Source organism: Corapipo altera, unplaced genomic scaffold (assembly GCF_003945725.1).
Source record: "Corapipo altera isolate COAL_440 unplaced genomic scaffold, ASM394572v1 239, whole genome shotgun sequence".
Lineage (NCBI taxonomy): Eukaryota > Metazoa > Chordata > Aves > Passeriformes > Pipridae > Corapipo > Corapipo altera.
The window spans coordinates 1165248-1301264 of record NW_020884938.1 but is presented as its reverse complement, the minus strand read 5'-3'; the positions used below and the strand labels follow the sequence as shown (position 1 = coordinate 1301264).

Genomic DNA, 136017 nt, shown 5'->3' with positions numbered 1-136017 from the left:
AGGGAAGGAGGGATAGGAGAGATGAAGGGGAGGGAAGGAGGGATAGGGGAGATGAAGGGGAGGGAAGGAGGGATGGAGTTAAGGAGGAACAGAGGGGAGAAGGCAGAATTAGGTGGAGGGATGGAGGGAGGGTCCCGCAGCCCCCCCGGGGGGTCGATGGCGGGTCTGTGCCGCTCTCTGGTGGCCGCGCTCGGCACCGCCGGCCCGGCATCCCCAGACCCCCTATTTTGGGGTAAAATGGACAGAAGGGACAGAGCGTGCCGAACCCAACCCAGAGACATCCCAGAGCAGCATTCTGTGCGGGCTCAGGGCAGAGGCGGGTGTGTGAGAGCGGCCGCAGCGGGGTCAGCGCTGGGCTCCGGGCAGGGACACATCCCGGGCAGTGGCACAGCGGGTGTCGGGATCACCCGGGATGGATGGGACCGGCAGGGATCTCTGGAGATCACCCAGTCCGAGGCCCTGCTCAAGCAGGGTCACCTGCAGCAGGTTGCACGGGACTGTGACCAGGAGGGGTTTGAATCTCTCCAGAGTAGGAGACTGTCCTTCTTCCCTCCATCCCTGTGGGATCGGTCACAGGTTGGACTCGATGATCTCAGAGGTCCTTTACAAATATAGTGGACTCTGTGATTCAAACTAACAGAGAGTAGGTTTAGATGGGATATGAGGAAGGAATTCCTCCCTGTGAGGGTGGGGAGGCCCTGGCACAGGTTGCCCAGAGAAGCTGTGGCTGCCCCATCCCTGGAAGTGTCCAAGGCCAGGTTGGATGGGGCTTGGAGCAACCTGGGCTAGTGGAAGGTGTCCCTGCCCATGGCAGAGGGTGGGACTGGATGGTCTTTAAGGTCCCTTCCAACCCAAACCATTCTATGATGACATTACACAACCCGTGTAAGATCAGAAAGTGAATATCACAAGCAAGTCTTGCCCAGGGATGGCTGAGGCTGAAGGGAGATGGGACATTCTGCTACAGACAGTGGGGCAGATTTATCAGAAGCTGCTTGCCCACGCAAATCCATGGCATCAGCTTACAAATGCTCCAGAAAAATCAGTTCCCGCGTTTCCATCTTTATTCGGTTTCCCCCACAGCCACTAGCTGCCGCTGTGAGTAAAGCTCTCCTGGAGCAGCCAGCAAACACGAGCTGCAAACCGGCAGCGAAGAGTATTTCATTTTTTTTTTTCCCTCCCAGTTATTTTTCCCTCTCCTCTGAAAGATGCACACTGCTCCTGAAATCTGGATTTTTCTAAATTATCAATAAGGAATTGCTGTTCTTACCTTCTTGTGTGGTCAAATAAGACATGCCTGGATTTTCTACTTGAGTATTTTTTCCTAAGGTATCCACCACTTATTATTGAATTTACAGAGTTAGCAGGCATTTTTCCAATATTTTTAAACTACTTTCATCCGTGAAAATATTTTGGCTGTCATTCACCAGAGATCAATAATTTCTATCCCTGTACTACTGAGAAAGATGGAGAAATCTACCACTGTTTTTAGGATCATCTCTTTCTCTTCTTGGTCAATGATTTTTCCTTTTTCACGAAAACTGAAGTATAAGATGTATTTGCCTCACCTTTCTAAGATAAATATCTTAAATTTTACTGTTATTTGTAAACCAGACTTGGAAAAATTTGAAATTTCTACATAAATTAGGTCAGATAGGCTTAATTATTCACTGCTTGTGTGATTTGTCTTGTGTGTTAGTTCTGCTGAGGGGTTAGTAGAAGAGTTATGCCTCTTGAAAGAAAAGTCATCTTTGTGGGGAAAAAGATTTCCCCATAAACTCCTTCATTTTGAGTTCTCCCTGCCAGCAAGAGTGCTCCCATCCCATAATGGCTGGCTTTTCCACTCTGGGAATGATTGCATGTTGTAAGCCAGGAAATTCACAGTGCAGAATATTTATTTTTTCACTCTCAGCCTAAATATTATGAAACATTGCACCTCTACTGCTGAATATTTACAGCCATCAGTTTGTAAACTGTCAAAACAATTTAAATTATTTAGAAAATGTTAAGTTCTTATACGGGGAAAAAACACGCGAAAATCCTTATTTTCAATTCCTTATGGTATCCCAGTAATAAATGCACATTAGTCCATTCCCATCTCTTCTAGTTGTCTTCTTTCCATGAACTCTCAGGTTCCACAGCTCCAATAGAAATGACAGATTGGGCGTGAAAGCTGTTCAGCTTTTGTGGTTTTTTTCTGTGTCATTATAATTTGTGGTCCTAGAAATCTGAAAGAAACATTTGGTATAAGTGTATTACTAACCTTGTGATATGACAGAACTGTGGTGCAGACGTTATTTTTACAAACAGGACTCAGGAATTAGGGATTAATCAAACCAAATGTGTGTTCAAATGTTCTCAAAGTCACCTCAGCGATGGTCCCAGATCCCTGGATTGCTGTATCTGCACCAAAATGCTGTTAAAACACTTGCAAATTACATGTTTTCACGTTGGTGAGACTTGGGGGAGCAGGAAAAGGGGAGGGATGGGTGAGTGACAAAAACCTAAGAAAAAAGGGAAGGATAGAGGGAAGGCAGAAGGAACAAAGCAAGGAGATAACCAGGGGATGGGGTAGAAAGTTTTCTTCTGAAATAAAAACCTGGCTGAGGAACTCTGCTGTCTTGATTTCACCTCCACCCTTCCTTCTCATCTCTGCCTGCCTTTTGTTTGTCAGTGGTCGTTGTTGCTGATATCCCAGGCAATTATTTGAGTTTTCTGAGGTATTTGTTCCTCATTTAACACATGGGTGTTCAAATCATAGAATTTTTTCTGCTATGTATATAAATATTGCTGTGTGTAAGCCCGGGCTCAGAGGAGATAGTGGTCCGGACATTAAGCTGGTACTAAGCCCAAAGTCTGTCCTGCCAGGTAGTATGAACAGGGGATGGGAAGGTGGAAACATTGGAGCTTGTGGAGACCATCATGGTCCATCTTTGCAGCCCCTGGGAGAGCTGGTCAGCAGAAGCCTTTTGGAAAAAAAAAAAGCAATGAACAAATCTTAAAAACTGATTCAGTACAAAGTTCAGCCAATTGAGGAAAAAGATGATTAAACTAGTCTTAAAACTTAAACTGTTCATTTTAGTCTTTGATACTGCAAAGGTTCCAGTTAAAATGAGGATGTTTTCAAACATCACAGCACCTGTCACGCCTCCACTTTGCAAAAAGCTCAAGTGAAATGGAAGCAAAAGTGTCAATGACTTTTGTAGAGTATTTGATCTCTGTGGGATCCTTTGACTTGATTCTCAGTCAAGGATCTCATTATTTAAGTAAAAAACACACTTGTTTAGCTTTTCGTGTAGCTTTTTATTGTTTGCTCAATAATAACTTTTTTTCTTGGAAGGTTTGACCTCGTTCTTCTCCGTCATTGCATTCCACTGCTTGCTTTCTGCCATCTGCATTATTTTTATCCTAATCTAAATATTTAAGAGTAATTTAAAAGGACAGGAACAACGATAAGCATCTATTAGCTGCTTTCTGCATTGCTAAGGCTTGTATGGAGTGTAGCAGATTCTTAAATATTTAATATAACTTACTCTTCCCTTTAACCATTCCATTCTCTGTGAAGGATCTCATGAAATATGAATTATGCCTGTGTAATGTTTTGCATACCCTAGTGGCTGCCTCATTTCAGTCATATTCCATATGCAACTTCTATGCAAAAAAGAGAAAAAAAAAAGGAGGAAAAAGGTTTAGTAGAAGTTATTCTGCTCCTAATTGAGGTTCCCAGGTTTCCACAGCCACTCCAAATTCCCTGCTAAGCATTAAGATCAAGAACTGGAGTTACAAGGAGCGAACTCATCGTGACAACTTCTGTGGTGAACCAAAAGATGATCAATTTAAACCCATGAAAATTCAACCCCAGCTCTTAGTTCAGCCTTTACGACGGCGTTGAAAGGAGAATTTTGCAGAGGGTTGATTTTTCCCAAAGCAATTCCTCACGCACCGTCAGGTAAAGAACCAGCAGCTGCTCACGGGTGCCCCAGTTCCCTCTGCCCACGTGAATGTTAGCCTGAGGCTCAGAGGGGTGCAGGGAGAGAATTCCCTGAGGGGGTTACATCTGGGAGAAGCACTGGAGGCACCTGGGCACCACTTTCCAGTGGCTGAGATCAGGAGCAGGTGCTGCTGTCACTTGGTGACACTTGGCCTTCGGTGACACTCGGGCTGAGCTGTGGCAGCCGGGGACCAGCTGAGGCTCTGCCCTGCTGGGAGACTGCAGCAGATGGAGGACATACATGGCACTGCTGCCTGTGGGATGAACCCCTTTCCAGGCATCTCAAATCCCCCTCCTGCTCAGCCTTCTACCCACGCAGGGACTGTGTCCGACTCCTGACACCCCTGAACAGCGGGCAAGGCAAACATGTCTGGGAAAGGACTGAATTCCTTCCAGTTGCTTCCCCATCTTCAGGTGCTCACGTTGGAGAACTTTTTGGAAGCCATGGATATGAAAGTATAAATTGCAGCCCAGAAAGCCAAACATGCCCTGGGCTGATCCCCCAGCATGGGCAGCAGGGGAGGGAGGGGATTCTGCCCCTCAGGTGAGACTCCCCTGCAGAGCTGCTCCAGCTTTGGGGAACAGCACAGGAAGGACATGGAGCTGCCAGAGAGAGTCCAGGGGAGGCACCAAGATGATCAGAGAGATGCAGCAGCTCTGCTGGGAGAGTTGGGATTGTTCAGCCTGGAGAAGAGAAGCTTCAGGGTGACCTGACTGTGGCTTTTCAGTGCCTGAAGGAGCCAACAAGGAAGATGGAGAGAGATTATTGACAAGGGCCTGGAGTGACAGGACAAGAGGGAATGGCTTCAAACTGACAGAGAGGAGGTTTAAATTGGATATTGGGAAGCAATTCTCCCCTGTGAGGGTGGGGAGGCCCTGGCACAGGTTGCCCAGAGAAGCTGTGGCTGCCCCTGGATCCCTGGAAGTGTCCAAGGCCAGGTTGGATGGGGCTTGGAGCAACCTGGGCTAGTGGAAGGTGTCCCTGCCCATGGCAGGGGGTGGGACTGGATGGTCTTTAAGGTCCCTCCCAACCCAAACCATTCTGGGATTCTATAAATTTGGGATAAATTCTTCCCAATTACATAAAGGAGCTGTTTTGATATATAAGGTTCCTAATGAGATTCTCCATATGTAGCATATCCCTGCCTAGGCAATACATTACATCTTACAAGTATGATGTTTTTGTAGGGTCTCAGGTAATGTGGCAACCCGAACTTTCCTTTAAAAACAAGATGTTTTAATTTGTATGATCACAGAGAAGAACTTGCTAATACGAATCTGAAAAGCTCAGAATTATGACCTTAAGTAGAAACCTGTTTGACTCCATTGTTTTCAAGAGGCCTCCTATGCTTTCAACCCTTTGACTTGGCAATGTGTAGTAATTCCTACTAATTATTTTTTTTTTCCTGTTTGATGTGAGCAGGTCAAAATGAGGTGCTATTAGTTCATTTATTTATGAACTGAAACCTAGTGCAGGCATTATTCCTTTTGGGGAATACCTTGGAACAGCTTGGAAGAAATACTCTTTTCTCGGGCCTGTGCCAGAGAAAGATTGATATATGGAAGAAGTGGCAGCACTTCTATCAAAATATTAGTATATTTGCCCCCTCTCTAAAAGAACCCACACAATCCCACCCCTCTTCCCCACAGGTCTGTTTTCTGTTTATAGCAGAATGGTTGAATAGCAGAGAAAAAAAGAAAAAAATCCTCAAAAAACCCCTTCATTTTCTGTAGCAGAAGAACTGTTTGTGAATTTATGTTCTCACATTCTTTTCCCTTTCTCTTTCCAAAAGCACTTGAAACAAGATATAAATCAGTAAATATTTCCTCACCATTTTCACACCACCCAATTTTTAAGTCTTCCTGATATCCTTTTTGTATTATAAACACACAAACTTCACAGTGCCTTGGTGAAGACAAACAGCTTTTTTTAACCCTTTAAATTTCTTAGCAATGTGTATTTAACCTACAAGCAGGTTCCTTCTTCAAAAATCTCTCCCATGAACTTTCATAAATACTATTTGTTATAATCCAAATAATCTAATATGCATTTCATTGTACATCTGGGATATCTTATATCTTTCATTAAGCATAACTTATGAGACATGAGAGCCCAATTCCAGCAAGGGATAGAAAGAAAAGAGAATAATAACAACAAGAAGATAAAGACTTCAGCAGGTATTCAAATTATTTTACAGAACCTGCCATTTTTACTGAATTTTAGCAAATCTAAGTTTTCTTTCTCTGGTGGCTCATATTTCAACTGGGTAAGGTGGTACTTCTGCCTGTATTGCCTTCTGGTTTTTTTCTCAGTTGTTTCTGAATTGTTTTGTATGAAAAAAATACAGAAAATGCAACAAGAAATGCAGTGTTAAACACTGGGTGCCATTTGGAGGGTGCAGTATTTAACACCTGATATTAAAGCAAGTCAAAAAGCCAGAATAAAATTGAGGAAATCTCAATTTTCTGATCAAAACAGTTCCTATTTTTAGTGAAGCAAGTACCTTCTCAGTTTTTATTTTTACCAATTCTACCCAGCGTTATTCTCTCCATATATTTCTTTTCCTGTTTTCTATTTTTTTGAAAGGCTGTTGTGGTTATTTTCCATATTCTATTTATTAATGATGGAAAATACTTGGTGTTTTCTCACCCTAACTTTGCACTAATTTAAATAGGAATATATACCCAAGAGAAAAGCCAACCGAGTTTTTATCGGGGCATAAAACGATTTCTAGAAGTTCAGCAGACTGTATCTATGAGGTTCTGAGACCAGTAAGAACAAAATATTCAGAAGATTTTAATTGGAAAAGTCATGTTTGTGTCTCTGTTTGCCCTGTGGAATTTATTTTTCCCCCGAGAGTTTTTGCCATCATTTCAAATTAAGACACGTGTAACACACGTGCAGTGATGTAACGGGGGGAGATGGTTGTTCCTCAGCTCCTCTGAAGTGGTTGGGGATCCCTTCCAGCTGCTTCATGTCATTTAGTGCTGTCCTTAGTTTCACTTCGCCCCAAACACATCTGTCTTGCAAATTGGCTTGGGGTGGAATCTTCATCCTGCTGAAGTCGATGGAAATTTTAACACTGGCTGCAGTTGCAGCTGAGATCTCGGAAGGACAGCACAGATCACGTCCTGCAAGTTTCTTCTTCGTTGCAATGAAAGAAATTACAGCACATAGGAAGGCTCTCAGCACTTTCTTGGATCACCTGCCACTTCCCTGTGCCTTTGGCATCATTCTAACTTCCTCTTTCTTCCTCCATCCTGCTCCTTTTCAGGGATATTTTGAAGCATGCTGTCAGCAAACTGCCACATTTGCAACGGCAACTGCGCATCAGTGATTTCTAGGACAGATTTCATTCTAACTCAGGATAAAAATAAGATATGACTAAAGAGAGCGAGCATGTGAAATGTAATCTGTGTCTTACAGCATCTTCCTGGAGATGTGATTCCTCTAACCTGTAAACAGGCAGCCTCTTGTACATTGGAGTGTCAGGAAGAGGGCAAGAAATGCAGTCCTGGCTTTGTGTGACCCATAAAGTTCACGGCAGCAAAGAATGAGAGAGTGAGAGACTATTTCCAAGGAGTGACAGGACAAGGGGGAACGGTTTCACACTGACAGAGAGGAGGTTTAGATTGGGTATTAGGAAGAAATTCTTCCCTGTGAGGGTGGGGAGGCCCTGGCACAGGCTGCTCAGAGAAGCTGTGGCTGCCCCATCCCTGGAAGTGTCCAAGGCCAGGTTGGACAGGGTTTGGAGCAACCTGGGCTAGTGGAAGGTGTCCCTGCCCATGGCAGGGGGTGGAACAAGATGGGCTTTAAGATCCCTCCCACTCCAGGCCATTCTATGATTACTATGATTTTCCTATAGTGTTTGTCAGTTGTTTTTTTTTTTTTAGTACCATTGTAAGTCAGAATTACAGCATGTGACTGTAATGTGGAATCTCCTTCATCAGCAGATTCCACAGGATTTTATGCTTGAAGCCAATGTGATTCCTTGGGTTAGAAATACACAACTTTCCTGGCTCCGACACATCAGTAGCAGGGCTGGGAAGATGATGGATGTGTCCAGTGCCCTAGTCCAGAGCTCTAGGCAGTCAGAGTGAGCGAGTCAGAATGAATTTGGCTTTGGCTTTGTCTCTGGGCACTGTTTTGTGTGATGGAAGGCTGACATGGGAACTGCATCTCTGTAGTGACAACTCCCTGTGCCATGGTCATTCACAGCTCTGTAGTTCTTCACTGTGAGCCTTGTGTCTTCATCAATCACTGTCTTCATTGCTTTCCAGGGGTTGGGTTCAACTGAGCATTTGTGTCTTGGATTGCAACATGTGATCAGATTAAACTGGTTATATTTTTTAGGGGTTATACTATTTCTGGTTCTGCCTGTGCACATAACTGAAAAGTAAGATTTTGGAGAGATCTGAGTGTCCATGAACATACTGTGTGCAGCACAGGGCTCTCTGCTACCCTTCCCTTATAAGCCAGGCACCAGTTTATTTTAGAATGCCAGTTTGGCAATGCTCCTACAGGCAGCAAGGTATAACTGTTCCTTTTCATCAAGCAAACTGCAATATTGGTCTTCCTCCTAGAAGAGACCAGCTTACAGCATCCTAAAATAAGGTCATTAAAACTGCCAGCTTAGTTTTGCTGTAGCCTTGGGACTGACAATGCCTTAGGGCTGAGAGGACATGATTTAGCTCCCGCTTCCTAGAAATCACTACCAAAAAGTTGCCTGTCTGTTTGTCCTGCAGAACTGTCCTGCTTGGTGATAACATCAGCTGAGCACTGCAGTAGTCACTGATGCTCCAAGTCCTGGTTCCCAGACATCTGAAAGCAAAAGCAATGAAAACACCTGGACAGTTTTAAGTGGAAAAGACCATTTTTGCTTTCCCTGAAGGTCTGCACTTGGCCTGCATTTCCCCCACTTGGCTTTGGCTCCAGGACCTCAAATCACTATTTGCTTATCAAGATAAATTCTTGCACTCTGGAAATGCTGGAGTGTGTCAAGAGTTATCAGTGGTCTGACTCTCACAGCTCTTTTATATCACTTCTGTCGTGTTTGCTCCATTTGTTTCAAGCAGTTCAAGTATTCATGAAGGACAAATGGGCATCTTGCCCTGGGAATGTCATCCTGGGCGTGAACTGGGGAAAATCTGCACTATAAATGATTCCTTCTGACTCCTGCTACGAAAATGACACTAAACTGGCTTATTTAAGGGTATCAGATAAAACTTTTCTGTTGCCTCTGCATTTCTGTGCTGGGTGCAGGTGCTGGGAAGGAAGGCACAACACTCTTCAGTGGAGCTCAAGAGCATGAGTCAAAAGCCTTTAGTGAGAGATGGCTTTTGTAAAATCCCTGGGGTAATTCACAGTAGTTTTTCCATTCTTCAAATCATATCTTTGGATAGAATAGTCAGACTTGGGGTGTAAAGCTTTTTTACAGATACCCCTTTGTGTTCTGACAGTGATTTGGTGTCATTAGGTACAAAGAGCTGTCCTGCAGTTCTTAAATTTTGGGGGGCTAAAAAAGAACCTGTAAAAGTGAGCCAGAATGGCCTTGTTATTTTATTTCATTTTGATTTTTACCTCTTTTTTTTTTTTCACAGAATCAGTTAAGTTGGAAAAGACCTCTGAGATCACTAAGTCCAACCTGTGACTGATCACCACCTTTTCCACCAGGCCAGAGCACAGAGTGCCACGTTCTTTCTTCAATATTTGATGAATTCCCCAGGCCCCTTTGTGGTAGAGGTGGTACTATGATTGAGACCCTTCTGTAGCTTCTGCTCCTCTCTTTCCAAATGTTTTTATACAAGAATGTGATAAATGATGATGCTGATCCCTCTGAGACCCATTAACATATCTTCCTGGCAATTCTGATAGTCTTCTGCTGGCAGTTTGATCTCTAAACAACACTCTCACCCAGCTGTCTCCTGAGCAGTGTCCAAACACGATGACATCAGGATATTTCTTTCTACAGTAACTCTTCGGTGTGAAATCCTGTCAGTGTGCTAGGTTAGGCTAAGTTACAGAATATTCTTGACTTTTGGGAAGGAGCTCTTTTCAGGGCACAGAGTTGCTTGATCTTTGCAAAAATGAAGCTGGCAGGCTCTTCAATATCCAATATTCTGTTAACGTGGGATAGCACTTTAGGAAAGATTTCTGATTATTCCGTTGCCTTTATTACTCCCATTACTTACTTCTTTGCATGTAATTGTTGTTTTCAGTAGCAGCTGTTTAACCATCTGAATAATTTTATCCCAGCAGAAACCTATTTGGGAATGATCTTCTTTTTGCATAATCTTTCAGCAAGGCTGTGATAGTGAATTGTCTGTAGTGGGCACGTGTTTTGGGTTCCCTTGTGCACCCATCCTATGCCCCATTTGTGCTAGTTTTGCTGTTTTCACTTATTTCAGCTGTCACCACTAACTCCTGTGTTGGAAGCACTGAGTGAAATCCAGACTCTTTTCCAGGCAGCCCGTTCACAATTTAAACTGCTGTGGGAATACTGGGGATGTGCACTCTCATCATTTTAGCTTGGTTCTTACTTGGTTTCTTCTTTTGCATTGCCCTGGGGAAGTCTGTAGCTTGTTGTGACTACATCTGTACTTCCAGCATCCTGCTTGCTTGCCTTGTTTCAGCTGCTGTGTGTCCCCTGTGCATCATCACAACTGGCTGAAGGAACAAACATCTTTGCCTTCTCTGCCATGTACAAGTATTTTTGGAACATTTCTTTCATATCCTTCATGTAGTTAGAGTTTTTCTCTTTCAGCAGTACTCCGTGATGCCATTTCTGAATCCCAGGCATGCACTGAAGAGTCCTTCTGCCTTTTTTTCTAATTTGGTGCCACTGCTTTTCAGTGAAGGCCAGTTGCAGAATCTATTTTTAATGTTTAACACATCCAAGAGTTCATTCTGTCACTTGCTCTGCTGCCATGATTTCACTTTGGAAAATACTATTGTTGTAAGGTATAATTTGCTAAAATACAAGTTCAAGTATAAGTGATAAAATATTCCTTAAACTTGAGAAACTTTTAACTTCTGAAGGCAGTTTTAGGGAACTGAAAGCAGGAAGTTACAATTACAGAGTATTTTGCAATACTCACTACCACGTGTTGTCTGCTAATAGCAAGAGTAATAAATGGCATTTGTTTATAAAAGCTGGGTGCCTCTCCAGATCTCACGAGCTGAGGGGCCCTGTGATTTGCTCCAAATTTTACCGTGGTTGTTAAAATTTTGACTTTCAGTTCCACTGCAGTGAATACCTTTATGCAAGAAGAGGAACTGAGGGCTTTCTCCTCAGCATGTAGTGGGGGGAAAACTTAACACAAGTCAAAAATCTGCTATATTTCAGCCCTGTGGCATCAAGAACACTGTTCCTTGTGCAAGCTCCTGTCTGCTGGGTTCCACTGCTCCAGCCCCACTTACCTCCAGGAACTGAGTTTGCATTTTCTGTTTCCACACAGCATAGGAAGGAAGGGGTATTTTTGGAGTTGTGCAGCATCCTGAATCGATCATTAAAATAATCAGGAGTTCTGGATTTCAGGTTTTCTAAGTGTGTGTTTAATACTTAGAAAGCATTAGTAGCCAGTTTGTCACTAATTTTAAAAAGGAACCATTTAAAGCTCTTATTTATGAATATAGGATGTCATAAGGATAAAATGTTATGCCAGCCCTCCTTTAACACTTGACATAACCAGGTCTGCTGGTGTGAGGGTTTTACACTGTTTCAGTGCATTCTCTTAATTCTGTGACCCTGGATCCAAGCAGCAAGAGTTAATGAATCCACAGCAGGCCTGGAGGGAAATGCAGCTCTACCTCTCTTCTTTCAGAGCTACTATAGCAGAGGAATTAAAGAGCTGATCGAATGCTCAGTGCTGTCAGTGGGGAAAAAAAAAAAACAAACATCCCTTGAGAAGACTTGGAATTCCTTTCTTTTCTGAGAAGGGAGTTTTCTTCTTAGCTTAAAAAATGTATTCCTTTTTTACAACATGCAGTCCTGCACAAAGCAAGGAGTACAAGAAAATATTATTCTAGTCAGACTCAGCAAAACAAAGATTTTTGAGAGCTCAGGAGCCTGAGGACTGCAAAGAACATTTGCAGGGCAGCTTTTTTTTTTTTTTTTTTTTGACTTCTAATTTGATTAATGGACATTTTCGCTGCAAGTACTTGAAATGTGAAAAGTAGCACGAGATGAGATGAGCAGCTTGTAAAGAGATTCATCTGCCTGGCTCAAGGAAACATAACTTCCCAAAGAGCAATCAGATTGCTTTGTGATTGCCCTGTAATTCTGGGGGGTGTCCTGATGGATCTAGAGGAGAGGGGAAGGAGGGAAGTTATGCTGGCTACTCCAGAAAAACTGTTGTGAAAGGTTTTATTCCAGCAGTACTGATCTATCCCTAGTTCTTCCGTCTGATCCCAGTGTCCTCAATAATTAGGATGCACCATTTTGGTGGGAAGTTTTGCCTGATACAATCCCTTCATTTCTTCAGTGTGTTTGATGGTTTTTCACTGAGCCCAGAACAACTGTGGGTTTCTCACTTGGGTTTTTTTTTTTTGACTAGGAAATAGGAGGTATCTCCAAACTAGCTGTTTTCTGATTTCAGCAGTACTGTTTTTAGATGCTCTGATGTAACTGGCTCTGCTGCACTGTAATTATCCAACTGCATTGTTGATTCACTTAAAAAAGCTATGATTAGGTAAATGTCTCTGAAAAGACATTATCACCAATTGGAGTAGGAGTAGTGAAGTCAATATTTTGTATGAAATAAATGTCACTCTTATTGGCCAGAAAAATACTTCTAGATTTAGGGGAAGCAAATACTGAAAGGATCTGGTTTGTTCAGGTACCTAAGTTACACAAGAAAACAAAACTGGTTTTTGTTGTGTTCTGAGAGCAAGTTTATTTGGGTACCAACAAGCCAGACCTGTGTCCTGGAAGCTGTTATGCACAACATGCACCTGACTCCAGTGCTGTGCAAGGACAGACCTTCCCCTGAGGAGGAGGGAAGAGCATTAGAATTAAAGGAAAACAGACAGAAAATGTAGGGAACAAATAAGTCTGCAAATGCAGGTTGGTTCTCTTTGAAATCAGGATGACTGGGCAGTGGTGTGAAATTGTTTGTCCAGATCACAAGGCACATGTGGGTGTGCAGAGAAAAGAGTGGCACTGAAAGCACTGGGAGCACTTTTTGCATTTGAAGAAGATGCAAAGAAGTTGTTCAGATGTTTGCAAGCACAAGAATGGGTTTTACTGTAGACTGCTCTGTTACTAAAAGTGAATGTTCTTTACCATCAAAAAGAATGTTTTTGTCTTTGTGTTAGTAGTGAAAAAATCTCAATCTTCTCCTGTCAGAGCTATGATCTTTTTTCCTTCCAATTCTTTAATATGTTTCCAGTCTGAATAACACAAATATACATTTACTTCCAATGTTCAGTAAATAAAAATACCCTGAGATGAATGACAGTGGGCCAATTTAACTGAGCTGAAGTGCTTTCCTAATGTGTCACCTGGTCTGAACTAACACCATGTTAAAACAAAGCTGCAGGAATGAAAGGGCTACGTAGAAGAAATATCTTGTTTAGGACAGAACCGTGAAGCCAGGGCCAAAGAATGATGAGGATAAAGACCCACTGAATGCACCAGGATCACACCTGAAGGCTGAAGAAGAGCAGACCCAGATCTTGAATGAGGGACCTTCCCTCCAGATCTTTGGGACCCAGGGCAGTAGTTAAGAAGTTGCAGCCAAACTTGGCAAAAGCCACACCACAGCAATCAAATCTGTGCAATCAGCACTGAGTGAGCTGCTGAGGGAAAAAGGGAGAGGGGGTTGCACACCTTCAGATGGGAAAAACATGTCCAATGCAGAGCTGTCTAATGACAGGCATCAGGTTTTGTCACAGCCAAGAGCTGCTTTGGCTGCTTTGCATCTGAGCTGCTTTTTCAATGCCAGGAGGAATTCATGTGGTGCCTCTCGTGGCTTGTGCCTGCACAAACAATACACCCAACATTTCAATGACTGTTAAACTGCTGTCTGAAATTTGGGTTAAGAATAGCAATTGTAATTAAACAAAACTTTGAATTAGAACTCAGATGAGGCAAAAAAACCCCAAACAGGGCACTTCTTTTGGTAAGGAGTTGAATACTTTTGTTTCCTAGTTCTGCTGCTCCCTTTAGCTTCAATTAGCTTTCATTCCAAAGCATTTTATACAATTCTATGTGAATGACAACCATCTGTATTAAAAGGTCTCAGGCTCCTCCTTCCACTCCCATAAAATTTCAGATGTTCAGTTCACTTCCAGCAGCAATGCCAGTGTCAGGCAAGCTCACTGTGCAGTTCCTCAGCAGACCAGCTTGGAATTGCCTGCACTTGAGATGGCTTCTTGTTTGTTTGCAAAGCTCAGGAGAGCCCAGTTTCCATTCCTTTATCCCAGGAAGACTCCCTGCTCAGCAACTCATAATAATTTGGGGACTGATTTATGCTCTCCTTTAGACCATTTAACATCTTTCATCCTGAAAGGTCCTGAAGCAGGAATGTCACAACTGCCCATGGAGCTCAGGCACATGGATTAGTCCTGTGTCAACTGGGACAAGTCAGTGGGGCTACAAATACAGTCAAAAGTGCATCTGTGCAGAGCCCTCTGTACAGTCCCTCACCCCCTCCTGAAAAGCAGCAGGACTGTGACACGTGTGCAGCAGAGATGTTGTTAATAACGTTAATTAATGTTGTCAGAGAGATCTTTAATAGAGTTTGGGTACAGGAGCAGATCCAGTGCAAAGTGATTGGGCCCACAGTGGTTTGGTTCACATCTGCCTCCTTCATAAATGTCCTGAGGATCCTTTAGGGAGCACAAACCACAGGAACTTTGTGTCTCTTCAGAAGGTTTGGATCTCCTGAACCACAAGGCAGCTCTTCCTCAGGCAGGAATATGACAACACGTTCTGCAGACAGAGTATTTCAGTTTATTCACTCCAGAGGGCCTTGATATAAATCCATCCCAGTTTAACAGCACAGGGAAAACACTTTTCCACCCTGTCTGCTGCAGGACCTCCTCAAACACTGTTTGGTTTTCTTCCACTTCTATACAGCCTTTCATGATTATTTTTGTGTTGGACATGCAACAATTTGTAGTGGATTTCCTTCCTTGACAAACACAGCAGCATTTTTGGAGTGTGTAACACAGATTTCCAGGGCATCAGAGGGGGAACTCCCATGGGGTACAGGCTCCTGGTATCCAGGCAGGGAGGAGAAAAGACACGGAGACACCAGATTCCTGATGGTCTCTTCTCTCTGTTGGCAGCTGGAAAACAAGCTGCACTTTAGTCTTCATGTCCAGCAGCTCCACTACTGCCAAGATCCCTGGAGAGAAAGAGGAATCAGGCCACAAACATCTTAACACTTCCACCATCAAACCCAGGGGGGAACACTGTGGTTTATAAAAATAAATCCAGCTTTATGAGCTCATCTTCATATATCAGAACAAGAGACACAGCCATGTTTTTGTTTGTTTGGACTTATTTTAAGTCCCATTTCCTGTTTTACTAGCTCATAAAAAAATCAAGGTCATGTAGTCTGTGGTAGAATCTGACACAACCCCATTAATTGCAAGGAGGCAGCTCTATTTATGCTGCTTGAGGCTCTGGGCCTTTTAAACAAGCTTCATGTGTCAAAGATTCTTGGAGAATACCTTGATGCAACGAGGAGAAATAGAGATTTGGGATTCGTGGTGCAGCTCTGCATGATAATATAACTCACATTGCTTTCATGTCCCCTAATACCAGTTTATTAAAAAAATACAGCTGCCTACATTTTATCCCTTCTCTACTTGTCACAAGGCAATATTTCATGTGTATTGATTATATTCAAAAAGTATCCAAGTGATTATTTCTCCTCCTTTACTATTCCTGTATTTCACACCCTGTAAGGCTTGATCTGAGACGTGTTTATTAAAAGTGACAGCTGGGAGCATAAGAACCTGAGCACAATGAAGACCTTATCTACCTTGCTGGCTTGTGCTCTGGGAAGTTCTGCTTCAGGCCAGGCTGCTCCTTGAAGGATTTTATAATTTGAAAAGTCATTATTACACAAATGTGTCCCTGGAAACATTGATAACAAAATCGGTAGGGGGGGGGGGAAAATCAAGATTTTAAAAAAATGGGCTGATTTTTAAGTCCTTTTCAGCCTACAGGTTTTGAAAGGAATTTTGTGTGTCCGTCCCAGTTTGCAAACATTTTCATGCAAAATACTCTTTTGTCTTCTAATATTTCCTCTTTCATATCCTTTTTGTCTCTCCCTATATCCTTTCCCAATCTTTGCACGCCGCTAAACAAAGGAAAGATATAAGGGGAGGAAAACATAAAAGGTGTAGAAAACAGTTTCCTGCACATTTTCTTCTCTCCTGATAAGAAAAGGCAGAAAATTGAGATGAAGAAGAGATAAAACGCTTTTCTCTTAAAAAGGTCTTTAGCCAATAATTTGCACATTAATAGTAATTAATTAATGGCATCAGTTCCTCCCACCATCCCCACTGCCTCGTGGGCATACTTTCATTCTGTTCTCTCTAGAGGCAAGATGGGGGGAGAGTATGAGAACGTGGGGAGAAAAAAGCCTCCCTGGTGGATCTCAGCACTAGAGTTAAGCTCTTTTCCAACTCTTCCACGATGGTTGGGAAGGCAGATTAGGGGTTGGTGGCACATTCCCCTGAGGGATGTGTGAATCCTCACCTGCAGTTCTGTTTTCCCACTGGTGACAGCACCAGCAGTTCTGTGGTCAGAGGGATTTCTGGCCAAATTACTTAGGTACAAAAAGCTTTGTTAGGTACAAAGAGAGTGACAGCAGAGGAGAACTCCCATGCCCAGGGCCAGCCTGGAGTTGGAGCTGATGAAGGCACCATCGAGGCATTCCCTCAGGGATGCACCAAGGACAGGGGCTGTCCTGCTGCTTTAGGAAGGCAGCTGTGACAGGGGACACGGGGATTCATGCTCCAAATGCTTCATTATGTTTTGAGTGGTGCTCTTCTCTCTGCTAACAGAGGCAGGTCTAAATCTGAAACAGAGCCCCAGTCACCAGGGAAAGGGGACGGATACTCCTCACCCAGGGAATTGTGCTGGAACTGGAGGATGTGTGCACCATGAGCACAGTCCAGCTGCTCCTGTACTCCACGTGCAGCAGCAGCAAGATTGCAGCATTTCAGGGGAAAAAGAAACTTATCCAAGAGCCAGTTGGTTTGGAATTACATGTCAGCACAATAAGGCATGTTTTTAATTTCACCTTCTCTCTGTTATAGGTATTACTCCATTGCTAAGCAGTACCAATCACTTCTAAAACATGACCATGGCTGTGTGTATATCCATGGATGGTGGGATGGACAGAAACAGGAGTATTCCTCAGCTGAAGCCTAAAAGAGAAGTTATGTCCTCTCCGTGTGCCCAAAATCGAGCACAGCTCCAGCTGGAGGAAGACAGGAAGGTCTGGGAAGCCTTTATAGTTTTACAGTCCTGGAGAGGATTTCTGGAAGGGCCCTGGGGGTCAGGAGTGGGCCTCAATGACCCTGAGAAGCCTCACCTGGGGCCTCCACCCACACCCATGGGTGCAATTTAAGCTCAGCCCCGAGGCCTTTGTTCCTCTTTGAGCCATGTTGGAGAAGTGCTGACCCACAGCTACTGTTACAACCACCCTTGATCTGGATCTCAGGGCATGGACTGACTTCCTGGCTTGACCTGGGACCTGCTTTGTCTCTGTGGACCTGCAGTTGCTCCTGGGAGAGATGGGCTCGCTGAATAAGGAGTGAGTGGCACAGGAGGAACAGCTCACACCACCACACCAGTGCTGTCTTGGACACCAAATGCTTCACCCAGACTGCAGAGCAATTAGTACCTACAGGTAAGGCTGGGAAAAGGACACAACTTGATGACAGCAGCCCAGAGGAGAGAGCTCGGGGATGTTTACAGCTGCACTTGAGGAATTAGGTGTTGTATATTAAGCTGTTTGGTCTCCCTGGGGGCACAGGGGCTAGGACTGGCTCTTGAGTAAAACATGCAATTGTTAGAACTGGAATGTTTAGTTTAAGCTTCCCCAGACCTCTGGGTGAGACCTGAACCACTGTTGCATTAGTGATGCTTTAAAACTCTGTTGCCTCTAACGAAGCGCTGGAGAAAACCCCTTGTGTTAAGTGTGCTCAGAGTACAGCTCACAAAGCTTCTTCTACAACTGACTTTCCTTCAGGGGAAGCCTTTCAACAGTGACTGTGGCAAGTTTTTAAGCAATTTACCTAGAAGAGAATGGTCAAAGGTGTTAAGGGTGGTTAAGTGCTAGGCACCTTATGGACAATGAAGCAAATGCAAACTGGGTAGGCAGCTCCTACTTTTCCCCTATAAACCCTCCAGCTGATAATCCTGTGGTCTAACCAGCCTGCATTCATTTCTACAGCCAATTCCTGCTTTTATAGAGAAAGGCTCTGGAGAGCCAGTCCATGTGATACTCCTGATCTTTATGTGCAGTTGTTATGTCATGGTGAGGCTTGACTGTGAGATCAAACAGCTCCTGTAAATGTTAACTCATGGCCAGATGATAGGAAATGTAGGATGCTTTCAACTCTCATCTTAGAAAAAAAAAAAAATGGGCTGAATGCCTGAGTGATGAATTTGTCAGGTGTTTTCACTGTGATAGCTCCCTTCCCACACCTACTTCTACTCCAGCCAGCTCTGCTGAGTATTGCTGACTAACTCTTGCATGGGTGACTCAGAAGAACTCACTCTGGTTCAGTATTTCCCTGTGTAATTATAAGGTACCAACGTTGTTAATAATGTTGGTGCAACGCAGAAACGTTCCCCCCCTTCTCCATCTGTTCTGCCAGAACAAATGTTATTGCTACAAATGACACTTCGGTACCAAGCCCTACAAACCTGGCTGCTTTCTCGTGCCACTGCTGTTCACTTTTACCTTCCAAGTAGCTGTTTACACTTTGGAAGATGAAGTGAACCCATCTGTGTTTTGCAAGGCACGGGACCACGTGTGTGGTGGAGGTCAGCTGCAGGCATTCCGTGAAACCACGGCAGTGGAGAGGAGCAGTGAAAACAGCAGCCTCTGCACTGTCTCACTGATGGCAGACATCACATTTGATGTTTAGCCAAACGCTTGTTCCAGACATTTTTCTGGGAGGAAGTGCCAACGACTGTTGGAGACACTGTCAGAAAGGCAGGATGCTCCATCCAACTGGGAATGCTGGGAGCGTTTCACCGCTCGCTGTAAATGTCTGAGCAAAGGGAGTGTTGGAGGAGAGAAGTGTAAAGCTGTGCTGAAATGAGCAAAAGGGTGAGGCAGAACCACACTTGTTCTGCGCTGCAGGACTCTAAATCTGGTGCCAGTGGAGTCCAGGTTTTCTTCTCCCCTCGTCTGAGTCCTGCTTTCACTCAGTAGGACTCTTACTGCAACACTTTTACCTCCTGAGCCTCTCTGTTCCTCCCTTTCCCCCCTGAGTGGAGTCAAGCAGGCTGCTCACCCCTTACAGCCCATCCATGAGCCACCTGTTGCATCTCACTTGGCTTTTGGTTTAGGGAGCCAAACGTTTTGGCTTTTTGTTTTACTGACCCCATGGCCAAACCTTGCCCTCCAACAACGTTGCTCTCTGCCTTTGAAGAGGTGGGTTAAATGATTTTCTAGTCACACAGTACAGTGTAACACTCACAGCCTCAACAGAGAGCTCCAGAACCTTCATCCACAGCCTGACCACCTTGATGCCAATTTTAAGCCTAAAATTTATGCATAAAATTGGCATCAACCTTCAGAGAGCACCCAGAAACTGCACAATGTCTGAGGGGAAAAATGAGAATTTGAGGTCTCACAGGTACCTGTCACTAGTCCAAATGCAATGCAGCAGGTCTGCCCTCAGAGTGTGTGTTTTGTAGATAGTTCACAGGGTTTTCCTGGTGAGCAGTGCTGGCATTCACTCCTTTTCGTGGGTGCAGATACAGGAAGGATGTCAGTGATAATCTGATGCAGTTGATGCAATCATAGCCACACTGGCTTTGCTATTCATACCTTGCTATGTCTTGGGAATACTCATTCTGTGGGATGCAGGCAGACCACCCATTCAAAAATCATCTGAATTTCAGCCAAGGCAGTAAAATTGAATTATTCATGACTGCTTGTCACCAGCCTTGCTTTCTGCTCACTTTCCTTTTTTTTTTTTTTTCTTTTCTTGGAAAAAAAAGTGGATAAAGTCTCTTTTCTTTCTTCAGCACTCTAGCTTTGGGTCTGCTGGGAATCTTCCAGAGCAAATCAACAATAATCAATGCAAAGTGAATTAATACAAGTCCCAGAGTAGACAATCATGTGGAATTTATAAGGTACATATGGGTGTCTATTGTTAAGGTGCCTTTGTGATTTTCACTGAGTTTCCAGACTGTCCTGATACAGCAATAATGAACAGAAAAATCAGTCTGACAAGAAAAAGGCATTTCTGGAAAGTTGAGGGAATTTTAATAAAAGAAAAAATATTTCACTGCACGTGTTGCATGCAGCTCACTCATAAAACAGGTGTAGCAATTCACTTTTAATGCAACTCTTCTGAAATGCCCTGGGCCTATAATTCTGTGTTTCAATTTATAGATGAATGATACAGAACTATATCATCAATAACATGGATTTGTTATACCCATTATTTCTGTGACCCAAAACAGGGTATTTAATATTTTTTATTACAAGTTATGGTCTTTATTAATGTATTTTCTGGGTGTGCTGTAGCTCAGAGTGGCAGTCTGCTGAATACAGGTTTTGATCACAGACTGCAGTTCAAAAACCTTCAGAATATGTGTATTGGTCAGTATATGCACAAAGGTATCCTTTTCACCCTGCCAAAGCAAGGCCTATCAGGGTTGCTATTCCTCAGCAGTTAAATATTGCTGTGAATAAATCAGGCAATTTATTTAATATTTTTTCACCTTTTCAACTTCAGCAGTGTGTTATGGCTCCTCCCTTTTAAAACAAGTTGGCATTTCACATGGGGGACATGCCTGTCTCTGAGTTGTCCCTGACAATTCACCTGCAATTATTTCATCTTTTACTTCTTGGTGATTGCAGTTGTTATTCCAGCCTAGCGCGCTCATTGCTTTAATTTCATGCTCATAATTTAGGTGCTGTTGAAAGCTAATAGCACCATCACTGCTCTGCTGTAAACAGGACAAGACATATGAGATGTCTTAAGGAGTTTATAATTGAAAATAGATTGACAGCCACAGCCAATGCATTGCATTCCCAAGTAATCCTTCCTGGCTTTGTTGGTTTTTGTTGTTGTTTTTTTTTTCTGATGGCTTCCAAATGTTTCACCAGCTGATTTCAGTGTAGGGCACTGGCTCTGTGGTTCATAAGGACTCCCCAAATCATTTCTGCAGTTCACACTGCCAGCCTTCTGTTCACTGGGTGCTGATGTCAAGGTTTGTACCTGGGATTTGCATTCCTACTTTCACAGGGATGAAAAAGATGTGGAGCCCAGGCCACAGAATTTCCATTCCCTCCTTGGTTATCCAAGGGTGTGACTTCACAAGGGACCCTCTCTGATTTGTGATGTGCTGGTGAGAAGGGCAGCCTTGTCCTCATCAGCAGCCTCACTGGCAGGAGATCACCTCACTCATCTCAAAGACAACAAGTTTCTTTTCTTGTTTCTGCAAACTGATCTGATTCTGCCCATGGCTGCAAAAATCTGTACTGGATGCAATGAAAATAGTGGGAGGACACAGCCAAGAGAGGAGAGAAAAAGTTGAGGAATGAAATTAAACTGTGCCACTAATAAAATTCACATTATTGGCAGGTTTAAAAGCAGTTGTTCTGATGAGTTGCTCCTAAATCCTTGAATAGGAAACTAGGAATTGGAAAAAAAATTAACACGAGACTAATGTAATTAACTATTTAATTCCTCCTAATTGTGTTCTGAGAACCACTATCTTAGGTCCAAGCTACAAGTAGACTAAACAAGGAAAGGCTGTGTAAAGTGTATGTCATTTCTTTTTGGAGAGCTCATTGTATGAAATATGTATTTTGTTTAGGATTTCATTCCAAAGAGAGAACAGAACTTTCCCTGTGTTGTAAAAAGCAATCTTTTCTTTTGGAATTCTTGAGAGTTTTGTCTCAGCAAGTATTTCTGTTGCTATCTGGATTTCATTTATCTCAAGTCACCATTCCCTCAGGTCATCTCTGTATCCCAAGGGATGAGCAGTGCAGCTCTGCAAGCAGGTCAATGGCAGTGTTCCCATTCATGATCACATTTCTTTGCTTTTTGGTTGGGTTTTTTTGCCTAATCTAATGACAAACAGCTCAGATGAAGAAAGCACTGACTGAGGAGGGTTTGGAGGAGCCCTGCACGAAGTGATGTAGGTCTCCTAAAAATACATCCCGTTTCTTTCATCTGCAAATCTTCCTAAAAGAGGCATGGTAGGAAGGGGGCTGCCTCAGAATGCCTGGGAGTGGAGGGAAAAGCAAAACCTGGCACATGTAAAGAACTAGGAAGTGTGGCAAAGATTTGGGAATGTCACTTGCCATATGTGCCTGCCAAGCAAAGAAATGCAGCAAAGTGTTTCTGCCTTGTTAGCCATGGGGTTTTTTTTAGGACAAGTATCTTCATTGTCTTTCTTCTGGTACATCTGTGTTTTCAGCCATGTGGAGTTTTTATTATTCCTGTTTTAGAAAATCAGTTATGAAGCCCATTGCCCTGACTGTTTACTTGTCTCCTTCCTTAGCAGACACAAATGCAGGTAACTGTGGAGCAAACAATGGTCATTTCACTGGAATATCATTAGAATTTCCACCCTGGCTGCAGATGGCTTCGGGTCTCGTGGCCAAGCAAAATAGCCTAAGTTTTTGCAGCAACAAAATGGATCAAAAGGCCTCTCTTTTCAAGCTCACAGCTATTAGATAATCTAAGCAGCTTCTCCCATGTAATTTTTTTTCAGTCTGTGACAAGCACAACATCCTCAGACTGGCAGAGGGTAAAAAAACTAACAAACTTATCCTGTACATTCAACACAATTCTTTCTGAGGCCAAAAAGATGTAAAGATTAGTGTTAGGGATCCCAGCCAGGAATCTGTCTTCGTCTTGTGCCCAGAATTGCCTGAAGAGCTGAAGATGTTGCTTCTTGGGAAGGTTGGGCTCTTGTTTGCTCTAAGAATATTTCTGAATGGGGCTGTGCCTGCCTGTTCTGTTCAACTGGGCAAGGCTGCCTGCCCAGCCTTCCTTCCCATTCTGTGTTTTCTCTTTCTTTTTTTTTTCCTTTCTTTTTTTCCTCCCTCCCCCTCCCAGTTATTGTTCTATTTCTGCCTTGTGTGTGAGGTGCCCACGTAGCTTTTTTTCTGTTCTGAGCCTAATTAAACCTAATTGCACTGCCTGGGTAGCCTTGTAAAGCTTTGTCTGCAACAACCTGTTTGGTTTAACTCAAATGTTCACTAGATATGCACAGGTTTCTCTGATAAAATACCAAATTGGACACACCATAGGGTGGGCCTTGCACGTTCAGCTGTTAAAATACCCTTAGAAAGAAGACAAGGTCTCAAGTGTTTACATTCCTTTTTCCCTTTAAATTAATGACCTCAATTAATGATCAGAAGTGTGTGTTAATAGGCAATAAATTGAATGAAATAAAAATTCCCTGGGTCAAGGCTTTTGCCTGTGATCTTGCTGCAGGACCAGGAATACTCAGGTGAAAAGGAAGAATAAAAGGTCAAAAGAAAAGCTTTCAGTAGGAGCCTTGGGTCCAAACTAAAAAATACAGGAGAGCAAGGAAGTGAGGCAAGGATGGTTATGGGGATTATTACTTTGTCTAGACCGTGTATTTCTTGGCTAGGGCCAGGAAAAGCAGGAGTCCTGCAAGATTCATGTGGCATTCCTGGGTTATGTGCCCGTGTGACTGCACGCATGGGTTTACACCTATAATCCATCCCAAAAGCAACTGTAAGCCAAACAACACCCAGCTCACTCATGTGCCTGAGGTTGGGGTGTGTTTAGATCACTGCAGAGCTGGGACCTGGCAGGTGATGCCAGTGCAGCAGATCACCATTTTAGTGGTGTGATACCTCAAAAAGAGAAGTCTGCTGTCTAGCTCTGAGCTTTTTCTACTTCCAGTCACTGCATCCTGTAGAACTATTTGCTGCTGGGACTGGACCCTTGTTGGTACCTTCCAGCATGGAATATTCTGTGATTAGTTTAATTATCCATCTGGTCTCACAAGTCTGTTCTGTATGGAGCTTGGTAAGAGATGGTTATCAGGTCTCCTCCAGTGTGATGGAATGAGGGCAGCCTTTCCAGTCCTCAAGTCACCCATTTTATCCTCATACCTTATTTTGGCTTCTTTGAAATCTGGTCTGGGATGAACTGCTGCCTTGTAATTGGGAATAAGGAAAGTTGAGAGACAATGATCTTTGAACCTTTTCAGTTTTGCCGTTGAATTTGTCTTTTCCTGGAGGCTGGGTATTTGGAAAACAGAGACTTAGGTTAGAAATATCCATGGTTCTTAGACTTACTTGCATCCTACCATGCAGGTATGTTTTTCTAAGGACATTTTTAGAAGTGGGTGGGCTTTTCCTCCAAGAACTAGGAGCTGTCTGTGTCTATTTAGTGCCTTAAAATGGTCCTTCGCAGCACTTCAGCGGAATATTTTTGGGAAAGGCTAATCAAATCAGCTGCTTTTGGCACTAAACCTCAGTGCTTTGAATCCATCCCTTCCCCCAGCAGGAAATGCAGCCTCTGTTATTCAGTAGCTGCACAGGCAGCACAAGCATTACTCCAAATAGGAAAGCAGCTTAAGCTGAAGGCCTGAAGAAGCTGGTGTGAGTTTTCCCTTCTGGATAAAGGTGTGCATGGCATGGGGCAGTGCTGAGCCAAGGCATTCTTATTTCCATGCAGGGGCCCACTGAAGTCCCTGATTCTGTGTTTATAGACTGTTTGAGGCATCAAGTCCACCTCTTTGGCTGTTAAAACAGAGAGAGACCTCACTGCAGCCCAGGCTGGAGCAAGACTGAATTTTAGACGTGTTCACAACGGTGCAGCTGGGCTTCATCCTTCTGGATTCTTCTACACGTGCATGTTTTTCTGTCTGTCAGTGTGACCTACAACAGAAACCCACTGAAGCAACTGCAGAGCACAGGAATATTGGAAACATGTCAAATAGTACATTTCTATCCTAAAGCTTTGACACATCACGTGGTGTGTATTTGAAAAAATGAGGTGTTGGGGTTTAAGGCTTGTTTAAGTTAAACTGCTGGGAGAAAGAAGAAAGGAGCTGAGAATGAAGAATTAAAATTAGCTTTTTTTTGGAGCTCTCCTGAGCTGGAATAAGTATCAGCAGTATGATACCTGGAGTACAGAATTACCATGATCTTATTGAAGTAGAGGAGCTTCACCCAAAACCTCTTGAAAATGTCACAGAAGTCGCGTTTCCTATTCTGGTGTGTTGTCATGAGTGTGTCCTAGATGCAGAAATTGTATTTGATCTCTGTTTTCTGTGCAGAGTGACTGTGGTGGGAGTAGGATCAGTCAGATATTTTGCTCTGTGCTCTGTCTGTCTGTCTGCACCTCCCTCTCTCACGCTCTCTTTAATCTCTCTGAGCGATTTTCTCTCTTCCTGCAGGGGCGACTGAAATGATCCTTTGAAGCAACGCAGCTTTGACGTTTGGAAAAAAAAATACATTCAAACCCGAAAGAATGCTCTAATTAAGCAAAACATCAGTTAAAGCTCAAGCAAAAATCTAAGATTCTCATCAGTTCTTTCATGTAGGCTTGAAAACTGCTCAGTGTTAGCAGAGGGGCTCATTAGAGGGTGCTCGCACAGGGTCCAGATGATGGAGCAAAGACACTCATGAGTGATGTGCAAGATTGGATGGAGGGCAATTAAATATCCACCACCCTTCACGTAACACGTGTTGTGATCTACTGCCCAAGTAGTTCAGGAAAAGAGAACTTTTGTCTACGCTGGGGCCATAAAACATTGTGTCAGAAGTGGCTTTATATGGTTTTAGAGTGAAAATGGGCTAAAAGTGGTGTATGCTCTGAGAACTGAGCCCTCTGGGTCCACGTGCTTGCACATGTGTATGCTTAAACATACCAGTGTGATTTAACAAATATATGGCAAGTTTCAGAAAAAGATCTTCTCAAGGCTGTGGTCTTTTGTTCTTCCACAGCGTTGTCCCCTCTGTAGGTGTGTGGCAGGTGGAGGGAGTTCTGAAAGCACAAACTTCACCTGCTTTTTCCTGTCTTATGGCCACCTGGTATGAAAAGCTGAATTTGGCTGTTTGGAGTGGTTCTGCACACAGGATTCCCACAGCTCATTGTTCCAGTTGTGGGCAAGGCAGTGATAACTTTTATTGTGCAAATGACGCACGGGTTCAACGAGGAGATGTTTTGAGTTCAACTTTGGGGAGGGTGTCAGGGCCAGCAGGTTCAGCCCTGCAGTGCCTGAGCCAGCCAGTTCACAGAATCCACTTCATACCAGTAGTGAGATACAGTTAAAAAATGAATAATTGTGGCATGCCCACACACCGCCCTTCCAGAAGCTGCTTAAGTGGAATGATATAAATCATTCGCATTGTTTTACTCACTTTCCTCTTCTTTTCTGCTGAGTGAGGAATAATTTTCTGCAGTGAGGTTGTGCACTGCTGAGTTGGGTTTTTTCCCAGATGCTTTCTTAATTCATTTAGTGTTGTTGGGTGAAAATGCTGGAGGAGCAAGGTGGGTGGAACTCACAAAAGCCCCCCATTTCAGCCCCCCTCTGAGTTCTGGGTGTGCCCAATTCCTGCCATGGGTGGTCTTCATTTAGTAATAGGGTTTTTTTGCTCTGGGCCTGCACACAGCTAAATGCATCCTTAAAAATATGACCACACTGGGAAAGCTGCACAGCCCCAGAGGGAACAATGGATTAAATGGACCCAGAGGCAGAAGGTGACAGCACTTTGGCAGGATCAGGAGTTTTACTGCCTGCATCATAAACGTGCTAGTGCAGGAGAAATAAATTGTGGGGGGGTGGTCCCATGGTGTGAAGAGTTTTGCCTGAAAGAATCTACAGCCTTTACCTTGCAGTGGCCATTTGGGGCTGGGGAACAGCTTCTACCCACTTTGCAGTTGTCCTGGTGGTGCTCCAGAGATCTCCACGGTGCAGCTGAGATGTAGATGCCTGGGTGGGAATTATTTCCTCGGGCACAGGTTAAATAAAAGTGATTTGGGGGAAAAATGTGCTCTGAAGTACTAATATCTTGAATTGCTAGCAGAACAAGGAAGAGCCTGTTCTTTACTCCTTCAGTCACCAGGCTTTTGCTGACAATGGTTTTGGCATGCACAGCACACACACAATGACTGCCCATACATTTATGCAGCCTCCTGTGTGATCCTGTAGCCTTCTCTGGTGCCCAGTGTGACAGAAAATAAGATCTAATAGAGTAATCCTTGTGTTCCTTTACTTCCAAATACATGTATTTTAGTTTTCTATCGCTCTCCCAGAACATTTGCTGGCAGCAGATATGGTGATACCCTTTTAAAGCTGACTCCTCTGAAAGCTTCCATCAGACCTGATGAGGAGTCTGTTCCCAACAGATATTTGTTGGGGCTTCTTGGCTAGAGCATCTTCCCAATCTTTTGACAAATTCAATGTCTCAACACTGTGAATCTCACACCCACCACCCCCAAAATACTGTCAGAGCAAGTGGCTTTCTTTAGAAATGTCCTCTTTCCAAGTTTGGGATGCTGAAAGTTCCTCTTCAGATTGACAAAGTCTAGCTTGTGGGAGGATCTGGTGATGTCCTCTCTTCTTATCTTCATCTGCAGCACAGCAGTTGTTCCTGCCCTGCACCCCTCCTGCCTGCCTGTGTGTGTTAATGAGGCTGGAAAGGGAGTTTCTTGGGGCTGATCCTGGGAGCAGGACCTTGTGCTGGGGCTGGGAAGTCAGGTTGTGTCACCTGGTGATCAGAGAGTGACAGATATTAATTGCCATCTGCTGACTAAGAGCGACAGCTCTCTGTGACACGGCATCTGTTTTGCTTGTTCTGGCTCTATAGATTCTCCCCCTGTGAGGAGAGAGTAGGTGGGTGAAGAGCTCTCTGGAAGGAGAAGGGATGTTCCTTTCCTTAGGGAGCAATTAGATGTGCCAAGGGAAAGAGAGATTTGGCTTCTGGGGTGGATCAGAGGAAGCAGCAGCGTGAGCACAGTGAGGACACCAAAGGCTGCTGAGCAAAGAGTGAGCACAGGGCTCTGCTGATGGGAGAGAAAACGTCTTAGAGCTGAGTGTGCATAGCTGCAACCCACCAAAAAACCTCCCAAATAAAGCTTGAGAGCCTGCCTTCCTTGGATACAATGTGCAGGGGGAGATTTGTTTATAAACCTTTGAAATGAGTCCTCTGTCCAAGTGACTCCTTGTCACTTTGGCATATTCTGAGCTAAAAATGCAACAAATGAGGTTTTTGGTGTAATAAAGACTGGCTTTTCCCAAATTTGAATGCCTTTTAGATTGTATTTGAGGAGTTCCCTGTGAAAGAAAAAGTCAATAGATCTGTATCAAGGCCTGGGCTGGTCTGGGATCCCATCACACGGTCCTGTGGTTTTCATAAAATGAATTAGCAATCTGAGCCCGCTGAATCAGTTGTAGTGGTAAATGACACCTTGTTCTCACGTTACCAGACTCCACAGAAAATCCTGGGACTGAATCATTAGATCCCCACAAAGATAAGGTGCTTTCCCATCCCTGTTTCTTGGGGAGAAGGAGGGAGAGTGTTTTCCACCCAGTATTCACAAACATGCTGGTGTCCATTAAATCCCCACTGTCCATGTGAGAAAGAAGCACAGTAAAAGGAAAGTGGGTACTTCCCACAGGGAAAAAAAAAAGGCATTAAGGGTACACAGCTAAACTTGAAAAATGTTATACAGTATCACTTTGAAACTCTCAGTGGGTTTGCAGCTGGTCTAACCAGTCTTCTACATCATGGAATCTTCCCCTACATATTATTCATTAAACAAAGGTATTTATTAGAGCAGCACATGGCACAGATAACATCTCTAGCATGGGGGGTGGGGGAGCTCTAAATATTCCTTGGAGCACACCTTGATTTGGTGTGAAGGGCAGGCTGTGCTCCTTCAGTGGCAGGGACAACATATTCCTGAGGAGAACACGCAGGTTTTCCACTGTTGGAGGAGTTAGGAGCCAGCAAATGCCCTACAACTGCTTCCACCCACCCCACCCATCCTTGGCTGTTGCTCTCAGTGTGCTTTTCCACTTCATTTTTCTGTGTGTTCCAGTTTGGGGTTTTGTTCAGCAGCAAAAGGAGGTTGAAAAACTTGGTTTGGCTGAAAGCAGGAAGGGTTATTATACCTGCAGGCTTGTGTGCTTTGGGTGCCTGATAATGGGCATCCTGGAGCACAGGACTTTTCCAAAGGGACTGAGTGGCACAGTCAGCGTTCCTGAGGCACACAGGCCTTTCCTCCAGTTGTTTGCAGAGGTCATTCATTTTTCTGTGCTGATAAATGGGGTTTTTTCTCTTTTAAATGTCCTTGAACTGACTCTCTTCAAGGTATAAGCAAGAAAAACTCCTTAACAACTGTACATTGCTCCCTGACTGAGGTTATTTCTCTCACAAAGAGCTGTTTTGCCAGTGTCCTGGCAAAGGGAGCTGAGTTGCTCATTACAGCAAAGTTGTCCTTTAGGTAGAAATGCCACATATCTATATATGTACTTAGCCACGTGGATACACCACTCGACCTCTTGAAAGTAGAAAACTTGCAGGCTTTGGATGTTGCCTGAATGTTGAGCTACCTACTGACATTGTTTTGTACAAATCCCAAACTCTTCAGCCATTCCCTGAGAGAGGTAATGCTCATGAACAGCTGGAATTTTCTCAGTCTGCCTTTACTGCTCCTCTCCCTCACAGTGAACTGTTCAAAGGTGTCTGTACTGATGCCTCACTGCTTTTTGTAGGCAGCAGAGGCCAGCAGCTTAAACTCAGAGAGCTTCTAACCCTCAAATATATAAGATCTGAGTTGATCTGTATTTGCTGTTGGAGAAAGGTCAGCTGCAGGTGCTGCTGCAAACAAGTGTTAGCCAAAGAATAAGTGAGGTGGAGTGGTCTAAACAGTCCTGGGCAGCCAGTCATCAGGCAAGTAAAGCATCTGGATGCATGAAGAGAGATTAAACACTGTTGGTTTTTTTTCACTTGGAAACAGCACTGGCTGTGCAAAGACAAATAGGATACACTGTTGGAATCTTAGAGAAACTTCAAATCTCTTCATGGTAATTTTTTTGAAGAGCTGTTGCAACAGTGAGTATAAGGGAGCAAATATGTGAATTTATAACTTTATTACTTTTAGTCCAGCATCAGAGTCATAATGTTATTTATTAAAGTCATTTCCATGTATGGATATTAAGGAAGATATTATTCCCTACAGCATTACTAATGTGCTGCTATTAACACTTAAAATCTATTATATAGGGCTGCTGTGAGTTTGATCTTCAGGGTATTAAAAACTGTACTTTAAAAAGAAAGAGACTCTCTCAAGGAAGAGAGTGTATAATAAACTCAGCAGTGTAATAAACAAATTGTTTATAGAAACAAATCAGAAAATATAAACTGAAAAATATCAAAATGGAAATATTTTTGTAAAAACCTGAAATCTCTGCAAATTATATGTGTGTGCTCTTTAGCCAGAGACATCTCATCTTGACAAAGATCATTAGCACTTCAACTTTTAATCATATGAGGTGCAAGAATCCCTTTTGCAATTGGGGACATGCAGCCAGCCCTGGCATGGAGTGTGGCAACCACTAAGTAGCAAGGCAAACAGCAGTCCCAATTTATTCATCACCCAAAATCTAGGAAAGGATGGCCAGAGAAGTCCTATAAACCTAATTCCCTGATCTGCATGAAAAGTTTCAGTCTGGATTTCTGACATTTGAAAATTACCCAACCCTGGTTAGTTTACAAGAGAAGATGAACACAGGAGGAAGGATCATCTCCTGCTGTACTTCTATTTAACTCATCAGAACACTTGGAGAGATGTTGAGGCTGGAAAGTTCTGGGACCTCTAAGAAGCAGCATGAGATGGTACTTCACTGATTTGCTATGTGCCCTTCATCAGCTCATACCTGCTTTTACCTCTCTCCTGTTGTAAGTGCCCTTAGGTGTATTTTGGTGTTTTACCCATTTTGCCAAATAGTTATCAGCATCTCAACTGGATGCTTTGAGAGAGCCAATTAATTAACATTAGTGAAGCATTTGGTATTCTTGGATAAAAGACATTACAGAAAAACAAATTATTACCCCTTCTGTTGCAAATCAGGATTTCCACTCTGTTCCTAAACACTTGTATTATCTAAGGCCGATAGCTAAAACCAACAGCTCATAAAAAAAAGAAGTAGTAAGATACAGTTGCCTGAGGGCATCTTTAATTAGAGATGATCTTTCCTTTTCAGATGAAAAGACATCTACAGTGAACAATTTCACTAGCCAAGAAACAATAAAGAAAAGGCTTCCCATGATAAGTTAAATAGGAGGTAATTACTTTGTGGATAGAGGAGGGAAGAAGCCTGAGAAAAGCATCCCACTTGTAAGCCACTCAGGTTATGAAGGAAGCCAAAGACCTACAGCTCCATTAAGAACCAGAAGTTAGAGGTCTTTATCTCAGCTGTGCTACAGTTGAGAAAGTTATTTAATCATTTGGTTTCCCAGGTGGGTTTCCTTTTCCACTGTCTGCAACTGTGCCTTTGTAGCACAAACCCTATTTAAAATGGTGTGATTGTCGTTCCTCTGAGCTTCCCATCCTCAGCTCCTCTGCCAACAACCCCTGGTGCTGCCTGGGGAGATGTGCACACAAGCCCAGTAACTGTGTGCAACAGAGTAAACCCGGCCTCCCATTAATTTTAACCAGCTGGTGAAAACTGAGCTGTCTCTGCTCTTGTCTCTTCATTGTTTAGAAACAGGGCTGGTTGTGAGTTACTGTTCTTGCAGATGGAGGGGAAATTTGTGCCTCCAGTAATGTCTGTGGAATGAGGCTGCCTGGAGTGGCCACGCTGTGGCTCAGCAGAGGACACTCTGGCAGGGAGTGCTGGGAGTTTTCCACAGCCTTTACCCGCTATCAGGACATCAACCTTTTTCCATTCACTCATCCTTTCTGCTGCTCTGTGGTTTCCTGTGCTTGTTCTGGGGCGAATTTCCTTCCATCCACAACTTTGTCATGCAGCTTTTACTTCAGGAGGCAGGAGGTTTGCCTTGATTTGGTAGCTGTGAACTGCTGAGGACACAAAAAAAAGCACTAATATCTATCACCCTATGTTTCCCAAAGCCCTACCTATTCTTTCTGCTGCCACAGCTGAGACATCTGAAAAATCTGCCAGTTCAGCTTATCAGGTACCAGGAAATATTTGCTGAAAACTAATTTTACCAGTCTCCTATTGCTTTGGCAGCCTGAGAGTATGAGCACCAGGGTCTCCAACAACACGTGGAGGACCAGGTTTCTTGCAGAGCTGCCTTGGAGCTTGGCAGCCTGGCTGAGCACAACTTCCAGAGGTGTTCTCACTGCTCACCTCAGCCTTTACTGTGCCACTCAGGATCAGATCCGAGCAGAAGATGTGAGTCTTTTTCTGATGCAGCTGGATTCCTCTGGCTGTTAGCAAATTATTCTGACTGATGTGACTCCATCTGGCACCAGGATTAATTTGAATCCTGTGGAGTTTTTTGCTGTTGTGAAAACTTAGCTTAACTAAATATTTCTCACAGCAAGGTACCCTAGTGGGGTGATATTTCACTTACCCAGCATAATGTACAAATTAATCCTGCAAAATGAGGCTCTGATCCTACAAGAGGTTCCTAAGAGAAGTTTTGTTTTCCGTGCTAGTTCTGATGGAAGCCAGCTGGGCTGTGGAGAGGTGCAGAGAGGTTGCTCATTCAGCTGTGGCTATGATCCTGGTAGTCAGCATTAGAATTAATTGGAAGTACCAATTTCTCTCATTTTTATGCTTGTTTGTAGTTTTTAAGGCAAAGCTTTTGGAAAACTTCCAGAGAGAACGTAACCTGCACATCTCTGCTTTGTTGAATAAACAAATGAATGTATTTGAGGCTTCTGATGACAAATTCAGATACCAGTTTCTACTAAAAAAAGCATCTCTCAATAGTGATTCTGTAACACTTGTGGATCAAAGACTCAGCTCAGGTTCCTTTGCGTGTTACATAATTGTGTTTTAATCATTGGGTTTAGATTTTTAAAACAGACACAACTTAAAAGAAAACAGACAGTGATGAAAATGTCTGTTCCAAGGGCTTTAGTTTGTCCTCTGGACCTACTGTTGGAAAAAAATGCCAGATCTGGAGAAGGAACTGCTCCCTGATTCTAAGATTAACTCTTCTTTGCATTCAGGGACAAGGGCAGTCAGGGACATTCCTTTCATTCCTCCACAAAGACTAGAAGGGCAAACTTGTGTCCCCCAGATTTCTGGGTCAGTTAAGCTGATGAAAAATCGTGGCTTTCTTAATGCAGGATTATAGATAGCTTTATAGGCTACATGACTCTTGGCCTACTTAGTCACGAACTTGGTGGTTTCACCATTTAATCACAAAAGGCACCATGAATTCAGCAGGTATGACAATGACCCAGTGACAACTCACACACTGCTGCTGTTTTCTTTGCAGTCAGAAAATAAGACACCGGGGCACTTTGTTGCACTTCGAAAGCAATTATTTCACCTGAAGGCTGCCAAGGAGGATTCCTTTGTAGAATCCTTCCTCCTCTTCATCTCCTCTTCATTCCTTCAACAATGCCACCATTCAAAGTCATTATAGTTTGAACATAAACTAGATCAAATCATTATAGTATGTCACTGATGTCCAGCTTCCTCTGGAAGGGGAAGGCTGTGAAGCACAAGCAGCCCCTTCTGAGATCAGGAGACTCCATGTGTTGAAGCCTGTGGTACTGTGACATGAAATTGTGTCATTAACACCCAAACACAGCCACCATTTGAGCCTTCTTGGCACTGTCACTCCCTCAGGCAGGTAGGAAACCAGAGCAACGTGCCTGCCAGATACCCCAACCGAGCTATGATTTGATGTGGCTGGAACTCGAGGTGGAACTGATTTGTGTAAAACTTCCTTTGGTTTGAATCCCTGCAGGGTGTACTTAAAATCCCGTAAATCAGAGCAAATCTACGAACTACAGCTCTGGCAAAACCACAAGTTTTTGCTGTGGCTCTCCCCACACACAGGTCCATGTGCTGACAGAAGGGGTGATGCTTCCCAGTGGCCTTCCATCTCCTCCGGCACTGGAGCAGCTGGAGCAGCACCGTGTCTCCTTGAGTAACAGCACCTTGGCTGGACACGTGTGGATGTGCTCCTGCTCCACCTGCACCTTCCTGGTAGGCATGAAGTGTGTGTGGGGCTGCCTGCCTGCTCCTCCCTTGTTTCCCTGGCTGCAGCAGGGAAGGGGCCCCTCAGCTGGGCTGTAAGAGAGAGATTATCAAACTATTAGAGAGCGTCCAAAGGAGAGCAATGAAGGTGGTGAAGGGAAGCTGTGTGAGGAGTATGAGGAGCTGTATGGTGTGTTCAGCTGGAGCAGAGGAGGCAGAGGGCAGACCTCATTGTAGTTCCAGCTTCCTGGGAAGGGGCAGAGGAGGGGCAGGGACTGAGCTCTGCTCTGGGGGGACCAGGGACAGCACCCAGGGAATGGCTGGAGCTGTGTCAGGGCAGGGGCAGGGTAGATCTCAGGAAAAGGTTCTTCCCCCAGAGGGTGGTTGGGCACTGTCCAGGCTCCCCAGGGCAGTGGGCACAGCCTCAAGGCTGCCAGAGCTCAGGGAGGGTTTGGCTGATCCTCTGGGGCACAGGGGGTGACTCTGGGGGATGGTCCTGTGCAGGGCCAGGAGCTGGACTCGATGAACCTTGTGGGTCCCTTCCAGCTCAGCACATCCCGTGATTCTGTGACAAGCCGGGGGCTGCCACGACAATGCCCGGCCGGAGCGGGCACAGTCCCCGCCGCCACCCTCTCCCAGCCGCGGGTGTCCGGGCGTGCCCTGCCGGGGCGGGGCCGGGCAGAAGGGGGATTTCTGCGGTCCTGCTGTATCGGCGGGTCCCTCCCCGTGCCCCTCCCGGCGGCGGGGGCGTCCCCGGCCCGCCCGTCCCCGCCCCGCCGGCGCGGCTGCCGCGTTCAGCATCGCTGGGAGCCCCGAGCAGCGCTCCGAGCCCCGGGGACACGGCTCGGCAGGGCAGGGCCCCCCGGCGCCCCCCGCACCCTCCCGGGCTGTAGGGAGGGCGCTCCGGCTCCTGCCCCCGGCGGCGCTGCCCGGGGTCGTGCGCGGTGAGTGGGGCTCGGGGGGAACCGGGCGATGCCACCGCCGGCTCTGCGAGCCCCGCAGAACTGGGGGCAGGCAAAGAGGGTCTGACCCTGTGCCCTTCCCCACGGGGCTCGGGGAGCGGCCCCGGGGACCTCCTGGTGATCGGGGTGGGCTCGGGGGGCTCCCGGCTTTGTTCGCGGCGGTGGAGCGCAGCCCTGGCAGCGCTCCGATGGTCCCTGTGGATGCTGGAGCTCGGGCTCGCAGGTTCTGCTCCCTGCGTGAGTATTCAATCGGTGTTTGTGCAGACGCTGCTCTCCTTCTCTTCCAGCCTGAAATAGCGAGCTCAGGTAGCTGGAGTTGGCTCCCGATGTGATTCCTGGGGGCTGGGAGCTGTGAGCCTTGTTCGCGCAAGTAAGACCTCTGTGCCTGAGCGAGATGGTTTTTGCAGGATGATTTTGCATGTTTCCACCCTGGAGTGCGCGATCTCCGACAGCTCCTGCAGGAGATGGGCTTGTCCCTTTCTCTATGTTTGCGTGTGTGCGGTCCCTGTTAATTTTGGCAGCTCGTAAGCGATGGTTGGTAGAGGTCCGGCGTCTTCGTGTTCTTCAGGAATACATCGAAGTGGATGTGTGCCAGTGTTTTGATACTGTAAAAGCCACAAGAGCCTTAGAAAAAGGTTCGAGGAAATGATTTAGCTCTTCTGATGTTCATCGTTTCCAGGCAGTGTACTTGTAGGCATCTCACGGTAAATTGCAGGAAACAATGTGTTTACTAACACGTTGATGAATAATGGAAAGACAGGTCTAAAGCTAAATGTTGATGCTTCATTTAAAATAAATACTTGTAATTTATTCTGTCTCACGCACCTATTAGCTTTTAGGGAAAAGACGACTATTAGGTGGTGATTAGGCAGCTTTCTTACAACTTGAATAAAATAAGTAGTTCAGTATAGGAGAGCTGTAGGATAATGGACCCACCTGGCATCTAGTGCAGAGCTGGATGTGGAGCTGTGGTGCTGCCTGGCAAAACTGTTCTTTGTAACTTCTGTAGCCAAAGTGGAGGTAAAACTTTGTTCTGGGAGTCAGGTGAATACTCTTGATTCCTCTGGGGTAGGCGAGTAATATGGGACTTACTATAGAACACATATGGACAGGGGTTTCATATTTATAGCATACACCATTGATTGAATGACTTAATACTTCATCCTTTCTCATCAGTAATCTAATTAGGGGAAGACTCTGGAAGGAATATGGAATTTAGACACATTCCCATTGGATGCACAGCAAAAAAGACATTACAGAGCAGACAGTGTAAGAGGAGTTCCCAGAAGTACTTGCTCATAACCTGAGACAGAGCCAGGTTTCAAACTCTCCTAGACCTGTGCTTACACTCCAGAGAAAATTGCTGGATTTTCAGGCCTTTCTTTTCAGTTTTCAGAGTCTTATACCCAGAGTGCTTTGGGGGACAGTGAGGGAGATGTGTATGTGTAACCCAAGGTCTGAATCTTCAGAAAATGAAGCCCCGAGCACTTCAAAAAATCCGAGCCTTGGGTTGCAGTCAGACCTCCTACCACTTCCATTCTGGAGGCATTTCCTTTTAATTTTTACAACAGATAGAATTATAGTTGTAAATTCTAGCTGCGATAAAGCACGCCAGTAAAATTGCTTTAATTTTTTTTTCAGTATAGAAGCCATCAGGATTAATGAACAGCTCTGTAAATGCATATGGAAAAAAAATGCAAGATCAGTAACAGAACTCAATGTGGCACCTAATCTCAGAACAAAAGTGATAGGTAGTGGCTAAAAATAGTATTTCCTCTTTCAACAATAGAGTTAAATATTGCAATGGATGTAAACTGCAGTAAGGTGGATGGGTCCAGAGCTGGAGGCTTGATCACTTGTGCCTGCTGACCTTTCGACCTGCTTCTTTATTTTCCTTTAAAGTATCACTCTTGCACGTGGGTTTGATAATAAACCGCAAATGCAACCCAAAAAGCTGGTGTTTAAAGGGAGGATTGGAGGTTCTGCTGCTGCTGCATGGAGGCACTGTAATTTCTAGAATGTGTTCTGATCTCGTGGAGCTCAGCACAAACTGCTGAGCTGTGCTCGGGTCGTGCCTGGGTCTGCACGAGTGGCTGGTCCCACGTGTGGGCAACAACATCCTCCCACCAGCAGGAAAACCATGAGCTCTGGTTCTGATCACTGAGCCCTGTTTGAAGTGGTCCAACGTCACTGCTCGAGAGATGCCTTGGTAATAAGGTCAGTGAAAAACTCGCCCCTCCAACAGCCCTGTCACAGCCTCTCAAGGAACTGTTGAGTTATGAGAGCTGGTAATTATCTGCCTTCATCTGTGGCCCGGGACTCATTGACACTGAGCACAAAGAGGAGGGGCAGATGACAAATCCTTGGCCAGCAGCACATCCTCTCCGAGGTGTTTGCTTCTCCCCTGGTTCCTCAGGATACCACTGGCAAGTTCGGGGTGTGGATAAAACAGTGATTAATTATCTAGTGCTCATTTAGCCCCTGGAAGATGGAAAATACTATGTGGGGATGATTTGAATCAAGTGCTGTCATTCCCTGCTATTAAAGAAATTGCTTGCCTGCTCTGCGTCTCAGGTTGGAGTCGTAGGCGATTTTAAAGCATTATTTAAACTGTGGTTTAGATTTGTTTAGGTTTGTTTTATCAGAGGGGCCTGGGAAAGTCTTTCAGTAGGAAAAAATAATAGGTAAAGATTTTCTTGTTTCGGCCTTTTTTTTTTTTTTAGTAGTTGCAAAATCTCTGTGTTAGGGAAGGAGGAAAAGGGAGTTGAATGGAACCGAGCGAGGAGCTGTTGTGTGAGGTAAAATTCTGATATTGTTCTCACATGCCACCCTGCAAATACATTTGCATTTAAAATTTCCAGGCGAGCCAAAGCGTAAGACCGGTGCAGAATGCTAAACAAAACCTGACAGCTAACTCTGAAAACACCACACAGCCGGGCTGGGCATTCCTTTGCTTGGACAATTGAGTTGGAAATCTGTTTCTTTTAATGATTATGGATCTGAAACAAAGACAGAGTCTGACAAAAATGAGATGTCAGTTTTATTCTGAGCTGTTTTCAGTGGCAAGATGTTTACTTTCTGTCACGTTTCCCTGTGACTGTTTGAAAACTCTCAGGAACTGTAAACCCCAAGCCCCTTTCTGCCCATCAGATAGCCACAATATCCTCCTTTGTGTCGCTCAGGCTGAAATTCAATCTGCTTGGGAGGCTGAGGAGTGGTTTGGGGCACAGTGGTGATCCCAGAGATATTGGATATCACCACAGGGGTACCCTTATGTTGATGGTGTGAGCAGACAAAGCAGCAGCTCTTTTGGGGAATGTGGTGAAGCTTCTCCTGGACCAGAGGAAGACATTTCTGCTCGGGGTGGTGTGATAGAGAAGCTGGGGTGATGCCAACTGAGGAGGGAACAAAGCTCAGTGGGTTTTACCTTTTTATGTGTGAAACTCGTGTGTCTGCAGTTATTGGCAATAAGCTGTCCCTGGGCAGGCGGAGCACTGGTGCAGAACAATCTGAGGAGACTGAGGAGTGGGAATGGGAAAAGGAAATGAGTGATGGGTTAACGAGTGAACTGGGTGGGAAGGAGCACCCGCAGTCACGGGGCTGGAACAAATGGAGGGCCCGTGGTCGGGCAGGGCTGCAGGGAAGCAGTGACACGACACAGCTCAGTTGGCCGTGATATTCCAGTTATGAATGGAAGAATAACAAGCTTTACATGTGCAGTGTGGGTGCATCTGGCTCCCTGGCTTAAATATGGGGACACCTGCCCTTCAGAAGTTTCTGAGGGAAGGGAAAGAGCTGGTTAGGAGAGCAAAGGGGCATTTCTGGGGAGTGATTAAAAATGCTTGATGTAGATAATCTAAGAAGCAAAGACACCAGAACTTTCAGGTGTGGGTACTCAATAATCTCTTAGCCTTTGCAAGAGGGTGCAACTAGATTTCACTTAGAGAGGGTAACTTGAACATCAAGAAAAGCTACTTGGAATGAAGCTAAATAATCTTCCCTGAAAAATGCTGGTTGAGTTGTTGGTCGGGGTTGTGTAAAAGCTCACAGAGAGCCCTGGAAGATGTTCTGCAGGGCTCAGGGTCACATCTCCCCTGGCCTAGAGCCCAGAGGTCAGGGTGGAGGTTTTGGAAACAAGGCTCTGGAGTCAGCAGGGCAGCTCCTCTGCTCAGCTGCCCGCTGTGGTCTGCTGGAAGGGACCATCATTCCCTGCTGCCTCCTGTATGGAAGGAGATGGACTGGATGAAGGAATAAATATTATTCCATCCTTAGCCACCGATCCAGGAGATATTTGATCACTTATCTTGCTGGCAGCTGGCTCTTGGGCCATTATACTTTAGAACAAATGCCGTTCTGATCATGTGGAGAGGGAATATGGGAATAGGGAAGTGATGGAAGACACTCCTGTGGTGAGCTCAGCAGGCCAGGCTGGAAATATGGCTGGGTTTGCACTGACTCTGTTAATTTGTGTCCTTGGACCCATGTGGGATTCTCCTCTTGAGGAAAAGCTGGAAAGCAGCAGGCTCAGGGTGTTTTCCTGCTTTATGTTCCAGCCATTATTCGTGGGAAAAAAAAAATTAATGGATATTCTTGGATATTCTTGCCTCTTCCTTTGCTGAGACTAAACACAACACTGAGTTCTTGCCTAAGTTATAAGGGTTGTGCAGCTCTGCTGAAGTTGTAGGTGATGCATAAAGGGATTGGAAGGGCTGAGGGCCATGATCCAAAATGTGGGAGGTGCTGCAGCTTTGGGTCAGGCCCAGCAGGTCTTCAGTCCAAGGTCTCACCTTTGCTTGTGTTTGGATTTAATCACTTGCTTTGAGATTATTTTTTAGAATGTGGTTCCAAGAATATAAAGATGTTGCAATTTTGAACTTGGTTGTTTGTTATGGTGTTAGTGTGTGCTGGTTTTCTCTCTTCATATTCAAGGTGGGTCAGCTCATGAAAAGCCTGAAGGGACCCCTGAGTGGTTTGGTGCCATAACATGCCATCTTTCCTCCACTAGATTTCTCGTTGTATCCCAGAATAAACCAGAGTTATATAAGTTAGACATGCTCTTCCTGCAGAACAGGTGGAGTTATAAGGGCTCCAAGATGGTGTGTTGTTGCTAGATAGGGAGGAGTATTTTTATTCTGACTCACAGTGGCTGCTTTAAAAGTTGGAGACTGTTTGTCTTCAGCATGAGTGGTTTATTGGAGGGCAGGCAGGGAAAACATTGAAAAGCCTTTACAGAGCTGGCTTAAGGATGAGCCTCTTTTAATTAAGTGTAACTTGAGTCCCAAAATTTCCTCATCTGGTGACCTGGTACGAGGTTTTCACTTCCTATGTTGTCCGTTTGATGTGGAGATTTGGAAGAAAAGAAATTGTGAAATTTTGTTGTCTTGGTTGCAAAGGAGATCAGAAAGCTGAGAGAAGTTAAGTGATCTTCCAGAAAGTGTGTTAACCCAGCTTGGATGTGCTCATCCAGCCCCTCTGTAATCCAGTACTGCTGGTTTTCCTTTCACCACTATATTAGTTTTTCTTTCTGTAAAATATTCTGGTGAGGTTCTCTCCAGGAAGAACAGAGGGCCACTTCTTATTCCTTTGATTATCTACTTATATCATGATCTGGAGAAATAGCAGCAAACTGCATTTGGTGATTTTTCATTGATTACAATGAGTAAATTAATTTCGTATCCAATTTTCCCTTTAAGAGGAAGTACCCACTGCTGTCTGCATGGGTTTGTAGTATCAACTAATTTTTAAAATATGGGCCCTAAGGATCCTGCACAGAGCCTTGGTGCACCCCTGACTGCTCTGTGCTGGTGACTGTGGGTTTGTTTGTTTGTTTTGCTGGGGTTTGTGGTTGTTTTTGTTTGTTTTTTTTCAAAGTTTATTTCCATTTTTGCCCTGGAGGACTGGGCAAAGGCTGCTGTCAGTGGGTTATCAGAATTAACAGATGATTGGTTTGGCTTGGCATGACAAAACCACTCCTCCTAAATAAAGTTCCTGGTATGAATTATCCCGTAGTGTGTCCTGTCAGGGAGGTCTGACTCACTCCAAAGTGCCAGGAAAAAGCCATTCTTGTAGTAATTCTGGCATCCCTGAAGACAGAAAGTATTGGAAAATTTGAGAGTCTCATAAAATATCTGAGCCAGTTTTGTATAACTGAGAAGCAGCTTGGAAGGTTCAGATAAGAAGCCAGATGTTGGCCCCAGCTAGTGAGATTTGCTTGCATGGATCACATTTGGCATTACAGCATGCTTCCCAAATTAATTCTGTAATGCAGCATTCCAGCACGAGTCGATTTTCCATTTTATTCTGCATGACTTTTGTTCATTTATCATTATTAAACAATTTCCTGGAGATACTCAGGCTTCAGTGTGTGTTTTGTATGACTACCAGAATTGTCTACAGTTACACAGACAGGAGAGAAAATACTAATCCAGGTTAAAAGATGAATTTTTCCCATCTGCAGCACTGTCTATACTTTGTTAGAGTCATCAGGGACTTCTCAGTTTACCTGAATATTTGATTTGAAGAATGATCCCAGCCAGGAACAAGATGCAAGGTTTATGCTTAGCATCTTCACGTACAATAAATTCTTCTGCTGTTTTTAGGGTCAAGTTTTTAACATTGGTAATACACTCCTGGCATCATCCCTTTTGGCTTTTTTTTTTTTTGCTGGGAAAAGAGTATTTATTAGCTGATTTAAATTCAGTTAACTTCATTTCCCTTTCATGGAGCTTTTAACAATGTTTAATGAGAGATGCAACTGAATTGCAGATCTGTTATCTCCCTTTGAATATGTTGAGGTCTTTCCTAAACTCCCATGAAGGTTTCTTGATCGTTCTCATTTTAATCCCGGCTCTCATAATTATTTTGTAGCATATGGGAAGTTCTAGATGCTAATAGATGCTAATTCTGGTAGCCTTTGTCATGCTTATTTAAGAAATAGTTCCAGTCCCTCATTTATCTGCCTTAGTTGTTTATTGATGATTTTTTTTTCTGCCTTCAAGCCCCTGGGTTGAGGCACCAAGACCACCCTGTGTTAGGCAAGAGTACGAACACAAAACTAAGAGCAGACCCTGCCCTGCACATTAACACTTACTTTTAATGACTAAATGAGGGAAATTCCTCCTCACTGCCTTGTACTCAGACCTCTCCAGGCACTCAGTTGCCTCTTTAGCAGCATTTAGAAAGTAAATCTCCAGTTTAGGGGGGAAAAGAATTAAAACTGAGCACCACTCCTGCCAAAACAATCCTCGTGCTGTTGGAAGCTGTAAGAATTTAAGTTTATAGAGACTACCCATGATCTGCGTGTTTAGGCAAAAATGTGGTGCTCTTTCCTCTCCTCCCTGCTTTGCTTTTCCTCTCATTCAAGCAAGGGGGGTGATGAATGCTTGGGAGGAATGTGTCCCTCCTATTTGTCTTCTTTGCTCGCCTTCTTTCAACAGTTTCTCCATTCAGTGTTAAACAACAGGAGAAGAAAAACGCTTAAAAAATAAAGATATTCTGTTGTGAGCCTCCTCATGTGAAAGAAGGATGTTCTGCTTCCCCCACAGATGGGCAAAGTAGAAAAGTTCCTTGCTGGCCCTAAAATCTGTGGTGGCAGGAAGAATGAGAAAAGCAGATTGAAATTGTAGATCACTGCATGGCTGAGCACGAGCTCCTGTGTCTGGAGCTCTGAGCCCTTTGGAGGCTCCAGCCTGGAGTGGGTTTTGTAGGCAGCAAAGGTTCAGAATTAACTGAACTAGGCTCCTTCCTAAGCATTCCTTGTTTTCCTTTGGTTTTCCATGCAGGTGCTCATCTGCACACGGATGGATGTGGGTAAACATGCAGACACGTGGTGGGTGGCAGATGGCTGAGCCTCTGCTCTTGAAACAGTGACCACCCCTCTGCAGGTTTCACATGTCCTCCTTAGAGCCTGCTGCAGCCTTGTTTAGGGAATTAAATGGAATATGACTCCTGGAAAGACACGCTGGGTGTCTAGATGATGTCTTTCTCATGCTGACACAGCTGGTGGAAGAAGTGTGTGGGGCTTGCCCTTCCTTTGGGCCAGGAAAAGGCACGACCAGACAGACCCTGGATGGCCCCTGTGGGGTGATCCCATCAGCATCAGCTGCTGGGAGGGTTGGATGTGGCTTTGAACAGCTGGGACACATCCATGAAAGCTCCTTCCTTCATGCTCTTACAGGGAATGTGGAGAATGCTGCATGGTCACGAAGCCCAGTGGAACAGCTGACAGGCACATCTTTTGGGGTTCCTGCTCTCTCAGCCTGAGCTTCCAAAGCCTGGCAAGATATATCTGATATATCAGACACATTCTGAGTCTTGAAGACCTCAGAATGGCTCTTTATCCAGGAGCCCTGCTGAGCAATATTCACATAACTGGGGGCAGGATCCCCCGTGGTTTGATCTTTGGGTATGACCCAACTCTCCACCACTGGACGATCCCATATAAAGTCCAGAGGTGGGTTGTGGTTTGGGGTGGCCACAGTGATTAGGAGAACTCCTGGAGGGGCATGAGGGAGCTCAGGCAGCCATTGCTACTGCTTGGGCTGCCCCAGAGTTCTGTGCACACATTCAGAGACCCCAGGCAGAAGCAAATAAAAGCCATTTGCTTTGGTCCCCCTCCCCACTGATTTCTATTTATTTTTTTTCGAACTCTTGCATCTGCTGCCTTGACAGTGTCCTGCCTGCCCCGAGAAATGAGACAGCAATGGAGCAGATTTGTTAAGCTGATAAAGAACAGGAAGAAACTGGATTTAGTGGAATTTGAAGACAGTTCAGGCCACTGAGGAGCTCAGCATGGTGTGCTGGAATAAAGTGCTGGGAGATGATGCCCTTGGTCAGGGTGAGCAAAGTCACAGGGGGGTGTTTGAAATGAAGAGAGACTTGCTTATGTTTTAAAACCACCTTGTTTTGCTGACTACAGCAAAGCCCCCATCTTCCTGCCGTGGGAACAAAACCTTTAGCACGCTGGTGCTGCAGATCCCTCTCAGACCAAGACTCGGTTCAGCTCCTAATTTATTGTGTTTTTTGCTTACACCACTGGGTTGTGGTGCTTTGGGTGGTGATGGGAGATGTCTGGGAATGGTGACTCTGGTGTTGCAGACAAATCTCAGTGCTCATGTCTTGCTTTGCAGGTGGTGAGCCAGGGCTTGGACTGTCGTGCTGCAGAGTTGGGGAAGTTCTGGAGGGAATTATAAGTGCAGGGTTTATGGGAACACTTGTGAAGTCAAGGGATGCCCACGCATTTACTGTAGCCAAAGGTATCTTTTACTTAGCTATACAAGGTGTAAATGTGTCAAGTGGCATGATGCAGGAATTAATGGACAAATACATCTCAGGCTTTGTTGTGATTGAATCACCATCCATCCTGCAGGAAGAGCTTTCAAATCCCACTCTGCTCAGCCCATGAGCAGGGTTTCCTCCCTTGATTTCTTTGCAGCTGGTGAGCCAAACCAACATCACACCTGCCTGCCATTCACCCCCCAGCTCTGCCAGTGCCAGGCCAGCTGTGCAGCAGCAGTTGCCTTCCGTCTGGGGTGAGGACAGATTGCCAGGACAGAGACTCAGGAAGTAATTAGAAGGAGAATTTAATTTGCTCTTCGGGCACGTCGAGGTCTAAGTAGCTCCCCTTCCCCCCCCCCCCCCAAAGAATTGGAGGGGGGGAGGTGGAGAAAAGAAAATTATTAGGAGGGTAATAGAGGGAGGAAGGAATCGAGCTGCGTCCTCACCATCTGTGCACTTGGACTGGTGCAGCTGCTCTGCCACTGACACGCTGCTGTCCCTGAACCCAGCCCAGACAGGCACATGACCTGTGTTGTGAGCACAAATCACTGAAGATTAATGCTGGTAAATAGCCTGGTCACAAAAAACTACCCCAAGGCAGAGCCTCCAGCGGCTTGAAACCTTTAAGTATCCTCTCCCTTTTATCTCGTTTCTTGCTTCTCTTCATCGAGGATTTTCTCAGAATTTCGGGAGCCAAGCAGAATTTCAACACACATGGTTTTCCTGGATGGAATCCCGTACCTCTGAATGCAGCACAGTCAGTTTTGGAACAATTAAAAGGTTATCTAGAAGCAAAGGGGAATGGCCAGTTGGAGCTGTAAGTGGGACTACTTCAGTGCTTAAAATTAGTTAAAGATGTGTTTAAATGCTTCATTAGCTCAGGGCCTCCATCTGCTACCTGGGGCTGCCCAGTTTGTGACAGTCCCAGCTCCGGGGGTGTGTGGACAACGCCCTCCTTTTATTTGTGAGGAGAATGTACTCTGCAACAAGTGCTGTGGAGAACAGGCAAGCACCGAATGCAGGGTAACAGACCCAAAACTAACCAAAAACACCAAGGGTGTAATGTGCTTTTGTGCACGGCTTCAGGTACCTCTGTTGAAATCTCACTGGGCAGGCAAGAGGTGTCTGAGGGGTTCCCCCAGCACAGGGTGTGTGGAGTCCACCTTTCCTCTCCCAGAGCCACAGGCTCTTCTAGGTGGTCTCTTAACAGCCTGGGTCCAGCATCTGTTGACAGCAATAGAATAATACCTTGTGTACCCAATATAGAAAAATCCAACACAACACTACTTCTGATACTCCTCTCCTCGTGTTGCTAACGATGACAGAGATTTTCCAGAGATTAGTCACTGCCAAGTGCCCCTTCCCAAGCCTGAAGGACCATTTGGGCAGTTGTTAATCCCTGAGAATAGCTCTGCAACTGAGTTATTGCTGAAAAACTGGATATTTGTTTGGAGGCTCAAGGCGTCTCTCGTAACTGTTCAGAGGTGATGATGAGATGACAGTTTTTACATCCCTGGTGTTTGCACTGTAGGGCTATAAATTAGTGATGGCAGGACACAGAAAGATGAGTTGGATCCAGGTGCTTTTTGTCCTGTAATGGCTGCTACTTTGCTTTACCCCTTGTTTTTGAAGTCAGTTTATTTCCCATAAAACCTTTCCCTCCACGCTGCCTCCAGCACACCAAGTCCTGACTTTGCTGCACAGTTTATCCAGTGATGGAGCATTGATGGAGCCATAGACTTGCCAACTTCTGTGTAAGTCCAAGCCCAATACATCTCCACAAACTTTGTCAGCTAAGAGGTGAGGGACCTGGTCTGTCTTCTCCCCCAGTAATTTATCCTCTGATATCCAGGCCTATCATCCTCACTAGAGAGGAGTCAAATACTGCTTTTATACCCTTTTCTCCCATTATTCCCCAGGGGCTCAGGCAGCACTGTGCTTTGAGAATGGCAGCAGGTGCAGGCTGTGGAGCTGTATTCTCATGTTTCTGGGTTTCCTCAGGAAGCTTTTGACTAAGCAGCTGCTGCCTCGTGCAGAGTCACGATCTGAGGCTGAGAGTGTAGTAGAAACGTCAGAGGAAATATAAGAAGTTGCTGCCTGCAGCTATTTGCTACCTTTCTTCCAAATCTGCAGGGCTGGTGGAGCAGAAAGTGTCTCAGTATTGCATCTGGCAGCTTCACCGGATCCTCACCCCCCTTGGCACCACTGGATTTGCACAGGGACAGTAAAACACAGCCCCTGGCCACCCTTGCTTTGGCAGAGCAGGGAGGGGCAGGAGGGGTAGCAGTGTCATCATTTCTTAAATCTCTCTTTGTGGGCTGGGAAACCATTTGTAATGAGCTTAGGATGAGCTGCCTACTTATTATTCTTATTAATTTTTTCCCCGTTTTCCTCTCGTTATTAAATGCAAGTGACAATTACTTCTGCTTTCAGGATTCCTGACTGTGGAGTGCTGTCTGTGTAAGGACTGGACTCTCCTTTTATCCTTTTTTTTTTTTCTTTCCCTGCAGTCCTAGTGGCCATGGGAATGGAGGATTACAACAGTTCCCATTCCTTTTGCCCAGCCTGTGCCACCCAACCACAGTTTTTCTTTGCAGCCCGGGCCTTGTGAGCATCTCTTGTAAAACTCCACTGCAGGTTCTGCATATGTGTCTAGTCTGGTGCCAGTGCTGGCTCTGTGATCCCTACAGTGGCCAAAAGTGACCCCAGCTCTGCTCTAAAAGTAGACCTGGGAGAGGTGTGTGCCTGAAGGGTGCTGAGCCAGCAGCTTGGTGGTTTGAGTAGAGATGCCCAGGATAACGCTGGTGAGCCTCAGAGCACGTTCAGCAGAGTCTGCAGATGTGGGAAAAGGGGCAGATAAAGTTGTCCAGGGGGTTTGTGAGTCGGGACTTTGTCATTCCTTTTTTTTTGCCACGCGGGCTTTAAATTCTTGCTGCCTTGGAAGTCACTTCTGGCTCTGCTCTGCTGTCAGGTGCCTCTCCCTCCCTCTCCTGATGCTCCATCCAAAGCTGGCCGTGCCAGGAGCCATGGGGCGGATGAGGAGGGTGAGATTTGTGTCTCTAAGCTGGCTGTGACTCTCAGTTGCCCAGGATCCACCAGTCTCTTAATCTCTCCATTTTCCCAATAGGAAGCTGCTGTCTGTGGCAGGTGTTTTTCAGGTTGCTTTGTGTGGTCTGGCAGCTCTGCAGGCAGGGGCTTTGAGAGGGGCTGGGGCAGGGTGGCTGTGGGCAGGACCTCCCCGAGGTGCAAGAATTGCTTATAAATAGGGGGGACACGTTGAAATGTTGCCTTTTTTTTGTTTTCCCACCTCCCACAGTTCTTGGGAATGAGGAAGGAGGCCACTAAGAAATGTTGGCATTTCAGTCGAAAGCAAAGGCAGCTGAAGTGGAATGCTTGCTTTCTTTTATTTTTTTGGGGGTGGTGGGGAGAGAAATGCTGCTGCAGAGATACTGCAAAGCTGCTGTGCAGAGAATCCTGCCTGGATTTGTTCAGTTTTCAAACTGAGGGGTAAAGCAGTTGACAGTTCCTGTGCCTGAGATTGCCTGAAGTGACTGAGCCAGCAAAGGAGACCCAGCAGGGGCTCAAGTGAAATTCTTCCAAAATGCTCTCCTTTACACTCACTGCATCCTTTTCCAGTAAAACCCTTCAAATGCTGCTTCAAAAATTCATGAGTTTGAGTGCTTTAATGGAAGCAAAGGAGAGACTTTTCTGTCTCATCCTTAAAAAGCCTGTGGAAAGTTCAAAGGGAACTTTTAGTGTTTAGTTTTGCTGCACTCACCCATCCAAGAACTCTTCTCCCTGAGTTAACCTGAAGCTTTAATGTTGTGTTGAAACCACTGTGGGATGTTGACTTTCATGTGAGCCCTGTAAATGGGCAGCCTGTTAAACAGGGCACCAGTGTGAACTTGGTTTAAAATGATACATGCTATAAGATTTTCTAGTCTTTTTCCTGCTGAAATTGTTGAATATTTTACTGTGATTTTCATTAAGGCAGAGCCATCCCTGGAATTGTTCAAGAGAGACTGGCTTTACATTTTCATTTTTGTTTTTGGTATGTTCTGTTTTTTTCTTTGTCACCACAGAGTTAAAGTCAACACTTTTTAATGCAGAGCTTTCTGCAACTTTTTCATCTGACTTCTTTCAAGAGTAACACCAAGGGTTTTCAGGAGAAATTGTTGCCTTTAGGTTTTGATCTTCATTAGTTTATGTCCTCGGAGATATAAAAGCAGATTAAGTGCCACTATAGCAGCGGAAAAGAAACTCAGCAATACATGCAGCAGAAATGGGCTGTCAGCAAAAAAAAAAAAAAAAAAATCAGCAATGAGAAGTCAGCCTTAAAAACAATCTAATTATTTGTCTGAGGTACAATGTTGCCCCAGGGAAAGTCAACAGGAGCTTTTCTGTGGCCAGAACTCGTCAGAATCCATCCTTTAGTTATAATTTGAAACTATAGTGTGAGCTTTAATTCCATTAGAGGAAATTTTTTTTTTTAAAGGAGAAAGATCAAGGAAGGAAAGTCCAGAAGACATAGTGCCATCTTTTTATATCTGGCAAAAAAAAAAAGGAAGAAAAAGTCCTTCAGAGGTTGAAAGATTTTGGGAAGCCAGGGATAGCACAGGCTGAACCCTGTGGTTCTGCTTGTTGGGACCAGTTGTAGGCTGACCAGTTAAATGGCTGGGGAGGGGATGGCCAAGAGCACAAAAGGCCTCTTGCTTCATAGTCTGAAATAAAGCTCAGCAAGCCCAGAGGAAAATCTGCACGTATGTAAGTGGAGGAATGAAGCCAAGAGCACAGATGGTACGTTTTACATTCATGTCTTTGCACTTCATTCTTCACGGGCACTTTTTTTCCCCACACTTCTGGCTGATTGAGCTGAGCTGGTAAAATCCTGAAAGAGGTGAGCCAGCCTTTGCAATTCCCAGCCATGGCCGTGCTGCCCTGTCACTGCAGCCCCAGAGTAAAATCTTCCAGGAGGAAAAGGTCCTTGATGGTGCTGCCGTGGGTTTGAACAGCCAGCCCTGGATCACGTCAGCCCGCCGGGCTGATTGTGGTTTAATTGCAGTCACCAGTGCTTTGATTCTTGGCTTGGACCTTTGTAGGCTGCAGTCACTGAAATTATAGAGCTTATTTGCTGGCCACTCAGGGCTGGATTGAAAGACATGCACAGTAATACCCGAAATTAGAGTCCGTGTGACCGATTTCTCGGGCTGGAGCTGCCTGAGCAGTAGGTGATAAGTGGGGCAACTCTGTCAGCTCCACTGAAATCCTGATTTACAGCAGCTCTCGTTGTCAGTCCTGAGGAGGAGCTGGCATTCCCTTCACTGAGCAAGCTCACGCTGTGTGAGAAATCAAATTTCACCCACAGTCACAAATAAATTAATTTTAAAATGCAGTCACAGAAAGGGAGGGCAGTTGTATTATCTGTAATGCACTTGTGAGGAATGGTCCTGCGTTTTACCCTTGATTTTTGAATACTCTCTAACATTTGGACAACTCTCTACAAGGAGTAGCATTCTGGTTTTGAACAAATTCCCAAACAGCTGGGGTTTTTTTCAAGTGGCATCAGCAGCCAAGAATCATCTGCTGCATCTTTTCCTCCTCTGCCTCCCTGGAAATGGCACTGCCCTGTGGCTCAGAGCAGCTTGAGATGAATCTGGATTTTGTGGCAGCTTTAGGGTCCAAAACCCTCTGGAGTCAGGTTTTTTTCCATGCTGGACAGGAGGTCTCTAAAGCTACAAACTGATGCTTTTGCCTGCAAAAGTATTTTGGGTCCTTCACAGTGGTTCTCCTCGGAGACTCGTGTTGCTGCTTTCCCTGTGCTCAGAGTGGGTAAGCAGTGTGTGCCTGAGGAAACTGGAAAGCAGTTCTGGAATTCTGCCTCTGGGAGATGCCTGGTTTAAGGCATGGTATCAGTACTTGATAACAAATGAATTCTTCATTTGCTTTATCTGCCAAAATAACGCACTGATTGCTCAGCAGGAGTGAGGAATATGCTTAATTACAGTGTACAGCAGCATCATGGGTTGGTTTTTTCAGGCATTTTCTTCCCCCCCCCCCCAACCTATAAATAGTTTAAGATATACAGGATATTAGATGAAAGCAAGATAAATGTAATTCACAAGTTTTTAAAAAATTATAATTTATCCTCCATACTTGCATTGGTGGAATAGCCGAGCTTTGATCATCAAAGTTAGGTTGGTTTAAGTTAAAAAGGCAGTGGAATTTCATTCTGAAATGACCCCTTTAAATCCTGAAGAATAGCTCTGTGATGTAGTTTTATTATCCTGACTAATCAAATTATCACAAGTTATAGGCAAAATGGAGGATATTTTTTTTTTGTCTGCTGGCATAGAAATGTCAAAGCACGATCTCCAAGCAAAACAGTACTTCCATATCCATAGGTATCCAATCTTCTGGGAACTGATTAACTATTATTGCACTTTCTGTCCATAATCTGTCTAAAATCAGTGGGATTTCTCATATACTTTCGAGCAGAAAATGATGAATCTTGTTCAGTTTGCCTTTTAAGCAGGGAGGGGAAAAAAAAGCCAAAACTGATTATAAGACTCACAGAATTATTGGGGTTGGAAGGGACCTCTGTATATCATTCAGTGACACAGGAGCTCGTCCAGGTGGGTTTGGAAAACCTCCAGAGAGGGAAACCTGTTATTTTAGGTGTGTGCTTTGATAGGATCCACTTCCAGCTGAGATCAGTCGATCTTTTGGAAGCCCTCAGTGTCCTGACCACTCTGGGAGTTGCCAGGCACTGCCAGTATAAACCCAACTCTATCAAGAAAGCTCTACCGTGATAGAGCTTGTTTGCTTAAGGCAGTTTTCCATGTACTGGTGCCACATCCAGCTGTGTCCACAGGAGTTTTTGTTGGTCTGGTGTGTCCACACCCAGCGTTACCACGCTCACATCTTGTGCTTTCGTTTACATCCCTCACTTCTGATCCGTTCATGTGTCACCTCCCAGGTGCCACTGAGAGGTTGCTTTCCCTGCCTTGCCCCCAGGTGCCCAGAGCAGCAGTTTGTGACTCTGCATCCTGCAGGCTGGGGGTGATTTCCCCATTTCTGCTCACGTCTGAGCTCCTGAACACGCTGCAGGCAAAAAAACCAGCTCCACACAGCTCTGCCTCAAACCAACACCCTAAAATGAGTGGTAACAGAGTGAAGCTCAGACAAAAGGTGGGAGTATAAGGGGATTATACAGTTCTCTCAAGCACAGCAAAGATTAACCTTAAAATACATATTTTTGCACTCAAGCAGTGACATCCTTGGGAAGTGGGTCTGAAACGCCACGAGACAAAAGCAAGAGTGGTTTGTGCCCAGGGTGAACTGAGCCAAGCAGGACAGCTCTACATTTCTAGTTAAATTTAGTAGTGTGTTACTAATGACTGTGCAGAGTGCAAGGCGTGAAGAGCTGTACTCAGAATGTGGATGCATGTGAATACCACTGTATGTATGTACGTGTGTGTATATATATATATATGAGGTTTTTTCCTGATAGCGTTTGATACTTATTGATTTAAAAAAAAATATTTAAATTATGAGGATGTTTGTATTCAAGTCACATAATTCTAAATTCTTTGCTGTACCAAGTTACCCACTCTGGTGTTTTTGTTGTGTTAATAGTCATCTTAGAGAAGCACTTCAAGACCAGAGCAGGGCAGGCAGTGACATTGCAGCCATAATTTGAAGCCCTAAAGAAAGAATTTCCAGGATTTCCAGATGATGCATTTAAGACTTTTGTGGGCCTTCCAGGACAGCTGCTCTCCAAAGCTGATCACAGCAGATCATGCAGCATATTTCCAACCCCTTCATGTCACCTCCTTAGTGCTGGAACACAGAACCACTTGCACTGTGTGTGCTCTTGGAAACTCTTTTACCCTCTTTAGTGATAAGTGTAGCTCTCAGCGTTGGTGCCAGTTAATTGCTCCCCCCCCCCGAAGAAAATAAAACAAAGGGGAAAAGTGCAAGAAGAAATATTTGTGTCAGTGATGAGGTGGAACAGCACTGGTTATCGTGCTTATTTTACTTCTTTGTGTGCCATTAGGGGGTTATTAGTGCACTCTTGAACCACATTCTAGAATAGCAATATTTGCAATGCTGCTTTTCTGTTCATCTCTTGTTGCAGAGCTGCCTTTTTTGCAAGGGGCTGAATTTTTTTCAACCAGTTTGTGTCGCCTGTCAAGAATTTTCATGTGACTCTCGGAAACCTGCTGCAAAGTCGTCCCTTTTTGCTATTCAACCCCGTTTTCTTCTCCCTTTAGCAGGTAAGCTCGTGTTTCTGCAACATTATTTGCAACTGGAAAACGTTTCCGATGTCAGGCACCTGCAGAGTTTTGTTGGACTCAGTAGGGTTAATGCCTCTCCTCCAGAATTTCCCCCAAAGCCACTGCGTTTTCTGCCATAGGGAAATATGTGAATCACAATGCAGCACTCTGGGGTTTTTAGCATCAGTGCATGTCAGCCTGCATCCCTCTACCTCTGATACAGCTTAAAAACATGGTGTGCATGGACTTTCAGCTGGGAGTCTATTTACAGCTGAATCAGGATTGTGAGCAAGCCATACAGAAAATTGCTCGAATTTCTGCTGAGAGGAGCCTCTAAATAACTTTAATGTCCTTGGGGGGAAAAAAGCCCTGAAGGGGAGGGCCAGGATGGGTGATGGGAGAGCTCGGGTGTCACCCAGCACGGCGACCTCGAGCTGCAGAGAGGGTTCAGATGCTGTTCATCGAGATCCCAGTCAGTGCTGCAGGAACAGATTAAGGCTGACTGTGCACTGGAGCATGGGAGGGATTCTCCAGTGACCTGGGGATGATTGATGGGTACGTGGGTGTGGCAAGAAGGGACACTGAACGGCAGAGCAGGAGAAATGTCTTCGCCAGCTGCAGCTGTTTCTACAGAGGGGCTTGCAAGGGCCCTCCAGAGTTCCTTTAATATTCCTCGCTGGAACTGGAGCCGCGTTTGAGATGGAAGGTTTTTGGGAAGGAGGAACTTTTTAAAGATTTCTTGGAATGGCTTTCAGTAAATGCTGGTAGTCATCAAAGGAGAGTGTGCATGGGGGTGTGCGAGTGCACTTATGTGAAAGGAAAGTAAATGTGCCTAATCTGTCTTTGATGTTGTTCTGTTTTGTTTTTAACATCATCGTTGCATGTAGTTATTTTTTTTTAAAGCGACTTAGAAATCTCAGAAAACAGTTGCCAGTTTCCTCCTCCAAAAGAATTTTCTTTCTGAACGTATTGAGTGGTTTATTCCCTGTTAAACATTTACTTTATTACTAAGATGCAGGATATAATCTGTGCCACAGCTTTTTTCCTGTGTTTTTTAAGGGAAGAGGTCTTTTCCAAAAAGTTGGCTCTTGCAGACTTCTGGTTTGATTTACTTGGTGGTAATGGATGCTTTCTGCCCAATCTGTATCCAGTGGTAAATGATGGGAATTCCTGTTCTGTGCTACTTTATTGCAGTGGTAGTTGGATTTTCCTACAGCATTACTTGGCCTCATCCCAGCCTTCAAGAGTGAATAGTCCCCTATAACCTGCAGTTTGTCAGGGCCTTGCATGGCATTCACAGAGTCACAGTTTGGGGGTGGAAGGGACCTTAAAGCTCATCTTGTTCCAACCCCCTGCCATGGGCAGGGACACTTTCCACTAGCCCAGATTTCTCAGAGCCTCATCCAACCTGGCCTTGAACATTTCCAGGGATGTGAGCAAGGCTGGGACCTGCAGCAGAATTGAGCTTGTTCTGTGACCTGGGCACAGATGTTTCAAAGTGAGAGAAAAACGAGAGAACTCATTTTGACTTGAGCTGCACTTTTTTTCCCCTGAGGATTTCCAGGGTGTTGTTCAGCTGCTGCTGCTCTGTGTTCCCTGGGAGGTGAGTTAAGGGTATCATCAGTAGCAGAGAGGGGGCATTGCACAGGGGGAACTTGATAGTCCCAGGTCATCAAGAATAAGAGTATGGGCATTGCTTTTCTCCTTATTCCTCTGGAAGAGGTGAGGGAAGAATAACCCAGGCAGGAAATCCCTGCTCTCCCGACCCACATTATTTCAAGCATACCCCAAAAATTTCTGCTCCTGAACTTAACAGCCCTCTCTAAGACAAACACCCGCATCTGCTGTTAACTAAGTTACCAGTCTACCAACTAATCTGTTCCCAAACATGAGTTCTGTCAGCAGCAACTCCAAATACAGCTCCTGGGAGGGTTCAGCCCCTGCCAGCAGAGCTAAAAGCTGCTTTAATGCTTCACTGAAGTATTTCGGAGAGCTCACTGTGAACAATCCATCTTTGTTTTGTTCGTTGTTAAACTTTTCATTCTTGGTTTTCCAAATAACTGCCTCGCAGAGTAAACAGAGAACACACATGTAAACCTTCTGTTTTTAGCAGAGCGTTTGCAAACCATCCCACTGTAAACTGTTTATAGATTATTGTGTAATCTGTAACTGTACCGTGATGGACAGTCAGACTTCCCACCATGCAAGGAGTCATAATCAAATATCATCCCTTGAGCAGCTTACCACCACCCTGACAGAGTGTTTGCTGCCTGGAAATACCAATTCCTCCTGAAAAAACCCCTGCCTGCCTGCCTGCTGCAAACCCAGCATTTTATAATCGCTTGGGGTTTTTTCATTGCTAAAGCCATAGCTTGCTGGCAATATAGTAAACTTTAAGTGATGCTTACAGCTTGATTGTATTAAAATTTTATATTCCAACAGTGTGCATAAACCCACAAGTACTATTTGCTCTTTATTGTGGTGTGGTATAATTTAAAGGTCTTAGGAGTCTGGCCCTACCGTAACAGAGACCATAGAAAACAGGTATTGAAGGTGTCAGGCCCCCATTAATTTACATCTGCAGGCCATGGACTCTGTAAACAGATGTACAGAGGTTTTTGTATTGTTCCATGGAAATGTCACAGGTTTCAAATGAAGCACATACAGAATCCTTGGAGTGGCAGGAGCCTAATCAGAAGCAGCAAAGTAATAGGTTTCTGTCCTCACAAGGGGACAGAAGTCAGTAGGAGAGTGTTGAGATAATAAAAGAGGTTAGCAATGTTTGCTGGGTCACAGGGGATAAGCACTCATGCTTTTCATAATTAGTGTTTTGAGAAGTTCCTGGCAAAAGTAACCCTTTGTTTGCTCCCTTTTTTTCTTCTCCTCCAAATACAAAGAGGCAGTATTTTTATTTATTGTTTAATTCTTCTTGTTCACTGCTGGGGGGTGTTAACTGTCAGCTCACCTCTCCCCTAACATTTCAGCTGACTCCCTGGCCAGGCTGTCCCACGCAGGCTGCAAAAACTTTGTCCTTTTCTCTCAATCCCTCAATGCCTTTGGTCAGCAGCAGATTCTTCTAGAAATACTGATTTAATACTTCCCAACTTGAAATACCAGCTCAGCTTGTAAACCAAAGATAGCTCTCAAAGATTTCTTCATTGAGGGTCAGGGCATGTGCTCGAGGAAATGAAACATTCATTAGTTGGACGCCAGATTATTTACACTTGTGTAATGATCAATCAGGCAATAAGAGGCTGGGCATGACATTCTTCTTAGCTAATTTTAGATATTTACAGCTTGGGATGCCATATCCATATCTGAGCTGCTCACATTATGTTCTCTTTATAGTCAGTGGAGAGAACAGGCACATCCCCAGTGTGACTTTCCTCCACCAGGTTGAAATATCCTTCCTGGGATGTGCTGAAGTGCACCCTGGACGTGCTCGGTTTTTTCCAGCAGTGAGAAATGGTTTTTTTCTGCACACCTCTGCTTTTGAGACCCACTTCTGATGTCCATCATCTCATTTCCCAGTAGTTAGTGCTAAATGAGCTTAAAAAAATAGAAGAACAAACTGGAGTGGCCGAACTTTATCACAGGAGTGTCTTAATTGCACCTTTGAGTTCTGACCTCCCAGGTCACTGCACTGGTGTCACTGCAGGGATTGACTCTCTTCACAGCTCTTGCAGAGAATTTAATCAAAAGGAAGGAATTATTTCAAATATTATTTCCACTTTTATTCCAGTTACTTACTTGCCATCTCACTAAAACACAGGCAGTAGTGAAGTGTAGATAAAAGCGTAAATATTTTATCTGTACATCTACTTATCTAACATTATATAAAATAACTCAGTATAACAGCTGAAGACTTACATTTATTTCATTTAACTTTGCTAAGTGAGGGTGAAAACAGGAGCTTTCATTCCTCTTTCTTCCCCAACTCCACACAAATGCAACCCAAATAGCTGTCACAGAGCTGAGCAGAGGAGAACAGGTCACCTCAGTGAGGCCAGAATAATCTCCCAAAAGTTAAATAATGAGGATTACCAGAATAAGGCCTTAAAAGGTCATGTGCCTGGCATTAAAAAAAAAAAAAAATCATAATGTGAACTTGAAAATTGGTTGTTTGGTTTTTTTTTTAGTGCCTTTGGAACTTGTTCTGCATTTGAACTGAAATGGGAAATTCAGTTTATGCACTGATTGACCTTATTTTAAAATAAGCAACTTGTAGTCTCAAAGTTCTGTCTACAAACATGCCAAGAATCTGATATTTTTACAGTGTCTTTTTCTTGCTAAAATATACAAAAATCCATGTTTCAACACCTAGCATTGATAACCAGGTAGCGTTTTTTAATAAAGGTCTAAGAAAAGTGTGACATGCAAGTGGGTCCTGATCATATTTTCATTAAACCTCTTAACTAGGACTTAACAAAGTAATAATGTTGGATGCCTTTGGTTTTGACTACAAAGGCTTAGTCTCTCATAGGGAGGGACAGTTTTACACTATTAAGGATTCAGCCTTTAAAAATTAAGGCTCCTATACTTTGTTAGTTTGTTGTTTTGGTTTGTTGGGTTTTTTTTAACACTACTGGGTACCAGCAGTAGAGTTGGGAAGCCTTTAAAAAGAATGCTTCAAAACACATGAACCAAGAAGATTTTTTTTTTTGTTGAAAGCATCAGATTGAAAACAATGCACTACAAACCAACACTGAAACTTTTCATTCTGTTCCAGCAGAATAAGTTTAGATGCATTTATGTTTCTTCTGACACGCTGAAATTCTTGCACTAAACAAACCAAGGAAACTCAAACAGAGTCAATGAACCAAAAACCTGGATTCAAAAGCCATTTATATTTATCTTTATCCCAGTCTGAGTCAAAAGTTCAGTTCTGGATACTGTCCTTCCTCAGAGAGTTCAGCTCTGGAGCCCAAACTTTCTGTTGGAACCAATCTCCATAACAGATGACTCATAAAAACAACATAATGACTTGCACATATGTGCACACACATATCTCCTTTTTAACATGTGGACTATTAGCTGAGGGCCAGGATCATTTTAGATTTATCTTATGAAAAAGTGATTCAAGTCCCTTCCCTGTCCTCCTCCCTTCTCCCAGTCTGGTCAAATGTTTGTGCTGGCTCCTATTGCTGCATAGACAAATATTGCAGAAAGGAACTGCCTTATTTGGTTTTTTTTTTTTGTTTTAGCAAGAAGATAAAAGGTTTGGTTTACTTTTTTCCGTGTGTTCATCAATCAAATTAAACAGATGGCTTAAAAATTGATGCAAACAAATGGCATCCAAAGTCCCCTTGTGCATTTTGTAATTGCACCCAGCTGCGATTACAGTCCCACAGAAGATATTTTTGCATTTTCTTTTCTTTCCCTACACTTCACTGGTGATTCACTCCCTAGAAGGGATTCACCCCTTTTAGGAGAAAGAGAATTCACTGGTTTCATGACCTTTTATTTCTGCAGTAGAAATGGGTGAACTCACTTGGAATAAATACGAACCAAGCCAAAACATTACACAGGATAAAATTAATTCCAAGTCTGACCTTTCTGAGACTGAGGGGGGGGTGAAAAAAAGAGAGATCCTTTTTTTTTTTTATTTCCTTTCCCATCTTTTGACTGATGTCCCTCCAATTTGCAAGTGCTAAAATATCACAGCAGGGATATTTAAGCTTTAAGGATGCAGCAAAGCTGGAAGACTCACAGTGCCACTGCTCAGGTACGTGCCAGGAGCAGGATGGGGGAGCCCTGTGGAGAACAGAGCAAAAGTGTGAGGTGAGGAGGTTCTAATTGTTTGCCAGGGTCACAGAGTGCCCTGTGGGAAGCATCTCCCACCCAGGAGGGGTGCTGGCCTCAGGTTTGTCCCCTCTAAACTGGGGATGGCTCCCCCAAGCTCCCCGAGGGAAGAGGGTGCCAGGGATGTCTCCTGCCTGTTGTGTTTGCCCTGCCCCTTTCATACCATCTGGAAAGCCCAAAGGCAGACACCTTTTATAAAAAACCCCACATGTGACAGAGCAGAGGTTGATTTATAAGTGTTTGTGGGAGTTAAGCTGTTTAACCCTGGGAGGGGCTCAGTTAAAAAGTTAAAATCTTGTTAAAAGCAATGTGCCAGGGAGCAGGTGCTCACAGCTGTTAAGGTTCAGGTTTTATTGTGAGGGTTTCTGTGTTGTACATGGCTGTTTTCCAGGGCTCCCTCCCCATGCATCTGAGGGATGGGGACACAGCCCCAGCCCAGCCCAGCCCTCCCAGGTGGTCTCATCACCTCAGGTATCATCACACCCAAACCTGGCACATGGCTCAGATGGGCCTGAAATGAAATGTAAAAAAATGTAGGCTGACACAAGCAGGTTTGGCAGATTTTTTTAAGAGTCAGGGTGAGCAAAGACTGCAGTTTCTCCTGGGGCTGAGCTTTGTCCACCCTCCTGTGATCCTCCAGTCACTGGGAAAACGCTGAGTTGTGGAGTTTGGTGTGAGCATACTTATAAAGACTAAAGTATCTCAAAAGGACTTGAGAGACAGATTTGTGTGTGGAGCTCACCACTTCTCCACTCATGAGAGGTTTTCAATTTATTTATTTTTCCGATGACATTCCCAAAATGGAATATGGAAGGAAGGAAGCAGTTCACACGAGTGCTGGATGCAAGCCTGGCATTGACTACCTGGCCTATGGGGCTTTTTGTGTGAAGGAGCTGTGCATCCTAGAAACATGGCTTTTGGTACCAGGATCTCAGCAGGGCATCTGGGAGCCTTGCTCAGCATTTGAGTCCTTCAGCCTTTCTGTTTTGGAGTGTGGGAGCTCAGTCTGGCCCTGGAGCAGCCAACCTGAAAGACCCTATGTGGCTCACAGCTCCTGATGCCAGGAGGCCTCAAACCTTTATGGTTTTCTGAGGGGGATGAAAAAAAAAAAGTTTTAAGTTTTCTGTAGATTTAGAGAGCTTGAACTGTTTTGCAATGGAAAATCACTATAGCCTGAGTTTGGAGATCATTTGAAATGATTAAATGAAGCCTGGTGGACACAAGAGCTGGAGCAGCAGGACTCATCAGGAAGGAGAGACAGGGGAGATACCATAAAGCTGGTGAAGGTGCACAGACCTTCTGAATGATGCTCTGTTCTTGCCCTGCATCCCTCAGTGGCTTGAGGAGGCTGGTGTTAATGCTGGTTTTAGGGAGTACCTTGGCTGGTTATCTAGTTGTTGCTGCCTTGTGGGGAAAAGAGTGTTTTCCAGATGGAAATGCAATGGAGTTTGTCTTACCTCCTTGATAATGAGGCATTCCTTCATGGTGATAACTCAAAAGGTGATGTTTGATTGAAGACTGAGACAGGCTAAAGAGCTGGAGTGAGAGTGGAAGGAGTTTTTCCAAACCTTGGTGCGGAGTTTAAAAAATTCCATCACTCTGCCTTTTGAGATAAGTTATTTTGCAGAGCATCCTGAGAAAACGCTCAGGATGTGATACATGCTGAGAGGTCGTAGTACTGGACCTGCTGACCCGGTGAAATGGAGATTTATGGGTACAAGTGTAAAATAATGTGTGCAATGAAGCCTTTTTTTTACTCTTTCTGCTCCCACTGCCCCATGTCTCAGTCTGCAGGGACTGTCTCAGCATGTTCGGATGAAAGATGGGAAAAGGTCCCCATTTTTATGTTCCTAATGAAAGGCTCCACCATGCTGAATGCTGCAGAGCCAAAGTGCACGGCGAGTTGTTGCAATTTTGGATTATCTTTTAAGTCTTTCTGGTGAATTTTGCATTCCTTGTGATGCAAAGGGAGAAAGATAAATTTTCTGTAAGAATCCATTTGTATTGAAGGCAAGGCTTTTGTAGGACTTCAGGATCTGCTCCAGAGAGCTGTAGTACCCTTTGAGTAACAGCAGTGTGGTGCCACCAAAGATCCCCCAAGTGTGCAGAGCTGTCTCTTGCCTTGCTCAGGTCTGAAGTGACCTCCCTGACTTAGGCACAGGAGGTGGCAGCAGTCTCAAGGCGTGGTTTATGTTCCCAGCCGTGCTCAGATTCTGAGAGAGAACATCACACAAGTGAAATCCCATCTTCCAGAGCAAAGCCAGGATTATCACTCAGAACTACCAGCTGGCCACCAGTGCAGCTGATTAGAAACTCAGCTAGTTACTGAAGTGGGTTCTTTGTCTTGGTGACCTTCCAAAGCAATCAGAGCCTTCTTGGAAGACCTTGAATCAAAAAATGTTTGGGTAGGGGAAAAACAGCCCTGTGCAGCACACACTTGTGATCTCTCAGGGTTCACGGGTTTGGAAGGCACTGTACCATATATAACTGTAGAAGACAGCACTGAGATACTGTAGCGGCTGCATCAAGGTCAGGGTGTTCCAGGATCCAATTAAAATTATGCAAGATAGGCAATTTAGGAAAGAATTCACATAGAGCTCAGGAAGGGAAGAAAGTCATGTGCGTTATGAGCTCAGTTACTTTGCAAGATTAATTTTCCACTATCTCATGATCTTGTAATAAGAGCACAGAGTATTTTAAACGTTTGATTTACTTATTGATCAGAACTCTTGAGGCTTTACTTCCTAAATCAAAATTAAAGGTTTGACTTCCATTTAACAGCGAAGTTGTGAGCTTGCTTTGGAATATACAGTGGTTGCAATGGGTTGTGAGTTCAGTGAGTGGGCAGCAGTGAAACCTGGAACAGGCACATCTGGTGCTCAGAAATCCACCTCCTTCCTCCCCTGGAGGGGGGTTGTGAATGGAAGGTGGTAATGCCACAGGTCCTGTAATCCAGAGCATTGATCCTCACCTCCTCCAGCATAACCATTATGTTTATTCTGATCACTGCACTATCTTTAATCCCCAGAACTCATAAAGAGGCAAGAAGGAATGATACTGCAAGCCAGGGGAATTGCTGTAAGATGGAAAGCTTGATGTTTTGACATGGTGGTGTAACAGGCCTGTTCCTATCCTAATTCTCTCCTAATGCCTTCCTCCTGAAGGGGAAGAAAAAAAATATTTAGCTGTCTAGTGTATTTTAGGAACTGCTTGTATTGGTGTGCTCTGTAAACCAAAACTGCTGCTGACAAAGGGGTGGGATTTCATGGGTGCTTTGAGCAGGCACTGTTCGATTCATGACCTGTGCTAGATTAGGCTGGGGACTGGGGTCTTAGTCTGAGCTCAGGGCCCTGTTTTGCTGCCTGGAGCGCAAACACCGAGGGAAAAGGGTCAAGAAGAACTCACAGTTCAAACATGAAGCCTTGGTTCACCTAGAGCCAGCTGAGGAGTGGTTTGCAAACACTGTGCTAGTACCAACATTTTGATCTCCCTTTCCTTTTTCCTTCATATTTAAAAACTGCCAGAGCATCCCTTTCTACTGCAGCCAAGGGGCTCTTCTTAGAGGGTGCCACCTTCTGCGTGCTCAGGAAGGAGATGCTGCCTTGGGCATTTCTTTTCCACAACATAAAAGGCAAACCCCACGTGTGTCCCTCATGCAGGCGAAGGGGCAGAGAGCCCAACTCTGTCCACAGGGTTGGGGGCAGCTGTGGTCATGTTGGCAGGGTTGGTCACAAGATGCAGAAGTACAAGGCTACACAGGAGGTGTTCCAAAGGTTGGGAAGATGTGTCAGTCAGTCCAAGCCCCCTCTTATAAATCAAATCAGTGCTTGGCTGTGGAGAGGGCAAAAATCAGGCAAAAGCAAGGCTGTCCTATGACCAGCCTCAATAAACAACAGCCAGAAGCTGTCCTTGAGAGTGCCTTTATCTCCAGAGGTTGCAGAGAGTCAGTGGGATGGAGGAGGAAGGGTGTCAATAGAGCCTGCTTGGTTTTGTACTTTTTTCACTCTCTTTATTCTTTGTTTTCTGACCATAAAGGAGCTTTATGTGGATATTGCAGCAAAGGAATTGATGAGTCATAAGGTTTACAACTGCATTTCCCCCGGCTCTCTTTATTTTTTCCTGATGGTCCCATCTCCTTCCTTTCTGCCTTTCCCCTCCTCTGCTGGCGCAGCAGGACGTGCTGTGCCTTTAAGAAGTGTTTTGTCAGAGGACTAATTCCTGAGCTTTGGCATGTGTCGAGGCATGCCCTCACTTTGGTGGTGTGTTTTATGAAAAACTAAAGTGCATTTATCTAGAGAGGTTTTTAACTCCTTTCTGCCATGGATGTGCTTTACCTTTCTGTTCTTTGCTCACTCAGCATCACCGTGGGGAGATCTACTCTCTTCTCCAACAGAGATGGGGACATGAAGAGAAGTAGGGGGCATTTTTTTTCTTTTTTTTTTCCAATTAAAATTTTTATTTATTGAGTTGTTCTTCTGCATGGCAAGTTCTTTTACAAGGCAAGCCAAGATGGCAAATTCTCTTGCTGTTTTTATCCTCCCCCTGGCACTGATGTCGCTGCAGTGCTCACCTGCTATTGCAGTAGCAGAGTGGTGTGGCCTAAGACACCTTTGACCTATCACAGTCACACCATTGGCAGCTTTATTGTAAATTTCATATGTTGTGAATTTCTTAATGTTCTTCTTCCCCCCTCATCATGGTCAAAAAGAAACTTGTAAGGAGACAATACAATTATACTGTGAAAATTAGCATAGCATTACATAAATAAAATGTAGGGGGGGTTCTCTTCTTTTTCTTTTCTTTTTGTTTGTTTGTATTCTTAGCAAATCTCATTCTTTTTAAACCACTTGGGGAAGTGTGCTTGGATTTTTTTTTTTTTTCATTTGCTAGGGACAGCAACATGGTCTTAAAACCACAGCTCCCAGGGAGAATATTGCAGATGTTACAGGTGGACCAGGAGGTGACTGTGGAGTTACCCTTGTTTTAAAAGCCATGCTTGCTGCAAGGTCCTTGATTTGTGTGCTAATGTTGTCTCCTAATAACAGCATAAATCCTCTTGGCCTCCCAGCCTATGTATTGTTTTAGGCCTGGAGGTAGACAGTCCAGGTGAGCAGAAATTCCCGGCACCGCGGCGGCTCCGGGACTTGCCATGCAGTCCCCACGGGACTTGGGCCCCACAGGTGAAAGGAGGGTGTCTGGTAGAGACAGGCCTGGTTTTCTGAGGAGAGATGTTGGGAGGGGAAAGGGAGGGAGCAGGAGTTAGGATGTGCCTTCCACACCGAGGTGGTTGTGTGGCTCTGATTAAGTCACTCGACCTTTGAGCCGAGGGAAATGGTGGAATTAGCACCTGGTAGGGCTTGCTGGGTTTCAGTGAATTGATGTGACAGTGCTTTCCAGTCTCAGCTCTCTGACTGAGCTGAGTGCAGTTGTTCTGTTTAAGAAGCTTGTGTTGAGCCTACGGGAAGGCTCCCCAGTCCTCCCCTCCCTCTTGGCAGCATCCACTGGGTGTAGTGTGCTGGAACAGCAGGGACATCATGGGGTGGCCTGGGCAAGTCACTGGCCCTTTCTCTCCTTCACTCTTAAAGCTGAAGTGCAGATCACACCTTTTCCCTTCGTTCCCAAGGGCTGCTCAGGCCGAGGTAGTACCAGGCAGTCAGGGTTGGTCATGGGCACACAGCACAAGGCAAACGTGAAGTATCACCCAGCAATTATGGGGGGAGGTAACACGTGTTGAAAGTGATTTATTTTGTCAGAAAGCATCGTTTGATCAGGTGAAATCACAGGAAGGAGAAAGAAGTGTAGAGGAAGGGAAGCCTGTTACCTCAAGCAGGAATTTTTCAGGCAGCTGGAATGCTGGCTCTCCCATGTACTTGCATGCATAGGCTCTGAATCCAGTCCTGGTTACTGAGATGGATGGGTGGCATAAAAATAGACTGACTTCTATAGGTGTAATATTTCACCATACAGAAGGAAAGAGATCTTTTTTTTTTCCCCCTCCTCTCTTGGGATTTGGCATTTTATGAGGAAGCAAAGAACTGCTTTTTGCAGCGTTGTGTGGTATATCCAAGGCTGACACAGCAGCTCCTTGCGTTTAGTCAATTAGCTACTTGGGGATTTTAGGGGAAAAAAGCAGATGAAACATTACCAGGTAGATGCTGACATACTGGCACCATCAGGGTACAGTTTGTAAAGTCTCTGGTGCTGCCAAGGATCAAAGAGTTAAAAATTCCCAGGGTTTAATCCAGTATAATGACATTTTGCGAGGCCTATCAAATTCGTGGAAAGTGAGAAGCAGAAAAGGAACCGAGCTAGGTGGAAAATGAAATTAGGTGGCATTATGTTGCCACGGGTTTATCTAACTAGTCATTTCACTTAGCAGGGCAGACACAGGTTTAATCTGAGCCCTCAGCAGGAGCTCAGCCCGAGCTGTTCTATCTGGCTGTGTTACCCACAGAAATGGAGTGCCCTTCCTTGGATTTGAACAGGGCAGTGTTCTGCTGGAGCTGTGCTTGGGCCCTGATTTGTATGCTGTAGAAGCCATCTCATTCCTTAGAATACAGCCATATATTGTTGTGTTTGTTTTCCTTCTGCTGCCGTGTACAGAGTGGATTGTTTGTTTGTTTGTTTGTTTGTCTGAAGGGTTTAAACATCTGGAAGAGACCAGGGATAGCAATGTCTTTGTCCATGGCTTAGATGAGGAGCTGCAGGTCCCTTACAAAGTGAAATGTTATGTGTCATCTACTGTGGTGCTTGTTTGTAAACTTGAGAGTTATACATGAGGATTTTGGTGTGGGAAGGGCAGTCAATATAACGCTAATCCAAGCAGCTGGATAAAACCACTGCTGCTAAAACCAGCACAAGGTAAAAATGGATTGATTTCCCTAGGTAGTTCTGCAGCTGGTTCACATGGAGGTAATACCAAATACAAACTTTGGAAGTGAATGTTTATATGCAATCATCTTATCTGACTTTGGGTGAATAGTGAGAGAAATTGGTTTTTACTAAATATGTCAGTAAATGATGCACATAAGGCAGAGCTCTCTCTGAGAAATTCAGCTCTCCTGCAGTGTAAGGTTTGCCATATTATTTGAACACCAGCAAATGCAGTTATAGCCTGAATCTAGACAATAGGTTATCACAGATGAAAAGAGTAAGTAGAAAGCAGGAAGAAAAAAGAAAAAGAAAGGATAAGTTCTATATTGCAGCCCCTTTGCAGTGAGTGGGAGGTTACTCTGCAAGGAGCCTTCGTGGCTCTTAGAAGACTATTTGCAGACCAATGCCGTAGCAACAGAGAGCAGTTCTTACACTCTGGCTCAGTCTATTGCAAACAATTCCTTTTCTGAGAAAGCAAATCACTGTTTTGTTAGATTACTTCCCATCAGATGAGCCAGGCACTCCTGAATTTAAACCAGAACTGCCAGTGAGTGACAGCGAGCTGAGCACAGGCTGGAGTCTTGTAGCAGCGTATCCTTCAGCTGACTGCTGCAGTCAGGGAGAGAAAGGAGATTTTTCCTTTGAAGATAAGACACCTGGGGCTTTTGTAGAAACGAAGTATGCCCTAAGTTGTGCAGCTGTTATCTCAATTAAAAGGCAGAGAAAGACAAAGCATCTGGCTCTTCTGTGCAGCGCCAGATAGTCCTCAAAATGCTCGACCCCAAGCCAGCACTTTTCACTCCGCAGTCGTGTTGCTTGTGAATCCTCTGCCGTCCTGTGGCTCTGTGGCACCGTGAGGAGGAGCAGCCCGGGAGGGAGCTGAGTGTGTAGGGTGAAGGGAGGGTGTGGATGTGTCTGTGTGAGCGTGTGTGCAGTGTCGTAACGTGGCAGGGCACAGCCAGTTATGAAACTTCCCAATAAAGTCTCAGTGCGTCAGTATTGGTTGCCTGGGGTTTGGTTGCTTTGCTTTTTTGTTTTGGTTTTTGTTTTGGTTTTTTTTTTTCCCCTGTCCGTTGCCCTCCAGTTTCATTTCCATTTATGAGTGCAGAGAGAGAGAGCGAAGGGGAGAGACTGGGAAATGCCCTGAGACCCCCAAAGGTGCTGGAGGAGCCGAGCAGTTCCCATGACAGGTGGAGCACGGCACCGCGGCGCTGAGCGAGATTCCCGGGACGTGGTGCCCGGGCACAGGGGGAGGGGAAGCCCTCGCACCCCGGGGCAGCAAGGGGCCCCTTCAAAGCGCTGCAGCAGCAGCAGCCGCCAGAAAAGTTCGACTTTTTTTTTTATTTTATTTTTTTTTTGAAAAAGGACTGGAGAAAATTATTAACCACGGTCGATGACGTCAGAGTTGATCTGATTAAAGGTTTGTTTTCTTGCTGGCAGAGAAGGTGTGCTCCGTAGAGACTGGTTCTCTCTTCTTTTTTTTTTTTTTAAGTTTCTTTTTTGAACAGCGGACGGAGGGAGCTGCCCCGCGCCCCGCCGTGCGCGCGTGTGTGTGAGCAGGATGCTGTATCTGTAGCCGCCACGCGCGAACACACATTTGACCATGAGGACTCTTCGCAGGTTGAAGTTCATGAGTTCGCCCAGCCTCAGTGATCTGGGCAAGAGAGAGCAGGCAGCCTTGGATGAGCGGGGGACCCAGCAGCGCCGGGCCTGCTCCAACGCCACCTGGAACAGGTAAGGGCTCGCTCCACGTGCCGCCTCCCCGCAGCCTCCTGGCAGCCTCTCCCCGTGCCAGTGTCCCCTCTGCCGGCTCCCGGGCTGGAATGCCTGGCTCCCATCCCAGCCTCGCGCAGGTGGAAGCGGGAGCGGCGCTTTCCCCCCCGACCTTTCTCTAAAGGCTGACAGCAAAGAGCCTTCCCTGCAGATGGCTCAGCCTTCCTCCTGGCACACGGAGACTTGTTTCACTTGTTTCGTGTTTACCCGGCTGCAAATGTGACTTTGTGTCTATCTAGACACTCTCATTCAAGGTTTGTTTTGGTTTTATTTTAGTTTGCTCTTTTTTTAAAAATTACACGCGGCTATTAAGACACGTTGTTTTTATCTGCGTAACCATGTTGCTGGTTGTTGATACAGATAATGACAAAGTCTACTCAATTTACTCCCATTATGACAAAAATAATTACTCTCTGTGTGTGTATGTGCACACGCAAGCACCTGCACTTTGGACAAGCCCTGCTTGTTTCCTTTATTGTGTTTATACATTTGAATTTTATGACTGTTCTACAAGAAAACCCATACAAACATTTTGTTGTGAACGGGAATTAGCCCAGATATTCAGAAAACATCTTATTGACTGTCTTGGTGACGCTCTTAAAAGATGAACATGAGTCTCTAAGTTGTTAGGAATTAAATTCTCAAGTCATTTTTGAAAATGAAATGTCGTCTCCTGGGTCACAGCTTGGCAAGTGTCACTTGTAATGTTTTATATTTGTATGGCAGTACAAGTGTAGGAAGAAAAATACCAGTGGATTACAGACACGTTCGTTAAAGGTAGTTCAGTTTTGAGAGAAATGAACCATATAAAATACCACATCTTCTGTCCTTCTCACCTCTTCATTTGTGGTTTCACGTCAGCATCATGTTGAATGGCAGCAGTGCACTGAGTACTGAAACTGTGCTGGTCACAAAGGAGACTGAGTTTCTACTCAAATATCATGTTGTTTGTATGACCCAGAGTTGTACCCGAGGTCTGGATGGACTGTGGTGGTAATTAAAGGATAGACTGGGCAACCTTTGTGCCAGTTGGACTTCATTTGGCCAGCAGCCTCACAGGAAGCAGCAGGAAGTAAGACACTCCTTGGTGTGAATCAAGGTGACAGAACACAGTCCCCAGAGCCTTTCTGTGGTTGTGTTCTGACAGCTTTTCCAGGTCCTGCTTCCGGGGAGGGAGCTGTGGAGGCAGATGTGAATGGGGAGCAGGTCAGGCACCAGGCTGGCTGGGAGGGGGAGGCTTCCAGGCACGGGGGCTGCTGGTACTCAAACCAGAGGATTTTCCTAACTGAGATGGAGCAAGAGTTTGTTACTTTTAATTTGGACAGGACAGGTATAACTCTGGCCAGAAGTGTCATTGAACTAGACATCTGTACCTTTCATCCAAACAACTAAACAGCTGTCCCACCGCCCGTTCCTGGAATGGGTGCCCGCCAGTTATCCCGTCCCTGCTTTGCATGGATTCAGACCTAGCCGTGTTTTCCTGCCCTGGGTTGCCTTTTCCCTGTGCAGGGATTGCTGGGCTGTCCCTGCTCTTTTATGGCACGTGCCTCCAAAATGCCTTGGGAGCACTGGCAGGGCTGTTGTGTGGTGTCAGGTCAAGTGGGCACTGTGTGCCTGCACTGAGAGCTGCCTAAAGCTGTGGCAAGTACTGCAGATTACGAGCCATGGGCAAAGGGAAGGCCCCTTATTTCTTATTTAACAGTGCAAGGCTTTCTCCTGAGTGAAAGAGAGAGTGAGGGTAATACTTCTTTCAGGCGCAGAAAGGCTTGTATCCTCTGTTGGTTTTAAGGAACTCAGGTCATCTACAGGCTGTAAAACTGGGGCTTTATCCTCAGGAAAGCCAGGGCTTAAATGTTGTTGGATTAGTTGTATTAAGAAGGTACCCTCTGTAGCTTCTGCCTATCACCAGTGTGTGCCCATCTTGACATGTGTAGGAGGGTCTGGTCTTGAGGGAGTCGATGTTCATCTCTCCTGGAGAGACCATCATGTCCGTGGGCGTCTAAACTTGGACTCACCAGAAATCTCGTCCAGGTTTTTAAAATCTTGGGCCGTGGAAGATTTTTTTTTATTTTTCCGCTACAAATTTAAAACAACACAACACAGGACTAGCACACCATCCTTCCTTTTACAGGGATATTTTTCCTTCCAAACAAAAGGATTGCCTGTGCTGTTTCGTTCTGTGCAATATTGAGCATTAAGAGCTTGCTGATCAAGAAGCTGAGGTGCGCTGGCAGAGCTCTTGCCTCTCACCAAGCCTGGCTGTTCTATATTTAAATGTCTGCTGGTTTCTTGCCTAATGTTAGCAGCCTTACCTGGGTGTGGCATGTGTGTATCTGCTTTTGAAAGAGGCTTTGAACCAAGCTCATCAAAACCAAGGTGGGGAGAGTTAGAGCACAACCCCGCTTGGGCCCGGCCCCACGCGAGTCTGCTGGTCCCGAGCTGAAAGGAAGATTTTTTGAGGCAGACCAAGGATGCTGCTCCAGCCACCCCAGGGAAAAGCTGAAAAGCTTCAAGCTGGAGTCATCCTGGCGGGGTGTGTTAGCAGCTCTGTCACTGTGGGGTCCTTCTGAGGAGGACGTGCAGCTGCCCTTCTGCAGTGCCCCGGTGTGTGGCCGCGGTCCGGCTGCCCAGCGATGTCCCCTCCGCCACCTCCGCTCTGTTCAGACCAGTCTCAGCCTCAGACTGTTCATACCAGAGGGTTCCTGCTGCTCTCTGACACCAGGGGAGGACAAGCTGAAGGAGCCAAATGTCGGGTTCAGCGTGCAGGGGGTCAAGCAGCACTGTGGAAGCAAGGAAAGTCTCTTCCTCCCTGATAACTTCCCTTCACCTCCAAACTAAAACTTTCTCGACGCTGTGAGATCAAAGGGAAAGTGGTGCCGAGCTGCTGTCTGCTGTTATGCAAATGAGACTTTATCTCATGGCTTTCCCATGAACCCCAGAAGATGTGTGCAGCAGAGCACCGTCAGTGCACGGTAACTGGCAACCAAACAGCAGCACAGCTGAACGGCCCGGTTTCCTCACAGCTCACAGAATTTGCATTGTATTAAAATAGTTCAGATTTTTTTTCACTAGCATTGTCCTCTGTTCCTCTCCCCCCCACCACCATTTCTGCTTCAGGCAAAAACTGAGGGCTGAATGCTGACTAAACCAATTGGGCTGAGAAACCCGGGGTTTTAATCTTGAGCCTTCTGCAAAGCCAGGGGGGCCCTCTCAGGGCAAATAAAATCCATCGCGAGGTTTTCCTTCTGACTGAGCTCACACAGACTGCCTAATCAGGAGCTGATGCTGTCTCAGTTGTGCTGTGGGAAAAGCCTCTGGTCAAAGGCACTTAGATCCTTTTTGGTGTAAGAAAATGGGGAAAATCCACGGAAACATGAAGGAGTGGGAGACAGCAAAGAGGAGGCGAAGAAAACGCAGATGAGATGCTTGTGACATTAGTGGGATCAGCAGTAAATCCAAGGAGACATATGGAATCACAGAGGGTTTTATGGTTAGGGCTAATTTTTTATGGGGTTGTAATAAGCACAATAACTTGCTGTAAAGTAATTTTTACAGTTATGCAAACCATGTTTCATCTTCTAATTAAAAATGAATGGGGTTTTTTCAGATCACAGGGAGGCTTTTCCTAATGGAGAAAATATTCCAGACCAGCATATTTATCTGTGACTTCTACTACTAGGAAATTTTCCCTCTTCCAATATTTTGTGGTTGTTAAGAAATATTTTGAAATTCTTCTGCCTGTCTGAGGATCACCCTTTTTTTTTCCCCTGACCGTTTGTTTGGAATGTTTCACACTGTGTGTGCAGGGAGGGTAGACAGAACCTAACTGGAGTGAGGGGGAGGAATGGGGCTGCTGAAGGGACTTCCCACTGGTCAAGCCACCACTGCACCACGGAGCATGTTTCAGCCTTGACTGCAGAATTACCAAGTGGTGGTGATGATGGAGAATTGCTGCTCCCCATAGCCCTCCCTAATTATTTATCCTTCCTTCAATGCAGTTGTAATTGGATGCCAAAGTCTCCTTTGTCCTACAATCCTGACTCAGTAACACTTCTGGGAAGTCCCATCACCTATCTGTCTCAGCTTCTTCATGTGTAAGACAGGTGTTTGTAGTTGGTGAAGTTAGTGAAATAATCCTCCCAAACTCTTTGAAGAAGGAGTTTTGCAGACCAGCTTATTTTCAGTTGCATGATCCAGTGCAAAACTGAAGCCTATCCCTCTTTGCAGACTGCTTTACCTTGGTAGAAATTCCAGGACCATAAGTGAACTAGCAGCTGGAAGCTTATTTGGAAGAGGTCAAAGCCTCATGGAAAGCCTGTGGAGTTGCAGCTGGACTGAAGCTGTGCTGAAAATGGACTCTTCCCAGTTGGATTAGGCTAGTTCAGAAAGATGTGGTTTTATTCTGTAGCAAGGGTGTCTTCAAGAAGGTTTTGATGCAAGTGTATCAGGTTAATTATTGTTAATTAGCTGTTCCTGTAACTGTCCAGGGGAAATGAGCCCTCAGTCATTTAGTCCCTTTTGAAAATGAAAATGTTGTCTTTAACTGCTTGGTAGTCACAGGGTGTGATTATTCACACAGCATTGTTTTTGCTCCTGGACCTCACTTGGAGCTCTGGGAAGGGGAGAATTTGCAAACACTACATAAAAATCACTCTGGTGTTTTCACCCATGCTGTTTGCATACAAAGGCAGTGGCTGCTTTAGAGAACTAAAATTACCTGTGTGCTGTGCAGGAATGTAAACATGGGCCAGTCTAAATGCTTTTCCCAGTAAATGTTGAGCTGGGAGGACCGTGGCCTCAGTTGAAGCACACAGGTCAGGATTTAGAGACTTGCGAGTCCAGCTTTGGAATTGTTCCTCGTCTCTGTGGCCAAACTGTTTGTCACTTGGCAGAAGAGGGTGTTTTAATCGCAGTAGTTTTTCCTTCTTGGCTTCCAAATGTCAGTGAAGGAACATCAGTGAGGATCCAGCTCTGTGCTTTGGGAATTTACACCTTTCTGATCCCTTAGTGCTGAAGCAAAAGGTGGGGAAGGTCTGTGCTGGAGCTGCCATTCCCCACCTCCTGCACAGCTGAATAATGAGTCCTGGAGCTGCCTCCTCCTCTGGAGGATCAGACAAATCCAGAACAAGTTGTCTTTCCAGAGAGGCGAAATTCCTTAGGCTGCTGGCTTGATTTTTGTGGCTGTGAGTGCTGCCTTGGTTGTACATAGTTTTCCTTTGGCAATCTGTACCCGTGGTGGGATAGATAAGTACAATACATTGCTGGAGCCATCTGACATTTTGTTTCCCCACCAAAAAGACTGGTCTCTTCAGTTTTCTGATCCTGATTTCCCCTCCTACAGCCAGCCTGCTCTGTAGAGCTCTCTGGGCTCTGTTTTGTTTCCTGTGTTCTTGTGCACACATTTACAAACACAGCAACTACAGGGAAGGTGTTCAGAGTAATATCAGTGCACGAGTGCCCCCATTATTAACTTTCACGTTGTAAAAGAGTTACAGCAGGGAGTTTACAAGGCATTTTCAGTTCAGGTTAACTATTGCAATATAAGTTTAGTTGCATTCATTATTGACTTAAGCCTCAGTGAAGGCTGGTCACAGGCACAGTAAGGGTGATCCACCCACCTCAAGCATCCTGCAGGACTTTGGTTTGTAAGCAGCAGCTTGGATTTTCTTTACCTCAAAAGGTTGTACCATTGTGACCAAACCCTTTTAAACAATCACTCGTAGAAACCATAGAATTGCTTCAATTCAAGCAAAGGTTGAGTTTTTTCATTAGCTTAAGGTAACTGAGAAGATTTGAGCCAACCTTTTAATATCTTGACACCGAGGCCACCAGCAGCATCCTGGTTACTCCAGTTCCTTTTTGTTACCTCCTGAGCAAGTGGAGGGCCAGATCATGGTGGCATTCCCATGTCACCTGCAGCCAGGGACTGTAATCCTGCACCCTTCATACAAGCACTGCTCTCTGCAATGGAAAGGAAAGGTCAACACGGTGAGGCCAAGACTTGTTTTCCAGGCAAGGATATTGTCCCTCACTACAAGGGAGATCCCAGGCAGGTTAAAAGATGGCTGCTGGGATGTTTTATGCAGGCAATAACTTCAATCCTTACAACCTGTCCCCCTTAGTTATTGCTTAAAAAGCTTGCTCTCTCTTATTTCTTTAAGGAATAATAATGGACCTGTTAAGCTGGAGAGAGAAAACCTCCCCCTCATTCAGAAAGTAGTGCCAGAGAGAAAGAGAAGAGAGCAGGCTGGCTTTTAGGAGAGATATTTAGTCATTGTTCTCTGCAGAAGGCTGGCAGGGAACATTGCAAAGTTCATTTCCGAATCAGAGGAGCGTGTAAAGACTGCTTGTTTTATTCACTACATTAATCATTCTTCCCATATTACTCATAATATTAAAACACCCAAGTCACTTCCCTGTGTACCAGAGACGTTTAGCTGCCAATTTTCAAATAATCGTAAATTGAGTGTGTCTGTTGGAGCCAGCCAAAACAAGCTGGGTGAGATCATGAGTGTGTATCTGTGCCCGTGGGTGGAGGGGGGGAAGAGGGGCTGCTGGGGTGGGGGGAGTGGATAAGGGAAACATCTACGAAAGAGAGAAGAGGATAATGGTTCTTATTTTTTATCTGCTTCTGGGTTTCTCCACAGTGTATCCTATCCTTCACCTGCCACTTTTAATTTCCTTTTTCCGCAGCTGAACGTGGCAGAGCTTTTCAAGCAGTGCCTCTCTTTGCTGCTGTGTTACCTGCATTTTGAATCTCTCGGTGAACAGTGGTGGGTTCACCTCCCACCCCAGTGCTGTGCTCCCAGCAGGCACTGGAAGGGACTGTTTTACCTGGGAAGGTTCAGTGTGGGTGCCTGAGGGCCCCAGGCACAGTCTGCTGCCTCCTGGCACAGCTCCTGCAGTGACATCCCCTCGCAGGAGGAGCAGCCCCACGGGGCTGGATGTGGCCCTGGAGCTGACCAAGCCTGAAGGGAGCCTACAGGAAAGATGGAGAGAGACTATTTACAAGGACATGTGGTGGCAGGACAAGGGGGAATGGCTTCAGACTGACAGAGGGCAGGGTTAGATTAGATGTTAAGAAGAAGAATTCTTGCCCGTGAAGGCGGTGAGGCCCTGGCACAGGTTGCCCAGAGAAGCTGTGGCATCATCTTTATATTACACACGGGGTCAAGTCAGACAGAAATTACTCCATTCCCACCACTGGCACTGACTGGGTCACTTCACTAAGAGCAGTCTTGTTGTAATCCATGTAGCAGTACCACGGGCAGTGGAGCAGATAAAAGCTGCTTTTTTTGTGTGCGTTAGTGTCAGGAAGCTATAAAAGCATCTGTGTGCATGTCAAATAAAGGCTGAGCTCACCCTGCACAATGTTCTTAGTCACTAAAAGAAGCTCCTTCTACCCCAGCTGAAACCTAAAAGACCTTAATGTTTTGGGGACTTCCATTCCATAGTTAAATGTGGTAGAAGTTGCTAAGCAGTTACAAGAGTGGAGGAGTGTTTGAGAAAAGGGGGTGAGCTGACAGATGGAGGGACTGTGTGAGTCTTCTTTCCTTCTGGAGTCAAAACTGTGAGGCTAAAAAAGGTGGCACTGGGTTGGGGAAGGATGCTTCTCCTAATGCTGGAACAGGTTTAGTCTCACTTTTCTCTGGCATTGCTTCACCTTTGTCCTCAGACCCAAGCTCAGTGAATTAGGGTGATGTGTCACCACACTAATTGTTTTCAGTGTATTTCAGGAGCATTTCAGAGCTTCCTTTTGAAGCACACACTCATTTCAGTCATCCTTTGAGGTGCAGTCTTGTTGAGGTCAGGGCACCATTCAGTGTCTCTGCTTCAGCCTTTGAATTGCCGGGTACCTGCAGTACCTGGCAGGTTTTTGTCTTTCAGCATCCTAAAATTCTTAGGATGGGTGGCCCGAGACAGTGTTGGGTGTGTGGCTTTGTACTGAGCTAGAGAGTTCTGTGGTCTCAATCCTGTCATTGGTTGCACCTGATTGCAGCAGAAAGTCATCACCTCTGAGCAACATCTGCCTCCAGAACAGTTACAAATGGCACTGAAAGTGAAAATGGAGCATATCTGTAGGACAGATGGTTGGCCTGTGCTGAGCACATCGCTTCCTCTCCTGCTGTCCCCCTTAGAAACTCTTAACCTGTAGTTAGAGAACTGTAGTTCTTCCAGCACAGCCTTGCCTTTGCTTTAGCTGAAGTGTAAATCTTTGAGAAATGCCTGAGTGGTAATAGGAAACGGTCTTTGTAACCAATTGCCCCGTTTCTGTTGTTCCATTTTCAAAAATGAATGAGAGACGGGTTAAATGGACTTAAAATTCATAATTATCTAGTGCTTGTGGGGGGTTAAGAACTAAAAATTCTTGAGATTACATTCTAGAAAAGGGATGCTATTTTTAGGGGTAAAAGTTGAGGTATAGTGCCTAGCCTGTATAAATGATGATTTGTTGATAATGAAATCAAATAACCACAGCTCAGACAAATATATGCCAACAATGCTGGGAATATCATCACTGGTCTCATAACAAAGCTGTTAATTGTCTCTCTAGTGAGCCACAGAGACAAAACCATATTTCAAAATACTTCAAATATACTTAATATGCAAATATATGAAAAGTTACACTTAAGATTCTTAAAATACCTAAAATATATAGGCCTAAGTTTTCTGAAATTACTGATTTCAGATGTGCAACTGTTAAAGCTACGAAATTGGAGCAGAACAAAAAGAGCTGATTTTCAAAGGTGTCGTCTCTTTTCCAGACAGTAATTCCCTTTAGGGCATGGATGGGGTACCTGAAGTCACCTATGACTTCTAAAAAGGTCCTGCAGTGTCTAGAAAGAAATGTTGAGCTCACTGTGGAAGCGACACCCTTCTGAAATGTTTTTTGGGTGCTGATGTCTCCTTGTGTCCTCTTGCAGCATCCACAATGGAGTAATAGCAGTGTTCCAGCGCAAGGGTCTCCCAGACCATGAACTCTACAACCTCAACGAAGGAGTCAGGTAAGAGACTCCACTCTGGCAGGGTGTTGTTGGCAGCACTTGCACTGCAGAGCTCCTGCAGCACTATTAAGGTGGGGTTTTGTCCCCCCCCGTGGTGGTTTTTGAGTCAGTTTGGCCTCAGTGAATCGCTCTTGCTGACGTGTGTCGACACCTCGCCGTGCTCTGAGAGCTGGGCTGGGTTCCTCCTGCAGGAAGGGATCCAGCCAAGAGGAGGAGGGTTTATTTCTGTCTTGATGTACTGGTTTAAAACTGAGGAAGGGAAAATCTGGACCCCTCTAGTGATGCAGCCCTGTTCCACTGCAGTGGTGCTGCCATTTCCATAGGCCAGGCCTGGCTCTGAGGTGCTTCCCTTGCATCCCTGGAGGAGGGGAAGCCTCCAAGCACTCAGTGGGACATGGCAAGGGAAGATGTGCTGCCTGGTGGTCCCTTGGATTTAGCTGCTCCTTCCTCACAGCCTGAACATGTGTAGAAATTATAAGGGTGTCTTGTCAACATTAGTTAAGGTTCTATGATGGCACTGTTTCCAACAGACTAAATACACACCAAGAGGTGTATAATGGGAAATTTTTTCTTTAAAAAAAAAAAAGAAGGGTCAAAAATCCTACCATTCAAGTTATTTCAGGTATAGTTGAAAAGTTTACCAAGAGATAAGATGATATCTGGACTTACAGCACTTCATTTTTTACTGCTTTTTTAACACTTATCGTTGCTCACCAAACCCTCTCTGGCTGGCAAGGGCAAGGCAGCAGATCTTCTTTTAGAAATTTGTCCCAGTGCTTTGTAAAATAAATGGTGGAGAAGAATCTGCACTTACAAAAAGACAGACAGCTTATTGCATTCCCTGACTGTCTTCAGATAAGAGCCTCAGTTATTCCCTTTCCCTTACTGCTTATTCCTACTCTGTCTGGGCACTGGAGTCTGACAAAATCCCCACAATATCCAGATATTCTGGGTTTATCTGTCCCTGTCTGGTTCCCAGTCTGGGATGGCTGGCCTTTAATTGTGGGAATACCTTCAGAGAAGTCCAGACAAATGGCATTGGGCCTGTGTTCACTCTTCTTCCCTCTCTTTGTCTTTTTAAAATTAAAAGAAACTTACTCAGTTATTTCTTGCTTCTCTGGGGAGAAAATGACATCCAAAGAATAGCTTCTCTAGGATGGCTGTCAGTTAGCCTGATCCTTCAATCATGCTGAGGTAGTTACTGGGATAATGGTTAATCATCATTATTGTGAGTGCAGTTAGGATTCTTCAGCTTTATCTGAATGACAAAAAGCAGTAGTTCTGGGCTGAGATTTCCTGGCCCAGTGCGTTTTCCTGGTGGGGGACAAAGAGGAAGAATCGTCTGCTGCTGTGGCAGAGGCTGATGGCATCTTGTACAAACCAACAAATAGAAGACAGATAGAACTGTGCCCAAATTTTGCTTGAATTTACCTGGGTGTAAACCCTGCACCTTACAAAACTGTTGTGTCGAATTTATTGCAACACCCCATGCAGCTGAACAGGCAGCTGACTACAAATAGACTTATTTTTAGGAGTTTTTTCACACATCCAACCTCTTTCCAGAAGCTGCTGCACTCCTGCTGTGCACTTCATTTTAGACCATGAACCTCCTAACTAGTTGTAACCAAAGCCCTTTTGCCTCACTTAAGTTCAGCTCAAAACCAGGCTAAGAAATTACTGATCTGACACATGCCAGAAATACCTGTCCTGCTGCTACTGCTGTTTATTTCAAAATAACTTTCTTTGGGTTCATGTTACTATTGAGTACAAAAATATCTGATTCATTGGCAAGACCTCAGAAGTGGAACAAGTGTATACTTGCCTTACGATTGTTTTAGGTGCGTTTTCCTCACAACTGCATAATGAAAAAAGAAACACACAGCCATTATTTTCCACTGGGCAGCACTCAGGTAAATGGTTAATATTAGTTAGTTGCTTTTTCTAACAGTTACAGGACAGTAAAAGATGTTATTTTATCTTACCAGCTTAATTACAACAGATTCTGGAATACTTTTCATAATAAACCCCTGAATGTCCAAGTTGACTCCCAGCCCGAGAATGTAAATATTTGAACAATATTTGCTCGCCATTGTTTTGGCTCAGGAATGTCACATACATTGTTATGACATACATGCAAATAAATACATAAAACTTCCTTTTCTGAGCACACATCTCAAGGCTTTGAACCCTGATGGTTTAAGAAAACATCAGTGGGTACAAATCTGTACAGTACCACTTACTTTTCTTCTAGATTTGGCTCATAAGAGCTGCCACTTGTCTGTACCTTTTGACACTATTCTTGCATTCCTCTGGTGTTAGAAAGTGGCCCTAAATATGGAGTTTCACAGCACTCAGAATCCCTATTGCCAGTAAAACCAGTGTGGGATTTGAGTCTCTCTCACACTGCTGTAACTTTTGATCCAAAAGCCAGGCAGTAAAAATCTACATTCACATATGTACTGTTTAGTTTTCCCTTGGTGCAAGTGTGTGATGCTTGTAATCCAATAGTGGTCCTTTTTTATTTCATGTACCATTTCAAAGTGTTTATTTTGACCACTTGTAAAGCAAGGAAGAAGAGGAAGGAAAAGGAAATGCAGTGGAAGCGGGATGTCCTGTATTAAAGCTAATACATATTTATAGCTGCCTCTTTTCTGAGTTTCAGGATACTGATTTGATGCAAACAAAGCACATTTTAGTGGCATTTCCTCTTTAGCAGCAAGATTTCAAACCCAGTCAAATCACTTGTTTCCATGTGCTTCATTTAACTGTACTGAATAGTTATTAGACAGTGTTACCCTTTCCATTCTGAGTAACGTTGCAAGAGTTAATTTCAAAATGAACCAAAGAAGCAGCAGCAGGAAGAAAAATAGTCATGAGCTACTTTAGCATGTTTTATGTGAATTTATATTTTCTTCATTTATTAATTCATTAGCTAGGCAATGAAGACCTGATGCCAATGACAGACAAGAGTGGCTTAAAAATTAGATGTATTTGAAATGAGCCCTGCAGTCTGATCAGGGATCTCTTTCAGGTTTAATCAGATTTTCCCCTGGATTCCACCATGGTGTCCACATGTCTAAGGTTGGTCAGTAATTGGAATTATCCAGGATCTGACTGATTCCTGTTAAATGAAACGAAGCAAGGGCAAAAAAAAAATCACAAGCAATGTCCTGGATCCAGTTTTGTTGGGGATCCCTTTTAAAATTTAAAATTTTGAATGAATACATACAAAGAACGTCAAACCCCAGTGTTGTGATCTGGCCTGAGGGCCTCACTGTTTGACTAGAAATTAATTAAGTAGCTTGAAGGACCTGTATTATTAGGGATTCAAAAAGCAAGATGCATTAATTGTGCTGTCAGTTCTCCTGCCCTGTGAGCAGAGATGTTGTGTGGCCGTGGTGCTGCTTGGTGTGGTGCAGTCCAGTGCATGTAATTAACTTCAAACGGGTTGTTTAGTTCATTCACAGCTGAAAGAATGGAAATGTGCTGGGGTTTTGTTTTATCTCTATATCTGTTTGGTTTATCTATTTGGTTTATGTCTACTTATTGCTGGATAAGTAGAACTTTTTTTTTCTTTTTTATTTCCTTCCCTAAATGCCAGGAGTTATCAGTAGAACCTAAAATATGAAAAGAGAAGGTATTTGCAAGACTGTGTTCAAGGCAGTGAGGAATCCAGGTGGAGCTGCCAGCTTGAGCAGAGGGTAGGAAGTTAAGCAAATGTCAGCAGAGAGTATCAGCGTTTTTTTGAGACAGTGTCATGAAGAGATGCCTGGGAATAAATTCTCTCTTGCAGGAGAATTCAAAACTGCAACTTCCTTGTTATTTTAACCTAAAAATAGTCTCTGTATCCATGTTCAAAGCAAGATGAATCTTTAGTGCCATTGCAACCACATGCCAGGGGGTCTGGCAACCCAATGGCTCTTCATGGCAATGAGAGACCTGTGGGTAAGGCCTGAGCTGGGTTTTAGAATTCTTATCTGTAGATAGTTTGTCTTAATTAATCAAGCTACCCCTCTTCCTTTTGTTTATTTTTTCTTTCATTTCTGCCTGGAGTGTTTCCACAGGGTGCTGTGGGGTCAGTGTGGACATGTGCTTAAGGATAAAGAAATCAGATACTCTATTTCACCCTCCTGGAGACTGACCTGCTCCTCTTTGCCCTGAACTTTCAGGAGCTCTCCAGAGGCTGTGCCAAAGCATCCGTTGGAAAAACATCAGAACCAGCTCCTGTAGACTTTCATGGAATTGATGTCTCTTTGTTTACTGGTAAAATAATTCGATTAAGGAGTTATTTGTCAGTTAAAGACATAACACAAAGAGATAGATGACAAGCTACTGAAAGTAGAATTTCATTACTACCCTAATTACAGTGGGTGTTTAGATTTTAAATCAAATTTGACCTCATTTCTTCATGGGACCTGAGGTGGTCACACAGACAGGTTTTTAAAAGAGCTCCAGGCCAGACTTGCACGTGTTCAGAACACCCAGCTGGGGCTGCATTTCTGTAAGGCCTGAGCTGTCATTTATGCATTTAAATAGTGACCTGGCTGCACAGAACTAATATGTGAGACTTAAATAACACACAGCTTTTTAGCAATGTAGTGAGTTTTCCCTGGATACAAACAGTGAGCTCATGGACTGGATTGAATTAAATTTCTGGATTTGAGGGTTATTTGTGGGATATTTTTTTTAGTTTTGTTTGCTCTTCAAAGTAGCTTTGTAGGTTTGAGTCCAGAGGAATTACAAAAGGCAGAACTAAACTATTCAATTCCTGCCTGCTTTTTCCCTGAAACCGTATAAAACTTAAATTGTTGAGTCTCCTGGGTGGAAAATTGTGGCCCTTTCATTGAAAACTGACCGAGTTTCACACGAGCAACAAAACACACAGAGTATCATCCTGCTGCAGGTTTCTCTCCCAAGTATTTTTTCACAGCTCTGTATTTCACCCTTATGTAGGACAGGGATGATTTGGCTCTTTGAAGACGACAGACAAGTCACGTGCTCAGTTTTTGGCTCAGAGCCACAGATGGTCAGAGATCACCAGGAGTTCTCCCATGTCACCAGGCACCAGGGAAGTCCTGGCACTGCAGGGAAATAATTTGAGAATTCTTAGAAGGGTTGGATGTAGGATGGAAAGCATCCTCTTTTCATCAAATCTTAAATTTCCTTTCCTATGTGTTTGTGCAACTGAGCCATCCGAAACCACAGCAGATGTTTTTCAACATACAGAAGGGCTGGTTGGGAGTCTTGGTTATTTATTTGTTGACCCTGTTGGCCCTTTTTGTAGTTAGTCATTATTGACAGGCTCTGTGCTCATACAGAAATATTTTGCTGTCAGTGACTTCCCCTCTCTCATGCAGTGCACAGCTGATCACACGGATTCTTTTCTTACTCTTTTCAATACAGGCAATTACTGAAAACAGAACTGGGATCCTTTTTCACTGAATATCTGCAGGTAGGCACGTGCTTTCTTTATTTAAATCCAATGTTGTTGTATGCTACTGAGCAAAATCATGTCACCCACTCTAAATGCTGATCTGGAGACCCTTGAAACCATTCAGAGATGTGCACTGGCTTCTCTGAGTTTCTGTCATTTATGGGCTAGTAAGATTTGGATTTTATATATAAATATATATAATTAGATAATGAAAGCCTGAGCTGCCCCTGTATTTCTGTATGACGTTGCTGTCTTTCAGTACATTTCACACATTCTCTTTTTTAACTTAAATTTCAAGTTTCTGAGTAAACCAGTGAAGCTCCTTGTAGTACAGTTGCTAGGAAAGACATTTAGCAGTAAGTACCACTGTCTGGTTTTGAAGCAATATTCTTTTTGCTTCTCTAAGATAGAGTCCATGTTTTGTGGGTCAGCCACTTGAAGTTTGAGAAGCACTTTGTACTGCACAAAATACATGCTGTGTCCTGAAAACATCATCATTTGACAAGTGTCCCAGGTGATTTAAGCAGGATGGACACAGGAGGAGCCCTCTGACGATTGATCATTAAGATAAAAGATCCCCCTCATTGTCAAAAGTTAGGAATGAACAAAATGTGAAATGTGATGGCTGCAGGGAAGTGCAGAGTTGAGTAAAGGTAGTCTGTATTTTATTTACAGAATCAGCTGCTCACAAAAGGCATGGTGATCCTAAGGGACAAGATCCGGTTTTATGAAGGTAACTTGGCTTTTGAGCTGTGTCTGTCACAGGAGTTCTAGCAAATGTATTCTGGAGGCAGTGGTATGCTTTCCATTATCTTCCTGGGACTATGGATTAGCATGTAGGAATCCATTCCTACAGCCTTGGTAGGCTTTCATCATGAGCTTTCATCAAGGGGAGGTGATTGCCTGGAGCAGCATCCAGGGGGTAAAGGAAGGATTGCCTCCAGCATGGACACCTCCCTCAGTTATAGCCTGCTTAATGTTCAGGAAAAATGGAAAAATAGACTGAGATCTCTTAGGAAACAAAAAAAGGAGCAGGAAGATCCCAGTTAGTCGAAGTATCTCAGTCCAGAATTATGCTGTAGGTTGTTTTAACAGCTTCCATAAATGAGGTAAGACACTGTCTCTTTTTCAGCAGTCACTTTATTTGAGTGTCTGCACCGTCTGGAGGTGTCACCTTATGGAAGTAGATGTGAAGGATAGACCTCCACCTGATGGGTTGTTTTACAGCCACCCATTATTTTGTGTCCTGTACTATTAAGTGGCATTTAGATGTGCTGTTAAATATGCCAGGTTGTACCAGGGGAAGTTTAGATCTGATGTTGGGAAAAATCTCTTCACCAAAAGGGTTGTTCAGGCACTGGAATGGGCTGCCCAGGGAAGTGGTTGAGTTACCAACCCTGGAGGGGTTTAAAAGGTGTAGATGTGGCACTTGGGGACGTGGTTTCATGGTGGCCTTGGCAGTGCTGGGGGAATGGTTGGACTTGATGATCTTAAAGGTCTTTTCCAACCTCAGTGATTCTCTGATTTTATACATCATCAGGTGTGAAATGGTTTGGGAGTATCTTCAGGAATTATTGCCCGTGTAAACAGTCTGAAGACCTTTGGGAAGTTAAGTTCGATTTTAAAGAAGTGCATCTCTCCTTTTTCAAAGCTGCACTCATGATATCACTTAGTTTAAATAAACTGCTCAAGCAGGAGCTTGGGGACAAACATTTCCATTAGTCTCAGCTCTCTGTAAATCCTGGATGTGACCTTTCGTTGCTGACAGTACCACTGATCACATTAGGATGGTGCTATGGGACCCAGCTTTCCTGATGAAGAGACAGTAGCCCTGGACACCACAAAAAGAGAACCAATTTCACATTAAAAACCCCCAAACCCACAAAAAGAGTACTGAAACTCTTTAAGCTGAACACCACATTCCTCAGTGGTATAAAATAACAGCTTGGAGAGCACAAGGGGAGCTGTAAGGATCTCGAGGCCTTCACAGCTGCTTTGTAAATCACAAAGACGGTTGGATATTAAGTATCAAATCAACAAATGAGACCTAACAAGGTCCAACCCTATTTTTTTCTGATTTTACTAGCCTGCAAATCAGAAATACTGTATCTGATATTTGAGATCAAAGCTGAGGTAAAAAACTGAAATGCGAGACCACTGAAGGGCTTTCAAATATAGGAACATGTTTAGGAAATACAAAATTTTAGCAAACTGTTGACTTTAAGCCTATGTTGTTTTTTTGATTTAGTGTGTCCTTTTGTGGATGCCCCCTTAAAATATGATCAGAAATTCTGGTAAGGTGAGGATTAAACAGGGACACCTTCCACTATCCCAGGTTGCTCCAAGCCCTGTTCAGCCTGGCCTTGGACACTCCCAGGGATCCAGAGGCAGCCACAGCTTCTCTGGGCAACCTGTGCCAGGGCCTCACCAGCCTCACTGGGAACAATTTCTTCCTAATACCTAACTATTTAATCTTACATTTCTTTCAGGAGTTTCAGTTAACTTTTAGAAGCCCTGTAAAAAGTGATACGTGCATTTTTTATGTCATACAATATTGATTATGTTGTGCTTCATTAAAATGAGCATTTAGAGTAATCCAGTTTCCTGGAATCCAGCAAATGCTTATGGTAAATGGAGGGATCTTTGCCTGATAGTAAAAAAAAAGATGTATTTTTGAAAGGACATGTAAGTCCTGTTCCTTCATGTGAAATCATCAGAAAACCGTAGGAATTCTTCCACAGCCCTCAATAAAAGGCCTGCCTGCCTAAGAGGCATTAACTCTGCAGCCTTTCTGAGCTGCTGTACAGAAATCCATCACAGAACAAGCTGCCCACAAGGTGGATTAAGTGTGTGACAGTAAAGGCACGTTTACCTCACCAAGGTAGTTTGACTTCATACAATTCTAGCAGCAAGATTTGAAAAGGACCAGATTTGTAAGGGCTTCATTTCTACTTAACCACAACTTGTGGGCAACTAACTTGTTTAACTCTTTAAAACCCTACCCTGGAGGCGTGGAATGGTTGGGCTTCTCCTTCATGATCAGATTTGTGTCTTGCAAACACTTCAGTGTTTCAGACACTGGTAGATGGGTGTTAAAATGCAGAGGTGGTGTCATGGTTTAACCCCAGCCAGCAGCTCAGCCCCACATGGCTGCTCTCCCACTCCCCCAATGGGATGGAGGAGATGGTAGGGTAAAAGTGAGAAAACTTATGGGTTGCAGTAAAGAGAGTTTATTAGGGAAAGCAAAAATTGTGCATGGAAGCAAAGCAAAACAAGGAATTCCTTCCCCACTTCCTGTGGTTGGTCAGCGGTTCAGCATCTCCGGGGGAGCAGGGCCCCATCACACACAGCACTGACATCCCCCCTTCCTCCTTCTCCCCCAGCTCTGTATGCTGAGCATGACCCCACATGGTCTGGGATGTCCCTGTGGCCAGCTGGGATCAGCTGTCCTGTCCTGTCCCCTCCCAAGTCCTTGTGCCCCCCAGCCCCTCACTGGTGGGGTGGGTGGGGAGCAGAAAAGGCCTTGGCTCTGTGCAGGCCCTGCTCAGCAAGAACTAAAAGATCCCTGTGTTACCAGCACTGATCCAGCACAAACCCAAAGCATGGCCCCTACCAGCTACTGGGAAGAAAATTGCCTTAGCCCAGCCAAAACCAGCACAGATATTTATTATTATTATTATTTTTTACTGCTACAGCTCCCAGGAAACTTTGCACTTGGTTCCCTGCTGTGTTTCGTTAGAACTATTGGAAGAGAAGTTTTTGAAAGTTTTAAAAACCTGAAACAGAGAACACCCTCTTCAGTGTGTAGGACAGAGAGAACTGCTGCCTGGTGGTGCAGATATGAGGACCTTGGTGTGCTGCACAGGGCAGCAGCTGCAGTACAGTGTGGGGATCCACATTTGTCACTGAAAGCACTTAAAGTCAGCAGCCCAGGAATAATTCAGGAGCTGCAGATGGGCCAGAGCTGATGCTGTTCGTCATGTGCTTATAAATGCAGGGGGATCAAGTATCCCATAATCAAGATTGGCACTTGGCTAACTTTGCAGTTAGCACTGGAGATGCTTTCATGCGTGGTTGCTTTGTGATATGTGTGTAATTCTGGGCAAAATGTTCCCTGGCTGAGGCCCAGAGCAATACAAAACTTAAGAATAGTATCTGATTCTGACACCAATAGTAATATTGATTGATGGCCATTGAACTTGCTTCCTGATAAGTCATATTGTCTCACTGAAAGCCTCCTAATCATTGATGTGTTCATCTCCATAGTGCTGGGGGAGGTGCAGGGGCGTTGCTCTCCTTTCACGGTTGGTTTTGGGGCACAGGGATGGCAAAGAGCTTGTCCAAAAAGTCACAGGGCCATTTTGGGGAGCAGGGATTTGAAACCAGCATCCAGCTGTTGAGCCAGGTTTCCTCTCTGTGGATCTGGGCTCCTGAGTAACCTCAGAGTCTCTGAGTTTACTAAGAGTTTACTATTAGTTTACTAATTACTTTACTATTAGTTTACTGATTTTATGTGTCACCTGAAAAGCCAGAAATACTGAAGGATCTGATCCACCAAAAGGGTACTAGTTCCACACTGCTGCCAGTAGCTGCTACGTGATTCATCTTAGTGTTTAATAGGAGCTTCACATTGTTTCCTGCATGTTTTACTCTTTGCAGTGACCTGGTTACAACCTAAACACTTCACGACTTTGTTTTGTGTTTTTGCAGGGCAGAAACTACTGGATACCTTAGCTGAAACCTGGGATTTTTTCTTCAGTGATGTCCTGCCCATGCTTCAGGCTATTTTCTATCCTGTGCAGGTGAAAAATTACTCTGTTACTACAGAATCTTGAAAAACTGGAAAAAGCAACTTTACTGGTTCATCAGCAGATTGATGCAATCCTTCATTCTCTCTCCTTGGGCCAACCTCCCAGTGCAGCTGTTCTGTACAGTCATGTCATGCAAATAAGTTCCTTATGCAAATGGGTTTGAAGTGCTTGGGTGGAAAACGTGAGGGGGAACTTTGCAAACAAAAGTGGAGTGCAAGGAGGCTGGTTAGTCCTTCTGCCAATTCACACTAAAAGTGAAAAAAAGGGTTGTGACTGATAAACTGAGATACGCACACAGTGAAATAAGTGGAGCTGTGTGGACTTAAATATATGCATTTCCTCCTCTGCACTGTGAATTTGTTCCTGTAGTGTTTCCACTTTTGAAAAGGAATTATATTTCTGAGATCAAATCCTGTGCTGCTGGAAGGGAACAGCAATAGCCAGTGGATTTAGACCAGTTTAGATGAGCACAGATTTTGGCTCCAGTAATTTTAAATCCCCCATAGATACTTGATCTGCTTTGGGTGAAGGCTCAATCTTCTGATTTACTGATGGCCCCAGAGTGTTGTTTATCACTGAGGTCCCAAGGAAAGCTGTACCAGAGAGGTACAAGTGACCTTCTGGGGCTGCTCATAGATGCCTTCAGATTTTAGTGGGAGCTTGAACATATTTGGGGAAACTTCAGAAACCTTCTCCCATTTTTCCAAGTGAACTCCATGCCTAAAATGAATGCCCAGATATTCACAATATTACCATTTGCATCTGCAGATAGTGACAGATATATGGAATCTGATTTCAGTGGAAAAGCTGTAACTTCACACAGAATTTGATTCTCAAAGGGAAGAGCTCAAAAAACACAGAGGGCTACTTCACTCATAGGCTTGTGCCTTACCAGTAGAAACTTCAAAGCAATAGAAATAAGATGGTATTAAAAACATGCTGAAACACAAAGGGAGGTTTTTCCAAGTGTCCCATAATTTAAATCCAAGTTATTTGGGCACCTAGAGATATAAGTAGGCTCTCAGCCTGGTTTTCCAAAGCACTTAACTAAATTAGGTTTTGGAAATTGCACCAAACACCGCTTTTCTCTGTTGTCTTTCTGAGGCCTTTGAAAATATTTTAGTAACACGAGTCTCCTCCCCTATCAGATGGAAATAATTACCTGAATTTTCAAAGGAACCTTGAGGGGTAAATTCAAGTAGATCTGGTTGCTGATGTCCTGAGGTTACTTCACAAAGCTCAGCTGGTGCTTATGTGCTCTTCTAAATTCTGTTCATTAGCGACTGAATTTGGAGTCTTCTCTTCTTCAGCATAAATATTAACAAAGTGTTCAGTATAAATATTAACAAAGTGAAGAGGAATGGGTCGGTTTGGGTCAGGCTTCTTTAGTCCAGACTTAGGTAAGTCAACACCACCTGAATAGCAGACCTTCCAGAAGTGTTAATATTTGGCCCACAACTCTCTTAACAGCGGTCAAAAATATATGTGTACAGCCATATATACCCAAGGAAAAACCCCTAATGCCAGCAGGAGGAACAGTTTCACAACTCCTTCTAAGGCAGGAGCTGTTAATCTCTGCAGACAGAGGTGGTGATGTATTCTTTTGTGTTCTTCAGCTGGGAGTTCCTTCAATGACATGGTAATGTTGAACTGCAAAAAGATGTCTTTGAAAATGCACTGTGAAACTTCAGCTCTGCTCCTCCTGCCTTGTAGTGAAGTCTCTCAAACTGGAGAGAAAAGAGGATCCACAGGTGGGGCTGAGTCAGGATTCCAACCATAATTTGAAGACAGTAGCCAACCAGTATTCAAAATCTTAGGAAATAATGGAAATTCAACCAGTTTGCAACCCTGCTTTTTACTATTTTTTTTCAAACATATGATACATTTCATTAGTGATATACTTTTAAGTACAAAATATTCATATATATATATATGAATATATATATAATTCAGTGCTCACCCCAGTCCTTCATCTGCACACACACACTCAGTCACTGTCCTTAGCCTTCACTGCTGCCAAATCAGATTTACTGTGCAGACTCGGAGGCTGCTCCCTGGCCTTTGTTATGTTTCTTTGGCTCTTCACTTAGGTTTGCTATTCCTGCAATCCCTCAGAAGGGGAGGAAGGAATTTGGACAGAGGATTTTTGAAACCTGTTTTTCACCCTGCCCGTGCTGGGCCTTGCTGTGTTTGTGTCTGCCAGGGGAAGGAGCCCTCGGTCCGGCAGCTGGCTCTGCTGCACTTCAGGAACATCATCACCCTCAACATAAAGCTGGAAGATGCATTATCCCGTTCCAGAGCCAGAGTCCCACCCTCCATCATTCAGATGCTGTTAATACTCCAGGTAAATTGGTTACTTTTCTCAGGTTGTTTTTTTTCCCCTCTGTCTTTCTGTGCTGCGTCTTTGCTCGTTCACTGAAGACTCCTGACCCAGAATTCCAGAACAATCAGCTGTGGTCCTGCTGTCTAAAAGTAGGAGGCTGTAGAGATGCCTTGAGATCCAGAAGGTCTGAGAGCACAGACTTGTATTGAAACTGTGGGCCTTGAAACACCAGGTTTTGCAAACAGACCAGTGTGTGTGGTGATGGCAGGATTTCCATCAAATGCTGGGGTTTGCTGCACTGGCAGTTCAGGATATGAAGCTTCTTCACATCTGGAGCAGGCAGCAAAGTGAATATGAAATTTGTGGTTGAATCATGGTCATATTTGGTCACTGGAACCAAATTCTATCAAAGCTGGTGATACAAAAATATTAAGACCAGATAGTGCTATTTGCCTTCAGTGTTGGATTATTTTTTTTAGTAGTAATGAGGAGAAACAAAATGAGGAATTCCAGGCAAAGATTTTTTTACTTGCTTAATTAAAGAAAAGCATGAGCATGTGATGAGGAGAAGGGGGATGAGGCAGAAGGGAGGTAGATAACCAACAGTGGATTCTTAGAGGTTGAGGAAATTGAGATTTTCCTGGCTTGTGATTTTATTTTTTTTATAAATATGTTTCTTTGCTGTTCACAGTATGAATTAGTTCTGTGTCTGAAATTTTTTTGAAGAGCACAATAACCTAATCAGGCCAGTGATGAAAATGGAGGCAAGGAGTAAGATTCTCTCTGCTGGGTCAAGAAATGGGGTTTTCTCAGTGTCCATTTGTTGGAGTGTATAATGGTGTGTTTAACCTGGTTTTCTCATTTTCCCTGTTTGGGGTAAAAGGCCAAATGCATTCTAGTTGCAAAGCTGTTGATGGAAATCAATAACCAAGTGAGAGGGAGTTTGCCCCTGGGTGTTTATTTCTCCATATGTTACCTCTGGTTGTGTGGTGGGGATGGTGAAAGTCCTTTCTTGGAAATTGCTCTGCCAAACTGGTGCTTTAAAATCTAATGGAAATTGTGGGAAAAGGTCAGAAGAAGATCTGGGAATTAGCTATTTACATGCTTAGTAGTGTTAGTCAGTAATTGGATTTCAGAACAAAGGCTTTTTTCCAAACTCAAATGTCACATTAAACAACAGCAAATTTTATACATTTGTGACATAATAATGGAATTTTCTTGGTTCGGTTTAACTCCATGTGTTAATAGGGCTGGAAGGGACATAAAAAATCAGCTGTCCAGTGAGCACGTGGTGGCCTTGTGTGCTTGTATTTCCCAGACTGAGGGATGATGTCCTGATGTGGATGTTGTCTAATCCCTGTTAGTGTCCACCATGGCTGGATTAAAGTGGCACAGATTTGGTAACTGATGCATCTGGTGTTATGTTTCAGCTTGTCACAGTGTAGGGGAAGAGCTCTGTCAGTTTGTCAGGAAAAGACATGTGTGGGATTTCAGGGACCTCTGGGAAGTTCCTGGCTGACCTACTGCAAGGTGCACTCATTGCTCACTTGGCTGGGCCCTGGCAGGGAGAATAAAACAATCTCTGCCAAAGACCTTCTGAATAAAAGGGCCTGAAATTAAGTTGCACCCCTTACTCTGTCCTTTGGTGGATTGTTTTCCCTTCTTTGCATCACATCTTTTCTCCTGTCTACAGTGAGCAGTTTCCTGGAGTTCCATGCCAGCCAAGGATGGAACACCCTGGTGTGGGACACAGCACCCACACCAGTCCTTTGGCACACGTGAGAGAGGATATACTTTGAGACAGATGGGGTCATGAACCTGACACAGATCTCACAATTTGTGCAGAGAGAGAAATACCTCAATTTCTTTGTGTTTAGAACATGAGACTATTAAAAAAGAAAAAGCGTCATAGAAGGAAAATGTATCTTCCCTGTGTCTCTTTCTGAAGGACAGAAGAACCTTCATCTCTGGGATAAAGCTGTGATGAGTATTATAATAGCAGCTTGTATATCTGAAGCCTTGTTGGAAGATACTCTCCTTTGAAAGGAGCAGAAATCAGTCCTTGCGTTAATTATTACACTTGGGTTCTTCAGTGTCACCAGTGCTGTAACCTGGTCTAATGACAAACCAGCAATCTGCCAGGGAAGAGGCAGTCCCCAGAACTGGGAGGAGGAGGGATATTCCTGTGCTGTTACAGTCAGTGACAGTTCTATCACAGTTTGGAAGAAGGGCCTTACACCACTCAAAGTGTGAGTTGCCTGCGCAGCGTGACCCAGTTACGAAGCACAAACTGAAATGTTCATCCTTTGTGGCTGCTTACAGGCAATGTAAGGCCTCCAGGATGCTCCCCTTGCACTTGCAGGGCCTTCAAGAGCAGAGTCACGACTGAGGGAAGTAAAAGAAGTAAAACTGCTTTTAAGCACCAAGCGATGCTCAAGAGCTCACAAGACTGCGGTGAGTTGTCAGTCTCACCCTGACGACCTTTCACTTCGGGAGAGGGAGAGGGTTAGACAGGAGGAGTGTTTAAAAAAGAGCTGTCTCCTTTGTGCTCTGTGAACCAAAGAGAGCAAAACTACCAGCAGAGGATAAACAATCTGATTTATTTCCCAAGGCGTGTTGTCAGAGATTACCTTTGCCACCGAAACTGGAACATCCTATCTCCAGGTATCTCTCCTGAGGTCTGAGAAATTTGGAAGACAAGAACTAAAGAGTGTTTTATCTGCATCTTCCAGTTGACATCAAGATTATCTGAGTTCACAGAACCTCTGTGGGTGACCTGGGATATTTAAAAAGCCAAGAAGAGCACAACACGATATCACTCGTGCTGAGGGATGAGGCCTCACGGAACAGAAAACAATATCTCATGCTGAGGGATGAGGCCTCACTAAACATAAGCTCTGAAGAGAAAAATAAAACCTGTGGTTTCCTTTCTGGCTCTCTGAGCTTCGTTTGAACTCCCTTGCCCGTTGTCTTTGTCTGTAAAGGAAGACAAAATAAATACATAAAACTGCCCGGTGGGACCTATTTGTTATCTCTGGAAAGTTCCTTACACTTGAAAGGGGGTAGAAAAAGTACATTGCAAGATCTGAAAGCAAGATGCAAAGAGGGCTGTTTTTTCATCTCAGCAGCCACACAGCAAACCAAAGGCAGCCTAGTGGTTAAAAAACAAAATACCCCTTGCTATCACAAAGCTGCAGCCACAGATTTGCTGTAGCACTGCAGTGAGTGTCAGCTGGGATCACTTGTTTATGGCCATATGTTTTCAAATTTGGTGATTGCTTTTGAGAGCTTGTCCTACTAAATCTCTTCGACCTGAAGGCATAGGTTGAACAAAGTGGTCTGGGTGTGAGGTTTCCACATGCTTTTGGTTTCTCTTTCCCTTTTTCTGAATTCCTGGTTCAGAAGACACAAAAAGAAGAAACCCAGGTATTGCAGACCTTATTTAAATGCAAATCATCATATAAAAAACCTGTGCTTCCCCTGGGTTGTGCATAAATTTGTTTCCTTCCTTCCTTCCTTGCTGGTGAAGGGGTGACTTGTCTGTGTTTCCAGCAGCTCCACAGGCACAAAAGGGAAGAAATCTTGCAGCCAGGACACTGCCTGACACAAAGGGAAGAGTCCTTTGTTGCTTTGTGTTGACATATGCAAAAACTGAGAATCTGGCCCTCAAGATTTACACTTTGGAGTATTTTGTGGATACATTTGCTTCTGTGCAATATTTTCTCTTACTGTGTCTTGTTTACTGTCTCTATCAGCAAGTACAGTTTGCAGTAATTAAATTGACAGGAGTTTGTTATCCTGGAGTGAATTTGTATTACTGGGATTTTTAGCAAGGCACAGCATTTATTTGTTGTAGGAAAAAGATATTTTTAAAAGAAAATCTTGACCTTTTGGCCAGTGAGGAGTACTTGTCACATTTGATTTCGAGTTTCTTCGTGTGGTCTTTATTAGTGTGGTGGTTTTCTGGCGCTGGGAATCACGTCTGCATGGAAGCAGCAAAAATGCTGGAACTGTTTCATCTGCATCTTGCCTGGGGCAGGTTGGGATGTGCTGTGTTAATGAGACAAGAAGCTGGGAACTGACCAGAGAGCTCAGAGCAGTGACAGCAGCAGTGACCTGACCTGGGCTTCACCACCACAGACTCGGATAGATCTGCACTCCTGGGGCCCTCCCTTGTAACTAAGGCCAGTGGAAGGCCATTGCCACATGAAGAGAACAGATTTCCTTTTGAAATCGAGTACTCTCCCAAACTAGCTCTTAATATACTTGACACCACCGTGTGTTAACACTTCTGTAACCTTAAGCAGTGGAAAAACAAGAAAACGACATAAAATGGTACAGTTCTCCTTTGTTACATGTGACCCTGGCTCATGAACACCATGGCACAGTGATTTAAATGTGCATCTTGTCCCTCATCTTTAGCAGAAGGACAGTTCTTGAGAACTATGACTATAACCTTGTCCATACCAATTAAATATGATTGTTTTCCAAGGCAGTTTGCATTGTGCAGATTCCCTTTGGATGTGTGCTCACAGTGCATTTTAAGAGTACCTTGCAACAAGTAAAGTGTCAGTTCTGTGCAGGATACTAGTTAGTTAATCAAGGGCATGGCTTCAGGTGGAGTTGGTCAAAATAATATAAAATGTCTCCTGGAGTTTGCTGTGTTAATAAAAGTGGCCTATTTAAACCAGTGCAGGTTCATTGGTAGGCAAATCCTTAATCCTTAAAATAGAGCAAAATCAGTAAAATTATTCTTAACTTGAATTGGTCTTTGCAGACCCTATAATTTTGTTGAGTAAGAGGGAGAAGGTTTTAACTAATTGCATTAATCTGTACAAATGACTTTTGTGGACCCATTTGGGCCAGTAGACTAAAACTGGCATAAAGGCATAGAAATTTTGACTATTGAAAAGCTCTGAGCAAGGAATGTTCCCACGGTGCAAGAATCCTTTGAGTCAGGGTGCTTTAATACTGTAATTCATGGGTTGTCTACAGGGGGAACATAAGAAAGTTAATCTAAGCTACCTTTTAAAAAAGATTAATTAAACCTCATTACAACTCTGTATGGACACTCATTCTGACAATTAAAGGGAGTGGGAAGGGAGGGAAGTTTAATTAATGGCACTTCAGTTCTACATCAGAGGCTTTAAGCGCAGTTTATCTTAACAGCTTTCTGTTCTTAATTCAGTTAGTGTAATTCCATTTTAATTTAATTTAATTCCAGATAGACAAATTGGAATAGGGAATAGTGGCTTTTGAATTGCCCAGGGCACTATAGGTGAGGTCCTCAGGAGGTGGCTCTCACTTCTTCACTTTTAGGATCAACCACAGAGCTGGGAGCCATCCCAGGTGCCACCAGCACCGTGAGTGGTGTCTCCCAGCTGTGGCACTGGTGGCACCAGGCACAGAAGGGGGGCTGGGTTGTGTCTGTGCAGGCAACAGGGTCAGCTGGTGCTGTTTGGGGTCACTGGTGCAGCACCTCCTGCTCATGAGAAGAACAGCAGGAGGAGTTTCCAACAGAGAGGCTGTGCAGGGCTGTTTTGCAGTGTCTCCAGCGTGGGCTTTCCTGTGGTTTTCAGAGACAAGTGGCCATGGGTTCCAGTCAGACCTGCTGGGCACAGAGCAGGTCCCCTGTGCAGGTGCCACTGTGCCCCTGCCTTCTCACAGCCTAGAGCTGTCTGTCTGAGCACAGGCTTGGCAGAGAAACTTCCTGCCAGGGGATTCCAGAGCCAGCCCAGGTGCCTGTTCTTCTGCTCCTTGAGCCTTTCCTGCAGCTGCACGTGCTCTCTGCATTTTGAGCACTGGTAACAGCTTCTTCTCCCATCATCATCCTGGCTGCTTCATCACCTTTTACCTTCCATATGTTGCCTTCTGACTCTTTTCCTCCCCATCCCCATCTTGCTCTCCCCTGGGGCAGAAGGGAGGAAGGCAGAGAGGGGAGTGACTGGCAGCATGTCAGTCACAGGGAGCATAGCTTGGAGGCTCATCCTTGCAGGCAGCTCCTTCTCTGATCTCAGTTTCCTTCTGCTGGCTTTGGTTATGCCCATAAATTGGGTCAAGACCCAGTAGCAGCCTGTTGCCTGCCTGTTTCTCTGTCTGTGCTATAGAATTTTACTCTTATGGGAAGACGTGTTTCCATTTAAACTGACAGGGTGATCAAAACAAATTATATGAAATGTCTCAGCTTCTGCCTCTTTCCAGGAAGGTGCACTGAGAGGGGGAAGAGTTGTGGAAGGTGTGGAAGCTCCTGCTCTGCCACACCACCTAAGCCCCATGCCCAGGCTTTTCCTCTCCTGCTCTGTGGTTGCAGGTGCCAGAACCAGCAGCCCATGGGTGCAGTGGGCACCAGGCTGGTGGCACAGGGGCTTCTGCAAAAGGGCAGCTGCTTTGTGGAGTGTTTCTCCCAAAAATAAAAAGGCTAATCTGTCATAATTTGCTCAAGGTAGGGGAATGATGGAATGAGTCTCTTCGAGGCATCCCTTCTCCCCTGCTGAGTGGACAGGGTTAATTGTCTTCTGTCAGTAATTTCACAGTCTCACCCTTAGTTTTGCTGCAGCTGCAGAAGAAACAACTATGTGACAGGGTGATGTGCAACATGCACTGTGAAATTCATTAACTACCCAATTACTACAAGCAATTAAAAGGTAAACAGTTCTTCATGTGATAGAGCAGGACTCAGATTACATTATTTGATTTAAACCGTTATCTCTTGGGAGCTCCTCCTGTTTCCAGCGAGCCACACAAATCACACATCGTTGGCCTTGGTGCTCTTGATGTGCCCCAGAGACTGTGGACTTGTCTCCTTGTTGTAGGGTGCTTGTTGGGCTCCAAGGAAAAAAATCCATCCCTCATTCCTCCTGTGTCACTCAAGAGCCTTTCTTGGGGTTTCCTTCTTCAGCTGAAAAGAACAAAACCTTGGAAGAAGCTGTGGGATATTTCTTTTGTTTGTCAAAATGCTGAATGACACGAGGACAGATGTTCAGGCAGTATGAAGCTGGTGCAGCTCTGCTGAAGCCCCTGGGTAGCAGAGGGGGAACTGGGCAGCAGTGTTGCCTGAAAAGCTCTAAAATGTGGTTATACACGGAGCTGTGTTGTTAACGCTTGAAAGAGAAGCAAGGAGAGGGCTTGCTCCTTGCAGGTGGCTGTGTGATATTGTGTGCACTAAATCAAAGCACCGGCCAGCGCTGAGGGGAAAAAGAAACACTTTTGCTTCAGTAGTAGGGTCATATTGCCAGGAGGCATCTGTTGGTTCCAGCCACACAGGTTTCCATTACTCTGGTGGTTGCAGGAATTCTGAGTGCTGCTGGATTTTGCCAGTCCCTGGCAGGTGATGGAGGAGAGAAGGTCGTCCCTTTAGAGCCACTCCTGCAGTCACATCCCTAATGCCCGGGCTGTTTGCATTTGGGGAGTGCACTGCTCAGTGCTGGAAACTCAGATTTTGTGTGCTTGTATTTCTGTGTTTCCTCTTATTCTCTACACAGTGGATTGCTGAGGGAGGGTATCCATTCTAGAGCAAATCAGTTGCTTTCCAAGTGTTTTGAATTTGTCAAGACATTTTTACTGAAATTAAAATGTTATGTAGAAAGGTGTTGCTTTAGCTACAAGCCAGGAGGGCTCCTTCAGGCCTGGGCACCTGGGCTCTCATATGAAATGTTTAGTGACAGGTTAAGAAAATTAACACATAGGATTTGGGGAGTCAGGGGAAGACTGGCCTGTCTATATTAGTGTTTGATGCTTTCTGGAAAGCAGAATCCTGTTGCTGGCTCTCCCTCTGCAGCCAAGCCATTTGAAAACCTCTCACCAGCTGCACACAAACCCTGTCTGGATGTTTAGTGATCCTTATCTTTTGTATGTGTCTCAGTGCCACCAGTGAAAGGCAGGGAGAGACAGAGCAGCTTCTCCCCCTGACAGTGACACAACTTGGCACGTGCTGGAGAGTCGAGGGAATATGACAAGATCTTTATTTCTGAGGCAACCACAGGGCCCTGAAGTGCTGACTCCTGTCAATGTGGCAGTGGCAAGCTTCTCTCCCTGCCCTGACTGCTGTTGCTATGAGAAAGGCAGAGGCTTTACCATTCTGCCAGTGACTTAGGATAAAATGGAGAGAGGAAAAAATATTGTGAGGCAACATTCTTGTGGGTTCATAATGACTCAGCCATGAACTGTGCAGCTGCATCTGTCCAGCACGTGCAGAAAGGACACCAGTGCCCAGGAATGGGGATGTAATGCCCAGGGCAGTTGTAAACTGGTATTAAATTATTCACCCAACGGGGGTTATTCTGATTTAAGAGCATTTGAGAATTTGATGTGTAAGTCTTACCTTTCCCACTTTGTTCTTTGCCGTGAGGTAATACCTGTTTGTGAACACAAAACAGAGGTTTACTGAAAATGGGTTCATTGTGAATTCTCAGCCCCCTGCACTGGGCTCAGAGAGCCCTCTCAGAGAGCAAACTGCTTTCTTCCAGTTTGTACCAGTCTGCAAAGGTGTGACCTCTGTTTCCTCCCAGCCCAGGCACATTTTCCTGTTCTGCTTTTGGACTGCAGCAGAGAAACCCCCACAGGGAGGAAGGCACACACAGTTCAAGCAGATCAGGTTCAGCTTAGTCAACACAGGCTTTGACAAAGCAAAATTTAGTCCTCGCTCTAAGCAGTTTTGCTCCTGTTCTAAAACTGTTTCCTAAGGGCTAAAAAATGTCAGAGTTGTCTGCTTGGGATGAAAGCGGCCTGAGTCATCAGGGAAACCCAGGAGGAAGTACCTGACATTTTCTAGCCTGGCAAACACAGGCAAGTGGGATAGAAGGAGGTTGAAGGAGGTGATCCTTCCCCTCTTCTCTGCAATCTGCTGTGTCCAGTTCTGGGCTCCTCAGCACAACAGAGACATGGACACAGTGGAGACAATCCAACAAAAGACCATGAGGATGTTACAGGGACAGGAGCATCTCTCGTGTGAGCAAAGAGTGAGAGAGCTGGGACTGCTCAGCCTGGAGCAGAGATGGCTCAGGGGCATCTTATCAATTGTTACAAACACCTGAAGGGGGAATGTAAAGAAAATGAAGCCGAGTTCTTTTTGTGATGCTCAGTGACAGGACCAGAGGCAATGGGCACAAACTGAAACAGGGGAGGGTCCCTCTGAACATCAGGAGACACTGTGTGACTGTGAAGGTGGCTGAGCAGAAGGGGTCAAGAAAAGCACTTCTCAGAAGTACCAAAACAGTCCATCCTCTCCTATGTTCAGAGGACTCAATAGTTAAGCTGGTTCTTTATTTCTGGAAACTAGTTGCTCTATCAATTATTGACCATCTTCATCTTGATGGTTAAATAATTTCTAGCACAGATTGTTTATGCTTAAGGGCTACCACAAAGTCCCATGCAGCAGGTTTTTACATCCCTGCTTGCCAGAAGCACCAACAGATTCTGCAAGAAAGCCTGCACTGACCATGACTTATTTCCTTTCTTTGCTTGTGCATTTGTCCTGCTACCACTGTTAGCAAGAAAACATTGAATTTAGTTAACTTTTAGTCTGACACTGCACAGCTGATCCTGTGCCCTGTGTTACCCTTGGTGCCAGGATTGCAAAGGCTGAGAAGAATCCATTATCACATCTGATACCTCCATGAGTTTGCTTTGCTCCATGTGTAAATGGAGATGCTGCTCCACAGAAGTAATTCTGTGCGTTTAATACTGGGAGATTTGCTCTGCAGGGCTGACTTCCAGGGAACATGGTGGGCAGTTAGAGGTGAAGGAGCCAGGTACCTCCTTCTGCTTGGGCTTTCTGATTTGTGTGGAAGCCCAGGGGGTTTAAGAGCAAGGTCTCTGTTTTTCAGTAGAGTACTGTGCATGTCCACTGGAAATGGGGCTGGGTGGGCTTAGTCAATGGAAGGGCCACAGTGCTGTAGAGAAAACAACAACTTTACACACCTGGGGTCGACTCCTGAAGCCTCTTCTCAACCAGGTAAACCAAAACATAACTTTGCTGCCGTAGGTTTGCCTGAGAGCATTGCAAGATCAGTAAAAATTGGATTATTAGCTTTTAAGTGTGTGCATGCATCTGTTCAAAGGCAGAGGGAGGGCTGCAGATCTCTGTCCAGGATGTGACCCAAAGCATAACTGGGGGCTTGTGCTGTGCCACCAGTGGTGCAAGTGGCAAGGGCTGGGGCCCAATTTATGCCTATGCCTGCCCTGAGGTGGGGCTGGTCTGTGTTGCTCAGGTTCCAGATGTGATGCAGTGAAAGTTGTTTACTTGCACCAGAGTGGGATAAGGAGCAGTCACAGCCTCTAAGAGCACTGCTTTCCAAAGCTCTTACAAGCAAGGCTTGTCTCTTTGACAGAACCAAGCAGCAGCTCTCACTGTTCCTGTGGTGAGCAGGGTGTGCACTGCAGCCTGCACACCCTTATCAGTTCTCCAGCAGTGTTGGCTGGATAATGTGTGTTTTCACTCCAGATATTATTCCGTGTCTGCCTTGCGGTGTGTCTTGTGACTTCTAATTTCAGTTTTCCCTGGGAGTGGCTGGGCAACTATTATTATCCAGTATGTGTCAGATTATCACCACTGCATGAGTGTTTCTTGCAGTCATATTGATCTGACTCGTCACTTACAGAAAGAAATGGGATTCTGGATGTGTTTGTCTTTCCTCAGAGGAATCTGCTGCTTTTGATTACAAAGCAGTTACATTTCTGAGCTGTTTTCCTGTGTGGTTAAGACATGAGGCCAGGACCTCACTTTGCTCTGGGGCCTGACCCTGTAAATGCTTCTGGCAGTGTGTTTCCTGTCACACAGCACCAGGTCAGGACTGCTCCAGCTCCTTGTTGGCCGAGCAGGGTGAATCCAGCCACCAAGGGTGCCCCTGTGCACCCACACTGAGGGTGCCCCACAGACTGAGGGTCAGGGGGTGTTATTTGGCCATGAGCTGAGCTGTACACAGTCACTTCTTGTCCGTGGGCAGAGGGCTTTGCCCTTCTGGTCCATCAGGTTACCAGAAGTGATCACTGCTGAAATGATCATTAAATAATCCAGAAGTCTGTCTTTTACTCCTTACTCTCCTGAGTCCACAAGTTGGTGACCCAGGGATTGGCTCCCAGCTGTTCCTGCTTGGTGTCCCTGTGGTAAAGCTGCCCCTGTGTCAAGGACTAAGACATGCTGTGCCTCCCTCAGTGCCATGTCTGCTCCTGGCAGAGGGTGGGACTCTCTCCAGAAGCCCTTGCTTTCCCACCCTGGCTGGAGAAAGACAGATTTTGTTTATGTTTTATTCTATTCTTTTTTTTTTTCCTTAATTTAAAAGCTGTGCAGCAGTTTGCCAGTTGAAACAGAAGACAGCCTTCTGCACTGAGACTTACTCATGTAGAGGGGCTGCTCAGCTGAAGGGTTAAAGCTCAGTCTGAGTGCTACATCCTTTAATCCGTGGCCAGTGCACACTTCAGCACATCCACGAGCTGCAGGGGGGTGTGAAGTGGTTCCTCCACTGCATCCAGTTTTTAGGGCACCCTTAGAGACTGATGATACTTTATAATGTATGATTTATTAGGTTAATGATCTTACAGTATTCTGTGCTAAAGAGGGAAGTGAAAAGCAACTGAGCAGTACCACCATTTCTAGATGTTACTGGTGGTGGGTGCTTTTAGTCAGAACTGGAAACCACAGAGGGCCTGTGGCTTTTATGAACACTCAGCAAAACACTGAGTTACTGCTGGTCAGTTAAAAGCAGTTTGGTGTTTAAGAGTTCTTTATGATTGTTTTCAGACACAGATGAGTGAAGGGTTACCTGGGACAATGGGCAGTTGTCCAGCCAGAGCTGAAGCAGCTGCAGTAAAGATGAATGCAGAGAGGCTCATGTGGCAGAGGAGATCAGCAGATGACAGGGGGCTTGCCCAGGGCCTGAAAGAGGAGCTGAGGATGGATGTGGGGTGTTTTGGAACAGCAGATGTGAAGGGGACAAAGCTGAGGGTTAAAACGAAAGGACTCAGGCATGAGGGAGTGATGGCCAGGGGGAGATCCAGCTCAGACACTGAACTGGGGTTACATGGGCCAGGCAGCAAGGAAAAGCAGCCAGGGAGCAAAGAGAACAGCCAGCAGAGGTTGGGTTCTTGTCTCTTGCCATATATGAGACATTCTGTTGAGAAGTCCTATTTTAGGAAGAAATTCTCCCCTATGAGGGTGGGGAGGCCCTGGCACAGGTTGCCCAGAGAAGCTGTGGCTGCCCCTGGATCCCTGGAAGTGTCCAAGGCCAGGTTGGATGGGGCTCTGAGCAACCTGGGCTAGTGGAAGGTGTCCCTGCCCATGGCAGGAGGGGAACTGGATGATCTTTAAGGTCCCTTCTGACCCCAACCATTCTCTGGTTCTACACATGGAAAAAGGAGACTGTGACCTTATGTGGGGTTGCAAAAATCCCCAGCTATTCTTCTGAACAGATCTGTTTATTCTTTCCTCTGTGCTTTTGCAAGAAGCCCTTGTGCCCTTTAAAAACACAGTAGGAGTTTGTGGTTAATGTACAGAATTAACAGGGACAGAAACCTGAGCAGTTCAGAGGGTCCATTCTCTTGGAATGACTTATAGGTTTGACTTTGGTTTTGTTCCCAAGCACAAGAAAAGTTTTGTTCCAGCAGTTCAGCAGATGGGGCAGCATCTTCATAAAGTAGATGCATCAATAACCTGTAGTCTTCAGGGTATATGGCCCTTCAGGGAATACTTATATATTTACATAGCAAAAATAATCATGCATAGGGCCCTTTTAATGCTTTTGAACTACTGTATACAATTTTTTTGGTCCTAAATGATTTAATTACAGATTGATGAAGTTTGGGACATGGATACTGTGTTAAATGCAGAAATACACATCTTTGTTCTTGATAGACCTTCTCCATTTGCAATGGTATTCACTTATTCAGGACTCAAATCCTCATTTTCTGTGCCTTGAGAGCAAGGCAGGCTCTGGTCATAATAAAACATTGTCATCCTTCCAAAGATAATGATGTGACTCTTGTTGCATTTCAAAACACTGTGACTGAGATGAGGATTTGATCCAGCAGCTCCGCTCTTCCAAAAGTACTAAGGTACTTGCAGATATTTGATATTGAGCTATTTTGGCCCTCAATTGAGAAATAAATAGGTCAGGCAAGGCCTTTGAAAGGAATTTAATAGATACATCTCACAGTCACAGAGAAGCATGAAACTCTCCTGCTAAAACGAAATTGGGTTCATGAAAGGTCACAGTTATCTTTTAAAGCAAGTTTTTGCATGTCTGCAGAGCAAATACTGCATTAAAGATAAGGGGAGAGTCTCTGTTTTGCTGATAACGCTCCAAGTTTTCTTTTTTCCTCCAAACTGTGGTAGAGCTTCCTGCCAGCTGAGCAGCCAGCCTGCTAGATATGACTTTTGCTTTGTTCCTCTGTAGTGACATACCAAACCAGTAAGGCATCAAGCAAATACAAGAAGAACCATGAGCTGCCAAAATAACAGCAAAATACGTTATTATTATTATTGTTGTTGTTGTTATTACTATTGTTATTATTATTGTTATTATTATTATAATTATTGGTGAGTTTTAAGTCTTATCATCAGTTTTTCACAAACTATTTTGGCATGAATAACTATTCCAAGCTGGCTTAACTATAAAGCTAATTTTGCCTTTCTAAGCACAATCACTTACAAGTTTGGTGAAGGGTCTAAAAAGGACTTCATATAACTTTAAGTATATATTGATATTGATGTTAATAGATGTATAAATGTCTAGATGTATCTGTCTTTACACACAGATATATGAAATATTTATATTTTTATATCTATATAAAGTATTCTAACCATGCTTTCCTCTCTCCTAAACTCCCACCAGAATTTGATGTCACACAAACAAGTCATTTTGCCTGTGGCACAGTGGATGGGGTAGAAACCTCTAGGGGAGGGATAAGAGTTAAAATGCAGCCTCAGGGCTGGCAGATAAAGCAAAACAGAAGCTGATCTGCTTTAGGGGGTGTCCATCCTTCCCCATGAAGCTCCTTGGCCCCATATGGTACCAGCAAGGACTGTTTGGGTTTGGAAAGCTGAAATAGTCCTTACTGAACTTTAGGATGTACTTGTGTGTGGTTCAAAAGAGGCCCAGGGGGTGTTTGTCAATAAATAGCACAGCAGAAAGAAATGCAGGAAAACCACTGTTTTACAAGTTCAGAAGCCTGTTACACTCCTGCTCTCCCAGAAGCTCCACAGCAATTAAATGGTTTAAGGGAACTACAGGAAAGCCTGGAACAATGGCCAGAGCAGGAAGGATGTTGCAGGTGGATACAGCACATTTGTGTCAAGGTGCAGAGCAGAAAAGAACTCAGCACGGCTCCAGCAGACACCAGCTGTTGTTTTGTGACTTTTCAGTATGTTTTTAAAAGCATCCCGTGGATGCAGAGCTGAGGAGAACGTCTTGTGGCAGGCTGTGTCAGTGCTGGGTGGGTTTACATGTAAAGGTGGTGTTTTGTGGCCTCTGCACTGCAAAAGTGTGAACTAAAAGAGGGTGAAGGGAAAAGGGGGTAGGGATTAGCACTGCTCTGGGGAGAGCAGGGGTGAAGGTTGAGGGCAAGACTAAAGGAGTAGCTGATTCAGGTGATTTGGAGTCGGGGTTTTGAGAGAAGAGGGTGTTTCTCATGAGCAAGGAGCCGATGGGCTCTCCAGGCACAGCAGCTGCAGGACAGCAGTGGTGGGCATGAGGTGAATCTGTGACCCACACGGAATTCAAATTCTGCCCAAATTCCAGTTCTGTCCAAATTCAGATTCTCTGCTGGCCATTATTCATTTTCCATTCATAAACTTTTCTGAAGCGAGGAGCAGCCGAGGGATGAAATCAGCCATTCACAAACACCTCTGATAGTCACCCCAGACTCTGGTTAATGAGTCAGACTGAGCTGTGAATACATCCTGAACGTCAGGATCCTTTCACATGCTGAAGGAAGTGTTGCAATTTTACTCACTTGATCTGCATATTGCTCTCTGGAGGCTTTCATCCCAACGTGTTTCTTCTTACAGTAATTCCAGGGGCACGTTATGAAATCTGGGATTCTGCAAAATTCAAGCAGAGCTTTTGCTGAGCGTGGCATTTAGGATCTTAAATTCTGCAACGTGATGTGTCAAGCATATGGCCACATAGCAACACACTAAAATGTGAATTTGCTCCATGTTGCAGGAGGAATCCTGCACGTGAGTGTGCAGGGCTCTACTCAGACAGTGCAGGAGCACACAAAGGGAGAATAACAGCTCTGCAGGGCTTTTCCATCACCTCTGCAGCCTTACAAGCCCACTTGTGGGTGGAAGTGCAGAGTTAACAACTAAAGGCCAAAGATTTTCCCTGTGGGTGACTCTTACCGTGCTAATTATGCGACTTTTGCCTGGATAATAATGGCGAGTGCCAGGGAAGGGATGAGGAAGGAGAACAAGCTTCTTCACTGTAAATATTTATTGTTGAAAATACCCTGGAAGAAATACTTCTGAGGGTCTCAGTTTCACCTTTTCCCTAATGCTGCTGGTATGGCTGAGGTGGCAGTGACACCCTGTGGTACCAGACGCTGTCGTTCAGGAGTTGAGTCCCCTCCAGCTTATTTTCTATGATTCTTTGAGCTCTGAAGCATCCTGTGACTTCTGTGAAGGCAAGATTTGGCCAAGATGAAGGAAGGCCTTTTGAATACCCCCCATAGTGATTCAGTCTGTTGAAAATGCAAGAAGGATACAGCCAGTGTAAATGAGCAAATAGTCCGGGGATGTTTCTAATTCCTCTTCACTGGACCAGACCCTCCATCCTCCCTGAGTGCCTTTGCACTAAGGAGGATACACCTTCCTGGATTTAAATGCCCTGGAAGTAGCTCTGGCCTGAGTCACATCTCTTGGCTTTACAGGGTGAGGAATCAGCTGTGGGAAGAAACCTGGATCACAGTGCACCTTTGCCATGGCTCAGTGAGAATGCTTGCCCTGGTGAGCCAGGAAAGCTCCTGGTTGGAGGGGGCTCATCTTGGGTATTTTCTCTTTTTCAGGGGGTTCACGAGTCAAAAGGTGTGACTGAAGATTACTTGAAGCTGGAATCCCTGATCCAGAAGGTCGTGTCTCCTTACCTGGGCACGTACGGTCTGTACTCCAGCGACGGACCCTTCACACACTCTTCCTGCATCCTGGGTAAGAATTTGGGCTCTGTCTGGCACAGCACAGAGGCTTCCCCAGAACCTTGCTCTGTGCAGGGCCAGGATCCTCACAAGAGACAACTTGCAGTACTCACAGGAGGCAGTCAGGCTCTTTTTCTACGCTCTTTGCAATGTGCAGAGTCACAGTGAAACTTGCCAGTGGCAGAAGATGAAAATGGATCATCATAACAGTGCTCAGTAATAAAAATCAGTAAAAGTGAATCTAGAGTGTGTTTAGCATTTCCATTCTGCCTTTAACAAGACAGATTTAACACAGGGTATTTTATGGACAGGGAGAGGAAGAAGCAAGAAGCCCCCTCTGAAGTGCTCAGTAGTTCATTAGTGTTCATTACTACACAAAGATCCTGCAAGGCTGCTAAAATTAGGGAAGAGAGCAGGAATTTATCTTAGAGCAGACTAATGCATAAGCCTTCAAACAGGTAAAAGCTTTCTGCAGAGTAGAAGGTAATAAGGTGTTCTCCATCTCAGTGGAGGTAAGAAAAATAGAGTGAGCCACACAAGGCAGGGGAAATTCAGGTTACATGGAAGGAGAAATCTCTAATGTCACGTGAACTGCCTCTGGAGGCTGTTAAATCTTCACTGTGAGGCACTTTATACACGTCACCTACATCAACATCCACAAGGAGCAGGGGGGGTAAACGTGGGCCAGCCTGGTGCCAGAGGCTGAGGCAGAACCTTCTGGAGTCCCCTCCAGCTTATTTTGTGTGATTCTTTGAGCTCTGAAGCATCCTGTGACTTCTGTGAAGGCAAGATTTGGCCAAGATGAAGGAAGGTCTTTTGAATATCCCCCAAAATGATTCAGTCTGTTGAAAATGCAGGAGGGATACAACCAGTGTAAATGAAATAGGAAATGTGGTAGCACCTGAGTGTTTTAATGTAAATGCTGTGATGGGCTGCTTGAATAGAGCAAACAGAGAGGAAAATAAGTTCAATTGTGTGTTTTCTCTGCAGTCAATTTAATCTGTTTGCTTGTCAGAAACGGTCAGTAAGGAAGTTGATTTTCCCTTGAAGCTGAATGGAAAAGTGGTTGTGTTGCAGTTTAAGAAACAAATCAGTTTTAGGTGAATAAATAGAGGCCAGTTATTTATGGAAAATGGTTCAGAATTACTACTTTGTATTCATTGCTTGCCACTAAAATGCCACAAGCATTTAAATGGAGCCCCAAATTGACAGTTTTCTCAATACAAGCTTTTGTATGTCAGGACAGAAAAAAACTCACCCAAAGAGAATAAAACACCAGTGAAATGAACTGTTAGAAAATAAATGTTGCATTACATGACTGCAGAAGATAGGAAGGTTCTGGTGGGCCTCTTGCTGTGGTCTGGGGTGTGGAGCTGTAGCAGAACCTCTGAATAGGTCTGACTGCAGTCACTGAGCCTGGATCCAAGGAAGCTGAGTACTGGAGTCTCTGCTGCTTTTAAACTGATGCATCCACCTCTGTCCAGCTGCTTTGGCAACACGTGACATGTTGTGACCAAAAGCCAGAGTTCCTGTGGCAGGGCAGCCCCAGGAAACCTTCTCTGTTTGCCAGGTCAGACTCCTAACAAAGCAAAAGTCCAAAAGTGAACTTGGTTCAGATGTTTCACTGCTGTCACAGGGACAACTGCAAAATACAGTTTTAAGTACAGAAACTGGCTTTTTAAGTAGTACAGCATGTGATTGGAATTTGTGTCCAGGTAAGCACATAATTACATATAATTTTACAAGACTGGCATTTGTAAAGGAAGTTGCATGGTTTGCAGGGAACATGTACCAGCATCCTGATTTAAAGCAGACAGTGTATTTGCAGTGCCTGTGGTTGACTTCCAGAGGGTGTTTTGATGCCTTGCTCCAGCCATGCCCCTTTCATGGATTGGCAAAATGAGAGGAGCTGGAAGAAAGCTTCCAAAGTGAGACCTATTCTTCACACCACTTTCTCTTTTGTTAGCACGAGTGAGTCTGAGCACAAAGTTTGCTTGGTGGTGATTTTTAGAGCACTCCAGCCCTAAACCACCGCTGGAGAAAGAGCTCTATGCTCCCGTGCTGCCACCTGCTGCCTATTTTTTGGAAAAATCCCACTTGCTTAACAGCAGCTTTCGGGCAATCACTGGCTTTGAGTGCAGGTTTGTTCCCCAAAAATAGGTTCCTGTGGGCACTGCCCTCCAGTTAACATTTCCAAACACTCCTGGTGCTCTCCCTATGTGTGATCTCTGAATGATGCTTTGAATCTAATTTTTCCAGAGCCAATAGAAAGACTGCCTGTCTTAATCCTCATTGCCCCAAATTTAAAGAGACTTGATTTTCCCAGGGTAGGTGGAAAACTTAAAATTCAACTGCTAGAAAAGAATGATTGTAGCCTGAACAGGAGCAGAACTGCACTTTCTGCTCTTGAATAAAGAAAATATTTACAACTTTATGTCACCTCTCCCACAATATTTACTGTTCTGCTCCAGCTGCTGAAGTTGTGTAAATATAAGCGAATTTAAGCTGTTATTTGTAAAGATAGGTTTGGGGGCTTCAGTGTGCTGAAGAAAAGCAGGAAATGTGAAGCCTGCAGACCTACAAAACCAGTGAAGCGTGTTCTTGTGTAAAAGTTTCTGTCATTTAGGAAAAGGCTCATGAATTTTGAACACTCGTGGTTATTAGTGCCGTACAAACGGAGTTTGTGGGTGTGACTCTGGGTGTTCCTGTGTTCACAGAGAAGAGGTTCTTCAGGCGCTCCAAGTCGGGCGACGTCCTGGCCAAGAACCCCGTGGTGAGGTCCAAGAGCTACAACAACCCGCTGCTGACGCCCGTGGCCGAGTACGAGACGGAGGGCATGGCCTCCAACGGCACCGGCATCCGCAGGCACTCCGTGTCCGAAATGACCTCCTGCCTCGAGCTCCAGGGCTACTCCAACCTCACCACCATCATGGACAACGGCTCCAAGAGCTCCGTGACGACCACGAAGAGCTCCCTGTCCGGGGAGCAGGAGCGGCCCAGCGCCGGGTCGGGGCAGTGCTCCGGCAAGCTGGGCACGGCCGAGCAGCAGAAAGGACTCTTCCACCCCATGGACGACCCACACAGGTCTTTTGAGCTGGACAGAGACCCTTCCTTGATTCCAGTTCCCTCTTCCAGCCCCGAGAACATAGTGGATCAGATTTTGGAGTCGATCGACTCGGATTCCGAAGGCATTTTTATCGATTTCGGCCGGGGCTGTGCCAATTCCTCGGCGTACAACGTGGACGTGAACAGGCAGAGCATCATGTGAAGGAGACTGGGAGACAAACCTTGGATTTTAGTATTATGTATGGAAGTTACTAACACTAGGAGTCAGACTGTGGGCCAGCTGTTTATTCCAGGGCAGAACCTCTGCTGTGGGTCACCAGAGCTCTGCTGAATTAATGAAACCCAAGTTTGCAGCAGGCGGGAATCTGCTGTGAGGGGGGGGAAACTCCGACCACTTCTCCCTCTCACTCTGCAGTCGGATTTCCTATTGTCTTTATGAACTTGGGGCGTTCAGGAGCTGACAAGTGTCTGGTAAAATGCTCTCAGTGCAGCTGGCAGTGTTTGTTCAGTAAAACAGCCCAGCAAATAGCTGTGCTCACTTCTAATTTTCTAAAGAGATTTCCTGCAGACAACGGGTTGTTCTCTGAACTGTAGCACCTCAGCCAGGGTAAAAACGTATCCTTTAAAAAAAAAAAAAGAAAACCAACCAACCAAACCCCAGAGGCTGTGGGCCTTTATACCACAGAATACAGTGATAAAGTCTCTTTTAATCTTTCTCTTGTACATCTTGTATGCACTCCTTGGCCTGATGGTGAGTGAGAGTTCTTGAAGAAAGGCAAATAAACAGAAATGTGCTTCCTGATGTCACGCGATGCCTCGTGTCTCATGTCCTGTGTCACAGCCAGTGCTTGGTGTCTGTGAGAGAGTTGTCTCAAAACTGGCTTTTAATTGTGTGTTAATTTGCTCTGAATGTGACACTTCCAAGAAATCTGCGCTGTCAGCTCCTGTGCAGAGAGATTCCACAGCAATTCAAAGTACTTGTTTCCTTAATAAATGACAATTTATTAAGGCCTCTCGGAGGAAATCCTAATTATATATCTGTATTCTTAAAGACATGCCATAATGCACATGCTGTCAGTTATGTGTAGATATTTGGGGAGTGTGAACCTTGCAGCCCCTCTCCTGCTGAGCAGTCCCAGCTCTGGGATTCCCCCTCCCAGTAACGTGGTGGTGTAAGAGCTGTGTCCGAGGGCTGATGCACAGGGTACTGAGGTGAAGTAGAAATCCTGTCAAATCCTTAAGTCATACTGAAAAGTTTCTCTTAGGCAGAGATAAATAACTGATAAATAATCGCTCCTACTGTCCCAACAGTCTCAAACCTCAGCCAGGGAACACACAATGTGGGGCAGAATCAGTGAGGAGGCTGAACACCAACAGGCAGCGGAACATGCCCTCAGTGGGACCAGCTCTGGTGCCTGGGAGGATCTTTGGGGTCCAACAGATGAAATGGTTTAGGAAGCAGGCACCAAACTACACCTCTGAATTATTATTTGACTTGGAGGAAAAGGGTATCCACAGCCGTGTTCTGAGGAAAATCCAAAGATAAGATTCAAACCTCTACAGGAAAACATAAAAAAATCTAGTGGATCAAGGCCTCTGCAGACCTTTTTCCTTCAAGGAACTACAAATGTATTAAGAGTCATAAGCTTATTTAATTGTTGGGGAATATTTAAGCACAGTTTCAAGGGAGAAGAGGACTGCTGGGACCCTTCCCACCTGAGCTTTTGCATGGTTAGTGCCCTCCCCTCTGATAGAAGAGAATGCTGGCAATGAATTGACTTCTCCCACCTTGCACAGTCAAAATCCTCCTCTGAGGAGTGTTCCTTGGCTGTAAATGTTGCACAGATGAGAGAGACCACCCAAATTTGTGATGCTCCTACTGGTGATCCCACTGCAGACAGGTGGTTTTAGAGACAAACCAGGGAGTCCTTACGAAGGAAAGATGTGTATCAAAGAGAATAGTGCAGGTTCTTGCCAAAATATATTAATGAAGTGATGTTTTTCAGCTTCCAGCTGCAGTGTCCCAGTGCACAAGTGGTACTGGAGTTTTGCCCCAAGGGGGCATTCTCAGTGTGCCACATTTCCTTCGTTGTGATAAATCGTGGCATTTTGTATCCTAATCCAAGAATCGAAGCTCTCTGCTCTTTCCCTGGCTGGGATAGGTTCCAAAGCCCTACTGGGGTAACACAGAGCAACAGGTAGCAGGTACTGCTCCTATCATCTGGCACTGCAGGGTGAGCATTAAGCAAGCAAGGGGAGCTGGGAGACCAACCTAATGAACAGCTGCTGAGCCCTGTGGAGAAGTGCTACAGCTCCCTGGAGCACTGCTGGAAAGAGCAGAATAATTGGCTGCAGATAATGCTGCCCAAACAGAGGCCTTTTCTGTCAGACAAACGGGGAAAATGACTTTCCCATTATTCAGTTAGCTCCTGGCACTCTGGTTTTGATGGGGCTCTTGACTAAAACAAAACACCTGAACAACTGAGCTGTGGTGACAGGAGAGCTATGGGCCACCTTCTAGGGCCACCATACAGATATGTGAGGGTGTGAAAATAACTGATCTCTCTACAGTTCTGTTGGACATGTATGGATTGCCCCTTTATTATGATAATATGCTCAAAGAACACCTTGGAAATTATGATGTCAGAAAACCTTTAGTGCTATTTTTGAGCTCTGGTCTACAAAAATGTGACTGTCATTCCAGAACTTTGAGAAAAGCACCAAAATTCGGAGGCAGGGAGCAGAAACCCAGATACCAGTTGAGCCAGCAGTGCTGCAAAGAACATATGTAGCCATTTTAATAATACATAAATCAGTGCTGCTGTGCTCTCCAGAAGAACAAAATGCTTGGTTTGCAGCTGAAGTCTTGCTTGCACCTTTCCCCAAAGGAAAAAACACACTTCTAAAAGGAGAATAAATGTATTTTGTGTCAAAGAGCCTTCCAGCATCCCTTTCTCTTCATGTGGTGTGGTAGCAGCAGCAGCTTGCTATGCTCAGTGGTTTCAGACTCTTTCTTCTGTGAGAAGGGAGGAGATGGTGCTTGAGACTGGAGGAGCTGGCCAGCACCTGGAGCTGGGTGCAGGGTGATGGGTGCCAGGAAAGCAGCTGGGCCACTGTGTCCCCTAAAATCCAGCTCAGAGCTGCTTGAGGCAGTTTGCCTTAACTGCAGGAAACCACAGGCCACCTGGTGGTTCTTGGGCTGCACTGGCACAGTTTCCAGCCCACTGGAGAAGAGCAGCTGGAGGCATCCAAGGTGGTCACTCCATCTGGCCTGGAGGACCTCAGGGCTGTTCTCTGATGTTACTGACACATGAGGGATCTCTGGGGGGTGGAGGTGACACCAAATGATTGAACTCCCCGAGCTACTGAGAGAAGTCCCTGAAAGCAGTTCAAAATGTTTTGTGTGGTCCCAGGATACCAGAGAAAAGCAGACATGAACTCCCCCAGATGCTGTGTGTTGGCCTGGTTGCCCCATCAAAACCATGGGTTGAACTTGACTGGCTTCATCAATTAGGCTAATGAGTCATCTCCCTGCAATCCCCTGCCTCTCTTAAAGCTGCTCCTTCTCTGTGCCACCCTCAGAAGGCACCTCTTGGGGTGATCAGCAGAAAGGAGCTGGCTCTGACCGAGTCTCAATGTCACAATTATTCTGGCATTTTAATATTCTCTGGGCAGGTAACTTGACTGGTAATTAATTAAATAATGAGCACAGCCTGTTCTTTCACAAAAGGTGCCCCCTCGGGTCTTGTGTTGCATCCTTGGGTTAGGAGCTGGCAGCTCTCCTGCCTGCAGCTGGATTGCCTCCCTGGGAGAGGAGCTGCCAGGATGCTCTGCCAAAGCAAAGGGAGAGAGGGAAGGGAAAACTGGGGGTGTGAACAGCCATGGAAGTGCTGGGCTAATAAACCTGCCAGAAGTTTGTTGTTAGTTAGTTGTCTTTGTAAAATGAGGTACTGCAGGCTAAGCTTGTGTTTCTGAGGGTCTGCATCAGCATTTTCACCTTAAGATTGCAAACTCTTCCCAAGTATATTTATTTCCTGATTGTTTTTTATGAAGTATTTTTCTCCCTTACAAAAGCAAATAGGCAGAGTTTTAGCTTTATAAATCCTCCCCCTCTGAACTCTGGGTTTGGAAACCAGGATTTGAAGAGAATTCTAAGGGCGCTGTTGTCTTTACCATGAAGATCAGTCGGGATCAGATTGCTGGGCTGGAACTCAGAGGCTGAGATGCCTTAATCCCATGTCCTCCATGGGCTTTTTGCATAGATTTAAGTCACTTAATAGCTCTATACCTCTTCAGAACATGGGGATAATGTTCTTACCTGTCTTTCTTCGTTTCAAATTGTTTAGTGGATTGTCTGTTGCTTAAAGGTTTTTTGATAAAGCGTCCACAGTGAGGAGAGGAGGCTGTGGATTGGGGAACTGTGAATTAGCAATGCACCCCTAACATTTCTGTATTTAATTGTGGTGCCATCATATTCTTTTAGTGTAACTGCATCCCTAATTTAGGTCTGTACATGCTAATTAATTCTTATTTATCACGCATTCCCTATCTATCTACATGCCTTTGTCTTTCCTCCTAATTGTGATTTGCACTGACACATTTACAATGTCACTAAGCTCTCTTTCTTTAGCTGATGTTACCTTTTTAATACCCTGTGAGCTCTGAGCACTTCCATGACTTTTTTTCCTGCAATACATGTTACTTTTGCCTTACCAGCTTTGAGCTTCTTCTTGCCCATTACTCTAAATAGTTCCCTCTGCAATTCCTCATGTTCTGGCCTGAATGTAGTCAGTAACCCCCAGGATCAAATATCTCTGCTCATACTTCATTCATCTCTTCCAATCAAAAAAAACTGGAAGGCATTAGGATTGATTTCCAAAGATGAAAATTTATCTTTCCACTTGCAGTAGTTTTGTGGAAAATTGAGCTCATAATATTCTGTTCTTCATGATCACTCAAACTGGTTTTTTTTCCCAGATATAGATTTAAAGGTTGCTAGTTTGTGAGCTTTCAGATCATAGCCTCAGGCGTATGTTTAAATACAGATGTGGTATTTGTGCTCTCCAGTTCTCTACAGCAATGTCTGTCTGTCAGAAATGCTCCCTTGGCTGTGAATTATTAAACCAGTTCATTCTTAAACCTCGTGGGTACGGAATCATCTGGGATGGCAACGTACTACAGGAAGCTGGAGAAAGTTGGCAACCCTTGGGGTATCCACAGGCAATCCCTTTACAGGGTAAGATGAAGGAGGAAAAGTAGATATGGAAATGCTGCACCTAAAAATTGGAAGCAGAATGGGATGTGGGTGCCAGAGCAGATAAAAGATGCAAATCATTTGAGGCAAAACTCAACTGACTTCAAATGCATTTTAGATTAGATATTAGAAAAGAAATTCTTCCCTGGGAGGGTGGGGAGGCCCTGGCACAGGTTACCCAGAGAAGCTGTGGCTGCCCCATCCCTGGAAGTGTCCAAGGCCAGGGTGGACGGGGCTTGGAGCAACCTGGGCTTGTGGAAGGTGTCCCTGCCCGTGGCAGGGGGTGGAATGAGATGATCTTCAAGATCCCTTCCAACCCAGGCTGTTCTGTGATTCTATAATTCTAATATCTCACCCCACATCTTGTCCAGCAGCTTCATAATGGCCCTGTTCTTAAATCTTGTTCGAGCCTCCCAGGGGAGGAAGGTGAGCAGAAATTATTCTGAAGAAAAAGGTTGTACACAGCTCCTGAATGGAGAATTTTGTAAGGCTTGTGAGGGGAGGAATTTCTCAGGGTGAGGGTGAAAAACATTTTCAGTTTCACTGGTTCAGTATAAACCCTGATTTGTCATGCAAAATGTTCTCAATCTTTGGCAAAATTGGCTTTTAAATTTATTTTTAACAGCTTTTTGTGTCATCCACTCCTGAAGTGAGGAGTGGTGGCAGCCGAGTATGTGGCACCACGAGCAAACCAGGCAGGGCTCAAGTGGATAAAAGCTTTCTGAAGAAAACTCCAGATTCCCAGGGCATGTTGACTGAGAGGAGGAAGAAAGGGCTTTGTTGCACAAACATTCCTGCAGCTCCCCAGCTGCTGCCGTGCACAGCCAGGGGGAAGGGGATCAGCTGCACTCTCCGGGATATGAGGAACAGTGCCGAGAAAAACAAGCTCCAGACATTAGTTATTTTCCAGATTGATTTCTCCCCTACTTGGACTAAACACCAAGGACTCTGTTCCTGCACAGAATGGGATTTGGGTGCCAAGGCCCAAGGTGGCATTTGAGTTTTTACTTTGTCAGCAGCCAAACATATCCATGGCAGCACTAGTCCCTCCTTTTCTTCAACCTCCTATAAACAAGTAGTTGCTGATTATTGACAAACAGCTTTAGTATTTTGGAAGTGGTCTTGCATGGGTCAAGCCCTGAAAGGTACTATAGATGCATCCACAATGTGGGGATCCATCCAGATAGTTCCATGGAGCATCAGGGACCCTCCTGCAATCAGAGACTGCAGCCTCTGCACAGCTCAGGATCTGGTCCTGTCAGTCTGGAATTGTCAAATGATGAAGGAGGAGAGTAAAACTGGTGCCACACTGAGCAGGGAAAGAAGCCACACATGGATTCCTCCTCTTTGCATGTGCAGTCTCAAGGACCATGCACGTGGTTACTCTGCAGACTTGGGCAAATCCAACTTTCTGTCAGCAAGTATCACCTAAAGGCTTGCTCACATTGAAGCACAAATTTGATATTTCACCTTTTGCATCTTCCAAAAGTTGTTTCTTAAATGCTATGTGTGGGTGAGGGTTCTTGGTACTGCTGCAATTCAGTGCTTCGTTTCAAATGCTCCCAGCGGATGTGTCAGTCGTGGTTCAGGTTGTAGGAGAGTTAAAATATAGCCCCAAATCACTGCTAAACAGTCCCATACATAGGAAGATAAGGTTGTTTTTCTCCTTATTCTTGGAACTGTCATGTATTTTCCACTTACTTGTTAAGCAGAGTTCAGAGATTTACATGCGTGGTGTGGTTTTGGGGTTTTTTTTACTTGTTTGGTTTTTTCCAAGAGGATTCTTTAAATCAAACCTGTAGTCCTCCTTCTCTTCTCTTGGCACATGCTGGGGTTATCCCTCTGTCTTCTCTAATACAGATGGCTGTAGGTTCATTATTTCTTCTGCTGTACAGTAACCCTGCCAGCTACTTCACTGGGACACTGTCACAAAAGCACTGGCTTCATGTAAGGAGGTGCTCCCTCAGCAGTGTGCCAGTGGCCAGGCTGCATGCTTAAGTGAGACACAGGACAGACTCAAAATGGCTTTGCTGTTTGCTCTTTCCACTGAGACTCCTCTTTCCCCTCATTAATCTGTTGCCTTTCTGACCAAGCTTGTTGAATCTACAAACTACAGAGAAAGACATCACAATAATCTCATTGGGGTTCAGGGTCTGTTTCCTTGGAGGTGCTCGTGTTGCAGTCTAATTGCAGAAGACAGTTTCTTATCTCATGTGGTCTAAAAACTGATGATCAGCTTCCTTCAGCAGCCCCTCCTCTCTCTTTTCTCCAGACTGAAGCATGTGTAAAAAGCACCCAGAGTAGTAGGAGTGTGGAGAGTAACAGGAATCTACTCAGCATAGGTGCTTCCCCTTCCAGCAGAGGCTTTTCAGGAGCACCATGTAAGATTTGCTCAAGTCACTGCCACCAGATGATGTTCTCCCAGTTCAGGAGTCCAAAGGTAATTCCCAGAGGGGAGATCCTTCCTCACAACTGGCTGGGTAGCAGTTAAGCTTCAGACTAAGATTTTCCACTGTCTTTGTCACAGAAATCCCTTACTATGGCCTCACCTCTGTGATTCCTTGCCTGAGCAGTGATAACAAGCCTACACCGTTTTCTATTGGGATGAGAGGCCTCAAGAGCACGTGGAGCAAGGTAAAGAAGTGGATCTACAGGATCACCTCTGTGATCTACGCTCAGAAAAATGTCAGTGGGGGTTGTACAGTCCTGTGAGGTAGGAGGACTCAAAAGAGCTGCCCCATTTATGGATTCCAGCAGCTCAGTCCTGGGCCTCTCTGCTCAGGAAATGTGGAGCTTCTCTGCGGCTCTTTAAGGTCACTCATTGACAGATATCACTGCTGCTCTGCAGGCTCAGGGGTACTGCAGCTCCCTTTAGGTGCTCCCTGGGTTTGCAGTGGGTGAGTTTGTGCAGTATCTCTGTGTTACTATCCAAACTGGCCACTGGATTGCACCATTGCTCCAAATAATGCATCTGAAAGCAGCGCAGCTCCTGAGAGCAGAGCCAGCTCTGTGTGTGAAACACCTTCTGTGTTCTTGCTTCCCAAGGTCCCTCTGAGAGAACAGCACCAACATGCTGAGCCTGCTACAAGAAAATCAGCTTCTGGTCGAGCTTTGTGGGCTGGTGGGGATGAGAAACACAACCACCTTTGATTCCCTCAGGCCCTGGTTCCTGTGGTGTACTCGGCCACACACGGTCTGGTGAACAGCTGGGCAAGAGCTGCTGCCTGGAGCTTCAGAATAACATCCTGTCCGTGGTCTCTCATCTAGTGGTGAAGGTGAGAAGGCTGAGCAGCTTAGGGAACCAACTGCTCTTTTGGTGAGAGGAAGAAACAGCAGCAAAGAAAGGCAGAGTCCAGGCTGCACAACGTATCCATCACAGCAGGGCCATCTTCTGGGATGTGCAGAACTGGGGTGTGGAAGGGCCTTTTAATGAACTGGAGCAAATGGCTCTTGCAATAACTGTCTTGTTTCCACCCCACACGTCACCTCTCTCAGCCCAGGTGTACCTGGAGCTGCTGCTGTGGTCCCTATCCCCCACTCCAGGAGCCTGAGGCACGGGCTGGTGCAGGGCTGCTGGAGCTTGGTGACAGATCCGTTTCTACAGACAGGTCAGCTGACCCTCCTACAGGTTTGGTCCAGGGTTCTCACATATAGATCCTCTGCCTCAGGCCTTGTGCAAGGCGGGGAAACCCTATAATTGGTGTTCAGATCCTCCAGTGGGTCTCCTCTGAGGTTTTTGGAGGAGTTTCCCCAAACCTGACCTGCCGCAACTTGTGCTTATGTTGCAGGTCTCTGCTCAGTCAGTCAGATTCTTCTTTGTGTTGCCTTGGTGCCATTCAGTTATCAGATGCCTCAGTGGACCCTAATTCTCTATTGTGACTTTGGATTGACTGCCCAGAAGTTCCAGTTCATTTCATATTTAGCCCATCACCTTAAAGCCACAGTTCAGGTATTTCTATTTCCTCTGGTGACACTGCTCCTCTCATGGGTATTAACTTGACTGCTTGTGTCTAAAACCTCTGATATTAACTCTGTGAACCTTTTTGACAATGAGGCTCTTGTTATGCTGAGCAAAACCTTAATGATGAGGAAAACCTGAGCATTGTAGGAAGAATTTCTTCACAGAAAGGGTGGTTAAGCATTGGAAAATAGGGTGATTAAGGCCAAGAAAGTGGTTAAGTCCCCATCCCTGGAGGGATTTCAAAGCCCTGTGGATGTGGCACTTGGAGACATGGTTTTAGTGGTGGGCTTGGCAGTGCTGAGGGATCATCTTCAAGGTCTTTTCCAACCCTAACAATTTTATGATTGATGGCCACCTTGTTGGCTTTTCTGAGTCAAGGAGGATATAAAGCTACTTGTGCAGAATCAGCACAGCCGTGGGAGTGGGGGAAGAGCTGGCACTGAAAACAAGAGAAGAGCTTTGCCTTGCTTCACTTCAGGTGGTGCAGTGGTCCAGCTCAGCTCAGGGACACCATTCCCAGAGCACAGGAGAAGGGGAGTCCCTGGCACTGCATCCAGTTGTTGAGCTCATGTATAGCTGGGCCTAAGGCAAGGCAGGCTGCAAAACAAGCTCAGACTGAGGTGCTTAACTCATGTCTAGCAAGACATATTCATTGCTTTATCACTGTGCCCCCTGACCTCGGCTAAATTAAAAAACTTCACTGCAATCAAAGTCACTGGGATTACTTGTGTGTACAGAGACTGCAAGAATCTCTACAATATACTCCAGCACTGTTATTTGGAGAAATAATGGTGGAATGTGTATTTATTTCACAGAAAACCAGATATATTGTGCAAACACGACATTTAAGCTTTGCAGTCATTGTTGAGTTGTAATTTAAGGTGCCCTTAGGAAACACTGAGTTCAAAAGGAATCTGTATCTTAAAAATACATCCTCAGAGTAGGTAGGAAGTAACCCAGCTTTACAAGTTGCCAAATATTTGGGATTGTTTGAGGCTATTTGATGTAACTGTGCAGTCATTTTCAGGGATGCTTTGGATGATTCAATTAGGCTTGCAAGAAGGTTTCACAGTTTGTTGTTGATAAAAGCTCTGTGCTGCTGTTCCTGGCTGTGATACACAGAAAGGTCTACAATATATTGTCTCAAGAATGACTGAATTTAATTTATATCTCAGAGCATGAGATAAGGGGGTTTGTGTCTTTTTCTCTGTGCCATTACTATGGTAATGCCATAGAGGTAATGCCATACTGAAGAGTGTAGAAGCTGCTTTGTTTTGCACACCTGGCTTAAAAAAACAAAACCACAGTTAACTTGCTGGTGTTGTTGGAGGCAGACTGCACCAAGGGGGAGATAGCAGTGCTTGATTCCCTTTGGGATTGTCTGCTGTGCTGTGCTGCACAGCCCTTCCTCCTACCCTTCAAATCTTTGCCTGCAAAGGACCGTGTGTTGGGGTTATCCCTCTGTAAGGCCATCTCTTCTGGACACACTTTTCTGGGCTGGGAGAAGGCACCATAAAAATGGCTTAGCGCCTTCTGACAATGACTGGGAAAGGGAAATTTCTGTCAGTATTACAGTGTATGCCAAGTAAGAACCACAAAGAACTCCCTGACAGCTCGTCACTTGGAGGGTTTGGGTTGGGTTTGGATTGGGTTTTTTTTTCTCAGTGTGAATTCTGCCCCTTGGAAGGAAGAAGCAAAGTAAAATTACTCTCCAGAGAAGAGGAGCAGAGTGACAATCTCATCTCCAGAACCCAGACCCTTACCAGTCTAACACGGTGCAAGAGACCTGCATTTCCTTTGGCCTCACTGCCGAGGTGGCTCCAGCAGCTGCTGCTTTTCATTCCTCTGGTACAGATCACAGCCACCTAGAACTGGATTGATGCCAAAAGGGATTGTGTTAGGTGTGTTTTAATTATCCAGTTGATGTTGTACTGATTGCTGACACAGCCCCAGGGGCAAAGCTGTCGGATGCCACAGCTGACTTGGCTTCTGGAGGTGAGGCAAGTGGCTGGTGTGCATGGAGACAATAAATTGATTTACCAGCCAGTAGAGCTTTCTATTCAGAGCTGTTAGGCTCCCCCTGATGGGCAGATGAATCATCATAAATACAGCAAATGTGGCATTTCTGGGCCAAGGTTAGCCTTTGAGAAAGCATAAGAAGAAGCAGAAATGGGTTCAAATCGTAATTTTCGCTGGTGTTGAGCTGTGTTGATCTGTTAAGAATAAAAAGTAAATCAATGTGTTATGTTGGGATGAATTCTCACAAAAACTACAGAAAGAAGTCCCTGCCTTGATTCTAAAGGAACAGTACATATTCTATAAGAAAAAAAGAATATTTTTTGCAATTCTTCAGTCATGACCCAGAGCAAAGAATGATGGAAGTTTCAAAACAGTTTGGTTTTTATCCCGTGCTCATTCTTTTGAAACCAGCAAGATTTAAATGGCCGCTGTAGAGAGGCAGAAAATCACATTCTTTGATGGTTTTGCCCAGCATTTTGATGAAAAAAGTGTGCAAAGAAGCTCAGGCCAGAGCTGAAACTTGGAATATTTTGTCCCTTACTCCATCAATTCATTTCACCTAAGTAGCACTAATAACAGGCCATCACTAACATGAACATGAAGAAATCTACTCAAAGGCCAAGGCCTCAGTGCTCCCTGCCTGCATGGGCACCATTCTGCCATTTTCTACATGGCAGGATTGGTTTCGATCTCTGCATCAAAGCACAGCGAAGTTTTGGGTTGTGGGTTTTTTTGGTAAAGAAATATTTATCTCTTCTACCATGCTTTTTCCCCTCCGGAAAACTTCTTAAGCTTTATCTCCCTGTCACCAGCAAAGCAGAAAAGTTGCTTTTGCCTTCCATCTCCAGTCATCCTCCTCTACCTTCGTCTTTAAAAAAGGAGAAAAAAAAAAAGTCCTCGTGTAGAATCACAGAATCGATTAGGTTGGAAAGGACCTTTGAGACCATCGAGTCCAACTCTGTTCAGAACTTTGCTGGGCACTTCTTTGCCCTTAGTAATCTCTCTGTCTCCTGAAAGGAAATGGGTAAGTCCTCTAATTTGAAAGGGATGTGATAAAGTTTCTGTGCTCAGTTTATGGGAAGCACAAAGATAAATATATGCTCTGCAATATTGGCCTTCACCATGTATCAACTGCAGGGCAGAGCTTGTAACCCACAAAGCAGGGACTCTCTCAAGATAGGAAAGTAGCAAATATTCTCTTCACAACTCTGGTATTATTTATTTTGCCACTGAGAGGAAGAATGAAAGAATCCAACCACAAGAAATTGCTGGGGAATCCAAAAGCACCTTCCCAGAACTAAAGGCAGGCAGCTTTTTGCACAGGTTTGACTGACGCTGTGTAAAGTCGGGGTAGACCTGGTGTAAATGAGATACTTGAGAGTGAAATTCCTGAGTTTAGGGTGGGCTCTGGATTTCACTGGGGCCTGGCTACACACGGGAAAGCTGAAAATGCAACAGCAAAAAAGGGGAGGAAAATTAAGGCAGAAGGATCTGGGGTTACATATTTATGAGCCAGATAGATATTAGTAGTTTAATTTAAATGATTTTTTTTTTCCCACTAGAGAGTGTCTGCCATATATTCTTGTCTTGCAAGGATGCTTCCTTCCCACTCCTGCAAGTCGTTTTTCCTCCCCCAAAGCCACAGTGGCGGTGACCTTGCATTCAGGAAATACCAGCCGAGCCTTTTTTTTTGGTGCAAATGGTTCAATTCAGCGCCGCTAAATTTCGTCAGCTTTGTTTTACGACGTTTACAGGCATTGAGATGTTACAGTGTGTTTAAACACTGAGATCAGCTCAGTTGTCCTTATCGTTTTGTTTAATAAACACCCAGTGTTAACTCTGCTCTGTCAGGCTGGGGGGGATGCGAAGGCACGTTCGTGAGAGGGAATTCAATGAGCTGCGGTGCTGAGAGCAGCAGGTCGTGTTTTGCTCTTCTCCAAGCACAGAGCTGTGATTACAGGTCATGCAAAAAAACCCAGAGTACTGACTCTTAGTGCATGTCAGACTCCGGGTTTCCAGCTTGCTGCTTTGACCCCTGGCACAGACAGGACTGTGTGGTGGGTTTTATTTCCTATCGTGGTCTCTGTGCAACGTTCCCAGCCACAGGGATGCTCTGCATGCTGTTGGTTGTCAGCAGCTCACTTTACATTCACCTGGTGGATCTGGCACAGCAGCAGTTTTTACTGAAGGCAAAAAAATCTGTCTCAAAATGCTGTAGCAAAATGTTGTGGTTTGAGGCTCACCGAACATAATTTGATAATGTCATACCATCCGACAAAAAGAATCTTCAGTTAATGTATCAGTTTTGATCCTGAGATAGATAGTAATGACATGAAACAAACTGCCCTTTTGAGGCATGCAAAACTGTTAGAATTTGGGGATTCTAGATGGTGGGGTTTAGATCTCGAGATGGAAGTTGCAGTGCAAATGCTGTTATTACTTCTTTATTTCGTGTTGACACTATAAGGTTTTTATGGGGAATGTGGTCAGAAAATGGACATCTGGTTGAATTCTAGGGCTTACCTGGAAGTTCAGGACCTTTTATTCCCATTCCTGGAAATGCAGGCATTAGCTTCCTAATTCAGTTCTGGAGATTGCTTCCTCGTGCATTACCTTTACAGCTGATTGACACTTGTTTTCCCTGGCCCATTGTAGAACGAGTTGTGTGTAGTCTATTTTATTTGATTACTCTGGAGGCCAAGATCCCCTTGACTTCTATTTTCATCTGGTATAAAGCAAAATTAAGCTCAGTCCTGTGACATGCCAGGGAAGGCTGTTCAATTCTGGCCATCTAGTGAAGGCTGTTTAATTTTGAGTGATGCTTTCTCTCTGGCAATGCTGAGGCCACCTGCTCCATGCTAAAATGAAATGTGGACAGCCTGGGTGATGTGATGGGACACCTTTACAGAGGTTGTTTCACCAATGTGGGGTGTAACACCAATAGTGGGACAGCATTACAGCAGTCCCACTATTTCTGTCTTCTGCAGCCACTGTGGAAGAGCCAGGCAGTGCCTGCAGAAATAGGGAAAGAATCACAGAACCAGAATCTCAGACTGGTTTGGGTTGGAAGGGACCTTAAAGCCCATCCAGTCCCACCCCCTGCCATGGGCAGGGACACCTCCCACTATCCCAGGTTGCTCCAAGCCCCGTCCAACCTGGCCTGGGACACTTCCAGGGATCCAGGGGCAGCCACAGCTTCTCTGGGCAACCTGTGCCAGGGCCTCCCCACCCTCACAGGGAAGAATTTCTTCCTAGTATCCAATCTAAACCTGTTCTCTGTCAGTTTGAAGTCATTCTCCCTTGTCCTATCATGACAGTTCCTGATGAACAGTCCCCCTCCAGCTTCCTTGTAGCCCCTTCAGGTGCTGTGAGGTCTCCACCACAACTTTCTCTTCTCCAGACAGAAAGCAGCAGCCCACAGCTCTTGCTTAGTCTTCTCTCTTTTTGTGCTACCTGGCAGTTCCTCAAGCCCTGTCTCCTAATCCCTTCATCCTTATTTCTCCTAAGTTCCCTTCCTTTTTTTGCTTTGAGTTCCAATTGACACTTCACCTCCAGAGTAAACCCAGGAGAGGAAAAAGCAATAATCGTGCAGTTGATGATTGCCATCCCCTTGCCTGTTTAGCCCAGAGGGTCTTTAGGTTATAAATGTGTCCTGCTGAGTGTTTTGCAAGGCAAGGGTCTGTCCCTCAGTGCTTGTTAGGCACTGCTGTATCCTAGTGTTCACTGAAAACTTTATGCCAGCTGAGGATGTCTTTATTAGCACTGGTTGGTGTAACTGGGCCTCACTTGACACAGGGCAATCGACTGTCTCCAGTGTTTAAGAATCACTCTGTTTGTAACAACACTTCAAGCAACCGACTTGTACAACCTCCACATCTGCCCGAGGCATTTGCAACGTCACCAAAAAGCCAACTATTGATCGCTGTGATGCACTGCGAGTTCCAGCAGAGACATTTGCTTTTCTTAAACAGGTTTCAGAATAATGCTGCCTTTCACAGCTCTCACCTGACTGTTTTCAGAGATTACTTTGCCCAACAAATACCCCTAGAACAGCAATTGGTGAACAGACATTAATGTTTTACACAGTGGGACAAGTCATTTCAACTCTGCCCGTGTCTTGCCAAAAAATAACAAAGCTAAATGGAATTGATAAGTATGGAGATGATGGCACTCTCTTCACTTGCCAAATGCTCTTTTCCAGCCCTCTTTTCCAGCTACAGAGTCCTCAGCAAAACACATTTCATCACAAATATGGAAAAAGAGATTCAGAGATGTGAAGTGTGGTCCTTTTAAAGCATTAGTGACAGACAAAGTGTTAGCATAAATGAATGGGACAAACCCAGTATTTCACCAGAACCTGTGTAGTGAATGAGGGATGGGTGCACTTCAGCTTTAAATAATTACAGAGCCTTTGCTGTTCATACTTATTTAAATTACTTGAAAGATGGGTGAGCTCAGTACAGGGGGTTCTGTCTAAACATAATTGATGATGAGCTACTTAACTCGGCTTTTGGTCTGTTCTTCAGCTCTCAGTGCTTTTCTCAAGGTGACCGATGGTAATTTACAGCAATTCCTCGAAAGCCGGCAGGGCCATTGATTTTGACCTGAGCTTTCAAGTGATGAGCTACCAATTACTGCTGCAAAGGTTTGAGCTGCTCTCTGTGGAGCACGGCCCTTCAGCACTTCGAGATGGCAAGATATCCGATGTATTGATTGCCTCCTATTGATAAAGCTCCTGGGCAGTAGCTGCTGCAGATCTGGAGTTTTTTGGCCATCTCACATTTAATGACTTTCCCAAGTGGAGGATTTAATGTGCATATTTAGCAGTAATACCCAGTTAGCAGCAGGCACAATGGGTGCTGATTGATGGGTTTACAGGGAAATGTGCAACTACACACCACACACAAAAGTTCCCCTCCCTCTTTGGCAAGGATGGAACACATGTGAAGTAACACAAGGAAAAATATCAAAGCCTACAAGGCAAATCTTGAATGAAAAGCTAATTGAAATTCACTGTACAATGCTTGATTAGCTTAGAGACTTTAGTGCCAAGTGAAAGGTTTATCTGCACAAGTTTGAAATCTTGATTTCTGTTTTGGCCTTTATTCCTGGGTACCAGAGGAATTTATCTAACTTACAGCTTCCAAAGACACTGTGTAAGGGGTTCTAAAAGTACCTCTAGTAAGCAGATTTGCAAAATCCTTTCTCTTCTGTGCAAAGATCTTCATCAGATGCACTATTTGACTACCAGGAAAGCTATTTGTTGTTATCTACTATCCCTGGCAACTCCAGCTGTTTTTTATTGCAAACTCCAGCTATCTTTACTGGGAACTCCAGCTATCTTTATTGCTAGAATCAACCTTAAAAAAAAAAAAAAGAAATAAACTGAAATCATATGCTTAAATACAGACACACATACAAGATAAGGGATATTAGTATATGGCAAACAGATAAGCCTTCCTTTAGGCCAAAAAGCTTTTTATAAGTTACTTGATCATAATTGTATTAATTGGAGATTTTTGGTAGGAAGAGCCAGAAGATGTTACTTGGCCTGTGCTCTCTGGAAGACCTTCCAGTAAGACAAACTAACTCAATGTTGCCCCTGCCTTGCTGCTTGATTTCTGCATGTTTTTTAGATTACAGGTTTTTTTGGGGGTCTGGTTCCCTTCTGTTCTGCATTTGTGAAGATCCTACCACAGAGAAGCCCAAGGCTTGAGTCCCTCCAGTGCATATAGAGAAATAAAAAGGTTGAGTAATACCATCTGCAGAACATGCAGAATTTCCCTTGTAGCTTTGGGGCTTTCCGAGGAAAGTTTCTGTGTAAGTGCAGAGATTTTCAGAGAATTTCCAAGCACTCTGTACCTTCCTTTTCATTTGTCCTGCTTTATTTCCAGCGGCTTTTGGCTGTTTCGTGTGCCGTGGTTGCTCACAGTAACAACCCCCGAGAGAAAAGGCAGCGCAAAGCTTCTCAAAGCACAACAGATGCTCGTAATATCCCTGCCCTCTCCGCGGGGACCCCCGTAAACTGATTCCTCGCTGCACTCAGCCTGTTAACATCCAGGAGCAGAATATTGTTCGTGGAATTTATGATGGGACCGGGAGACTCCAAAAATCGATCCGTGGGGTCTCATACTAGAGGAGCTCCGAACCATCCGTTGTCAGGCGGCTCTGCTGGTTTTCAGACACAGCTCGGTTCGCATTTACAGCCCATTCCGAATGATTTTCACTTGGTGCATCCTTGCAAAGAGACTGTGGAGGAGAGCCATCGTCTGCCGAGCACTGATGTGTTCGGGAACATTCAGAGCAAGTTTTTGTGTGTTATTTAAACGAATGACTCCTTTTGTCACCCCCGAAATGCATCCTCACTCTGGCAGCCTCTGTGTGGTGGAAGGTGTAAAGGAACAAGAGGCAGCAGAACTGGCATACATGATGAATGAGGAAAAGAAGTCATTAGGAAAGCCTGGAGGAAAACCAGAAGGGACAAAAAAAATACCCCTCACAAGCGGGTGAGGTGAGAAAATGGGGTTGGTTTCATTGGCAGATTTCTGGGAATACTTGCAAGGGCTTAGGGGGAAAGCACGCATGAAAAATGCAAAAGTTCGTGGAAAAACATAAACTCCTTGTTTCCAATGTTCTGTTTTTTATGGCATTATTTTATCTTAACTCCCTGTTATTTATTTCTCAATATTTCTCCCATGAATAAGGTGTATCAACCTCACACCCCCCACTCTTCCAGGCCCTTTTTCCTGCTCCAAAACCATCTTCCTCCCCATGAGCTCTTTGGTTATAAAAAAATGATTTTCAGTCATAGAAAACTTCATCAGGTGCCCACAGCCTCTCTCACTATATTCCTGTACCCCACCTGCAGCATTAGCCCTCAGCAGGTTTTTTCCACAACATCCAGCTCTGCTCTAAGCCCCAACATTTTCTTCGTTTATGGTCCCTGCCTGTTTGAGGAGGTACAAAACAAATATCTTTCCCTCAGCAACGGAAGGGGAGGCAGAATTGTATCCCCTCAAATAGCATTTTCTGTTTTTCCTGATAAAAAACATTACTGTATCAGTAAAAATAATAATTTTTAAAAAAAGTACTCAAATTTATTCACTTGCATTTGGGTTTTACTTATTCTTTTTTTTTTCCAGAGTGGTATCTTCAGGTCAAGATTAAATGGATAAAACAAAATGCTGTTCAAATTAGATTTTTTTCTTAAAAATGCTGATATTGAAAAGTGGCATATCCCTGTAATACTGTTTACCAGAATAATGCACATTGGCACTGGTGATTACCAGCAGGGTTCTTGAATATGTACAATACATAAATCACAGAATCCCAGAGTGGTTTGGGTTGGAAGGGACCTTAAAGCTCATCCAATTCCACTCCCTGCCATGGGCAGGGACACCTTCCACTGTCCCCAGGTTGCTCCAAGCCCCATCCAACCTGGCCTGGGACACTTCCAGGGATGGGGCAGCCACAGCTTCTCTGGGCAACCTGTGCCAGGGCCTCCCCACCCTCACAGGGAAGAATTTGTCCCTAATATCTCGTCTAATCCTACTCTCTTTGTTTTGTTTTATTTTGTTTTATTTTGTTGGGTTTTTTCTTTTTTTTTTTAACCCCAAATGCTTCTGTGGAAATCCTGGTCTTTGATGCAAATGGCAGCACGTGGCCAGAACACCTTATCCCTCCTTTTTATAGGTAGTTTTTCTGCAGTAAGTATATCAATTCAGGTAAAGCAGTGCAATTTTTTAGTGCCAGTAAGATGTTATGTGTCATTTTCCTGGGATAAACTATAGCTATAAAAAGCATCAGGCACCACAAGTCTTTGGAGCTGGGGCATGTCCTTTATAGCTGCTCCTGTTAACACAAACAGCAGCAGTGGTACCACCACCCCCTGTGTTCACCTGTTAATTGGCTTCTTACCCCATCCCTGTGGGAAGTCCTAACCCCATTTATCATGAGTTCTTTAACTGCTCCAGACACATTAAACCAACCTGCAAATATCTCTGCTGCACCTCCTCATCCTACAAAACCACAGTGTCCAGCACAGCTTTTTCTTGGTCCTTTTTTAGTTCACTGATGGATTCTAGATACCGTCCAAGTGAGTGGAGCTGCTTATCAGACACACTTTCAGCCTCCCCATTATCACACCTGCAGAGTTACAAGATCATTAGACTAACACTGCTTTGGCAAACTCGTGTTAATTAGCTTTAAGCACATATATTCCATTGGCTAAGGAGTGCTTCTTGCCCTCTGAATCCCTGCTTTGGTTTTTTGTTGGTTTGTTTGGGTTTTGTCTTGGTCTTTTTTGTTTTAGGGCACTGCAGGTGGGACCCGAATTCGAGAACCTGTGTGACAGCATCCCTGGGGTTTGTAAATACTGCATTATTTTTCACGTGTAGCAGAAGAACAGAACTGCCACCCTACCTCTATTACTCCCAAATCTAAAATCATCTCCAAATTATCATTGCAGAAAGATGCTCCGTGGCCAAAACCTGTGATAGAATAAAGGCATCAGACAGCTGTAGCACAAATTTATTCAGGAAGATATTTTATTCTCCCCTTCAGGATTATAAAGTCTGTGTTTAGGGGCTGGCCTTGTGCTCGGCATGCCAAGTGTTTGTTTATGCAATCCATCTTCCACAGGCAGTGTACTCCTCGTGGGATGCTGGAAACTCATCCAGAGCAGAGGTGTGTTGGAAAGCCTGTGTGTATGATCTCTGCTTGAGATTTGGGCAACTCACCTTTCAGAAATTTCTCATGAGCATTTTCCCGACAAAACCCCTCTCAAACCCCTTTCTAACTGATGGGTTTGACCTCTGCAGTTCCTGGTAGCACTGAAATATTTGCCTTTCTGTGCCTCAGCTTGTCCCTTTCCAGGCAGAGGCTGCTTGGGCAGGAAAACTAATGCAATATGTGTAAGCACATTCCGCAGACAATGCTAATAATCCCACACTGCTGGATGATGATTTGTCTCTTTGGTTTCTTTTTGGTGAGGCCCTGGGGAATTTGCACAAATCCAGAGGCAGGGAGGGATAAAACTGTGACGAGTGGCTCCCGTGGCTTGAACACTAAGCAGCAGCTCCAGCCTGAGTGATGAACCAAAGGTATAAAAACAATACTTATACAGCTGTAAGAGATGCCTTCTCAGGGTGCTTTTCAGCACTGCCAATTATCCCTGTTAATTCTGGGCTTCCTGGGCCCAGCTCAGGCCAACCACAGCACCACTGGTGTCACTGGAACTCTTCCCATCTCAATGAAGCCAGAGTTTTTTGCACTGTGATTTACCAACATGTGCTGCTTGGATGAAAGAGAGTTGCCTTTGTACACTGGCTTTTAAAAATATTTTCACTCTTGAAAGAAGCCTGATTGACAAAGAATATGAGCCATTGAATTACAACACACCAGATTTTACTAAGAACACTCTAAATATGCAGATTTATGGGAGGGGAAGCAATATTCTTACTCCTATTTAGGATGGGTTTGATGGAAATAATTCTCTTGTCACTTGTTACAGAGAAGAATTAATAATTTTGCTTTGTCTGTAGAAAGGCAAAAGCCAGCAATCGTGTTACAAAGTAGGCTGCATAAATTGGTTGAATTTCAATGCCTCTTTCCCCAGCACATCTTAGGAAGAAGAAAAGATTTCTTAATGGTGCCAGGTTACATCAGAAGAGCAGCACACCATAGTTTTCATTGATGCAGGCCATGCCTTAAAAAAACAGCAGGCAAACTCCCTGACCATTCGATTACCATATAAATAAGAGCGTGCATATCTCCCCTCGCATCAGCATCTTGCTTTTTTTGTTGTTGACGAAAATATGCTAATGGCTGAAAGCAGCTTTTCGTTTGAATAATGGCTTAACAACGCCTCTGTGAGTTTCAGGTGGTGGAATATAAGCCCTTTCTTTAAAAGTTTGCAGTTCACCAGAACCTGGAGTTCACCAGAACCTGGAGTTCATGGGCTGCCTTTGCAGATCCACACTTGAGAGCACCGAGGAAAGAAGCACCACTGCCTTCTTTTGGCTTGGCCAGAGGAGAGGCAGCAGATCAGAGAGAAAATGAATGACGTGCAGGGCACTAATGTTAATTGGTTATGCAGGTAATTATTTATGGGAGTCAGTACCAGCTCCATCATTCTGCACCACAGGCCCTTCCTGCTACCAGAAGTTTTGTCATCTTGCTCCATTTTTCAGTGGCAGGAGGATGGAAAACCCATTTGCTTGACAGTCACTGGATTCCCAAACAGCCAGCTGCCCTATTTTGACGGATTTGTATTCCTTTATTATGAGAGATTCACAGATTTCACAGAATATTCTGAGTTGGAAGGGATAATCCCACAAGGATCATCGATTCCAGTTCAAACAGGCACTGCAGTTCAAATCACTTTCCTCTTTGAGGAAGAAAAAACTAAGGCAATACCATGCTCCCCACTCCTCATTTCTGAAATAATTGAACACTGACTGCTTAACAGGAGTTTGGAGCGTGCCAGGGGAGGTGAGGAGGTGGTTTGAGGCTGGAGAGTGTCCCAGTGAGCATCCCAGTCTGTGGTTCTACCCTGGGGTGCACAGAAGGGCTCTGTGAGTGGGGCTTATTAGACTGAACTCACCTTTACAATCGCAGACAGCTCTGAACCAGCTGTTAGAAAAACAACTTCCACTAGATGGAAGGCTCTTCTTTCTGCTTTCTCCTCGTCTCTTCCCCCTACTCACCGAGTTTGGGACCTGCAAGCCACTGTGCTTTGATTGCACTCCCCTTTCACTTGGAACAGCACTTGTATTGCATCAGCAACTCACCCTGCAGGGGCCATTTTCTCTGTCTCGTTTGGTGTACTTAGAACATCTGTCTGAAAAATCCAAACTGTTAATTATTGGGTCCAAATTATATATAAGTTTAAGCTGAAAGCAAGAAAAGTGTCAGGCTTTTCTCAACAGGGATTTGTTTCTCCCAAGTGAATTCCTCAAAGTATCTATGTTTTTCTATCCCTTTCACTGTGGAATAAGAATCTATGACTATTTGTCTTGCTAGAGAGGAAAATAATCTATGTTGTGCTATACAGTTGGAATGGTGCAGATAAAGGAATTGTAAATAGATATGCTTGTATTTGCTACCAGCAGCCTATGAGCAATAAAAGGGGCAATACTGCAATAGTTGTAGGGTAACAAAAGGACCTGTTCCATTAGTGTAGAAGGGGTTTTCCTGTTAGGGGAGGAAAATTTAGCTTAACCATCTTCATCAAATAGAAAAAAATGTAAGTAGGGTTCAAGGAAACATGGCACTGATATAGGAAAAAAAAAAAATTAAGAAAATCCAGTTTAAGTTCTCTTTGTGTGTCTCCTGTATTTTTTGGGCCATTGATAGTACACTTGGATCCCTAATTTCATACATCATTTTGAAAAGACAAACATGATATTTCATAATAGTGTACAGAGAAATTTCAGCATAATAGATAGAAGTGAACAGAAGCCATATGGAACATGAATGGGATTGTCTTGCTTTGTTACCCATTATCATCTTGGTCTAATTCCACATGGTGATTGAGCTCTGTTTACATGACTTTGATGTGTAGGCATCTATGTTATTGGAGCTGTTAACCAATTAATAAAAATCTACTGCAATATGTGCTGATTCCCCAGTTCGCTGTTTTATTTTGCATTGGAAGCTGATTTGGGAATGTTTGTTCTCAGTTCTGCTCTGATGATAATAATGTCCTTTTATACAGAAACTGCATTCACAGTTGTGCTTCTAAGCTGTGCTTATTGAGAGGGAGCTCTTGATGTGAACTAATGCAAAGCTTTGGTAGAAATTCAGGTTAAAGCAGTTCATGACCTGAAACAAGCTGGTTCTTCTCAGTCCATAAGTTGGGAACGAACTTGGGCCAGAAAGCAAAACTTAAGTCAGCACTTTATGTGTAATTCAGGTGGATGCTAAAGAGGAGGTAAAAACTCATGAACAGGTTTCTGGACAAGGGCTGATGAAAACGATGAAAAGAACTTGATTTTGAGATGGTTCATCAGTTGTTACACCGTTTAGACAGGGATTTAAATTTCACACTTTGGTTGAAGACCAGGTCTTTTATGGATCCCATTAAAATTTTCACGAGGGATAGGTTTCAAAATGTTTTCCTTCTAGAAGGTGTGTGGCTTTTTTGACAGGTGTGGAGGGGCAGGGCCTGGGTTGGGTGGACCTACTCGGGACCAAAGTGCTTCTTTCTGAAACCTGTGGTCCTGGAAAGTCTTTCTCAGAAAAATCCATATCTGTAATCTTTCCTTGTTGATCCTCACTTATCTCTGCTCTCCAGGGACCCCCATCCAGGCCTCCTGAAGCAAAAACCCCCCAGTGCTTCCTGGGGGTCAGCCCCACTCGCAGTTACTCTGTGCCTCGTAATTAGCTCCTTTGAAATAGGGGCAAGGGGTGATTTGCCAGAGTAAATTGTTTTGCCGCTAAATTCAGCGAGGCTAAGCAAGCAAATGAAGATTTGGCCCATTTTAGCGTTTATTTCCTTTTAAAGGGAATGACTTTGAAAAGAGCCTGTGGATTCAGGGGGCTGCTATTACCATAGCTCACTAATGATAATTACTGTGGAATTTCCTGTTTGAGGAAATCCAACTGTGAGTTCATAAACATGTGTCAAAGTAACAGAGAAGAAAAGCAAAATTCAAACAACTTTTCAGTCCCTTAAATCTTGCTTTTGATTTGCAGCTTTCCTTGGGTGTTCAGCTCTGTTTTGCAGCAATGAAAGGCCCTGACAAGCTGCCTGGATGGGGGAAGAATTACACAAACAAAACCAGAAATGAAGCTGCTCTTTTTTATTGATGTATATTATTTTACACTCTAAAAAGTAGCACAGGGATTTCTTCTCACCTTCTAAATTAATGTTTTTGCTTTATTATCCATACAGCAGTACTGCACTGCCATTTTAGAAATTACAGATGCATTGAAAGAATACTGGAGGTTCCACTGATTCCATGTATTTATGTTGCTGATACATTATACATCATAAATAAAAAGGCAAAGTGCCCCATAGTAAGTCATTTTGCATTAAAGGGCTCTCATTTGCAACTTTTCTATAGCAAATTTTAACAATAGTGAATTATGTTCCTTAGGTGAACCTGTTTATAAATTATAGATTTAAAGATGACAAATAGCACACATTTGGTTCTGGTTCATATGAGATGAAAGGCTAGAATATATAGAGTCAAATTGGGTACACTCTCCTACATAATGCTCTCTTATTTTGAATTAAAAAAAAAAAAAAGCTTGCATGACTTATCAAGCTTAACCTGGTGAGATGTCCCAGCCTTGTTTGGAAACATAACCTTGGTGTTCCCACAAGGTCAGCTGGCCTCGGTGTTGAGTCTGATCTTGGAGACCCACCACACAAACCTACTGCACCTCAAGAGGAAACACAGATGATCACTCACTGAGTTAAAAAAAAAATAAATCTGAGTAATAAAAAAATCTGCACCCTGATGCTATTCCACTGTTTTATCAGTTAAACTTGCTTGCTGTGACCCAAGTCTAGTCTATACTCAGCTTTAGAACATACCTGCACAATTCTGGTCTTCCACCAGCACACTTAAAATAACACAAGTGGTGAACAGCTGAATTAGCACCAAAGTTTTCCTACCGCCCTTCCAGCCATCACTGCTCTGATTTGAATGTGCCCAGCAGCTGCCCTCTTCCAAATTTCTAGATTATCTCCTTTTCCAAACGGAGCTTGCTGCCACAGGATGGGGTTCATGTAAAGCCACCTCCAAACAAGCTGTTTATTCAGACACACAGAAGGATGCAGAGGGGCTGAGGTACAACTGGCAAGAGATTCCTGCTGCCTGAAGGTTATGGAAGTATGGATGGTCCAGCCAAAAATCCAGACTTGCCTCCCTTCCCCTCCCGTTTGCGCTGCTGCTCTGAGAAATTAAATGTCACTCTCAGCAAGGACCTCACCACAATCTTTTCCACCTGGAAGAAAGCAGCCTGGAGTCTCCTATCAATTGGGAGCTAATTAAGGAAGTGGCAAAGGCCACAAAGAGATCTCTTCTGAGATCAAATAATTGCAAGAGAAAAAGCCCTCACTAAGTTTATCCTCTGTAGGATAAACTTCACACTTTATTCAGCCATGAACTTCACTGCTACATCTCATTTTGATGTGGCAGGTGGCTGCAATTGGAGATGAGTGAAATGGTTTTGGTTTAAAATGATAATATTTACTCTAAATCCATTGACTGGACGTGTTCATGAAGGGGAAAGTAGAAGCAGTGTTCTTCAATTGTTCTTTTGGGGTTGCAAAATGCTAAATACAATAAAAATGCAAACATAAAGAAGTGCATTTGAAATGGAAAAGAGGCCTATGCAAGGCAAGGCCAGAGCATTCAGGTTGGGTACATAAAATCCCAAAGGCATGATTGTGGGTAAATCTGGGAATTAGGCAATCTGAACGTGTGGTTTTGCAGAAGAAACCTGACAGGCTTTGAGGTAAAAAAAATACATTTGGCTTTTTTGGCCTGAGGGGTTAGTCTAAAATCAATCACAGGCATGCTGTGCCTTAATTTCAGGTCAGACCTAGTGGTCACAGGAGCCCAGGAAAGACACTGAAAAGTCTAGAGATTTTTGTGTGGGACTTGTGTTTGGTGAGAAAAAGGACTGATCCAAGCAGCTACAAGGCTCTTTCATCTGACCTCATTAATCCGCAAAGCTTTAGAACAAGCACAGAAGGAAAACTAATTAAAGATGTGGAGGTATATGAAAAACTAGTTAAAATGCAGCAGGACTTCACCAAAGATGGAACATACCAGACTCAGCCAGTGTGATAAAGTCTGATAAATCATTTCCTCAGACAATGAAAATACAGTAGATCAAATCTGTCTGGACTTCAATAAAACATTTGAGAGGATGCCATGCGAGAAAATATTAATTAAGATGGAGAGATGTGGATGAATGTAAGAAATGAAAAGTGAGGACAATAGCATGTGCTGAAAGGGGAAGTCTAGATGGAAGGAGGTTACTAATGCGGTTCCATAGGGACTGATCTCAGAGCTAATCTTAGTTAAAATTTTATTAGTGACCTTGGCACAAAAAACATGAGTGTGCTAATGAAATTTGCTGATGACATAAAGCTAAGACCTGCTGTTACGACAGAAAAGGACTGGAATACCTTATGGAAAGAATTGGATGAGTCTGTGGACTGGAGAAAGAGAAATGAGATGCAATTTAATAGTAGAAATACAAAGTCATGCACTTAGCAGAAATTCCTATTAATTTTAGTAAAGTGGGGTGAGGAGGAGACTTCTCCAGATGGACAGAAAAAAAAGAAAAAATATTACATGAGCTAATCCAAAAAGCAGAAGAGTCCACAGTGAGCTGCCTTCTGTCAGGCAGGGTCACACCACGCAGCCAGGGGTGTCAGGGCACCAGGTGTCAGGGCACCAGGCAGACCCCGTGTTTCATAGGCCCCCTTTCTGACAGCAGTCACCAGCAGAAGCCAGGGAAGGTGGGTCTGGCAGGATTTTCCCAGAGCAATGGAAGCATCCGGCAGTTTGTGTCTCAGTGAGGCAGTGGCCTAGTGGGCCTTGTGCCTCTAATTGTGTTTTGAGGGTTTTTTTCCCTCTCATTGATTTATCTCAGCTTACTTCCCGTTCTTTTACTGGCAGTGACAATTTCTGAGTGTGAGTGTCAGTTTGAGGGAGTATAAAGGAAATGTCACGATACTGATAAAACTGTGGTACTGAAGATGAACCTGGAGCCCTTTAGGACAATTACAGAATCCCAGAATATGCTGAGTTGGAAGGAATCCATGAGGATCATAGAGTCCTGCACAGGGTCATCCCCAAGAGTCACCCCATGTGCCTGAGAGGATCATCCAAACCCTCCTGGAGCTCTGGCAGCCTTGGGGCTGTGCCCACTGCCCTGGGGAGCCTGGTCAGTGCCCAACCACCCTCTGGGGGAAGGACCTTTCCCTGAGATCCAACCTGACCCTGCTCTGACACAGCCCCAGCCATTCCCTGGGTCCTGTCCTGGTCCCCCCAGAGCAGAGCTCAGTGCCTGCCCCTCCTCTACCCCTCGGGAGGATGCTGAAGACGACAATGAGATCTCCCCACAGTCTCCTCTTCTCCGGGCTGAACAGGTGATGCCACTTTGGACCTCTCCGAACTGCCTGGGGACACGAGTAGACCCAGAGGGGCTACTGGCGTCACACACCTGTAAAAAACAAACTTTCACGGAAAGGATAAACGTCAGGCTTTTTTCACACCTGCTGGGAAAACACAGTGGGCAGGCACTGCCCGCTCGCTTGCAGGGCTGATGGCGAGTGGCACCGCGCGGGTCCCCGCGGGGCTGTTGAGCCACCGGGTCCGTCCGGAAGGCGGAGACGCCGCCAAAGTCGACAACTAATTTATCCAAATGCCAGTTTCGACCCCACGCCCCCCAGGCAGCAGCGGGGCAGCCAGGAGGGGTCGGTGCCCGGGTCTGTCCCCCCGCGGGCGGGCGGGGCCCGTGCCCGGCCAGCGCCGCCCCGGCCCCGCAGCCCCGGCCGGTCCCGCCGCCTCCGCCCCCGCAGCCCAACAGAAAGGCCGGGCTTGGCTCCGGCACCCGCCCGCTGCGGCTCCGCCAGCCGCTCCTCTGGCCAGGGGCAAAAGGGAGAAGGGAGAAGGTAAAAGCCGCCGGGAGAGGTGCGGGAGGGGCGCGGGCGCGGCGGGACCCCGCGGGCTCCTCCGGAGAGCGAGAGTG

At 44.7% G+C, this 136017-nt stretch overlaps 2 protein-coding genes across 4 annotated transcripts in view; both read left to right on the top strand.

Annotated features, from left to right (window-relative positions):
- Positions 1-35176: 35176 nt before the first annotated feature.
- PRR5 (proline rich 5) lies at positions 35177-108869 on the top strand. Of its 3 annotated transcripts, XM_027660760.1 has the most exons (10): positions 35177-35282; positions 52714-52852; positions 67148-67261; positions 76225-76305; positions 81709-81757; positions 82415-82472; positions 86450-86541; positions 88754-88894; positions 104873-105011; positions 107716-108869. In XM_027660760.1, exons 3-10 carry the CDS (start codon positions 67158-67160, stop codon positions 108264-108266), a joined length of 1215 nt encoding a protein of 404 aa, XP_027516561.1. In that variant the 5' UTR covers positions 35177-35282; positions 52714-52852; positions 67148-67157; the 3' UTR covers positions 108267-108869. The 3 variants fall into 3 exon arrangements, with proteins under 3 accessions (XP_027516561.1, XP_027516562.1, XP_027516560.1); XM_027660761.1 differs by lacking the exons at positions 35177-35282; positions 52714-52852 and adding an exon at positions 66848-66947; XM_027660759.1 differs by lacking the exons at positions 35177-35282; positions 52714-52852 and having other exon boundaries at positions 66954-67261.
- Positions 108870-135857: 26988 nt separating this feature from the next.
- Positions 135858-136017, top strand: part of ARHGAP8 (Rho GTPase activating protein 8) — a 60574-nt gene continuing 60414 nt past the window's right edge. The window contains exon 1 of the mRNA XM_027660758.1: positions 135858-135933. The gene's annotated coding sequence lies outside the window, so the exon portion shown is untranslated. The remainder of the gene's footprint in view (positions 135934-136017) is intronic.

Excerpts from the sequence above, each read along its gene's own strand:
- PRR5 (XM_027660759.1), top strand. The coding sequence starts at position 67,131 with ATGAGGACTCTTCGCAGGTTGAAGTTCATGAGTTCGCCCAGCCTCAGT. Across the intron at positions 81,758-82,414 it reads TTTTCACTGAATATCTGCAG|AATCAGCTGCTCACAAAAGG; the intron begins GTAGGCACGTGC and ends TTTTATTTACAG. Across the intron at positions 105,012-107,715 it reads ACACTCTTCCTGCATCCTGG|AGAAGAGGTTCTTCAGGCGC; the intron begins GTAAGAATTTGG and ends CTGTGTTCACAG.